The sequence below is a fragment of the Coptis chinensis genome, chromosome 4 (genome assembly GCF_015680905.1).
Source record: "Coptis chinensis isolate HL-2020 chromosome 4, ASM1568090v1, whole genome shotgun sequence".
Lineage (NCBI taxonomy): Eukaryota > Viridiplantae > Streptophyta > Magnoliopsida > Ranunculales > Ranunculaceae > Coptis > Coptis chinensis.
This window is the reverse complement of record NC_141459.1, coordinates 45570104-45686235: the sequence shown is the minus strand read 5'-3', so window position 1 is coordinate 45686235 and position 116132 is coordinate 45570104. Positions and strand designations below refer to the sequence as shown.

The window sequence follows — 116132 nt, the reverse complement described above, 5'->3', positions numbered from 1 at the left end:
GCTTCTTTTTGTGTTTATTGGATGGTATATGGATGATGTAGATAGATGATGGTCATTGAACAAAATAGAAGCGTATCAAAACCTAATTATCCCTCAATAAGTAAAGGATGAGTAGGGTATCGTTCCACTTTTAAGTGTATGTTTATATGAAGGACATGACTGAAAAGGGGTTTGAGGGATTAAAAACTATGATTATAGATATTATAGATTCTAATGCTAAACTAAACTAAACTAAATAAACTATTGAGAATTTATAAGAGAGAGAATTCAAGATATTAGAATCCACCAATACTTTTGATTCAATGACCTTTTGCTTCATGGTTGTTCTCACAAGTAGACTACAATTAGACAATCGAGCGAGTGTCGATGCCTTCTTGGACGAAACATCGTTAACAAATAACTCTACTTAAGGTTGTTCCTATGTTTATGTTATTAATATATTATTTCCTTTTATGTGAGCTTAGGCAGCTATTCAATGAATCACCATCTAAGGCAAACACAAGGAATACTTCTCTTACTCTAAAACACTACACAACTAGAATAAAACTAGAGAATAATAGTATAATATTCAACTACAATAAATAAAACCCTATTCTAGCATTATATTCAATTGCAATAAATAAAAACATGTCACTAGCAAATATTCAATTGCAATAAATAAAACCCTAAACTAGCATGATATTCGATTGCAATAAATAAAAACCTTAATATATACTTCCATCCCCTGGTCTGGGCAATGGAACTAATAACTAAAGACATAAAGAACTAACCTGATTGGAGAATACCATGAACCAGAAGAATCAACAAACCCTAAGCATTGGCTTCATCTTCTCCCTTAAAAGAGAAGATTAATCTTCCATAAAGAAGAAAGAACGAGAAGAAGAAGAGTCGAAAAACATAAAACTAGAAAGACTAATTTATTAAGACTCGACTAGTTAAAACCGAATCTTTTATTATTAATCTCTCTCTGCCTCAAGTTATGGAGACAAAAGTATAAGTGAATTGACAAATTACATGAGGCACTTAGGTCCTCTATTTATAGGGGTTACAATGAGTTCTAGAAGCATTCCAAACCGCTATTTGTTTCCTAATACAAATCAACTTCTTTCAGAGTCCAACTTTGTCTCCAAAACTGATAAGGAAGTGGCTACAATGTCGTTTCATGCATCTGGACGCACGATCCTTGCATCTCAGATGCGAGCATTACGTCTGGACGCACGATTCATGTGTCCCAGACGTGGAAGTCTATTTTGCCTATTTTGCTCTATCATTCTATCCTCTTTTGCGGGCTTTGGTCCAAGTAATGAATCATTTGGCCTTGGGCTTCCAAATAGGCTTTAAAATAGGTCCAAGTCGCATCTTTAATAGCTTCAATTCCTTGGCCTTCTCCATGATTATCCACAGCCTTCCCATGTGAACCTTAATGCTCTAAATTGCTTTGTTTTACCCCTTTTTCTCTAATATTTCACAAAACTCTCTTTCACCTGTAGAATCATAAAACATAACTTACAAACACTATTAGTCCACTAAGATGGCTAAACAAGAGGCATAATCGAGGGTTAAATTACACTTTTTGAGCACTTATCATAACTCCTAACTAGCCTTTTGCTAGTCTCTTAGCAAATAAGATAAAAAAAAAAATAGATAAGTGATCAAAATCACATCCTAATAACAAAAATAAAATCCTAACTCACTTTCGCAGGCATTGCGATTGCATTTACCATATGCAACAATGCTTTAAACCTTTAAGTTCCCAAAAAAGGATGAGTTATAGTCTCGTGAAGGTTTTCAAGTGATATACCCACAAAATCAATCAATAGCATGTTCAAGAATGATAGTATTTTTCAGAGAGAGAAATTCCTTACCCACTTAGTGCTTACTCCAACAGACGATCTCCATTGCTAACTACATTACTACAAAGACTCATAGATTATGATGAGAGATAGTAAAAATTGACAAAATTCTCAATCAAGGCTTATGTGTGTACTTAATCAATCTCTTATACTCTCCTATCCAAGAAATAGAATCCTTAGTTTACCTTTAGACAAATAATCTCGACTTTCAATCCTCACTGGTCATACTCTCATAAAAGAATCTCTCAGAAGATGGTATACTATTTTACCTCATGTATGTGGAGAAAAGAATAATGAATACGAACATCCCACATACTACCTTGAAAAACAGACTTCTAGATGATAGTAGTCTCATGGAAAGAATGTCAATCACCTATGAAGTGTCGGGTCCTTCACTTTAGCATCCTCTCACCTATTCTAGACTCCATACCATACTATAGTGATAAGTCATGGGTTGTAACTTGGCTTGGGTATTGATTTATAATGGAAAGGTAAAAAGGATTCAAATGTTGTTTCTGAAAAACACTAAGGGTTTTGCTTCATTCTTTGGAAGATTTCTTCAAATTCTGTATTGCAGAGAAAATTCTTCCGTTGTCTTAGCTTTCCTATCTATTATGTTCAACTTTTTTTTTTCTTTAGCTCAGTGGTATATCCTTGATTAGTAATGGATATGCTTGTTTCCACTAGCTTCTTTCACTTAGAACAGAATGATGGTCTTCATTATATCTCTCTGGTATTTCCTTGTAATCTTCCTTTTGTGCTATTTTTTCCTCTTTGTGCCCCTCGTATTCTCAGAAACATATGGGTATGGCTGATAAAGATTTTGGCTATACTCCTTGTCTGGAGTTGGGTAAAAGGTAAATGGTTTTATGAAAGAAAATTGTTTATTGTAAGGCTCAAAAGGGTTTAACATGATGGTCCTACTAGGTGGGATAAAGGTTGAAGAGGTTTACTACTTGACTTATCAGTATGATACTCTGTTTCGAATAGACTACAAGACCTAATGACTATCTCCCTAGTTGATGTCACTTCGTGATTAATCAAATCAACGAATAATGAGACTATATTACAACGACATAAAGAACTGAAAGATGTTGAGTCACTGAGACTCGGATTTTTCCAAAGAACTCTCCAAATAATGGGTATAAAGCTCAAGTTTCATGGGTTAAGTCTAAAAATTCTATTTCCAGTTTACTAGGGCTAAATCTCTTTTCTAGCAAAAGTACACAAAACTGACCAAGTACTATGGTGGTGCCATTAAAAAGAATTCTATCAGCAAGAACTATGTCCGAGCATAATAAATAGTCTAAGCGGTAATAAAATCAATAATATCAACTATCTATCAAACTCAACACTAGCCAGTATAGAATATATATCCCAGACTCATCATTAAAATTCATTTTTCTCATGCTACTAATATAGAAATAAAATTATTTTTGTTTTTGAAAACTAATTTTCAAATTCATTTCTCAAGTACACTAACTTAACATATACATTGTCCTCAATGTATAGAAATTAAGTAAATGAAATGAATGAGAAAAAAGGGAAGATGTTACCATTGATGCGAATATCAAAATTAATCCAAAAAAAATAAGAACATTTTCTTTTACCAAGATTTTTTGTTAGGTCTTTTAAGTCAGATCCCTAAGACTATATATCATGCATTATCAATTTGGAGTGAGGAGATCATATTTTCTTACCCAAATCGTTTAATGTTTGGAGGACGAGGAGGTCTCACCTTGTGGGTTGTCAAAAATACTCCTTGATATCTTTGGAAAGATTGCTGGTGAAGTTGCTTCTCTACCTTGAACTATTTCAGGTCTAATGATTGTGTGATAGGCCTTGTGGTTCCTCTGTATAGAAGATTGACGAAAATTTTTCTTTCTAATAGGACAATAGTATTTGATGTGCCCTTTACCACCCCAATAATGATAATGGATGTCCGGGCCGATCAAGCAAGGTGGGCGGTAGACCGGTTCACATACTTCTCTCGTTCAGACAATGATGGTGTACAAGAAGCTTCAACAGTGCAATGCTTCTTATCAATATGGTCCACTTTCTGCTATTTCGGTTTCTAGATTCTATTGTTTTTCCAAAACTTCTTTAACCTGATTCTCTAGCAACTGATTTTTCTGGGCAGAAGTCTGTTGTTTATCCTGAAATGTAGAGTTCATCTTCTCAAGATATGATACTCTCTCTGTCAATTTTCCATTCTACTCACTTAAATCCTGAATTTTCTGTAGAGATTCCAAGAACATGGCTAGCAACACCTCTGTGGTGGGGTCCCAAGTTCATCACAATTTTATGTAGATTGAGCAATCTCAATTGTATCTTCGAATGGGAAGGATTCTTGTATCATGCTATAAAGGAAGTACACCTCTCCACCTTCGGCGTCATCACAATCATTATGCAATAGGTGAAAGATATTTATGTCCATGGACATCTTACCAAAGTTGATCTTCATTTCACCATTGTAACAATTTATCAAAGCTTTTGCGGTAGCGAGGAAAGGTCGGCCTAAAATAATTGGAATTTTATCAAAGGCTTCCTGGGTGTCTATCACATTGAAATCTACTGGAAAGTAGAAATCGGCTATTTGAACAAGAACATCCTTAACTATGCCTCTGGGAATCTTGGTAGAACGGTCAGCCAACTTCAATTTGACTTCTGTAGGCTTTAGGTTCTCCAGGCCCAACGCTTGGTACACATGATATGGCAAGAGATTAACACTAGCACCAATGTCTAAAAAATCATTACCTGTGAATTTTTATCCTATCTTGCATGATATTGTAGGACTTCCTAGATCTTTGAGCTTAACTGGAGCTTGCTGATGGATAATAGATGTTGTTTGTCTAGCTAGAAACGCTCAATTTGGAACATGAGTACTTCTCTTTATGTTGCATGCATCCTTCAAGAATTTGGCATATGATGGCAACTGGTTGATGGCTGTGAGAAAGGGGATATTGATTTTATCTTTCTCAAATGCCTCCTTCATCTCTAAAAATTGCTTGTCCTTTCTACTTTGAGCAAAAAACATAGGAAAAGGTTCCTTCGATACAAACACATAAGTATGTGTCAACTCTTCTTTCTCTTTGGCATTCTTGCATATCTTGTCTTGGCCATTTTGACAATTGGGAGTGGAAAGGATTTCTCCCACTTGCTTTCAAAGTTCATTTGAAATCTTGATTGATTGCTCTGTAGCAATGTCATTATGAGAAGGCAAGTTAACCTTGTTGTCTATCTTCAATCCTGATCTGAGAGTAGTAACTGAGCTGACATGATCATGGAAGTGATCAGTACTAGAAGTTGTCCCAATGTGGCATACATCTTTACTCCTCAATATTGGTTCCAATAAGCTAGGTTGATTGGCTTGTGTCTTTACAGACAAAACAGTGGTGAGTTGGTCGACCTTAGCCTCTAGAGACTCCATTCTAGAACATTGATTTGCCTGAGATTGTTGGAGATTGACCTTAGACTGTGCAATAAGCTCTAGAATACTTTCAAACTTCTGATTTTTCTGTGATAGCAAAGTAATAACATTCTCCAGGTTGGCAGGTACGACATAATTTCTCATAGGATCAGGCACTAACTATCTACTTGTATTGGAATTCTGCTGAGAGTATAATTGTTGTTGAAGAATGAACTATGAAGCTTGACTTGTCTGTGGAATATAACTTTGATCTTGAGAACCTAGGGGTCCAGCGTTCTGTCTCCAATAATTGCCTTGAAAGTTATTACCACCTTGGTTGGGCCTCTGAAATGAGTTTATATTGTACTCTCCAAATGATGCATGTTGAAAGTAACCAGGACATTCTAGAGTTGCATGAGAATTGTTCGAACAGACTTCGCAGTATCGGCTAGCTTGCATGACTGGGAGAGATTTAGCTTGAGACTTGTTGATCTTGGAGGGATTCATAGAGAACTGTTTGAATTTCTTACTTCGAGTTTCAATGCTGGTGGCCAGGCTGGCCAATGTATACTTTAGTTCTTGATCTACTTGTTCATGTGCTTGGTAACCAAATGGGTTTGGCTCCTGATAAGAGCCCAAAACTGTAGTTTTAACCCCTTAACAATAATACTTTTAGACCAATTATGCGAGTAATAAATAAGAGTTAATGCTGATTACGTGCTTTTATGTATTCCAGGCATTGGAGTCGATTATGTGCAGAAATGTGTCACTTTTGCGAGATAAAGGAGCAAGGGTTGGTTGCTAAGAAGTTCTGTGATTAAAGGTCAAGATTCAAGGAGAAAAAACCTTTTTAAAGCCCGGTCAAAGCTGAAAAGTCAAAGTTAACGCGGGCAGAAACAACGCATAAAAGTTAGCAGAACTTCCGAAGGCCGTATCTTTGGACTCAGACCTTGGAATTGGGCCTACCTTATGTCAAAACGACTGACTCAGAAAGAGATTTCCAATGGTCTAAGACTTGACCCAATAATAGGTGCAGGAGTGGATGAAAAGTCTGTTGAAGCACAATCCAGCTGAAAATGCCTTTGTGGACTGAAGAAATTGGGTTTTGGGCTCGATTTTTCGGCCCAAAACATGGCTCCTCAGCCCATGTACGAAAATGTGGATCTTGTCTCCTCCTTTTGAAGATATAAGAGTTAGCTCTTAAGAATTCTAGTTTTTAGGTAGCCATTAGCCAATAATTTTAGATCTAGTTTTAGACTCCATTAATTAGTTTCAATAGCTTGTTTTAGATCTAGTTTTTACATTCCATTAATTAGTTTTAGAACAAAGTAGATTATTATTTTAGAATCATATTTAGTTTTATAATAAATTATTAGTTTTCATTTCCATTTAGTTTTTTATTTCATTCTTATTTAGAATTAGTTTGTCTTCATTGATAATTAGTATTCATGATCATAGTGCTAATTTAGTTTCAATTCTTGTTTAATTCGATTGAAATCATTACTATTGTAGTTCAAATTAGTAAATTTCCAATATTTATATCATATCTTGTTTAAATTCATATATAAATGATAGTTTTATGAATCAAGGCTAAACCTCCATTAGAGGGGTTTGAGGAGCCTTGATGAAAACTTATTTTTGCTAGCTTAGAAATCGTCGTGATAATCTATTTAATTCTAGAAAGTAATTAGTTCACCATGAGAATTAGTTTGATTGATTCACATGTTAGTTATTATTTGGTAGAGATGTCCATGAATAATTAGGGATTAGAATTCCAATTGTTATGCGAAAGCATTGACATTTGGATTACGACATTTCTTTGTTAGTTGATTAAGTCGAATCAAATTCCCCTAATTCATTCACTATTGTCAAGTTAGTATTTGAATTCCATCATTTCGTTATTTGCATATTGTTTTCTAGTTCCCATCGTAGTATAATTTTTGTCCATACTCTCATTAACTTTGGATAGACTGATAATCTTAGGAAACGTAAATTCTAAAGAACTAGGAGTGGAACGAATCTTCTACTCCAACTCTATTGTGATAGCATTCGAGAGTAGAAAACTTTGATACACCCTTAGCATGAAATAACTTTAGTTTTACTTGCGTTTGAGTTTCGTAGTTTATGCGTAGGTAAAACAATCGTTTTATCTTTTATCAAATGGCGCCGCTACCATCTTAGTTCCCTTTAGTATTATTTTATTTAGTATTGTTTGTCTTCCCAAAGTCCCATTAAACCCACCCACGTACTCTTGTTTGTTTCTAACAGTGATTGTTCGGTTCAGAAACTAAATTTTTTCAAAGAACAAGCATGAGCGCGCCCCGCGCCCTTACAAGGCTAACTTTGAGCGCCCCTAGCTCTGAAATGCCTGGAACTCGACTTGGACTAGAGCGCGACCCGCTCCCTATAGGGCAGGGAATCGTGTCGGGTTTGACCCGAATCCGACCCGACCCAAACCCAAATAGTTTGAGTTCAGGTCATTTTTTATATATGTTTACTTATTCAGGTTTGTTGGATTCGGGTTCGGATATATTTTTTGGTTTTTTTTTTTGAATATTTAGTGTTATCCGATCGGGTTAGTCGGATTCGATCGGGTTCGGGTCGGGTTCGGATATTAAATTTCGGATATAATCGGGTTCGGATATTATGAAACTATTTGGATTCAAATATAGCCATATCCGACCCGATACCTGCCCTAGCGCCTTACCAAGACTAACTTTGAGCGCCCCCCGCGCTGAAGCGCCTGGAACTTAAATTGGACTTGAGGGCGACCCGCGCCCTACCAAGGCAAAGTTCAAGCGCCCCCCGCGCTGAGGCGCTTGGAACTCGAGTTGGACCTAAGCATGACCCGCGCCCTACCTAGGCAAATTTTGAACGCGACCCGCTCCCTCTTCTTGAACCACCCGATTTTCACCGGTTAGTACAAACTTCCATTACTTCAAGTTATTCAGTGTTTCTAACTTGTTACACACACTGAGCTCGCGTATACAAAACGATATTCATAAGCGAAGCAAGGAGGCATTCAGGTACTTCTTTCTTCCACTCCTCATATCTCCTGTTAGAGGTTTATACTAGCATATCAGGATTGTTTTAAGTGTTGTCGTGTTTAGTTAAGATTGGTCTTAGCCTTGCATGAGATTAAGGTCAGGCCGAAGAAAAACGCCTAACATAATCAACCGACAATGTCAACAAACACACCTTTCTAGTATACCACTCACTGCACCTCTAGCTAGCATACCACACACCACACCTGATATAATGGCTGAAGAAAGAGAGTCTCCTCTCTCTGACTTTTACAAAGCCATGAACGATAGCCCAAAATCTTGCATCATTCTATCAGACCCAGTGGGGGATTTCCGAAACCCCCCAATTATATTTAATTTGTTACCCATTTTTTATGGGTTAGACCATGAAAAACCTTATCAGCACATGCGTAGGATTGACCAAGTACTTACTACATTCCACCATCCTACGGTTGGTCTTTGAACAAAATTAAACCGGGGTATTTCCTTTCACTTTAGCCGATAAGGCGTCGTCTTGGTTAAGCGCCCTTGGCCTAATTCTGTTGACTCATGGGCCAAACTTGTTCAACTATTTATGGAACATTTTACCTACCATCGAAGGCGGATGAAATGCTTTCCAAGATTCATTTCTTTCGACATAATCCTCATGAATCATTTTCAGAGGCTTGGAATCGTTTCACCGATCTTCTTATAGAGTGTCCACACCATAACCTCGCGAAAGACACCTTAGTTTGTGCCTTTTTCAAAGGACTTTTACACCACCATAAAGAAGTCCTTGACATAATGAATGGGAGTAGTTTCCTTAGTAAAGGAGCCTCAGAAGCTTATAAATTTTTAGAAGATCAAACAAAGCGTAATAATAACTGGGGGGGTAGTGACGATATCTCCCGCTCTGCTAGTTCTTCTACAACAGTTAAGGCCGCCGGTATGTTTGAGATGAAACCCGATCCCGAGCTTGAAAATTTAATCGAATCTCTCACTAAAAAGGTAGAGGCTATTTCTGTTCAACAAAAGCCTATCCCTGTCATGAATGTTAACTCCAATCCATGTAATTTATGTTTGAGTCTAGAGCATCCCGACTCCTATTATCCTCTCGCATATGAACAACAACAATCACAACAACATAATGTTTGTTCCATTAATAGCGAACCTAACGCACCTTGGCGACAAAACCCCAACTTCGGTTAGCGAAATAATCAACATCCTCCAAGGTTTAATAACCAAAATGTTAGGCCAACAAACAATTATAACCAAACTCCACCGAGGCAAAGACAAGGGACAAGAGAATTATAATAATTATAACAATAATAATTATAATGTTAATAGAAGTATCGTTCTGATAAATAATAACTATCAAAATCCACCCATTAATAATCAACGTGACATAGTTCCTGTCACACAACCTTTAACAAACACTCCTCCACAACTGGATCATTTCGACGCCTTTATGCAAACCCAACAACATATTTTATAAGCTATCCAACTTTCCTTACAGCAGTTAGCACAAGAGAAAGTACAACGCAAGGGTGTGTTTCCAGGTCAAGCGATACCTAACCCTAAAACAACAAACACAACACAACCTTTGAAGTAAACGGTAATACTAGTACAGAAAATGCAAATGTAGGTGAGCTAAATTCCATCACCACTTTCCGTTTTGGCAGAGTGGTTGATAACAACATAATTATGCATATAGTTACCCCACCAGTGGTCCCTACACCAGATATTGTACTAGATACTGACATAGAAACTAAAGATCCTACCCCTGTAGAGGTACCAGTTAAACCACAACCTAAGAAATAGAAAGCCAAGGTTAAACATCTTGTTGATCTATATGCTAAATATAGAGAGAAACCACCGTTTCTTCAAAGATTAGCTATGTTGAACAAGAATACAAATTTTGATGAGATTAGGGAGGTTTTTAAAAATCTAACGATAAACCTACCTTTTCTCGAAGCGATTAAAAAGTTACCTCACCATGCTAAGTTTCTCAAAGAGTTATGCACTACTAGGCGTAAGACAAATATTCCTAAAGACGCATTTTTAACTGAACAGTTTCCAACTTTATCAGAATATAATAGAATCATTAAGTACAAGGATGATAAGAGCCCAATACTGTAGTTTTAACCCCTTAATAATATTATATTTAGACCAATTATGTATATAATAAATAAGAGTTAGTACTGTTTATGTGTTTTTGTGTATTTTAGGTGTTGGAGTCAAATATGTGAAGAAATATGTTATTTTTGCAAGAGAAAGGAGCAAATATTGGTTGCTAAGAAGTTCTATGATTAAAGCCCAAGTTTTGAAGGAGAAAAAGCCTTTTTAAAGCCTAGTCAAAGTTGAAAAGTCAAAGTTAACCCAGGTAGAAAAAGAGCAGAAAAGTCAACAGAATTTCCGCAGACCGTATCTTTGGACTCGGACTTCAGAATTGGGCCTACTATATGTCAAAATGACCGGCTCGGAAATAGATTTCTAATGGTCCAAGCCGTGACCCAATCAAAGTAGCAGAAGTGGACAAAAAAGGTACTGAAGTAATTTTGCACAGAGAAACCTTTTTGGACATATGTAATTTGGTTTTGGGCTTTATTTCATGGCCTAAAGCATGGCTCCAAGCCCATGCGCAAAATTCTAACCTAACCCTCTCCTATATAAAGAGGGTTAAAGCTAAAACAAAACTTGGCTACTGATATTGCTCTTTTTACTACGTTAGAGATTTACTCTCTAATTTGGCGAAAAATGCAAATTCAAAGATTTCCTTACTCACAATCTTCGTGTTCGTAAAGTTGAAGTAAGGATTCGAACCAACCTAAAGTCTAGGACAACTACAACTTGGTTTTTACTCTTAGGGAACTAGTGAGTAAGTTTAATACTAATACTAGGTTTCTTTCCTACACAAACATTAATAAAAACATTAAGATTCAAAATCATGCAACTAAGACACAATACAATTTACTAAAGAAAAGGTGGAGAGCTAATCCTCCTCATGTGAAGATAACTTTTGTTGTTGATTTTAATAAATTCATTTTATTCTTCCTAGACTCATAGACAAGTCCTAATAGAAGAAAACTTGATCCCTAATATGTATGGCTCATCTCTAAGCTCATACATGTTAGCAAGTGGAACCAAGCAATGACTTATCTCTAAGCTCATCACTTTGATTCCTAACTAGACACTACACCAACTATCATTTTGGGATAGGATGTAGGTCTAGTTGTTCTTCCTAACCAACTTACCAAACCAACAACAAATATTTTCCCTCGCATGAGTTGGATTAACTCCCCAAAAGGGAAATTAGCTCATGATCCTTGGGATAAAAGATTACAAGTTAGAAGTACAAAGAGAGAGAGAGAGAGAGAGAAAGGAAGAAGAACACTAACTATCTAAACTCACTTGCTTTCTATTTATTTTCTAGAAGAAAACCAAAGTTTTCTCCATTAAAACTATTACAAGCTTTTCTTACAAAACTAAAAACTAAATAATAAAAATGACTAAGGAACTAAAATAATACAAGGTAAGGAAAACAAGTCAAGGGAGTAAATGGAGTGTCCCCCCCTTGTTTTGTTTTCTTCTCCATTTGAGAGAAATCTCATTTCCTCCCACGTGAAACATCAAACCATATTTACTTCATTTTTATCCACCACATTAAAACAAAGTGACACATTGCCTTTTTTTCACTATTAACACCTAATCTAATTAATTACATGCAATGTGTCAACTTTGCACCAATAATTTGTCATTTTTGTCTTGACATGCTCCATGATTGATCACTCATCTAATCTTGCGGGCCAGCATAGTGGGTCCTATGTGCAGTCTAGTGGTGGTCCGGTCTTTGGGCAATTTTACAACTTCCCTTTATCGTAGAGTTCATCGCGATTGTCCGAAAGCAGCTCACTTGTCGTATTCGGAGTCCTGGTTCAAGAGGTAGGAGCTTTGGAAGTTTGATGCTTCTGTGCAGATTTGGAAGAATTCATATATATGTCGTTCCTCGTGCTTTATCGCAGGTTTAAATAATATTTCCATGTTTTCTTGCGAATACGCAAAAGTATGAAAACATATTTATTTCATGATTATTAAACACATAATTAACCAAATTTATATGTCTCAATGGGGTTTCATAATACACTTTTGGGTGCTTATCACACTACCCCCAAACAGTACTTTGCTCGTCCTCAAGCAAAGAAGAGACATTAAAACAGATAAGTGGCCAAAAATGTGTAGTCCTAACTAATTCTCATATCGCAAAGTGTGGTTGCATTGACCATATGCAACAAGGCCTTAAACCACTAGGAATTCCCTAGTTGACGAGTTATAGCCTCGTGAGAGTTTTTCAGAGAAGATACTCACAAACTTTATTTATACTACAACGACTCAGTGACAGAAACTCGTTTCCTAAATTAATGTCAGATATCCATACATCTCCTTAGTAGGGAACGAGGATTGATTTCTTTGAAACTCAAGTTAATATGTATTCAATAATTAAAACATCTACATATGATCATGCATGTAGTGAACTTTTCATTGAAATGTACTAGCAGGGTTGTTTCTGAATCCTTTGGAGAGTGTACCTAAATGGGTTCTCACAGGTATGTGTCAAAACACAATTTCACTCAAAAAATTTCCACTCAGGTTTTGTTAATTCCAGTGTGCAGTGGGCACACGCTTCCTCACATCTCAATGACAGTCAGAGGAGCCGATGTTGATCAATCACGTCTACTACTTATTATCACACCACCCTACTCCTAATTGAGCTAGAAGTCTTTATTAGGTATTGTGGGGCTTAGGTGATAGTGTACAAGAAAATGGAAATGGATAATCAAAATTTACGAGTATGAGAGAATAGGGTCTTCATATATTTACACTAGAGAAATCCTTGTTTTCTTTCGTTCTTCTAACTGAGTTTTCCAACCTTGTTCTTAAGCCTCTAATTTATTTTTTTTTTAAAATCTAGATGGCTTAAGAACATGATTCTATTTTTCTTTCCTGAAGCAAGTAACTGACTTTTATTTGGGACAAGTCTTTCTTTTTATTCTTTCCACATTTCATCCTATTTCTCATACTCATCACTTAGGTAGGTTCTTTTATTTGGTTTAATAGATGGGTAAGGAATTTTTTTGGTGAAAGTGAAAGGTTTGATGAAAGGTTGATGGAGTGACTAAGCGGTAAAATTTGTAAGGTAAGAATTTTTAGCTATGTCGATCCAAAGATGGCCTAAATTCTCGCTTTAGGGTTGGTGGTGATTAAGTAAGTAGATCGTGATTTTCTCTAATCGGAAAAACTACTCCTCCTGTGTCATCACACACAAATCACTCATGTCAAGGTTTTGGTTAGATTCTCATAGGATTTATAGTTTAAGTAACTAACCGTTGGTTCGAAACTTCTTGTTATGTACAATCGATGATACTCGATACATGAATGTTCATGAAAAGATGTATAAACTATTGCATAATGTATTATCTTAAGTTTCTTAAAACAAATCCTAATTAGGATACTAATGTGAGATTTCTAGACAATTTTCATCATTGAAAAGAAAACAAGACTTTGTCACTAAGTACAATTATTAACATGAAAATAAAAACTATATACTGAGGTTACAATTTGCCTAATATTTGCTCTGAGGGTTAAAGCACCCCAATGAGAATGATGCTTAGTCCTCGAAGTATCAACAATTAAAAAGAGAAAGTACCTGAGAACCGTGAGCAAAATTAGGGCTAGATTGCTGGAACAGAAAGGTTGGAGAACATAATATATTATTCAGAAAGAACAATAAAATGTTCAATAGCACACTAAACATAGCACACGAAATAATGAAAAACAATAGCATACGAAACATGAAAAACAATAGCACACCAAACATAAGGTTTAGCTAGATATATGTACAATGGCAAGCTCAAGTTTATCATCCAGAAGGATGTGAAGGTTTGGTGTCCTCTTTAAGGAAATGCATTTCCTTAGCATCGCGCCAAAAGATAATAGTCTGCCAAATTTCTGCCCATTCTTTGTCTCCAGATTTCCTTAAATGTTTCTTCATATTTTCATCCTTCTGGTAACAACGAACATGCCTCAGGTACCGCGAGGGACGCTTCCATTGCCGAAACCTGATGAGCGAATGATTACGTTTTGCCGAAAGCACATAGAATCTACCTTTAACCGATCATGAAAAGTAGCCGCAAACTGTGGGAAATGTGTCTTCATGATTCGGCAAGCGGTGACCGGTAAAAGTATATACTGATCCTGAAAAGTGCGAGCTCATTTCAGGTTGAAGATAACACAACCTAAGATGTTAAATAATGTATGACCTTGAGCCAGTGCACTGAATACGACGCAGGCAGCCTCATTGGCAGTAGAAAAATGCCAATCTCCTATAATGTTCAGGAGTACAAATAACATCGCAGTCCCCATGTTCATGGTCATGCTTGCTAATGGAATGGTGATGTCGCGCCATGGCACATGGCCATTTCCTTCTCGTTTAATCTCAAGACCATCACCATAAGAGTCGTGAAACACTTCCTACTGAAAGGAACGGTAAGAATTATGATAGATGTAATGCCATGATGCAGCAGGTTCGTGGTATGGAAGATCCAAAGTTAGGGCAAGTTGTTGTTCAGAAAAGATGTGAGGTGTGTCACCAACTAGGATTGTGAACCCGTGTAAGTAGAAACCATCGATGGTTGAATCTTTGGTGTGTCTTCCATATTAGCATAAAAGTATGCAGCCAAACTCGGAGAATAAGTTTGGTCAGGTTGAAAAATTAGGGAAGACCACCCGATGTTTGTAATGTAGTCACGGAAAAGATGGCCATAGGTATTGGAATCCATCATAGACTGAAAGGATTGCTCAGGAATGAGTTTGGGAGATACCATGTTTGATGAAGATGCAATTGATGAAGATGCCATAGTGGATGAAGTAAAGAAATAGGTAACGACAAAGGCAAACTGGATGGATAAATGAGTATGTAAGAAAATAGATCCTCCTATAAGCACATGTTAAAATTATATTAGTCACAACGCAAATGATGACAATCCTATTAAGCATTTCATACAAAAGAAGACACAAAGATAAGACAAAATTCATGATACGATGAAAAATGTAATAACATATACGATTGTTTACTTAGTAATATTAGAAAATTATGGATTATTATGTTGATCTTGGAGACGCATATCGTGCACTAGGATCGTTTTAGTTCTTCCATTTGTTCGCTGCCGCATCCGAATGTCCCCTTGGCCGAGAGAGAGTGTAGTTTGATTTTCCATAAGGAGAGCGTGATTCCGCAAGGATCGAGAATGATTTTCCAAGATTTCCTCCTATTCAACATCATGCTTTGCTTGACGTTCTTGGAAATCCTTAAGAGTTGTAATGATGATATTCTGATGAACGTATAGTTCCCGCATTCCTTGATGAAGAAATTGAATGCCTTCCATGGGATTAAAAAAATTTAGCATGACATTTTCATCAAAGAAATGTTCAGGGTTTGAGCTTGGGTTGTTCTGTTCATCTGTCAGAGTATCAGGAATCCAAAAACCAATGGAGTAGTCTGTTTGGAGTACACTAATATATGCTCTTTGAAGTGGTGTTTCTAGAGAAATTACTGGATAACCCCAACGCATCATAATTTGCGTGACTAAAGTAAGTAGAGGTAGAGGTGCTGACTTTCTTGTTTTCCTGGTGATCACGTTCCAGAGGTGTTGGATTAGACAAAAATCATCTCTTTGATTCTGCAAAATCCAAAGCAGGTGGAGTTAAGTCTTTGTGACTTCTGATTAGTGAGATGTACCTATCACATTGTGTCCCAACCAGTGGAGCACAACTCGTTGAATCTGTTTCAAAGAGCGTTGAAGAACAACGTGATGTCTATTTCCCACTTCGCCATGAGATATGGTAGCTCCTAGTAAAGTTTTGACAGAATCAAATGATGACTCTGGAAAAAGGAACTCCTGGGTATTCATTGGTATTTGAAGTATGTCCGAGATAATTTCCCTAGTCAATTCCAATCGCCGTCCATAAGCATTGAAGTAGAATTTTCCATTCTCAGGTCCTATAAATTGGTAGAACATCAAAACCAATTCTCGAGAATAACAAGCTGTTGAATGATATAGAAGAGGCTTCCATCCCCGACGTATTATTTCGGTGTCAAAATAAGGATAAAACCGGCCATCTTCCAAAACTTTTAGGTAGTCTTTCTCGGGCATTATTTTTCTTGGTTGATCCATTTGTTAGTATTACTGAGGGAAGGATAGTGAAAATTGTTTGAATGAGAATGGCTGAAAAAGAAGAGATTTATAGCCAATCTATGAGTCTGTACCAATCTGGATTCCAAGTGTGGTTAATGACCCATGTGGTTATAAACAACAACAATGGGGATCCATAGTAAGTCTTGTCATGTCAGATTTCCAAAAACAATTAATGAGATGGTTCAATGTTAGAAAATACGAAAGAAAGTTTCACAGGGTAGTTAGACTTACACGTAATTTCAGAAATGATGATCATACCGCAGTAATAAAATATGGATAGAATAATCGAGCTGCATGTGTGACAAGTGTTATGCGTACCTTGTAGTGTGTGCGATCTTCTCTGAACACCATGAGTATCAATTAATTATTTTGGTGAGTTTTGGATGGTTTTTTTTTTTTTTTTAGAGGAAAAGACAACTAATATACACAAATATTTAATACGAAACTTCTCCATTTAATACGTAACCCGTACAAATGTGTGAGAATTATTTAACACACCATACGAATATACAAAAACGATGGACGGAAAAAGAGATGGTTACATAGATCTAGATGTCTTTGGATCATGTTATGCATGAGTGGCAATGAGAATAATAATAAACACTTGTTATCACGAATACGGTGATAGCCCATTAGCGTTGCTCCTTTTCCCATCATTTCGATTGGATTCATTATGATAAAGAAAATGAGAATTTGTGAAGAGGAATTTGTGAAGAGTGAGAGAAGGGGATGAGGGAAAATGGAAAAGTAGAGTTGTATTTATAATTAGATTTCTGACCGTTGGGCATCTGACCGTTTGGATCAGTCCGTTGGGTTCTGACCGTTGGGCTTTGAGAGTAGGCCCAATGCCTCAAGGAACAAACTACTATATTAGAAAGTATAATAATTGCATAACATAAATAATTTCTCATTCAAACCGTCTGGAGATACAAAATTATGAGAAATCAACCGATATATAATATTTTTATCAAAAGAAAACTAAAAATGCAATGCATAAGGGAAATAAATGACATAGTCATTTCTAAACCAAGGGAAATAAACAGCTACTGGGAATCCTCTGGGTTAGCAGAAGATGAACCCGGGTTTTCGTCGCCCACCACGAATTTAACTTGGCCGAAATGACCGGGTGCGAAATGTGGCCTATAGACTGTAGCAATTGATCTTGGAATTGCCGCTGATTTGCCATCATCATTCTCTGGAAACGGCCTTGACGATTGCGCATTTCTTGCTGGAAGTCATTTTGGGAAGTAAGTATCTCTTCCTGATGAAGAAACATCATGTGCATACTAGTGTTCATGTGTCTCAAGGCTTCCATGGGAGGGTTGATTCGGCGCATGGCAGCCTCATTAAAACAGTCGGGTGGTGAAGGGGGAGGAGGAGGTACGTTATCACGCTCAATATCATCTCTAGCTCTCGGGTCCCCAGTGGTCCGAACACAAGTCTCGAAAATTCCAAAATTTCGAAAGATCTTGTTGGAATGAAAGAGTAGCGGATTTGGAACCCTAAGTTAAGCATAAAATTCGAGTAACAAGTACGACAAGAGGAGTGACTGTTTGACGCTTGTCGTAAGAACATGGCCCGGGAAATGGACCATACAGAAAGTGTTCTTCTTCTCTGGATTATCCACAAAGGTGTGCAAGAATGTCTTGTTCACGTCGACGTCTTTGAAGTTCTAATGGCGTTATGCGCCCGACCATTGAGTGGCGGCTAGTTGGTTTTCGTCGAGTGAGTCTTTGGTACACGCAGATTCGAGCTATTATTGTACTCTCCCTCAAGAAGCGTGTCAAACAATAAGTCCCTCAGTAGTCGGATACTCGACAACAACGTGGTCGGATTATCGAGTTTATTGGAATTTGTCTTTGTCAGATTCGATATTAACTCCGGCGTGAGTTCCGTCCAACCCATCCGCCCGTAATCCAAAATTCATCACCCGGAAACCTCCATTGTTGTAAAATTTCAACACCAAATCTTCGGAATAATCAGCTAGAATTCGATGCAAGAGATATTCCCACTCTCTACTAGCAATTTCCTCATCGAAAAATGGATGAAACATTCCGAAATTGTAGAGATTTTCAAAATTTCTCTCAACTGTGATTCTCATTCCTGCTGCCATAGCAAGGTCTAGATGAATTTCTGAGGGTGGAAATTGCTAGGAGAGATGGAGGAGATGGTGCTGGAGGAAGGGGGTTCGAATTGGTAGAGTTTAGCCCGCGTGCACGGGTTGAATTCAGGTCTGTCTAGTCAAGTGCGCGAGGTGAGTGTGAGGGAGACCAAGATCCGGATTTTGAGGGGGAAGAAATGTGAGGGATGGACGCGTGGGTGCCCCGCGTGTGGGTTTTTGTAAACGGGTCCGTGATTTTGGGTCAGGTCCAATTTTTGGCCCAAACCCAAATGAATTCCAGAAATTCCCTTTATGTCCCGAAATGTTCTGAAATTTCAAACGTGGAATTTCGATTCGTTTTAACTCCAAATTGAAACAATGATATATCAAAACGATCGGCATTAAAAATGCCATTCACTGGAATATGACAAAATCACATTCAAACCTTTTTATTTATTTATTTATTTATATATATTTTTTATTTTTTTATATATATTTATTTATTTTATATTTTATATTTTAGTTTTTATTTATTTGCAATTTTTATATACAAATGTACAAGTTGAAAGGAACGTGTCAACAACACCGGCAGTCCAAATAAAACAACACATTACAACAGCTTAACTCAGGCAACTTTCATGTCGGCTCTGCGGTGAACCCAATCCAGCCAGAATGTGGCTTAACCTTTATGTTTTGGGGGCCTAGGGTTCAGGACAGTACCATCCCTGACTAATGTGCAATGGTCTAATAATAATATTACCCTTAGTACATATGGTATAGCCTCAAACCGCCCCTTGATACAGTCACATAAAAAACCGATCGGGGTTGGCCTAGGTGGAATCCATTGCCCGCACGAACTAGGAAATGTCCGATGTTGCATATCACGACTCTCTTTGGGCACCATGCTTGGTGCTAAGGGAAAAATAAAAAACGAGTATATACATGTTGAGTCTTTTTACGTCAGATCCTCAAGACGAATGTGAGTCTTTTAACATCAGATCTTCAAGACGAATGTGAGTCTTTTAATGTCAGATCCTCAAGACGAATCCCAACCTATGGGAACAACGGGACGACGACGAAGTTTATCCTGCTGAGCTGGTGTCAGATAATAATATACCTTATACCGGCTCATCTCGGATAGAAGATCAAGACCTGGACAGAAAGGAGTTTGACAGTTCATACCCCACCCCATCCTTTTTGCCTGTCGCTTTTGAGCAAAAGTACTACGACCATTACCGATTCGAGATGGGTGAGATTTGCACCAAATGATGAGTTGGAGTTCGCGAGGAAGAGAATAGAAAAGGGAGGAGAAAGAAGGAGTTGAAATTTTTGGTACCCATTTGTTTTTCGGGGAGGCACGTTTGCTCGATTATCAGAAGACATTTATACTCAGTTCTGAAGTAGAGTTTTTGTGGACTATGGTTCCAGCGCTGGCAACCACACACTCTAGGGATTTTTAGAAAAGAAAATAGAAGAGGGGCCGGCTACCCAAATGGCGTACTTTTTCTGTTTAAACACATGGAAAGAAGTACACCATCGAATCTATTAGTCTATGTAGACTGGATCATTGAGAAGAGTCTCTTTGACATCTGGAGAGCGCAACTCATGATAATGTTTAAGGCGTTGGCCATTTAATTGAAATTCGTTGTCATCATTTACGTTTTTCAAAGAAATAGCCCCATAAGGGGTGACAGCAGAGACGGTGAAAGGACTAGACCATCGAGTTTTTAATTTTCCTGGAAAAATGTGTAATCTTGAGTTGTACAACAAAACTTTTTGACCCACTTTGAAATCTTTTATCAATATGTGCTTGTCATGCACTCTTTTCATGTTGGCTTTATAGGATTTCGAGAGATTATAGGCATCACTCCGAATTTCCTCAAGCTCATTTAACTGCAATTTTCTCTTTGCGTCTGCCGCGTTAGTATTATAATTGAGGCTTTTGATAGCTCATAGAGCACGGTGCTCAAGTTCAACCGGTAGATGACAAGGTTTTCTAAAAATGAGGCGATAAGGAGACATCCCTATAGGTGTCTTAAAAGCTGTTCTGTATGCCCACAAGGCATCATATAATCATAGAGACCAGTCTTTTCTAGATGGATTGACAGTTTTTTCCAAAATGGATTTGATCTCTTTATTAGAGACTTCTACTTGACCACTGGTTTGAGGATGATACGAAGTTGCCACTTTGTGCATGACTCCATATTTCTTTACTAAAGATTCAAAAAAATTATTGCAGAAATGTTTTCCCCCATCACTAATTATAGCTTTTGGAACACCAAATCGAGAGAAAATATTTTCTTTTACGAACAAAACGACTGTTTTATGATCATTAGCACGACATGCCAATGCCTCAATCCATTTTGACACATAGTCAACTGCTACTAGTATGTATAGGAAGCCATGTGAATTTGGAAATGGACCCATGAAGTCGATGCCCCATACATCAAAGATTTCCACAATTAAAATAGGATTTAAGGGCATCATATTGCGTTGAGTAATCGCCCTAGCTGGCGGCGATTGCATGCTTTGCAATGCTCATGTGCATCTCTAAACAGTGTTGGCCAATAGAATCCACATTGTAGGACCTTGGCCGCAGTTTTCTTACCACTAAAATGACCACCACAAGATTGTTCATGACAGAAGGATAACACATCATCGTGTTCCCAGTCAGGAATGCAACGGTGGATTAGTTGGTCGGAACAATATTTGAAGAGGTAGGAATCATCCCAGAAATAAAATTTCACAGTGGATAAGAACTTTTTCCGGTCATTTCGAGACCAAGATGAAGGGACTTCTTCGGTAACTAAGTAATTTACTATGTCAGCGTACCAAGAGGACGAAAAAATTGAGTACAAGTGTTCATCTGGAAAGGAATCACAGATAGGTTCGGTATCAAGTATCAACATCATCGACAAGTCGTGATAAATGGTCTGCGCAACCACATTTTCGCAATCTTTTTTATCTCTAATTTCTAGAGTAAACTCTTGCAAAAGGAGAATCCATCGGATCAACCTTTGTTTTGCATCTTTTTTCACTAATAGATAACGAAGTGCCGCATGGTCAGTGTATACAATAGTTGGAGAACCCACTAGGTAAGGCCGAAACTTATCCAAAGCATATACTGGCGAGAAACTCTTTCTCGGTGGTGGTATAGTTACGTTGAGCTTCGTTAAGGGTTTTTTACTCGCATAGTAAATGACAACTGGCTTATCTTCACCGGCGTTGCCCCTAGTACAACTCCAATAGCATAATCGGTCACACATTAATTAAAAAGGTTTAGACCAATCGGTGGTTGAATTATGGGAGCGGTAGTTAATGCGGTTTTTAAAATCTTAAAGGCTTGTTTGCAATTGAAACTAAAGTAAAAAACGGCATCTTTAAGCAGGAGATTGCTTAAAGGTCGAGCAACCTTTGAGAAATCTTGAATAAATCTCCTATAAAACTGCGTGTCCTAAGAAATGTGAATGTCTCGAACTGATTTTGGTATAAGAAGTGAAGCAATTTTTTCTATCTTAGCTTTGTCGACTTTGATTCCGTCCTTTGAAACGATATGTCCTAAAACTATTCCTTTTGTAACCATGAAATGACATTTTTCCCAATTGAGAACAAGGTTTTTCTCTTCATAACGTGTAAAGACTTTTTCAAAATTTGATAGACAACTATCGAAAGAATCTCCATATATTGAGATGTCGTCCATGAATACTTCCATAAAACGTTCAACCATATCACTGAAAATGTGAAGCATGTAGCGTTGGAAAGTACCAGGTGCATTGCAAAGGCCGAAAGGCATTCGTCTATATGCAAATGTACCAAATAGACAGGTGAGCGTGGTCTTTTCTTGATCGCGAGGTCTATGACTATATGAAAATAACACGAATAACCATCAAGAAAACAGTAATATGCATGACCGGCTAAAGCGGTCGAAAGCATCGATCGATGAATGGAAGTGGAAAGTGATCCTTACGAGTGACGGCATTAAGTTTGCGATAGTCAATGCATATTCGCCATTTCACTGGGATACGAGCGGAAATGCATTCATCTTTATCATTTCGCACAACTGTAATGCAAGGTTTCTTGGGAACAACGTGTATTAGACTCACCCAAACACTATCAGAGATAGGATAAATAATACCTGCATCGAGTAATTTTAAAACTTCCTCTCGTACCACATCTTTCATGGTAGGGTTTAGTCGACATTGCGGTTCACACGACGTCTTAGCATTTTCTTCAAGGTGTATGCGATGGGTGCACACAGTAGGTTCAATGCCTTTAATGTCATCGAGGGACCATCCAATAGCAGAACGATGTTGTTGAATGACATTAATTAAACGAGCTTCCTGATCGTTAGTTAATTGTGAAGAAATGATAACTGGGTGACGACCATTTGGATCAAGCTGTACGTATTTTAATTCCGAAGGAAGAGGTTTTAAATTAGGGGTGGGCGGAGTGGGTATTAAAGATTCTTGAGGAAAGTCATCATCCATGCAGTAAACAGATTGATGTTCATCCAAGTTACTGGACATCACAGTCGTAGGGTCAATTAATGGTATTGACTCTAACAACTCATTTACTTCCTGTGTATAATCATTGTCCTCAAACTCGGATTCACTAAAGGAAAGAAATTGGTACACTTCATATTCTGGAAAAGAGTTTGTTAAATACTGTTGCGTAATGCTATCAACCCTGTTGACCTCACCATCAATGTCAGGCTCTGGGATTTGTTTCATCAACTTGAACACATTCACCTCGACCAATAGATTTCTGAAGGACATGGTCATTGAACCATCCCTACAGTTAATAAGAGCATTAGCAGTTGCTAGGAACGGACGTCCTAAGATGATAGGAATGAAATCACATGCAACTTCTGTATCCAAAATAACAAAGTCTACAGGATAGAAAAAGTCTTGGACTTTTACAAGGACGTTTTCCACAATTCCTTTTGGATACTTTATGGAACGATCGGCTAACTGTAGAGTCATGGTGGTAGGTTTGAGCTCATGAAGACCTAGTTGTTTAAATAAGTAATATGGAAGTAAGTTCACACTAGCTCCTAGATCTAGAAGCGCAGTAGCCGTATATTTGTCACCTAAGGTACATGGAACTATTGGTCTACCAGGGTCCTTGTATTTGACTATACCATTGTGTTCGGTGATGGAGGGAAACAGTTCGGTGAGGAACGCTTGTTGAGGAACATTAGTTCTCCTTTTTGTGGTGCACATATCTTTCAGAAATTTTGCATGTTTTGGTAATAGCTTTAAGGCATCGAGAAAAGGTAAGTTGATTATCAAATTTTGAAAAGTCTCTCGAATTTAAGCAAAATTCTCATCAGGTTTATTCTTTGCCAAGCGTGCAGGAAACGGTGCCTTAGGGCGGAATTTGGCAAAGGGGTCTACTTGCTTGTTTCCTACATTCAGAGATGTTGACTTTGTTAGATCTGGTGAATCCACCGTAGGTTCATTATTGGAAATAGATTCATTTGATCCTTCGGATTCCTTTGATTGATCATCTGGCATACGTATTTGATTGTCTACAGTTTTTCCAGATAGTAGAGTAGTGATTGCATGCACCTCACCTTGGTTGGGGGTGCTTGTACTAGGTGCATTGGTGAGTTCAAAGGTCGCGGTTTCTTTGGGTTTAGGGTTTGAACCGCTTGTGCAGGAAACACGCCTTCGACTCTTTTCTTCCGCCAATTGTTGAAGTGATTGTTGGATAGGCGTTAAAATTTGATTTGTTGGTTCATGTAAGCTAAGAAAGTCTCGTTTGTCCTATCTATAACGGGTGGTGCGGGGTTGTCAGGTGGTAGTAGTTCACGATTATTGCTTAGAAGTTGTGGATTATAGTTGGGATCTGGATTAATTTGGAACAAGGCTGCGGTTGGTTTGATAATTAGCATTGGAATTATTTTGAAATTGACCTTGTTGGTATTGTTGATTATTTCCTTGGCGGTATAGAATAAAATTGTTGGTAGGTCGAGCAGTGGATTAGTGAAACCCGGAGGAGCCCCCCATTTTGTTGGTTATTTTTGGCCAAGCGAAATTCGGATCTTTGTCTCCAAGGTGCATTAGGAATGTTGAATGCACATGCCTCCTCCCGATTGTTGAGAAGGGGAGGCATATAACAAGGGACAATAAACATCGGGATGGTCGATCGAGACAAAGAACACATGGGGATATGTCAACGTTCATGACTTTGTTTTGGAAGTTGATCGTTTACTTGAAGCGCAAGGGCATCTACTTTTTAGTTAGGGATTCTATCAAATTTTTAATTAGGGATCGGGTTTTACCTAAAAAATAGATGTGGCCTTTGTAACATTGTCCTTTGATGACCTAGACGACATTTCGGTGTTACCCCGGTGTGTACCTTTTTTCGCTTGTTTTCAAGAAAAGTATAAGCTTCAAGTAGCTCCTTTGTCCATGAAGCAACCTCATTCATTCATTATATCAAGAGTTTCTTTTTGATGATTAGACAGACCATTAAAGAATGAACGAACAAGGACAGCTTTGTCTAGTTGGTGGTGAGGACATTCTAACAGAAGATTAGTGAAACGACTCCATGCTTCCGTAAAAGGATTCATGAGGATTTTGACGAAAGAATTGAATTTTTGAAGCATTTCAGTTGTTTTCTTCTGAGTGTAAAATTGAAGCATGAAAGCTTGAACTAATTTATTCCATGTGTCTATGGATTGTGGCTGTTGTCCTGCTAGCCAAATTGACGCTTTCTCCGCTAAAGTGAATGGAAACAGCCGAAGCAAGAGTTGTTCCTTAGAGACGGCTAGGTGGTGAAATGTTGTGGCTACTTGTTGAAGCCTACGAAGATGATTGTAAGGTTTTTCGTGATCCAAACCATGGTATATAGGTAACAAACTAAAAACATTTGGCGGAATACGAAAATCACCGACAATGTCCTCAAGTTTGATCACGGGAAGAAGGTCATTCCTGTAATGCAAATTATAGAAGTCCGGCGGGGCTTCTCAAAGTGGAGGAGGATCGCGGCCATAAACGAGAAGTTAATGGCGACGAAGGATCTTGATGAAGGTAATTAATAGAAGAAGAACAATTTTTAGGTGAGAACTTACGCAATTGCTTATCGTATTTTCTTCGACGATAGGTATGTTCAAATTCTTTAGTGGAACCAGACCGTAATCTCATGCAAGTATAAAATTAGATCTAATTGATAGAAGAAAGTTATTATTACTTGAATTTTATTATTATTTTTTAAGTGTAGAGTTGAACAACGTAGGCCTAAAGCACGCGCTAACGTAGCGATGAAGCTAGGAATACGTGTGCATAAACCAACAGCCAGGTCACAAGAGAGATATGAGGGAGGTTTTCCGTGCAAGCACGGTTCTAATTAAGTAACCTCAATCTTTCAAGTTTCCTAGACACCGTTGGAATATGATTATGAATAAGATTTATGAAATTAAAATTTATGCAAGGGATTAATTTTTTTTATTTTTTTATTTTTTTTTAACTAAGATTTATGCAAGGGTGAAAATATAAACATGCAAATACGATCTACTCATACAATACTATATGCAGTAGCATGTGAAGATACTCTACTCATACGTATAGCTATATGAATAGGCAAGGTTGTGTCATCGATAAATACTTTCATACGTACATGCAAATATACATTAGTAATATGTATATGTACGCTAATTTGGAAGTCGATATTACGTAGACGTATATCAACAGTAATAGGCAAATTTGAATCACTCATACGTATCGAAATACATTAGCATGTGAATATAGTATACGTACGCAGATAAATACGACAAAACTAAACATATAACGTATTATACATAAACTAAAATACGACTCTTGTATTGTATAATAATTCGATTTCGGCAATACTCATTGAGATTGCGAGTGTCATATAGAGAGCAGCTTTACCCCATAGGGTTTAGAAACAACTTACCCAACTCAGATTTTAACGGAATGTTCTCCTCTTTCTTGACAAAATCGACTAATTAGACAATACCGTGTACGTATACGTAGAGAAATACTAAACATGCAATAATAGACATTTATACATATAAATATAGATAACCATGCAAAACAGTACCATTGGTATATACATATACATTAATATGCAATTCATACCCACTTAATCGCATATAAATTTTTACGGAGTATTAACATGATTCATGCATATTTCTAGCCTAAGACGTAAATAATAATCCATAAACTATTACATTATACTACATACATGGCATTCATGCAAATAACTAAAAATAAAAACAACACTAAAAATTTGGAACCTATAGCTTCCCGCTAGTCCGCCAAAGAAATGAAACAGACGTTTCAATCCGTCGACGTGATTAATCCCAAAAGATATTCGAAATTTCAGGTACAGGTCCAGAGAGTTAGGTCTGGATATGGATCAGGATTTAGCAGTGGATGTTGGGGCTATTAGATGAGCAGTAAATGAGCAAAGTAACCATGCGGACCTTGAAGTCCGATACGACAAGACGCGCGTGTCAATTATGCCACAATGAGTTCAACTTTTCACAAAACTCTTATAATCACCTGCAGTGTACTTTCCCAGTCCTAACTTTTGGTACCTGGAAGTACAGCAAAAAATCCGTGAATGATCAGGTCAATTGTGAGACAAAATACGAAATTAAACAAAAAAAAACGTAAGAACGAAACGAAAATGAAGAAAAGAAGAGAGTGGGGGTTCTCCCTTGATGCAACTTCCAATCTGTAGCACAAGTCCTATGCCTTTAGAACAGCAGCGACGCCATTTTGATATTGCTCTTTTTACTACGTTAGAGATTTACTCTCTAATTTGGCGAAAAATGCAAATTCAAAGATTTCCTTACTCACAATCTTTGTGTTCGTAAAGTTGAAGTAAGGATTCGAACCAACCTAAAGTCTAGGACAACTACAACTTGGTTTTTACTCTTAGGGAATTAGTGAGTAAGTTTAATACTAATAATAGGTTTCTTTCCAACACAAACATTTAGAAAAACATTAAGATTCAAAATCATGCAACTAAGACACAATACAATTTACTAAAGAAAAGGTGGAGAGCTATTCCTCCTCATGTGAAGATAACTTTTGTTGTTGATTTTAATAAATTCATTTTATTCTTCCTAGACTCATAGACAAGTCCTAATAGAAGAAAACTTGATCCCTAAGATGTATGGCTCATCTCTAAGCTCATACATGTTAGCAAGTGGAACCAAGCAATGACTTATCTCTAAGCTCATCACTTTGATTCCTAACTAGACACTACACCAACTATCATTTTGGATAGGATGTAGGTTTAGTTGTTCTTCCTAACTGATAAGAGCCCAAAACTGTAGTTTTAACCCTGTAACAGACATACCTTTAGACCAATTATGCAAGTAATAATTAAGAGTTAATACTGATTACGTGTTTTTATGCATTTCAGGCTTCAAAGTCCATTATGTGCAGAAATGTACCACTTTAGCGAGATAAAGAAGCAGAGGTCGGTTACTAAGGAGTTCCGTGATTAAAGGCCAAGTTTCTAGAAGACAAAGCCTTTCCAAAAGCCCGGTCAAAAGCTGAAAAGTCGACGCGGGCAGAAACAACACACAAAGTCAGCAGAACTTCCGAAGGCCATATCTTTGGACTCAGACTTCAGAATGGGGCCTACCTTATGTCAAAACGACCGGCTCGGAAAGAGCTTTCCAATGGTCTAAGCCTTGATCCAATCAGAGGAGTAGAAGTGGACGAAAAGTCTGTTGAAGCCAACTGCAGCTGAAGAGGCCTTTTTGGACTGAAAGAATTGGGTTTTGGGCCTGATTCTCTGGCCCAAAACATGGCTCCAAGCCCATGCACGATTTTTGGATCTGAAAGTATAAAAACAAAAGCTTAATTCTTTGTTAAGGGTAGATTGTTAATGGTAGATAGTTAGACCTAGAAATAGATTAGATTAGTAGCCTCCATTAATGGATTCTAGATCTAGTTTTTCATATAGATTAATTAAGTTTAGTTCTATTTCAATTATTGTATTTGATTAAACCTTTGAATCTTGTTCTTCATTTTGATTAGATCAATAAAGTAGTATTTCTATCAACTTCGATTTTTGTCATTTCCATTTCTAGATCTAATTTCAATTCCTGTCCTTATTGCATTTTAGTCATTAAATTAGATTTCATTATTATTTAATTAAGTAAATTTCAATTCTTTATATCATGTTTAGTTTAAATTTAATCGGAAATGATTGCATAATGATTCTCTGCTAAATCTCCATTAGAGGGGGTTGAGAAGCCTTGATGAAAGCTTGATTCCGATTATCGTAGATTCGTCGTAATTTCCTTTCCACTCTAGAAACGTTTAGTTCACCATGAGAATGGGTTTAATCGTTCACATTATAGTTATTAATTGGTAGAAATGCCATGTGTAATTAGGGATTAGGAAGAACCAATTGTTCTGCGAAGCAGTTCAATTCGGATTACGACGATTTGTAGTTAATAGGATTAAGTCGAGTTAAGGTGGAATCAATTCCCCGCTAACTCCTTATCATCGAATCAACGTAGCATTCCCTTAGTTATTCCCATAGTCGACTAGTTGCATTTTGTGGGTAGTTGCATCGTAGTCTAGTTGCCTTTTTCGTAAATCTCTCATTAGACTTTAAGTTGAGAGTACTTACACGTGAAAACTCAGCATGCGGAAGGACTAGGAGTGGAACGAATCACTCTACTCCACTATATCTCATAGGATTGAGAGTAGAATCTTTGATAAAATATAGACACGTAAACAGTTTAGTTTTCTTACGTTTTGAGTTCATCATCATTTCGTAGGGAAACTATTAAATTTTATAGTTTATCAAATGGCGCCGCTGCCGGGGATCGAACCCGGGTCACCTGCGTGACAGGCGGGAATACTCACCACTATCAAATTAGGCATCATAATCTAGTTTAGTTTTACTTGCGTTTGTTAGTTTCATCGCTTTATTTCCTAGGTAAAACTATTCATTTTATGTTTTATCAAATGGCGCCGCTGCCATCTTAGTTTCACTTTCGTATTGTTTTCGTAGTGTTAGTACTTTTCTTAAAGTCTCATTTCACCCACCCACCCTTGTTTGATTCATACTGTGGTTGTCCATTCCAGAGTTGAAAAATTCGGTCCGAAATTACACCGAAGCGCGATCGTGCGTAAGTAAGGCGCACTGCGCTATATAGTCTGGATCACGAGCGCCACAAGACCTTCCTTGCGACCGCCCTAACTTCATGGACCTTGGCGTGACCCGCCCCATGTGGGTAGCGACCCGCCCTTAAACTCACGGAATTCCAATTAACACCGGCGCGACCGGCGCTTCTGGCTGAGCGACCGCCACTTTAGCAATTTTTTTTTCGGATTTCGGCGGTTTTGATTGAACTTTGATCTTTCATATTTTTCAGTGTTCTAACTTTATATACACGAACAAAGCGTAAACAAGACGCTATTCATAAAGCGAAGCAAGGGCCTTAATCGGTATTCCTTTCTTCCACACCTCGCATCTCTGTTAGAGGTTTATACTAGTATATCGTAATTGTTTGGAGTGTTGGCGTGTTTAGCTAAAGTTGGTCTTAGCCTTGTATGAGGTTAAGGTGCGGCCGAACAAAACACCGAGCGTAAATACACAACAACATCAACAATCAAGTCTATCTAGTATACCACCCACTACACCCTCTAGCTACTATTTCACACACACCACCGATATAATGGCGGAAGAAAGAGAGACTCCTCTCTCTCGACTTCTACAAAGCCTGGCGATAGCCCCAAATCTTGCATCGTTCTAGCGGAGACCGATTGGGGATTTCGAATCCCCCAAATATTTTAATTTGTTACCCGCTTTTCATGGATTAGACCATGAAAAACCTTATCGGCCATTATCGTAGGATTGAACAAGTCCTAACAACATTCCACCATCCTACGGTTGGTGCGGAATAAATTAAATTAAGGGTATTCCCTTTCACCTTAGCCGATAAAGGATTGTCTTGGTTAAGCTGCCCAAAGCGCCTAATTACGTGGACTCGTGGGCTAAACTTGTTCATTTGTTTATGGAACATTTTTACCCACCCCTAAAGACGGATGAGATGCTTTCCAAGATCCATTTCTTTTCGACAAAATCCTCATGAACCATTTTGAGGCTTGGAATCGTTTCACCGATCTCCTTATAGAGTGTCCACATCATAACTTAGCTTAAAGACACGTTAGTTATTGCCTTTTTCAAAGGACTTCTACACCACCATAAAGAAGTCCTTGACATAATGAATGGGGTAGTTTCTTAAGCAAAGGAGCTTCGGAGGCTTATAAATTTTAGAGGACCAAACTAAGCGAAATAACAACTAGGGGGTAGTGGCGATTACTCCGCTCCGCTAGTTCTTCTTCAACGATTAAAGCTACCGGTATGTTTGAGGTTAAATCAGATCCCGAGCTTAAAACTCTAATTGAATCCCTCACAAAAAGGTAGAGGCCATTTCTGTACAACAAAAGCCAATCCCCGTCATGAATGTAAATTCAAATCCATGTAGTTTCTGTTGGAGCCCTGAGCATCCCGACTCCCACTGTCGTATAGCCTATGAACAAGCTTGTTCCATTAATAGTGAACTTAACGCCCCTTGGAGACAAAATCCCAACTTCGGTTGGAGAAATAACCAAACCGTAACACCTCAAGGGTACAATAATCAATATGTTAGGCCTACGCACAGCTTTAACCAAGCCCCCACTCACGACAAGGGCGTGGTCGGGAATTTTAATAATTATAACAACCAAGTGCAACCTCGACAAGGTCAAGCACAAGGTCAAAGTAGTTATAATAATTATAATGCTAATAGAGGTATCGTTAGGTAAATAATAACTATCAAAATCCACCCATAAATAATTCACATTGAAATAGTTCATCCACACCACCGGTGACTACTACACCCACACAACCGGATCGTCTAAACACCTTCATACAAGTAAGCCAAAAACTTTTCCAAACCATGGCTCAATCCAACCGGCTTCTACAATCCGTTAATAATTTAACCAAACGGTGGCTCAAGATAAACCCAACCCAAAGGTGTTTCGTGTCACGAAATACCTAATCCTAAAACAACAAAAATATAGCCTTTGAGGTAACCAATAATACTAGTAACGAGTATGAAAATGTAGCGAGCTAAAGGCCATCACCACTCTCCGATTACGGTAGAGTGGTTGATAACAAAGTAACTATGCCTATAGTTACCCCACCGATAGCCCTATACCCGCTATATTACTAGATACCGAAATAGAAACCGAAGAGCCTACATGTAGAGGTACCCGCCATAAACACAACCTAAGAAACGAGGAAACCACGGTTAAACACCGGGTAATACCATTGCTAAATATAGACGAAACCACCGTTTCCACAAAAATTAGCCATGTTAACTAGGGATACAAATTACGAGAAGATTAGGGATGTTTTCAAGAATCTAACTATAAACCTTCCCTTCCTCGAAGCTATAAAAAGCTACCACACCATGCTAAGTTTCTTAAGGAATTGTGTACTACTAGGCGTAAGACCAATATACCAAAAGGCGCTTTTTAACGAACAATTCCCAACTCTATCGAACATAATGGAATTGTTAAGTACAAGGACCACGGGTCGCCCCATCTGCACAATGCACCTTAGGAGATTCTTATACGACGACCGCGTTATTAGACTTGGGGGCTAGTGTCAAGTTACTCCCGTTTTATTTGTATAGACAAATAGGTCTACACGATATGCAACCCACTAAAATGACGTTGTAATTAGCTGATCGGTCTATTAAGTATCCTAAGGGTGTCGTCGAAAATGTTCTGGTAAAAATTCAGGATTTTTACTATCCGGCTGATTTTGTCATCCTCGATCTGAAGTCGTTAACGACTGGTCTGTCCGATCATCTTAGGGCGTCCTTTCACGCTCACGCCAATGCGCTCATTAATTGCCACGATGGTTCAATGTCCATGTCTTTTGGCCATCTTGTTGTTGAAGTCAATGTTTTTAAAACAAAGACACAGTTACCCGATTCGTCTATGGATGGAGAGGTTAGCATGATTGAGAGCTTTGCTCGAGATTATTTCAACAACACGTTCCCTGATAATCATATGCCCAAATTTATTTCCTTTGGAAGTTCAGACTCCAACATTTCCATCCCTACACTAGTCGATACACATATTACGGATGAGGTTGGGATAGATGACTTTCTCAAAGATGTAGAGGACTATCATAGTAACGAGGATATGACCAATCTAGATGAGCAATTCGATGTGTTTCTTAGAGCAGGTGATGATTCACCCTATCAAGAACTACTTTCCACAACATCCACCTCGACTTCCCTCCTTCCACCCTTTCAAAGGAATCTCGAGTTTGCACTCGATCCTTTTGTTTCTTCTGTGCTTCATAATTTTTTAAATCCACCTAGTAACCAAATACTTCAGAAGAACCAAGCATTTGACACCTTCATTTTCAGACTTGAAACAAGCCCTACACACACCATGAATGAGTTTTGTGCTAAACCCACATCCTCATTGTTTACATGCTTTCCTTCTACAACTTATCCATATCCACCATATTCTCCACAACCATTTACTTTTCCACACTTATTCACTAGAACACCCTCTCGTTCAAAAATGAAAAATAATGTGCATGCTAGGTTACGTAATAGGGTTATCCGACTTCGCTTTCATTTCACTAGGTTGCGTCATAGGAAATCTTGGTGCTTGATTGTGTTTGGATATGTTTTCTGTGATATTTATTTATGGAATGATCTACAACTATTTCGGTTGTTGATATATGATAAACTACATGCTCTTACATATGTTTAGATAAAGTCTCGAGTATTTGACTATAAATGACTCAATTTTTTGTGTTGGGTGCATTCCTTTCATTTCCAGATATTGGTGAATGCACCATTAAGGTAACCGGGCCCTCCCTATGGAGTCTGTGGCTGTAAGTACCGGATCTTAAGTCCACGTTTAACATAATTCACGTTTTCCACTTTTGCATGTTTTCTCGGATTTTTTATTCATGTTTCTCTATGGGGTGAATTATGTCTTTCTTGCTTATTGTTTTTCCTTATAAAAGTAAAAAAAAAAAATATATTAAATAATAAACATAGTAATCTAGGAAGTCTCGGGAATCTGACTTTAAAAAACCACTGTTAAAAAACAAATTTTCTAAACTTTGTTGTAAAAAATTTGTTTGGGGGTGGGGTGTTCGTGTTTCCATCCTAGAATGTTTTATGTCCCATTAGAGTTGCTTAGGCCGTTTAATTGTATTTCGATTCGGGTTGACATACTCTATGAATTTAGAGTTCATTCGTTCGCATAACGTACGTCATGCACGCACTTCGAGGCGTTTTCCACTATCTTATATGTCATCCACGGTTGGAATAGAGTGTTTTATAGATCATTAGATTGGAAATTCTCTCCTGATCATTTCCATATCTCATTCACAAAAATCGGACCGGTAACGAAGCGGCAATTTTGATTTGAAGTTTCGCGAAAAATCGAAAAAAATCACAAATTTCGATTTTGGGCTTGGGCCCAACTCGCGCCCACCGACAGCGCGACCCGCGCCCTTCACCTTCACCATCGGTTCATCGTTTTCACTTCCATCCGCCATTACGCCCAAGCTCCAAACAAAACCTAAACAAAATCAAAATAAAAAGAAAACAAAAATTAACCCACGCCCAAAATCAATACTCAATCCAAATCGACTCCAAACACGTCCGACCACCACTACCACCAAATTACATCACCAAAAATCCACCAAAATATCAAATTTTGGTGCTGCCGTCACCACCCTCCACCACCGGTTGGTTGTTTCAACCGTCTATTAAAATCCCGCCACCACATCACATTTAAACCCCCACTACATTCCAAACTTCCAATGGCTCAACAACGCCGAATTTTTGCGAACAAGCTTTTACCGCCGACCACTTCGCATACCGTTTTACGGTGATGTGAAATGATCGATCGAGCTGGAATAGCTTGTGGTACTCGACCGAAGCCTATTACCACGAGGATTTAGTCGGACGGTTCTACGATCTGAGGGAGTTGGAAGGGACGAGGATTTTTATTGTTCTAGCGAAGAGGAGGAAGGAAGTGACGACTGGGTTGTTGGCTGAGATCCTAGGCATTCCGCCTAGAATCTATCTAGATGTCACCCTGTAGGAGTCCCAACATAATGGGGTAGAACCATTGATGCACGAGACAGTTATTGGAGGCGACTACAATGCGAGATCGCATTGTGTTCGATAAGAACTTCCTTAGGACCAAACCGGTGGTAGCCCGGTGGATTGGTCGGAACGCCCGAGGGGAAGGGAAGGTCGGCGACATCGGCCTGAACGCCTCCACATCTTATGGATACTCCAGGCGGAAGTATGACTTCTCGCATCTTAGAGTTTTACCGAGCATGATTAGGGGAGTAGGGAAGTCATTTGCACCTCTCCCGTGTTGATAACAGAGATCATTTGAAGTTTGAGAGCGGCTTCTCAGCGATCGATCGGACATACATCACCCTCCACCGTAACCCTCGCATCTATAAGGAGTGTGTCCAACGGGTTTGGAGGTTGGTGAGGATAGAAGAAGAAGAAGAGGATGGTGGAGCTGAGAATGAAGAGGAGGCTGGGGAAAATCGGGATGCCTCGGAGGATGAGGAGGACTTGGCGTTTTGACGGCGGATGCCTTGGAGAGGTCTTTGGTCGATGCGAACGCGCATGGCTGTGATCCATCGTGGCATGAGTTCGCTCAACACTATCTGTGAACACCCTCGGGACTCGGCGGGCAATGATTCATCATAACTTCGAGGTCCGTACCCGAGAGAAGGGCGAGAGGTGGGAACAGATGAGGCGAGCTAGAAGCTCGGCGCCCGATTCGGAAGAGATGTCGACACGATTCCCACCTCACGGGGATTCTCCTTCGAGGATACACCCCGAGACACGAGCGCCATCAAAAAGGCGAATGGTCTTTGGTCCATTAGGAGCTCGGGGAGCGATCTCCGGACCGTGTGCCCTCCGCTACCAGTTCCGGAGTAGCTAGGTATAGTATAGTTTGATGTTTTATGTTTTATTTGTAGTTTCATTACTGTCATTTATTTTTATGTAAGTTTATTTCCGTAATTTGAATTTTGTAGTGAAATGTACTCCGAATGAATTATTTTTAATATAATGGGTTATTTTCATTATGCGTGGTTGTTTAATATTGACCCCACCTTCCCAACTTGTTTGGGGGTGGTTTTATCTATTCCAGCATGAGTTTTATATAACCCTCGTGTTAGAATTTATTACGGAGTCAAGGTGAAAATATGGCTGTTTAGGCATATATATGAATAAGTATCATGGTAGGATGAAATCTAGATTAAATAGGTACATTCTATCATAAAATCAACCTAAAAGATCTTTGGGTTTGAATTAGAATCAAGGAAATGAGTTGTTTTCGTTTTGGGTTTTGAAAATTTTAAGATTTCCGAGGCTGCCGTAATTAGTTTTGGCAACTTCCGATCCAATTTAGCAACTTAAAACCTATATAAACTTCATACAATCTACACTCACAACTCACACTACACCTAAACTCCATCACTCACTTTTCTCTCCCCGATTCCCTCGTTTTCGCTCAATTTCGAAGTTTACGCAACTCCGAAAGACTCAAGGCCCTATCGAGCGCTTTCGCATACGACTTCCGTGGACCAGAAAATTCCCGGTTTTTTATTGGCGTAAGTATCCGGATCATTCGCAGCTATTCCAAAGCGTAATTTTGAGATGACATCTCCAACATTGATACCGGAACAGTCTTTCGAAGATTTGTTCCAAAGCACTACTTATGGTGCTTGGTTTCGCGAAGCGATCACATTCGTTGGCTGGGAGCCGCTTATGGTAAGACCGGATGCACTTTATTCTCCAACACTAGCATCTTATTTTTACGATAACTGCATTTTCTTTGAAAGACCAGATGGAGAACAAGTGTTCTCCATCAACATTGATAATGAACCAATGGAAATTACCAGGTTCTTGCTAGCATTTGTTCTTGGACTGGCTATGCCCGCTGAAATACAAGACCCATGGTGCTATTGGGTCGATAATATGTATGTCTACACTTACGAGTTTTTGCATGAGTCGTATATGGCGGGCATTTTCCGTATTGATTGAGGACCAAGGGAATATAACGTCGCCTTTGGTAGCCCGGGTCCATAAACATAGGAACTGTTATGTTTTGGATCATGCTAAACATTTTAGGGGAATGGCATTTTTCTTCTGTGAATGATGCCACTTGCAGCGTCTTCCTTGCTTTAGCCGCGGGACGTATGTGTCATGACCTTCCCCGAACCTTGATGTCTAGTTTAGCACGAGCCCATAGCATGAGGCATAAGTACCTTCTTATGCCTGTCTTAATTTCACGTATTATGCTATGTTTCTTTCCTGTTTTTTTTACACGTTTCACGAATTGGATTACGGTCGACACTGTACGACCCACCAATAGTATTATTCGATCTTTCCGTGCAATGACTTGGCAAGGGTGGAGGATACAACCTCATCAGGTTGCACCTTACACCCCGTCAGACCAAGTGGCTCTTAATAAGTTAGCAATTATAGATGATAAATGGCGAGAAGCCTGGCAAATTATCATGGCATGGCAGGACGCGAAGGAACCTCACTTCTTTATAGAAGAAGAGGATGAGGAAGATGATAAGTAATGCGGGGGGATAAGGTAAGTTTTCATTCTAGTTAGTGTCTGCTTATGTCCCAAGCAATTTCATTCTTGTTAACCCCATAATGGGTACAACTTCGTATAGAGTTGTGTGGTTTTATTTCCTATATTAGTGCGTTCTAACCTTGTTTTAGGATGTTCACGAATTTCGGCGCTTCAATGGTATTTTTCCTACCCTCTTTATTTATATGCTTTGAGGACAAAGCATGCTTCTTGTTTGGGGGCATAGAAACACGTATAATTAAGGCATCTGTTAGGATATAGATAGAGTTAATATGCATTTGTTTTCTATTTAAAATTTTAAAAATTCAAAAATATAAATAAATAAGTTCATGCTATACACTTAGGAATAGTGGTATTGTTTCCTTTCTCTATGCTCTTAACAATCTAGAAATCTCACGTAGCTTTTGCATCAGAATAATTTTTAGAAACATAGGTTAATATGTAGGTAATAATCTTTGCATCTATTTATAAATATATTACATGAGTATCGATGATTGTTAGCAGTAAGTTTCTGAAATCTAGGCTAGAGTACTTATTCTACAAATCCTGTGAGAATATAGCATAAAGCCTTATATGAGCGAAACATTTGAGAAATGACACAAGGGAGAAGTAAAATCCGGATAGAGATATCACACGTCCACTTGCTTGATCACTATGCCATATCCTAAGCGAGAATTTAGGCCCTCTTTGGATCGATATAGCCAGAAATTCAAACCTATGAATTATTTTCCGCTAGTAAGCCCCCTCGAGCCTTTCTTTAGCCTTTCATAAACCACAATCCCTTTACCCTGTTACAAAAACAAAACAAAAAAAAAAAAAAAAAAAAAAATTCAACCCACCCAATTTAGAATAAGTCTGAGAATAGAATGAGGAAGAAAGAAGAAGAGAAAAACCTGTGTAAACAAAAGTTAGTTAATTGCTTCAGAAAATAAAGAAAAGAAGTTTCCATCCAAGGAAAAGAAAAATAAAAATAGAAATAAAATAAAAACTCCAAAAATAGAATAAAAGGGAGTCAAAAGCCAAAGAAAAAAAAAAAAAAGAAAAAGAAAAATAAGGCTAAGGATGGAAACAAAGTGTAGAAGCAAAAGTAAATAACAAGGTTTTCTCTAGTTACATAATATGAAGACTCTATTATCTCAGACTTGTCCTTTTTGAATATCCATTTCCTTCCTTCTTAAGCCATCTCCTAATCCCCGTAACACCTAATAAAGACCTCTAGCTCAATTAGGAATAGGTTAGTGTGATAGTAAGTGGCAGATGTGTTTGATCGACTCCGGCTTCCTTGTTGTCATTGAGATTGTAAGGTAAAGTGTGTGCCCATCAGCAAGACTAGAGTAAATGAAAACTTGAGTGGAAAAATCAGAGTATTGTATCTTGACTATTATTGTGAGAACCTACTTATGGGCGCTATTCCAAGTTTCAGAAACGGACCTGCTATTGCATTTCATAGTATTACTCATTGTATATATGTTTATTATAGATGATTGATTATTATGCATATATTAGATTAGGTTTTTGACTTGGTTATTCTTGTTCATAGCTAGTGAGATGTATAGATAGTTTGGAGCATGAATAAAGGAAACAATAGTTTTATTTCTTAGTCGTTGTAGTATAGATGAAGTTTGTGAGTACCTTCATGGAAAACTCTCACGAAGGTTATAACTTCGTCCACTAGGGAATTCCTAGTGGTTTAAGACCTTGTTGCATATGGTCAATGCAATCTTATTTCAAATAAACTTGAGTAGTTAGGACTCCATTTTTGGTCACTTATTCTAATTTCTCATCTTTGCTTGAGGACAAGCAAAATGCTGTTTGGGGGTGGTTTGATAAGAGCCCAAAACTGTAGTTTTAACCCCGTGAAGACATACCTTTAGAGTTTAGACCAATTATGTGAGTAATAATTAAGAGTTAACAACGACACGTGTTTTTATGCATTTCAGGCTTCAAAGTCCATTATGTGCAGAAATGTACCACTTTAGCGAGATAAAGAAGTAGAGGTCGGTTACTAAGGAGTTCCGTGATTAAAGGCCAAGTTTCTAGAAGACAAAGCCTTTCCAAAAGCCGGTCAAATTTGAAAAAGTCGACGTGGGCGTAAACAAAGACACAAAGTCGATTAGAACTTAGAAGGCCATATCTTTGGACTCAGACCTCGGAATGGGGCCTACCTTATGTCAAAACGACCGGCTCGGAAAGAGATGTCCAATGGTCTAGGACTTGATCCAATCAGAGGAGCAAAAGTGAACGAAAAGTCTGTTGAAGCCAACTACAGCTGAAGAGGCCTTTTTGGACTGAAAGAATTGGGTTTTGGGCCTGATTCTCTGGCCCAAAACATGGCTCCAAGCCCATGCACAATTTTTGGATCTGAAAGTATAAAAACAAAAGCTTAATTCTTTGTTAAGGGTAGATTGTTAATGGTAGATAGTTAGACCTAGAAATAGATTATATTAGTAGCCTCCATTAATGGATTCTAGATCTAGTTTTTCATATAGATTAATTAAGTTTAGTTCCATTTCAATTATTGTATTAGATTAAACCTTTGAATCTTGTTCTTCATTTTGATTAGATCAATAAAGTAGTATTTCTATCAACTTTGATTTTTGTCATTTCCATTTCTAGATCTAATTTCAATTCCTGTCCTTATTGCATTTTAGTCATTAAATTAGATTTCATTATTGTTTAATTAAGTAAATTTCAATTCTTTATATCATGTTTAGTTTAAATTTAATCGGAAATGATTGCGTAATGATTCTCGACTAAACCTCCATTAGAGGGGGTTGAGAAGCCTTGATGAAAGCTTGATTCCGATTATCGTAGATTCGTCGTAATTTTCTTTCCACTCTAGAAACGTTTAGTTCACCATGAGAATGGGTTTAATCGTTCACATGCTAGTTATTAATTGGTAGAAATGCCATGTGTAATTAGGGATTAGGAAGAACCAATTGTTCTTCGAAGCAGTTCAATTCGGATTACGACGATTTGTCGTTAATAGGATTAAGTCGAGTTAAGGTGGAATCAATTCCCCGCTAACTCCTTATCATCGAATCAACGTAGCATTCCCTTAGTTATTCCCATAGTCGACTAGTTGCATTTTATGGGTAGTTGCATCGTAGTCTAGTTGCCTTTTTCGTAAATCTCTCATTAGACTTTAAGTTGAGAGTACTTACACGTGAGAACTCAGCATGCGGAAGGACTAGGAGTGGAACGAATCACTCTACTCCACTATATCTCATAGGATTGAGAGTAGAATCTTTGATAAAATATAGACACGTAAACAGTTTAGTTTTCTTACGTTTTGAGTTCATCGTCATTTCATAGGGAAACTATTAAATTTTATCGTTTATCACTAACCAACTTACCAAACCAACAACAAATATTTTCCCTCATATGAGTTGGATTAACTCCCCAAAAGGGAAGTTAGCTCATGATCCTTGGGATAAAGGATTACAAGTTAGAAGTACAAAAAGAGAGAGAGAGAGAGAGAAAAAAAAAGGAAGAAGAAGACTAACTATCTAAAATCACTTGCTTTCTATTTATTTTCTAGAAGAAAACCAAAGTGTTCTCCATTAAAACTATTACAAGCTTTTCTTACAAAACTAAAAACTAAATAATAAAAATGACTAAGAAACTAAAATAATACAAGGTAAGAAAAAGAAGTCAAGGGAGTAAATGGAGTGTCCCCCCCCCTTGTTTTGTTTTCTTCTCCATTTGAGAGAAATCTCATTTCCTCCCACGTGAAACATCAAACCACATTTACTTCATTTTTATCTACCACATTAAAACAAAGTGACACCTTACCTTTTTTTTTTCACTATTAACACCTAATATAATTAATTACATGCAAGGTGTCAACTTTGCACCAATAATTTGTCATTTTTGTCTTGACATGCTCCATGATTGATGACTCATCCAATCTTGTGGGCCCGTATAGTGGGTCCTATGTGCAGTCCAGTAGCGGTCCGGTCTTTGGACAATTTTACAACTTCCCGCCTATACGTACAGTTCATCGCCCTGATAGTCTGAGCAGCTCACTTGTCGCATTCGGAGTCCTGGTTCAAGAGGTAGGAGCTTCGGAAGTTTGATGCTTCTGTGCGGATTTGGAAGAATTTATATATATGTCATTCCTTGTGCTTTATCGCAGGTTTAAATAATATTTCCATGTTTACTGCGAATACCTGCAAAAGTATGAAAACATATTTATTTCATGATTATTAAACACATAATTAACCAAATTTATATGTCTCAATGGAGCTTCATAATACACTTTTGGGTGCTTATCAGCTACTCCCACTTTAGTTTAATATAGTTTAGGGTTCTCGCTCTCTCTCTCCTTTGTAGTTTAGTTTAGTTTGTAGCCTCCATTAGATTAATAAAAGTCAAGTTATTGTTCTTCATTATGTGTTCTTCTTATCCTTCTATTAATAATAGTCTAATGACTTCCAGCTAAACCTTCATTAGAGGGGTCTGATGAAGCTTGATGAAGACTTGATATGTTAGTTAGAATTATTGCTTGTTTAAGAGTTTCACTCTAGTAGATTAGTTGATTCGCCATGAGAATGGGTTGAACTTCCTCACATGCTAATTATTAGTTGGCAGAGATTACCATGAATAATTAGGGATCAATTACTTAATCTTTATTGGTTAGGATTGTAATAATCTACACTAGCATATTAGGAATTGATCTAAGTGAAATCAAATTCTCCTAATCTCTTCTCCATATTTTATTCAAGTCACATTAAATTGCTAATTATAAATTATTATAAGTTAAATTCATATATTAGTTTTATAGTGTAAATTCACATCTATAAATATTGCTCTCACCATTGTCTCCTTGTGTTTGATTAATTAAATTCTATTATGTCTTGGTAGTTTAAGAGTGGAACGAATCCTGACTCTTTATATATTATTTCATTATATGTGAGAGTAAGAAATAAATAAATGGATATCATAAGAATAAAGTTAGAGTAATCTAGTTGAGTTTTTATGGGTTATCAAATGGCGCCGCTGCCATCTTAAACTCTTTCAGGACAAGAATTTGCTCTCTTAAGATTGCAGAATCATAGTGACGAATACTGCGGTGAAGGTATTTTTAAATTTTCAAAAATTCTAAATATTTTCAGGCATAATATCTAAGGTGTTATTGATTTACTGAAATATTTTCAGAATTTTTCTAATTGTTTTACCTTGTGAACAAATATGATCTTTACAGTGCTGCATTTCAGTTTTCAAACCGTAAGTTCTTGAAAAACAGACAAGTAAGGCTACTTAGGAAGTTCCAAAAATTCTAAACTTTTTACAGGAATATCTATCCTAAGTCAGGAGTTTGCAGTAAAAATTTGACGAGTTTTTTATTTGTTTTGACCTCCTAACTAGTGGAGTGTTTCCAGTGTGTTTCTGCAGTTTTGCAACACTTAATTTCTGGAACAATGGCCGATAAGGAGGAATTGTAGAACTCCAATTTCTCTAAAATTTTTACAAAAACACGCATGATCTGTCAAAAGTCTCCAGTAAAATTTTGGCGATTTTTGGCTCTGTTTTGATTGGTTAACCATTCAGTTGTTTGTATTGTGTCTGAAAATTGTTTTGCAACCTTTGCAGGGCAGTAGAAGGACTTTCATAGCTCCGATTATTTTGAAATTTTACAGGATACTTACCGGATGTCTTAGCAACCTATTGTAAAAATTTCAGATTTTTTGGAGAACGTGACCCACGCCCATACAAGGCAAAGTTTGAGCGCGACCTGCGCTCAAAACACTGTAACTCGAGTTCCACCTAAGCACGACCCGCGCCCTTCACAGGCAAATTCTGAGTGCCCCCCGCGCTCAACTCATTGAAAATTGCCTCAGGAATGAGCGCGACCTGCGCCCTTCACAGGAAAATTCTGAGCGCACCCCGCGCCCTCTTCTGGAGCAGCCCGATTTTCACAGGTCAGCCCAAATTTTCATTTCTTCAAGTTATTCAGTGTTTCTAACATTATACAAACACTGAGATCGTATATACAAGACGCTATTCAAACGCGTAGCAATGAGGCATTCTTGTACTCCTTCTTCCACTCCTCGCCTCTTCTATCAGAGGAGTTTAATTCTAGTATAATTAGGCTTCTTTTTCGTAAACGTCAACGCACATGCCAATCTAGAAATTTATAGTTAGAGTTTCGTTTGCATATTAATTGTCTTAGAATATATTTTTAAAACCAGTATGACATATCAATATGCAGACGAACAATCATGTGATTATTATGTAAACCCTTCACCATGTTCATGCTGCGGTAGTCCTTACCATTGGGTTTCTTATTGCCCATCATACCAAGAGTTTGGACCTACTATAGAATATAATAATAATTATGAGCCTCAATTTTCAAATTTTCATAGTAACCAATACAATCAAGAGTTTTCTAGTCATCGAAACTATACATGGAGTCAACCTAATCCATCATAGTACAAAATCAACCATAATTACTCAAACGCTAATAACTATAACTATCAAACACCGTACCAACCAGAACCACATCACCAAGCTTCTCCTCCGCTAACAACATTTGATAAAATAATGGCCCAAAACAAAATAATACTTCAGAACCTAGAACGGACAAGATTGATGCTAACCTCACCTACGCCAGACTTTTCCACTATGCCAGAAATCACCCACCCATCTAGCTTGCCACCCTTCCCAGACCAAATTTCCCAACAAATAGCCAACAATGGAAAAATGTTTAGATAACAAAATGCAAAAACCCAAACTATGCTTCAGAATCTAGCCAAAATGATTTCCATGATCCCCTCACCTAACACAGAACTTTCAACCTTGCCAGAGATCGGCACACAAGATGAACCATTACCTTCCCATGACCCTCCCATTAACCATTATATTAACTCCACACACAACCTGGATGAGGAAATTCTTGAAGACGACCCTGTAGGACTTGTTTCGGATGACCATGATGTTATTGAGGAAATTTATATTGTTTTAGAGGACGAGAGTGAGGAAATAGAAATCAACAATTCTAATCTAAGGCATGAACAAGGTAATGTGCAGGAATTAAAGGAAGTAACATCTTTAGAGCAATGTGAATCTAAATTTAGTTTGGCAGCTGAGGAAATAACAATGGAAAACATAGATGAAATTCTTACAGATAAAGCCACGAACCACAACTTTATAGATTCAGCTAAGCTAGATGAAGAATTCTATGATTTCTTAAGAGCATGTGAGGATCCACCAATTGATAAACCATCAACTGACCACCATCCACCTGAGTTACCACCTCATACAATCTAACCATCTACCACAACTAAGCCATCCATTCACCCACCATTTCAGAAGAACCTCGAATTTGCACTTGAGCCTATTGCCTCAGAGACCCTCTATAATTTTTTCAACCCTCACGGTGAATAGTGTTTGCCTAGTACACAATCCCATGAGTACACCATTCCTGTAGTTGAGAGCCAAGCTTTGACCGAGTGTAGTGAGAAACCTTGTTTGTCTTATTTTTCCTCATCTAAGCCTCATCTAACCGAGTGTACTTCATTCCTTTCTCACCCAAAATATCACTAATTCATCTTTTGGGTCATTTTAACTCTTTAAAACAGCAACAACATGACGGTTTGCATATGTTTTTTGATGGGTTACATAAGTTTTCTTTCATTCTTCTACATAATTGCTTCCAATTATACAATTTCATTCTGTTCGAGGGTGCATTTAGTATCATGTTTTTATGGCTAGACACCCAACTCTTTTGGGTATTAGTTTATAGTTGATCATACATCATCCATTACCCTATATTAAGTCTAGGGGAATCTGACTTTAAAAGACCCATATAATTTTTTGTAAAATACCACCTTAATGAGTATAGGCCACAAAATTTTTCAAACTTCAAAAGAGTTTTCAAATTTTGTTTGGGGGTGGCATATTTTGGTATTTCATTTCAAATCTTTTTGCCACCCTTTGTCTGTTATGTTTACTCTAGTAGAAGTTTTGTTAGTTAGTACGTAACAGTTTTATTGTGCTTCATGTTATCATATTATCTTTATAATATTTCTGTTACAGGCACTGCCAATTTTTACCACATTTCTATGGTAAATTATTTCCTTATCTCTTTACACTTTGAGGACAAAGCGTTCGATTGTTTTGGGGGTGGGATATAAACATTTGCAAAAATTAGGCACTTTTAGGATATAAATTACGCACTTTTATTTATAAAATGTTAAAAATCATAAAAAATAGTTACTTATATAATTTAATTGTGCTATTGAATTGTTTCATGAACCACCTTCTCCCAAATTGTTTGAGGGTAGCATAGAAACACGTTGCAAATGTTTAAGCACATATTAGGTTGTATATTACATATTATTTGTCTTATAAAAATTAGAAAATAAAAAAATAATAAAAAATATTTATACTATGCCCGCACTTAGGAATATTAGTATTGTTTCTTTCTCCATGATGATATTAATCTAGAAATTTCATATTAGCTTTTAAATTAGAATAGTTTTTAGAAACTTAGGTTAATATGTAAGTAATAATCATTGCATCTTTCCATAAATATATAGCATGAGCATCTATGGTTGTATTGGTAGTAAGTTTCTGAAATCTAGGCTAGAGTAGTTATTCTACAAATCCTGTGAGAATATAGCCTAAAGCCTTATATGAGTGAAATATTTGAGAAATGACACAAGGGATAAGTAAATTCCGAATAGATAAATCACACGTCCACTTGCTTGATCACTATACTATATCCTAAACGAGAATTTAGGCCCTTTTTGGATCGATATAGCCATAAATTCAAACTTATATGAAATAATTTTCCGCTAGTCGCCCCTCTGAACTTTTTTTTAGCCTTTCATAAACTGCAAATCCTTTACCTTTTATACAAAACAATATAAAAATAAAAATCAACCTACCCATTTTTGAATGAGTCTGAGAATAGAGATAAAATGAAGAGACCTTTGAAACCAATAACTTGTTAGCTGCTTCAAATAAAAAAAAAGAAAGTTTCCATCTAAAGAAAAAAATAAAATAAAAAGTTAGAACTCCAAAAACAGAATCAAAAGAGTCAAAAGTCAAAAGAAAAAAAAAACTAAGGATGGAAACAAAGTGTAGAAGCAAAGTAAAGAACAAGGTTTTCTCTAGTTACATAATATGAAGACTTTATTATCTCAGACTGGTTCTTTTTTAATATCCATTTCCTTCCTTCTTAAACGATCACCTAATCCTCGCAACACCTAATAAAGACATCTAGCTTAATTAGGAATATGTTAGTGTGATAGTAAGTGGCAGATGTGTTTGATCGACTTCGGCTTCCTTGTGTGTCCTTGAGATTGCAAGGTAAAGTGTGCCCACTACGCACTAGAGTGAGCGAAACTTGAGTGGAAAAATCATAGTGGTTTTTGTCTTAACATATATGTGAGAACCTACTTAAGGACGCTATTCCAAAGTTTCAGAAACGGACCTGTTATTGCATTTCATAGCATAGTTCATTATATTTATGTTTATTCGTAGATAATTGATTATTATGCACGTAGTACCTTAGATTTCGACTTGATTATTATGTATTCCTAGCTAGTGAGATGTATAGATATCTGAGGATAAAGTAGAAAACAATAATTTTATTTCTTAGTCGTTGTAGTATAAATGAAGTTTGTGAGTACCTTTTCTAGAAAACTCTCACGATGCTATAACTAGTCCACTAGGGAATTCCTAGTGGTTTAAGGCCTTATTGCATATGGTCAATGCAATCGCACTCAACGAAACGAGATTAGTTAGAACTCCATTTTTGGTCACTTATTTTAATTTCTCATATTTGCTTGAGGACAAGAAAAATGTTATTTGGGGGTGGTTTGATAAGAGCCCAAAACTATAGTTGTAACCCCTTAATAATATTATATTTAGACCAATTATGTGTATAATAAATATGAGTTAGTAGTGTTTATGAGTTTTTGTGTATTTCAGGTGTTGGAGTCAAATATGTGAAGAAATATGTCATTTTTGCAAGAGAAAGGAGCAAATATTGGTTGCTAAGAAGTTCTATGATTAAAGCCCAAGTTTTAAGGAGAAAAAGCCTTTTTAAAGTCTAGTCAAAGCTTAAAAGTCAAAGTCAATGCGGGTAGAAAAAGAGCAGAAAAGTCAACAGAATTTTCGCAGGCCGTATCTTTGGATCCAGACCTCAGAATTGGGCCTACTATATGTCAAAACGACAGGCTCGGAAAGAGCTTTCTAATGGTCTAAGTCGTGACCCAATCAAAGCAGCAGAAGTGGACAAAAAGGGTGTTGAAGTAATTTCACACAGAGAAACCTTTTTGGACATGTAATTAGGTTTTGGGCTTGATTTCATGGCCCAAAACATGGCTCCAAGCCCATGCACGAAATTGTAACCTAACCATCTCCTATATAAAGAGGGTTAAGGCTAAACCAAAACTTGGCTACTCCCACTTTAGTTTAATATAGTTTATGGTTCTTTCTCTTTCTCCTTTGTAGTTTAGTTTAGTTTTAGTTAATTAGTTTAGTTTGTAGCCTCTATTAGATTAATAAAAGTCAAGTTATTATTCTTCATTATGTTTTCTTCTTATCCTTCTATTAATGATAGTCTAATGACTTCTAGCTAAACCTTCATTAGAGGGGTCTGATGAAGTTTGATGAAGACTTGATATGTTAGTTAGAATTATTGCTTATTTAAGAGTTTCACTCTAGTAGGTTAGTTAATTCGCCATGAGAATGGGTTGAAATTCCTCACATGCTAATTATTAGTTGGCAAAGATTGTCATGAATAATTAGAGATCCATTACTTAATATTTATTGGTTAGGATTGCAATAATCTACACTAGCATATTAGGAATTGAACTAAGTGAAATCAAATTCTCCTAATCTCTTCTCCATATTTTATTCAAGTCACATTAAATTGCTTAGTTAAATTATTATAAGTTAAATTCATATATTAGTTTCATAGTGTAAATTCACATCTATAAATATTGCTCTCACCATTGTCTCCTTGTGTTTGATTAATTAAAGGGTTAACTAGTATTACCACCCCCCCCCCCCCCACATTAGATAGATGGGAAATTAGGGTCTCCCCCCTAAACACACGGTCAACTTGGTTTGACCGTTAACTTTTAAGTCAAATAATTAAAAATTACACAAATGCCCTCATTATTTACAAACAGAAAATATTCAATTTTAATTAGGTGGGGGCATTTATGTCATTTTTAGTTGTTTGACTTGAAAATTAACGGTCAAACCAAGTTGACCGTGTGTTTAGGGGGGAGACCCTAATTTCCCATCTAGTGGGGAATCTAATTGACTCATCTAGTAGGGGGGTAACACTAGTTCACCCTTAATTAAATTCTATTATGTCTTGGTAGTTTAGGAGTGGAACGAATCCTGACTCTTTATATATTACTTCATTATATGTGAGAGTAGGAAATAAATAAATTGATACCGTAAGAATAAAGTTAGAGTAATCTAGTTGAGTTTTTACGGGTTATCAAAGGACCCTAATCATCCTACTATACAATGCACCTTAAGAGATTCCCACACGACGACCGTTTTATTAGACATGGGGGCAAGTGTTAACTTACTCCCGTATTATCTATACAAACAAATAGGTCTACAGGAGATGCAACCTACTAAAATGATGTTGCAATTAGCGGATCGGTCTATTAAGTATCTTAAGGGTGTAGTTGAAAACATGCTTGTTAAGGTTCAAGATTTCTACTATCCTACGGATTTTGTTATCATCGATACAGAAGTCGCTAACGACTCTGTTCCGATTATTTTAGGGCTCCCTTTCTTGACAACTGCCAACGCGCTTATAAACTGCCGCGATGGTTCGATGTCCTTGTCCTTTGGCTATCTTTCTGTTGAGGTTAATGTTTTTAAAACGATGAAACAGTTTTCTGATACGAATATCGATGGAGAAGTTATCATGATAGAGAGCTTAGCTCAAGAGTATTTTAACAACACGTTTCCTGAGAATCATATGCACCAATTCATTTCTTTCGGAAATTCTAATTTCGACAAGGACTCCCTGGACGTAGATGAAATTCAGGAAGATTTTCTTCAACTCCTTTGCAACTCTTCTTTGCCACCTCGCGAGTCCCCACTTATCAACATCCATTCATCCCTCGACGCCATGACAGAAGAAGAATTTTTCACCCTCTATCCCAGTGATTCTTCTAACCCACCTATTGAGGAATGTCTTGCATATTTAAAAGATTCTGATGATCTAGAACTAAGAGCATTAGGTGAGCACCATTTACCTACCTCATATCATTCTGTTACTCATTCACCTTCCATCAATGTTCCCCGCCCTCCACCTTTTCAAAGGAACTTGGAGTTTGCACTGGACCCTCTTGCTTCTTCTGTGCTTAATGATTTTCTAAATCATCCTAATATGGAAATAACTCCCAAGGGAAAAGCACTTGACACCTTCATTTTCAGAATTGAGGCAATTCTTACCTACACCATGAATGAGTTTTGTGCTAAACCCACATCCTCATTTCTTCCATTCCTTACTTCTAAAACTAATCCATATCCAACATATCTTCCACAAACATCCATTTTCTCACGATCATTCACTTGGACACCCTCTCGTTCAAAGATGAAGACGAAGGTGCATACTCGGTTACGTTCTAGATCTATCAGACTTTGCTTTCATTTCACTAGGTTACGTCGTAGAAAATCTTGGTGCTTGATTCTGTTTGGGTGTTTGGGGGTGCATTCCATGTTATTTATTTATGGAAAGACCCACAACTCTTTAGGTTGTTGATATATGGTAAACTGCATGTTCATTATATACATATGTTTTAAATATAGTCTTGAGTATTTGACTATAAAATACTCATTTTGTTGTTTGGTGTACTTCCTTTCACTTCTATATATTAGTAAGTGCACCATTCAGGTAACCGGGCCCTCCCTATGGAGTGTGTGGCTGTAAGTACCGGATCCTAAGTCCACGGTTAACATAATTCACATTTTCCACTCTTGCATGTTTTCTCGATTTTTGAGTCATGTTTCTCTATGGTGTGAATTATATTTTTATTATTTTTCGTTTTTCTTATATTAAATCTTATTCATAAAAAGTAAAAAGTATCAAAACCATAAAAATAGTAATCTAGGAAGTCTCGAGAATCTGACTTTAAAAAACCTACGTTTAAAACAAATTTCCTAAACTTCGTTGCCAAAAATTTGTTTGGGGGTGGGGTGTTGGTTTTCTGTCCTTGATTGCTAAACTTTCCATTTGTGTTGCTTATGCCGTTAATCGTATTTTGATTCGGGTTGACGTTATTTATGCATTTAGATTTCATTTGTTCGCATAACTTACGTCATTCACGCATTTCAAGACGTTTACCATATTTTTATATGTCATCCGCGGTTAGATTAGAATGTGGTATGGATCATTGGATTGGAAATTTTATCCTGATCGTTTTCATATCTCATTCGCAAAAATCGGACCGATAACGAGTCGAGAATTCCAATTTTAATTTTTGCGCGCATGAGGACAAAATGGGCATTTCCGAATTTGATTGGGCTTGGGCCCAAGTCAACAGTACGAACCTCTTCCCCACTCCATATTCCGCCGTTAACGACTTTCAAACCCTAGAAAATTTTTTTTAAAAAAAAAGAAAAAAAAAAAGAGAAAACCTAAATACTACCACGCAAGTTAGGATTCCCCCACCCCAAACACTATCCACAACACCTCCACCACCATCTACAACAATTTCAACCACCAAAACAGTAAAAATTTCAAAAAAAACTCAAACCACTGCGCTACCTCCCATTGTTTTTAGTGAGTTTGCTTCAAACTCGACTCCTCCACCTTATTCAAACCCACAAATCGTTTCAAAACTTCAATGACTCTCGGACGAAGAATTTTGGCGGAACAAGCTTTTTTCACCGCTTTCGCCCTTTTTTTCGTGACGAGATGATTAGGAGGAATTGGAATAGGTTGTGGTACTCGACAGATGATTTCTACCACTCCGATTTGGTCGAACAATTCTATAAGAAGAGAAAGTTGGAGAGTCAGAAAATTTTCGTGAAGGTGGCTGGGACTAGGAGAGCAATATCGAGAGAGTTGTTGGCTGAGATTTTAGGCATTACGCCTAAACGCCACCTCGAAGCCACTTTTTAGGAATCCCAGTATATGGGAGTTCCTACATTGATGAAAGACATTGTCATGGAGGGTCAGTACAATTCGAATTCTCATTGTGTTCGACAGTCATCTCTGCGAACCAACCAACTGGCTGTAGCTCAGTGGATTGGTAGGAATGTCACGGGAAAAGAGAAGGTCAGTGACATCAGTCTGAACTGTCTTCACATTCTTTGGATATTGCAGAAGAAAAGGTATAACTTCTGCATCCTTGAGTTTATTTTAACTATGATTAGAGGCGTTGGCAAGAGTGTCGCACCCTTTCCGGTATTGATCACTAAAATCATGCTGTCTTTTAGAGCTAATACAAAATCTGTTCGTATTATGCTAAAATTGCATTCAAATGTAATTATTTATACGGAGTGTATCCAAAAGACTTAGAAGTTAGCGGAGGATAGGGTAGTTGATTCGGATGAGGAAATGGAGGATATGACATGTTTGGATGAAGATGCCTTAGAGAGGTGTACTTTTGATTTAGAACGCATGTCAGTGCTGCATACTGTCTTGTGTTGCATTTATGGTATTTGTGAAGATGTACGGGATAGGTAGATTATAATTCGAAATAAACAAAAGAACCTTCAAATGAGTTTTGAAATGCTCGACAAGGGTCAGGAGGATCTCTTGTGTAACATGGAGACTCGTTCGCTCGTCGTCGAATCGCATTATCTGAGAGAGATGAAGGCAGAGATGGAAGCACAACGCCTGTTCCAAGTAGAGATTCTACGACGCATGCCACCCCTGGGGGGTTCTGTTTCAGATGAGTCTGAGAGGCATGAGCGTCATCGCCAAAGGACGGATGGCTCGGGCCCTTCTTCATCTCAGGTCCCATTTTCATCCCAGGCCCAATCTTCATCTCAGGGTCCATCTTCATCACGTGGCTAGTTGTTTAGAAAATTTTGTTGTTTTATTGTTTTTATTAGTTTGGATGTTAAGTGGTTGAATTCAGTAGCTAAATTTAAATTCGGTAGTTAATTTGAATTTGAATTTGAATTTAATGTGGTTCTTTTCAAATTATGTGTTGATTTTGTGTTAATCCCACCTTCCTGAATTGTTTTGGGGTGGTATTATTTATTCTAAAATGATTTTTATATGATCCACAATTTTTAGAAGTAGTTTTACAGTGATTGTTGGGAATGCTGCCGATATTGGCATGCCTATGATTAGATTTTGTGGTAGGATGAAATTTCAAAGAGTTAGGAAGTTACTATTCTAAAGTCAATCTTAAAGATATTAGGTTTGTTTTAGAATAATGAATATAGGTTGTTTCCGTTTTAAGTTTTGGAAATATTTTGTTTCCGGCAACTGCCTTAAACCTTTTTGGCAACTTGTCGATTCGTTTTAGAAACTAAAACCCTATATAAACTTCCTTCATTGTACACTCACAACCCACACTACATCTCACTTTCATCTCTCACCTTCCACTCCCTATTTTTATCTCTTTTATTCTTCACTTCAGCATTTAAGCTGCACGGAGCGCGCCTGCACCTCAGTTGAGCGCCACCTGCGCTTGACCACCTGTAACTCGAAATTCATCTGAGTGTGACCCGCGCCCTACCCAGACCAAATCTGAGCGCGCCCCACGCCCAAAACACTGTAACTCGAAATTCACCTGAGAGCGACCTGCGCCCTACCCAGACCAAATCTGAGCGCCCCCCGGGCTCTAACATCTGTATGCACAAAAAATTCCAATTTTTTGTGGGTTGTTCCAGGATCGTTTGCAGATGTTCTAGAGAGTAGTCTGGTGATGACATCCCCTTGTATCATACCGAAACGGTCTTTTGAAGACTTGTTCCAAAGTGACACCTATGGTGCGTGGTTTCGCGAAGTAATCATACAAGCAGGATGACAATTTTTAAAGGAAATCAGAAGTAACGAATAATAATTTTAGTAACGGTTATATCCGTTACTAAAATTCTTTGTAACAGATAGTCAACTATTGGTGGCCCAATTAAATTTGTCATTTCTAACGGAATGGATGTGCTATTTACTAACTTTTAGTCTAAGAAAAAAAATATCCTGGGGTCAAATTTTTTTCCACCCTGCAAATCTAATTCTTCCACATCTGACTATTCCATCTCACATAAATATCTATACAACAACTCAAGCAACAAATGAATAACAAGAAAAACCAATCCAAATCTCAATTTACATAGAAAGAAACAAAGCCTCCAATCCAAATTACAATTTACATTGAAACAAAAACAAAGTCTCACAATGAGTTTTCCTACTTCCTTCCTTAATTCATTTCTACCATATATACAGATAGACATATATTGACAAACCTAACAAACACATGGTTCTCATTGTTAATTACTTGAACAAAAATGTTTCCTAGCCATAGCACAGAAGCAAGCATAGCAAATGTACTTTCTTGATCATCTTTACAAAGTCGAACAGTATCTAACGCCTCCTGATCAAATGAAGGAAACAAAAACCATAAGCTGTGTTGTCATTATTAATAACTAATAGCTAGCAAAAGGGCTATAAACCTAAGAATAGATATAAGTAGTATTAGTGTACTTTACAAGTATAATGTTTAACTTTGAGTTACCACATAAGCAGATGGAATCATTCAGTCAAGATTATAGATAAAATTTAGAGTGCTACATATGATATAAAAGTAAAGATTATAATATCTATGCCGTCACATTTTTTTTTTTGTTAAAGGTAATTGATTAATTATAAAGAATAAGGATTACATGATAGCCAATGTAGCAAAAGAAGGAAACAAAAAGATACAAGCCTGCACTAGAAAAGAAGAACTAGTGAACAAAACGATAATAAGTCGTATGATGGTTCTCCAGATGAATCATGAATGAAGGTCGAGAAATCCACCATATACTGTCCCCCTGTGTTAACGCAGCTCCCTGTCTGGCACAGCTGTCCGCTCCCAGATTAGTCTCTCGCCAAGATGAAGTGAGGTTAATCCATGCCGCTTTATCTTTCAAAGATTGCCAGGTTTCTTTGACTCTCCAATGTGTGGTGTTGTTCTGGAAAGCCTGGACAACTGAAGTAGAATCGCATTCTACCCAAATATAGCGCCAACCCAAATCAATTGCCTGTTTAATGGCCTGTATAATAGCCATTGTTTCCGCCATGTAGTTAGTGGATATACCCATCCCACCAGCAGCCGCTCCCAAAAAATCTCCTCTGTAGTTTCTGAAGATATATCCCCACCCTGATCTTCCCGGATTTCCTTTCGAACATCCGTCAGTGTTTATCTTGAGTATACCCGGAGGAGGAAGTAGCCAAAAGCACTCAAAGATCTTTGGGGACCTGCGAAATTTGAGCTGTAGCTGGAAATGCTTTAGAATCTTGAGGTCATGCATCGAGTTTTCCATAATCCCCGAGGACTTATGATGCGCTCTTGTAATCGCTCTCCTGATCAAAAAGCAAACATGTGTGTAGCTTGGAGCTTTGTCGTCATAGAGGGCTTTGTTCCTGGTTTTCCAAAGACTGACCATGATCGTCAAGGAGCAAGCTTTCCACATATCCAAGCTTCACATTGACACTTGGCACCAGGGTTAAGCCTTAGGGGCATGGCGTGAGCCTAGGCATGCCCTGGTGTGCAGACACGCCATACACAAGTACACTATTCATGGGATGACTCAACTTAATAATTTAGCTTTGGATTGGTTATCATGAATTTAAATTCAATTACGAAAATAATCAAGCACAAATCAGTAACTTACATTGGTTCGGCATTTGGACCGTACTTAGCAAATTGAACCATGATATCTCTACCATCAACATTCCTTCCTGAAACAATAACACCAAAAAAAAAAGAAATAAGTACAAGAAATTTATTTGTACATAAATGCTCACTAAAACAACGAAACAAATTAAACTCCTAGAAGCCCTCGCTACTTTACAAAGTGAGCAAGGCAAGTGTTTTTATCCGTCTCCCAATAAACAATAAATAAGACCTTTTTAAATCAAGATAATGTATGGATTTAAAGAAACAAACAAATAAGCCCTGAATCTAACCAATGTTACGACCAAGAAGATATCAAATATCCGAGTAAATAGTTCACCTAAGAAAATTGACGTCCAAACAGCAAACACATGCCTGGTTACATTGAAACCAAAAATCTTAAAACTGTTGCATTTCAAAGTCCAATAACAATTGAGCAAACCTCAAGTCCTACAAATTCTACCTATCTTTGAGCTCTTGTTCAAACTGAAGCAACTTTTCTCTGATAGGCTGCCCGAACAATTTCAGATCTTGTTTGATCTGCAACTTAGCATGCTGTAGAAGATCCTTATCTTCACTAAGCTTGGCTTCAATATGCAAATCATTCAGTTCACCTGAGCAATACTACTAGCTTCCCAACTTCCAACAACGCAGAGCCAACTATCTCCAAACATAATTCTTGAGCAAGTTCATCAAGAAGACATACATAATGAAAATCATTTCCCTACTGATTCAATACCAAGTCATTAAAATAGCTGGTAATTCTGCTTTTCTTTTCATTCTACTTTTTGGTAAGTATTTTTATAAGGCAACAGTACTACAACACTTCCCCTTTCCCCCTTTCCCTAGTGAAAGGCGGAATTCAGTCTCAATACCTTAGTTTTAACCACAATAAGTAACTTACACAAGAAATCCTTTGTGGAAGGACATGAATAAATCTAGACGTCAAACAAGGACTTTGAAGCCTGAATCCAAAAATAGTAAGCAAACCTGTTTCGCCATGCTACAAGCTTTCTCAGAAGAATTCAGTATCTCATAGTAAACACACAGAGTAATTCAGTGCTAGCCCCAATCGAATAGGATGAGTTGGAGGAAGGTCAGCAACCGCAATATCCTAAACCCCAAAAACAAAACAAATAAACCATCAATCATACTACCTTGAACAAAAATCCAATTCAACTCCAAACAATAACCAGACTCCAAAGAGTTGCTCTCATCAATCTGAGAATGTCGTGCATGTTCCATAACAACACTGTAAAGGTTCAATGTGGCGAAGCTTTTCACTTGACAAAAACAAAAATGAATAGGGAATAAACCAAAGGGAGTGACTAATAATTGCTCCAAATATCTCTTCATCTTCAATTTGGTCATTGCCATCTGCACCACAATCCTACATACAGAAAGGCCTTGATTATTTACAACAAGGTAAACAACATATAACGAATCAAAATTGTAAACTAAAGAATTATTTTCTAACTACAAGACATGCCATTTACTATAAATATTCCAAGCCATGTCAACCCACTACACCATAACAGGAATTTTGTGACAAAGACATTTGAAGTTTTGTGACATCAAAATGGCGTCAGAAACTTTGTGATGGCAATTAAGCGTCAGTTTTCATTTTTTAGCGTCACCATAAATCAAAAAGTTATTTTATTTTTTTAAAGTAATTCTTTGGAAAAAAAATCTTGGCGCATATAGGTGAAAGGTATGAATATAGTAGTTAGTAAAAATTAAAACCCGATTACGCGTGTTAGCATGTGCCACGAGATCGGCGTCAATCGCAAAAGACATCGGGTTTTTTTATCGATCTCAACTCAACACAAGAAAGAGAGAAACCCTTTCATCTCAACGCCTAAATCTGTTCGTTCAATTAGGTCCCTCTCTATGATTCTCCCAAGCATAAAAATGTAGTTTTGTTTCTTCCATCTTCATATTCCCCTAATTTTGACGAAGGTGAAATAAAGGACGCAGATTTTATTTATCCCAACAGTTTTGTACTCTCTTTTTCGATCTTATGAGGTTTCCATTCTCTTCGGTCGATGAAGATAAGTTTTGTTTGTCTTGATTTAGGTGTTTGGGATTTCTAACACCATGATTTTCGTTTTCTAGGGTTTATAGTTTTGTTCCCATGGAGTTTTTTTTTTGTCTTTGAACTAATTCTAACTTAGTGAGCGTGGTTAGTGTTTGTAAGCCTCATAGTTCTTCCGCTCTAATAATATTTCATATATTTTTTCATGTTTTTTTTTCATTCGATACACCAATTGGTTGTGGGCGTACGCCGAGTGGTCTACAATACATTGTGGGTTCTCTTAGGCGTATTTGATTCATAAAATTTATGGCTCCAATGTATTTAAAGATTCTTATAGCTATGCAATTGTGGATATATGTGTTGTATGGTATAGAAATACTAATTGAGAAGGCAAAGGTTGTGGGAGCTCCGCAAAGGTTGAGAAGGAGATGGATGCCGCTAAAGGTAATTTGCTTAACCTTGAACGTTTATAGTTTAGTTTCTTTTAATGATCCTTTGTTAATGTTAGAATTATATGAATAATAGGGATTTTTCCCATTAATTGTGAATCCATTATTGAGTAATGAGGAAAAATGAGATGGTTTAATCACACTCACAATTGAATTTACACTAGGCTTGTTTAACAGTTCTAGTTGGGTAACTGAAAGAGGCATGGTTTAAGGAGGTGAAAACGTATGGAGGTGCTAGTACTAGTATAAGATGTGGCTTTTGCGAAAACTGAATGAAGAACTATGATCTGCTTGGGGACATTTTCTTTAGCATTCTGCATATGAACCGTTATTGACTGATGTATGATTACGTATTTGCCGTTTCCCATAAACATTGCATTTTGTTATGTCTATCCTTTGGTCTGCTAGACTTAGATGTCGACTTTTCGTTTGTTAAAATTTTGATTGTACTTTAGCTTCAAGTTACTTAAGAACATCTGATATTTCTGTGGTGTTTGAACATTGATTGTGATGCTTTTATGATCTAAATTGCATTGTATGCATGGAAAGCAAGGTTTCTAGCTAATAAAAACAATTTTGTAGGATTACATGTGTGTTTATAGCCACACCAGTCTTGGTGCTCAACCGCTTATGGTTGGTGTGTTGCCGATACCATAGTGTAGTGTGGTGGTGGTCCGCACGTGTGTGTGTGTGTGTCTTTGGTGGTGGTGGTAAGCGTGTGAGTATGTGTAATGCGTAGGTGGTAGTGTGTGAGTGTGTGTGCGTGGGTGGTAGTAGTGTGTGTGAGTGTGTGAGTGTGTGCAAGTGCTAGTGTGGTGAGTATGAGTGTGGTGATGTGTGGTGTGGTGTGGTGTGGTCTTTGTACATTCTTTGTTGGGTGAAGTGTGTCTTTGGATGGTGTCATTGCGTGCACACTTTGCTTTATTCTTCTTTGGGTCTTGTTGCATGCCGCTGCGCTTTGTTGGGTGTTTGCCGCGTGCGCCGCTTGCTGCTGCTTTGCTTGTTGTTGCGTGCACACGCCTCTTGCTTGTTGTTGCCTACGGCCGCTGCTTTGCGTGTTGCTACCGCCATCGCGTGTTCTTTGCTGCCTAATGCTTCTTGCTGGCTTGGGTATTGTTCTTTGCCATTGGTGTCGGTTTGTTGATGATTGAAAACTTTTAGCTCTTTCAATGGTGGGTTAATCAATAAAGCTTGAATGGTTGAAATTTGGTAAGAAATTGATGATTGAAAACTCCATGATATTCAATTTTGTAAAATGAATTGCTTGAAGCTTGGAATTCTTCCTATGTAGATGAGACTCAAATATGTTTGCAAATTGATTTGAATGTTGGTACTACTAGATGCATGCTTGAGAAGTTTAGTTAGTTGATTTGAATCTTCGGTTGGGTTTGGTTCTTGATTCGATTCGCCGATGAAGTGATGCACCGAGATGCCCACACCGATGGAGGTGTGAGAGCACGCTATCGTAGATACCCGACAAGTTCGGGGAGATTCGAGGTTCCTTCTAGTAAAGATTGTTTACTATTTTTAGCAATATATATGGCGTGTAGTGTGTGGTGGTTGGTGGTGGTGTGCATTATGTGGATTTGGTGGTGCGGTGTGTGAACTGCGGTGGTTTGCGTTATAACTTGTTTAGTGCCCAAGTTGTTGCGTTATAACTTTTTTATTTTTTTTATCATTTTTGGACTTCATTTGATACTAAATGGTATAACTTACTCGCAAGCAGAGAGGCGTCGATGAAAGTAAACCGGGAAAGGAAAAATGGCTATGCCAATGATGATGATAGGGCACTTCTAAAGGTGTGTTGACTACTATGTCAAAGTATTTTTGTATGTCCTTTTCATGAAAATTTATTAGATGCTTATATACTGAAGATTTGATCATGCACTACACCATAATTTTTTTTTTTTTTTGTGAGGGCTCGCTGCATTCTTTGGTGGTGTCGCTAGAGGAAATGCCTCTGTACCTGCTATGGAAATGACCAAGTGCTGCTTTCTTTAAAAGGTTGAGGCTTCTTTGTGCAAAATCCTTTGAGGATACCTCAGAGAAGCTGAAAGAGATTGAGTCACAAATCTTAAGGAAGAGAAATGAATGCAAGGGCCATGCGAGACCGAATATAGAAAGGTATGTCATTACTTTCCCAGCTAGAAAGTATCTACAAGTGTTTTCACCCGAGGGATAAACTTTGTGATGCAGTTGATGACTTGAAGCTTGATTCTCTTGTGGTTGGAACCCGAGGTTTAGGAATGCTGAAAAGGTTCTACTCTTAACAGTCTAAATGCTAGTAAATTTCATTTTTTTTTTGTGAAATCATGCATGTGGCAGAGCATATTATGTTACGACTGCATAGTTAGTGAAAATTGTGTATATTGACTAGTCAATAGTTTGTTTTAGTGGTTCCTTAGCTTGTATTGACTAAGGTCTAGTTGAAATGAATTTTTTTCTTTTTATGAAGGAAAAATGAATATCACCGAAGATCTGTAGCTGCCAGCTTGGTCCAGGGTGTGTATGTTTTAGAACGAGACCGCCAGGAGAATCGTCAAGGACCCCATGCTCTTGCTTCTTAAGATGTGATCTTGAGTTGTTGTATAGGAATTATATTGAAATAGTATGTTGGTAGATTATGCTATATCCATACATCTATATCTTTTAATTTACATGTTATTCATTAAGTGATATATATACTTAGTCAAATTTTGGTGATGGTTATTACTAAGATTTTCTTTGTGTATAATTGCTTGTAAAGTCTTAATTATATTATGTGTTTGGGGTTTATGTGGTTGTATTTATGCAGGCGATTTCAGGGGGAAAAAAATATAAATATTAGGATGGAAACCAAAAACAAATATATATTTTTTTTAAAATAAATAATAATTTGTGACGCCTGACAGGCGTCAGTAAGCATTTAAAAAACAAATTTATAATTACTGACGGCGTAGAGGCGTCAATAATGCAAATTTAGTGACGGCGTAGAGGCGTCAATAATGCAAATTTAGTGACGGCGTAGAGGCGTTAGTAATGCACATTTAGTGACGGCGGCGTTAGTAATGCATATTTAGTGACGGGCGTCTGGATGTCGATAAATATGTCAATTAATGACGCAGTTTAGGCGTCACAAATATTTCTGACACCAACACAGACGCCTAAATTCCAACGCCTTGTAGGCGTCACAAAAAATAATTCTGACGCCTCCTAGCCGTCACAAAAGTGCTGTTTGGTTGTAGTGACCCCCTTTAAAAGGACGTGAGATTTTCATAATGAACTAAACCTACTGCTTGAATTGCGGTATTTTTGTCCAGAAGACTAACACACCATTCTTGTTAAATATCAGACTCCATATAACACAGAGGGTAAAAAACCAAGTTTAAGAAGCCCTCAAATAAACCAAAGCTCCTAGATCTTTGGCCATCATACTTGGCATGAAACTTTAGTACCCCAGAAATCTGAAGAGCAAGCACTTCTTTCTGAACAAAAAGGAGTCTTTTCTCCAAATATTCATCTTGAAGCTACTTCAATAATTGTAGCAGTTTAAAGCAAATAGTATAAGGGATTTTGATAAGAGCCCAAAACTGTAGTTTTAACCCTGTAACAGTCATACTATTAGACCAATTATGTGAGTAATAATTAAGAGTTAACACTGATCACGTGTTTTTATGCATTTCAGGCTTCAAAGTCCATTATGTGCAGAAATGTGCCACTTTAGTGAGATAAAGGAGCAAAGGTCGGTTACTAAGGAGTTCCGTGATTAAAGGCCAAGATTCAAGAAGACAAAGCCTTTCTAAAGCCCGGTCAAAAGCTGAAAAGTCGACGCGGGCAGAAACAGCACACAAGTCAGCAGAACTTCCGAAAGCCATATCTTTGGACTCAGACCTCGGAATGGGGCCTACCTTATGTCAAAACGACCGGCTCGGAAAGAGCTTTCCAATGGTCTAAGCCTTGATCCAATCAGAGGAGCAGAAGTGGACAAAAAGTCTGTTGAAGCCAACTGCAGCTGAAAAGGCCTTTCTGGACTGAAAGAATTGGGTTTTGGGCCTGATTCTCTGGCCCAAAACATGGCTCCAAGCCCATGCACGATTTTTGGATCTGAAAGTATAAAAACCAAAGCTTAACTCTTTGTTAATGGTAGCTAGTTAGACCTAAAACTATAGATAATTATAGATCTAGTTTTCATGTAATAAAATTAAGTTTAGTTTAAATTCAATTATTGTTTTAGATTAAACTCTTAGAATTATTATTCTTCATTAGTTTGATAAATAAAATAGCTAGTTTGTCAATTTCGATTCTTGTCATTTACAATTGTTTAGATCTAATTTCCCTTATTACGTAGATAGCTAGACTTAGATTAGTTAGATTATTAATTTAGTATTTGAATCATTATTTTATTATTTATTAGATTAATAAAATAGTGTTCTCCATAAGTTAGTTTCATTTCCATTAATTGTTTAGTTTCAATTCGTAGATTCAAGTAATTGCCATTATTAGTTTAATTCAATTATTGCATTAGTAGTTTTGAGTTGGGTTTAAACAAGCAAAGTTTCAATCTTTATATCATGTCTTGTTTGAATTCCATTGGGAATGATAGCGTGATGATTCTCGACTAAACCTCCATTGAGGGGGTTGAGAAGCCTTGATGAAAGCTTTATTCGATTATCGTAGAGTTGTCGTAATTTCCTTTCCACTCTAGAAACGATTAGTTCACCATGAGAATGGGTTTAATCGTTCACATACTAGTTATAAATTGGTAGAAATGCCATGTGTAATTAGGGATTAGGAGTAACCATATTGTTCTCGCGAAGGCGATTCAATTCGGATTCTGACGATTTATTCGCCGTTAGTAGGATTAAGTCGAAGTTAAGGTGGAATCAATCCCCCTCTAACTCCTCATCATAGAATCAACGTAGCATTCCCATAGTAGTTCTAATAGTCGACTAGTTGCATCTTGTGGGTAGTTGCATCATAGTCTAGTTGCCACTTCGTAAATCTCTCATTAGACTTTAGAGTTAAGAGTACTTATACGTAGAGAACACAGCATGTGGAAGGACTAGGAGTGGAACGAATCACTCTACTCCACTATATCTCATAGGATTGAGAGTAGAATCTTTGATAAAATATAGGCACGTAAATAGTTTTAGTTTACTTACGTTTTGAGTTTCATCGTTCATTTCGTAGGTAAACTATTCATTTTTATGGTTTATCAGATTTCTTCTCTCAGAAACTGCTGACCAAGGCGTTTCAACACCCACCACTCATGTAAACTTTAATTTTTCGTCTGTACAGTGAAGAGCCTCCTCATTTGCTCCAACCAACTAGGATGTCTGGTTGTTAATCGCAACATATATGTCCTAACTGGTTATCTTTAAAACCACAAAGAATTTCTAAAACAGGACCCTGAAGATAAGAATTAAAATGGAGATTATTTGTCAGCCAGACTGACAAATTACTTACATGCTTTTTCATAATTCCCCAACTTCATGAAGCATGATGTCGCTGATTCCAATTTTCCAATCTCTTCATAGATCTCACCAGCTTCAGACACATTTTGAAGCAATTTCAAAATATGTATGGTATGCAGCGATGGCTTCAGGACACATTCTTTTGAAGAAGAAAAAAGACCAAACTGTAAACACAAAAAACGAAGAAACAAATAAATGGGATGAATCAATCAAAAGTGACAAACTATGAGAGATTCAAGTTACCTTTGATTGCAGTCACAAAAACCCGTCTTCTTCTACCTCTGAATGCCCCACCACTCCAAAAAAAATTAAAAAAAAATGATATCACAGAAATTTATTCCCATGAGCGTAGGATAGTTATTCACCGAAATTTAAGGTTAATTGGGCGGCTTCATCAGAAAGGGAAAATTTGAGTTTTTAGGTTGAAGTGAAGCAAAACACGGGGTGTGTATAGAAAGGGCGATTTAGAATGACGATGAAAATAGTAAAGATTAGCCGGTTTTGATCTGGAAAAGAAAACACTTTTGGTCAAAGATGAGCCTAGCGAGAGTGTGGAGTTTTGATCAGAGCAGCCACTTAAAATTTCAGATTTTGGGTTTAATCTCCCTGGTTAATACATAACCAGCATAAAAACCCCCTCTAACCGAACACATGCATAAAACCTCCCTATTATTTAAAATATAACATTAAAGCCAAAACAGACCAAAATACCCCTGTAAAAACCGAGCTGACGTCATCAATCTTTACTTATAATTTCGACTTAAGGACAAACCCGGCTGACGTCATCCTATGTAAATTTATATTTACATATGAAAATTCATATTTACATAACACGTGTCACCGTCGGATGTCGAAAAACGCGTCTATGAAATTTCATATTTGCATATGTAAATTTGTATTCACATATGTAACTTCATATTTGCATATGTAAATTCATATTTCCATAACCCGCGTCACCTGGTTAGAACTCAAATGTCAGAAAAACGTCTATAAAAATTCAGTGACTATAAATATAGTTTTATAAAATGTGTCTATATAACATCAAAATGAGCAATTAAATATAGGGTGAACTAGTATTACCCCCCCACTAGATGAGCCAATTAGGATCTCCCCCACTAGATGGGAAATTAGGGTCTCCCCCCTAAATACACACAAAAAAATTTCGGTCAACCCACTTTGACTTTTTTTTGTGTGTATTTAGGGGGGAGACCCTAATTTCTCATCTAGTGGGATCCTAATTGGCTCATCTAGTGGGGGGGTAATACTAGTTAACCCTTAAATATATTATGCATTGCTTCTTGAACGAGCCCAGCAACCAAGGCCAACCGGACGACGAGAAAGAGGGCATCTTCAGAAAGGATTTGTCCACCAGCATAACCTCCAATCATAATACTCCAAGAAACAACATTCCTCTTAGACATCTCATCAAAAATAGTTCTAGCCACATTCATATCCCCGCATTTCGCATACAAATCCAATCGCGCATTATTAATAAACATATTGCTCCTAAACTCCCCTTCCACAATAAATTTATCGATTTCATTTCCAATTTGTAAACACCCTAACCGAGCACAAGCTGATAAAGCACTAACAAGAGTCATACAATCAGGTTTAACTCCATTTACTTCCATTTGCCTAAACACTTTTATCGCCTTTATCAAAGATACCCATATTGAGCATAAGTAGACATCAAAGCACTCCAACAAACCAAATCTCTGTTAACCATACTCTCAAACAAATACTCAGCAGAAGCCACTTCACCAAACTTTGCATAAAATCAAGGGTTTAGAGTAGGCTTTACCAAGAACACTCGACACCGTACCAACAGAAGCAGATTGCTTTTTAGGTTTCAATGATTTGGAATTCCTATCTACATTAATCGAATTCTCTGATGGAATAATCTCTGTCACCTGCTCTGATGGAACTGCCTCCGTCGACCCCTCATTGGATGTTTGACTAGTAGAAGCAGAAGAAGTACATCCATTTGGTTCAAAGCCAAAATTCCTGCAGCGATTTTAGCATTACGACCCGCTTTGCAAAATGCCGAAGCAATCTCCCTTAGAGAAAATGCAGAAGTAAAAATATCAAGTAACCCCGCCAAGGCCCTTGTTTCATCATCATGCTTTAAACTGCCCAGTTTATGTACTTCCATTTCCACTATTCTTCAGTTTGCCGTTTCTGTATTATTTGATCTTTTCGTGCTATGACTTGGCCGGGATGGCAGGTGAAACCTCATTGGGTTGCCCCCTACACCCCATCCGACCAAGTGGCGCTAAATAGATTAGCGATTGTAGATGATAAATGGCGTGAAGCTTGGCAAATCACCATGGCATGGCAGGATGTGAAGGAACCTCATTTCTTTATTGAAGAGGATGAGGATGATGCTTAAACACAGGAGTTAAGGTAAGTTTTTAGTTGCAGTTAGTGTCTGCTTATGTCCCAAGCAATTTACTTCTTTTAACCCCATAACGGGTGGAACTCCTATAGAGTTGCATCTATTTTTCTCTTTATATATTAGTATGTTTTAACCTTGTTTTGCAGATGTTCCAGAATTTCACGCGTTTCTATGGTATTTTTATACCTTTTTTATTTCAATACTTTGAGGACAAAGCATGCTTCTTGTTTGGGGGTGGCATAGAAACACGTGTAATTAAGGCATCTATTAGGATATAGATATGTACGATAGGCACTTGTTTTCTAGTGAAAATTTCAAAAATTTAAAAATATAAATAAAAAGGTTATGCTATACACTTAGGAATATTGGTATTGTTTTCTTTCCCTATGCTCTTAATAATCTAGAAGTCTCACGTTAGTTTTTTTTATTAGAATAGTTTTTAGGAACTTAGGTTAATATGTAGATAATAATCTTTGCATCTTTTTATAAATATATTACATGAGTATTTATAATTGTTTGGCAGTAAGTTTCTGAAATCTAGGCTAGAGTACTTATTCTACAAATCCTGTGAGAATATAGTCTAAAGCCTTATATGAGTGAAACATTTGAGAAATGACACAAGGGAAAAGTAAAATCCGGATAGAGAAATCACACGTCCACTTGCTTGATCACTATACCATATCCTAAGCGAGAATTTAGGCCCTCTTTGGATCGATATAGCCAGAAATTCAAACCTTATGAAATTATTTTCCGCTAGTTGCCCCTCTGAGCCTTTCTTTAGCCTTTCATAAACCGCAAATCTTTTAACCTTTTATAAAACAAAATTAAAAATAAAATAAAATAAAAAAAATCATCCTACCTATTATTTGAATGAGTCTGAGAATAGAGATGAAGAATAGAAAAGAAAAAGACCTTTGAAATCGAAAATCTGTTAGTCGCTTCAAAGAAGAAAAGAAAGTTTCCATCCAAATAAAAATAAAATAAAAAATAAAAGAATATAAAGAGTTAGAACTCCAAAAATAGAATCAAAGGAGTCAAAAGCCAAAGGAAAAGAAAAATATGGCTAAGGATAGAAACAAAGTGTAGAAGCAAAAGTAAAGAACAAGGTTTTTTCTAGTTACATAATATGAAAACTCTATTTTCTTAGAATTGTCCTTTTTGAATATCCATTTCCTTCCTTCTTAAACCATCTCCTAATCCCCGCAATACCTAATAAAGACCTCTAGCTCAATTAGGAATATGTTAGTGTGATAGTAAGTGGCAGATGTGTTTGATCGACTCCGGCTTCCTTGTGTGTCATTGAGATTGTAAGGTAAAGTGTGCCCATCACAAGACCGGAGTAGCTTAAACTTGAGCGGAAAAATCGAGTGGTTTTGTTTTGACATTTATGTGAGGACCTACTTAAGGACGTTATTTCGAGTTTTCAGAAACGGACCTGCTAGTGCATTTCATAGTATTACTCATTGTATATATGTTTATTCTTAGATGATTAATTATTATGCACATATTAGCTTAGGTTTCAACTTGATTATTCTGTATTCATTGCTAAGTGAGATGTATAGATAATTGAGGCATAAATAAGGAAACAATAGTTTTATTTCTTAGTCGTTGTAGTATAGATGAAGTTTGTGAGTACCTTCACTGGAAAACTCTCACAAGGCTATAACTCGTCCACTAGGGAATTCCTAGTGGTTTAAGGCCTTGTTGCATATGGTCAATGTAATCGTACTCGGCGAAACGAGATTAGTTAGAACTCTATTTTTGGTCACTTATGCTAATTTCTCATATTTGCTTGAGGACAAGCAAATGCTGTTTGGGGGTGGTTTGATAAGAGCCCAAAACTGTAGTTTTAACCCCTTAACAATAATACTTTTAGACCAATTATGCGAGTAATAAATAAGAGTTATCGCCGACACATTGATTTTATGTATTTCAGGCATTGGAGTCGATTATGTGCAGAAATGTGTCACTTTTGCGAGATAAAAGAGCAAGGGTTGGTTGCTAAGAAGTTTTGTGATTAAAGGCTAAGATTCAAGGAGAAAAAGCCTTTTTAAAGCTCGGTCAAAGCTGAAAAGTCAAAGTCAACGAGGGCAGAAACAGTGCACAAAAGTCATCAGAACTTCCAAAAGCTATATCTTTGGACTCAGACCTCGGAATTGGGCCTACCTTATGTCAAAACGACCGGCTTGGAAAGAGCTTTCTAATGGTCTAATCCTTGACCCAATAAGAAGAGCAGAAGTGGATGAAAAGTCTGTTAAAGCAAAATCCAGCTGAAAATGCCTATGTGGACTGAAGAAATTGGGTTTTGGGCTCGATTTTTCGGCCCAAAACATGGATCTTCAGCCCATGCAAGAAAATGTGGATCTTGTCTCCTCATTTTGAAGACACAAGACTTAGCTCTTAAGCATTCTAGTTTTTAGGTAGCCATTAACCAATAATTTTAGATCTAGTTTTAGACTCCATTAATTAGTTTCAATAGCTTGTTTTAGATATAGTTTTTTACATTCCATTAATTAGTTTTAGAACAAAGTAGATTATTATTTTAGAATCATATTTAGTTTTATAATAAAGTATTAGTTTTCATTTCCATTTAGTTCTTGATTTCATTCTTATTTAGAATTAGTTTGTCTTCATTGATAATTAGTATTCATGATCTTAGTGCTAATTTAGTTTCAATTCTTGTTTAATTCGATTGAAATCATTACTATTGTAGTTCAAATTAGTAAATTTCCAATCTTTATATCATGTCTTGTTTAAATTCATATAGAAATGATAGTTTTATGAATCAAGGCTAAACCTCAATTAGAGGGGTTTGAGGAAGCCTTGATGAAAACTTGATTTTTGCTAGCTTAGAAATCCTCGTGATAATCTATTCAATTCTAGAAAGTAATTAGTTCACCATGAGAATGGGTTTGATTGCTTCACATGCTAGTTATTATTTGGTAGAGATTTTAATGAATAATTAGGGATTAGAATACCAGTTGTTATACGAAAGCATTGACATTTGGATTACGACATTTCTTTGTTAGTTGATTAAGTCAAATCAAGATGAAATCGAATTCCCCTAATTCATTCACTATTGTCAAGTTAGTATTTGAATTCCATCATTTCGTTATTTGCATATTGTTTTCTAGTTCCCATCGTAGTATAATTTCCGTCCATGCTCTCATTGACTTTGGATAGACTGATAATCTTAGGAAACACGAATTTTAAAGAACTAGGAGTGGAACGAATCTTCTACTCCAACTCTATTGCGATAGCATGCGAGAGTAGAAAACTTTGATAAACCCTTAGCGTGAACTAGCTTTAGTTTTACTTGCGTTTGAGTTTCGTAGCTTATTCGTAGATAAAACTATCATTTATCTTTATCAGCTCCCCTTCCATGCTAGCAACATCCTCGTTGCTAGTAGTCTATTATTGTGTTTCTTCAGCTAAATTCTTGAGAAAGTTGTAAGCTTCCTCTCCATCCATTGATGTAAACTTGCCTTTGTGCATTGACTGTATCATCTACTTGTTCATCATCGAGAGTCCTCGATAGAAAAAATGATCCAGTGTGCTCTTGTCGTATCCATGATGTGGACATGAGACTAGCAGATTGTTGAATCGCTCCCAACTATAATGATATTCTTCATTCTCTTTTCCTTTGAAATTGCTGATAGCTTGCTGCTTGGCATCAATCTTCTGGGGTGGGTAAAACTTGTTTATAAACTTCTTTCTCAACTTTTCCTAGTTGTCTATTGAATTGATCGGATGTGTAGTTAACCATTCGGAGGGTTTACCTTCGAGTGAGAGTGGAAAAAGAATCAACTTGATACTCATATTTGAGATTCTGGTTCTTGAAAGTTCTGAGGACTGATAGAAATTTGTTCATGTGAACATATGATTGAACATTGTCTGAACCATTGAACTTTGGAAGCATAGAGATTACTGATGCTCTAAGTTCAAACTGGTTAGCTTCTGTCTCTGGAAAAACAATACTGCTAGGTGGGTCTCCAATGATTGGCAAATAGAAATCGCTCAGCTTATTCCTCTGTTGTGCTTGCATGGGTGGGATAACTTCAGGATTATTTAGGTCCACAACACCTCCATCATTGCGTGCGGCCATTGTATCAATCTTGTCTAGTATTCTTGCTATGCGAAGATGATGAAAAATTATCCTACTATGCTTGAATAAAATTAAACTAATATGCAACTATTCTAAATTATACTAATATGCAAAACTACTTTCCTTCAGCTGGGTTGGGTTTTGCAGTTAGTATCTCGCTCGTTGTCTAAAGCTATCTCTTCTAGGGTTATGGTGAATCACTTGGATTGCTTAAGTACCACGGCCCACAGACGATAGTCCATTTGTCAATATTCAGACAAGAAACACTAGAGTTTGATATTTCACTGTGTTGGCTTACAACTTTAATTGTTGAAAAGGTCCTAAATGCAATTATACTAGAAAGCAATAATACTAAACTACAATGCAATTATACTAAGAATGAAATAAAAAGAATGAAGATTTGACAAACCTAGATGGTAGATCTTGTCTTCGAGATGTCCTTCAAGCTTCTTTCTTTCTTAAAAGGATGGATGATGCGGCTAAAATTACCTTAAGATCCAAAGTTCTAATCTTGAAAGAAAACGTTAAACATAAACAACTTAAAACGGTAGCGGCGCCATTTGACACTTGCTTCTTTTTGTGTTTATTGGATGGTATATGAATGATGTAGATAGATGATGGTCGTTGAACAAAATAGAAGCATGTCAAAACCTAATTATACCTCAATAAGTAAAGGATGAGTAGAGTATCGTTCCACTTTTAAGTGTATGTTTATATGAAGGACATGACTGGAAAGGGGGTTTGAGAGATTAAAAACTATGATTATAGATATTATAGATTCTAATGCTAAACTAAACTAAACTAAATAAACTATTGAAAATTTATAAGAGAAGAAATTCAAGAGATTAGAATCCACCAATACTTTTGATTCAATGACTTTTTGCTTCATAGTTGTTCTCACAAATAGACTACAATTAGGCAATCGAGCGAGTGTCAATGCCCTCTTGGACGAAACATCGTTAACGAATAACTCTACTTAAGGTTGTTCCTATGTTTATGCTATTAATATCTTCTTTCCTTTTATATGAGCTTAGGCAGCTATTCAATGAATCACCATCTAAGGCAAACACAAGGAATACTTCTCTTACTCTAAAATACTACACAACTAGAAGAAAAGTAGAGAATAATAGTATAATATTCAATTACAATAAATAAACCCCTATTCTAGCATTATATTAAATTGCAATAAATAAAAACATGTCACTAGCAAATATTCAATTGCAATAAATAAAACCCTAAACTAGCATGATATTCGATTGCAATAAATAAAAACCTTAATATATTCTTCCATCCCCTGGTCTGGGCAATGGAAGTAATAACTAAAAATATAAAGAACTAACCTGATTGGAGAATACCATGAACCAGAAGAATCAACAAACCCTAAGCACCGAAGAACGAGAAGAAGAAGAGTCGAAAAACATAAGACTAGAAAGACTAATTTATTAAGACTCGACTAGTTAAAACCGAATCTTGTATTATTAATCTCTCTCTACCTCAAGTTCTGGAGACAAGAGTATAAGTGAATTGGCAAATTATATGAGACACTTAGGTCCTCTATTTATAGGGGTTACAATGAGTTCTAGAAGCATTCCAAACCGTCATTTATTTCCTAATACAAATCAACTTCTTTCAGAGTCCAACTTTGTCTCCAAAACTGAGAAGGAAGTGGCTATAGTATCGTTTCATGCGTCTGGACGCACGATCCTTGCGTCTCAGACGTGAGCATTGCATCTGGACGCACGATCCATGCATCCCAGACGCGGAGCCTATTTTGCCTCTTTTGCTTTATCCTTCTATCATCTTTTGCGGGCTTTGGTCCAAGCAACGAATCCTTTGGCCTTGGGCTTCCAAATAGGCTTTAAAATAGGTCCAAGTCGCATATTTAATAGATTCAATTCCTTGGCCTTCTCCATGATTGTCCACGGGCTTCCCATGTGATCCTTAATGCTCTGAATTGCTCCGTTTTATCCCTTTTTCTCTAATATTCCACAAAACTCTCTCTTTCACCTGTAGAATCATAAAACATAACTTACAAACACTATTAGTCCACTAAGATGGCTAAACAAGAGACATAATTGAGGGTTAAATTGCACTTTTTGAGCACTTATCAATGATTGGCCATCCCAATTATTAAAGATTGTCTAATCCATAGCAGTTTTACTCTGCAATCATAGATTTTCATAGTAGTTTTATTCTGCAATTTTAAATTTTACTCTACAATCTTAAATTTTCATAGTAGGTTTACTCTGCAATCTTAGATTTGCATAACAGTTTTACTCGGCAATCTTAGATTTTCATAGTAGTTATACTCTGTAATCTCAAATAGACAACAATATGAAAGAGGAAGAGAACAAGTTGGATGGAGAGGAGGAAAGTGAATAGACAAAATCAAATGGATAGGAAGAAAGCGCAGACACAAAATCAGATGAAGAGGAGGAGGAAAAAGGTGAGGGAGAACCTAACTCAATGTTTAAGAAAGTTAAGGAAAAAGAGAGGATGAAGAAAACATCAACGATATATAAGTTCGGAGATATTAAGAAGCAAAGAAGGAAGACTAAAGTTACTAAATCGGTGATTTATGCAGATGATTTCGATACTCCACCACCACGCGTGGAAAAACCTATGTCAAAACCACATTCAAACAAGTTAGTGGAAAGCTTCTTCAAAAAAGCAAACCAAAAGTAAAATTTACTTTTCCGAAGTAAATGCAAATTTTTCTTATCGTCTATGTAGTTGCACTAAATTTTTTGATCGTGTATGTTGCAATACAATTGCGTGGATGGACATCCAAATGCATTTGAAAATACAGGGGGAACAATTGAACCATATGATGTTAAACTTCTTCATCAGTGATAGGGTAAATCTTTTGATTACTCAAATCTTTTGAATGAAAAAACTTGCAATTTAGTTATTTTTCTTACTGTTTATGGTAGATCATTGATTGGTACATGTACTTCCACCTCCCCAAGGAAGTAGTGAAGCTAATTGGATGTTCTCCACCAAAGTGTCTATTTCTCATCATTTTCATAGGTAAGCATCTCCCATGTAATTTAATTATTAAAGTTGAATGTGTAATATGTGGTTAGTCTGTATTTTTATATTTGCAAACTAGATTCACAAAATCTCTGAAGATGTAGTATGTGATTATTCTGCATTCTTATATTTGCGTAGTAGTTTTAGTCTGCACTTTTAAGTTTGCATAGTAATATAACTTCTTTTTGCTCGACACTTGAGTTTTTATAATGAAGTCAGTTACAATTATAACATATAATATTCTTACTATGCAAACTTCAGAGTGCATAGTAAAAAGTGTAAAGTGTTAAAACATTATTGTTTAGTGATGCATTCTTATTTGTTGTAGCTGGCTTTAAGAGATAAACATAAACAAGGCATGAGGGTCTATGTCAAAGATGCCCTAAAACAGGTGGACAGCAAGGTCGCCCATATGTTTTTCATCATAAATAGTCCAAAGTTGAGAAAGTACAAAGATGGTCATCACTGGACTTTGCTTCATGTTGATACATACTTTGAATTGGGAATGGATGCACTATGACTTTTTAAGGCCAAAGAACTGCAAGAATATGAAATACATTCCGTTAGAAGATGCCTAAGTTTTGGTAAGTGAAATGTTATTTTAAGTTACCATGTAAATTTAAGTTTTCATAGGTTAGTTACTATGTAAACATAGATTTGCATATATATTTACATTTACATAGTTTTGGTAATTTTTGTTCAATTTAATGCAGCAAAAGAGGGTGGTGGGAGCTATTAGATGTAGGCGTCAAGAGTTAAGGTTGTCAGATGTGGATTTGATGAAAGATATCAAAGTTGGAGCATGCCCACAACAAGGAGCATTGTAAGAACTTAACTTCCCAAACTTAATAATATGTCTATTTAATCTCTTATCTCTTATCTGAAACTTCTTTTTTGGCATTTTCAGTTCAGATAATGGATTCTTCGCCATTATGTTCATGAATGCTATAATATGTGGAAAAACTATGCAAGATATAATGGTAGAAGGCGCGAGACAATTGAGGGTTGACCTGACATATCAGATTGTATCAAGCCAACAAGAAAAATGGGATCCAAAAATAGAATAATGCAAGAAATGAAGAGCTGATTTTATGTATTTTTAGCCGATTATGTTGTGTTTATTTGTGGTTAAATATTCGAACCATTCTAACTTGGGAGTGTTCGATTATGATGTACTATTACTGTTAATGTGTTGGAGTTGTTTAGTATTCAAGTTCTGCATATTCAGTATTTGATGGATTATACTTTTTTGTATGGTTACTCTGCAAAACATTTTATTATGACAAATGAAATGTTTATAGCTTTTTTGGAAATATTATGTGTGTAGAGTCCCTTCTTCTGTCAGGTTAAGTACTAATATAATTATACTATCTATACTTGTGAATCCAAGGTTACTTGAAAATCACTATTTGTACTAATAACATACTTCATTATGGTAGTTAAAAAGTTATTTATTTTCGTCACAAACACATAATCTCCAAACACCTGATCACCATTTCATCCTCTATCCCTAAATTGGATAGCAAAGCTAGCTTAAACATGTACTAGTTGATGTTATGTAAATTTAACTAGCAACTGATTTGCATATATATATATATTTACTATGTAAAAATACATTTACATAGTTTTGCAATGGGAATAATCCATAAAGTTAAAAAAAAAATACTATGTAAATTTAAGTTTTCATAGGTCAAGTTACTATGTAAATATAGACTTACATATATAATGACTATGTATACATACATTTACATATATTCTGTCAGGTGTCACACTAATTTCATTCCCAAAAAGTTACTATGTAAATTTAAGTTTTCATTGTTTTAGTGACTATGCAAATATATATAGTTTTACATATATATGACGATGTAAAAATACATTTATATATATTTGGTCAGGTCTCGAGAACTTTTCAATCCCAAAAATTACTATGTAAATTTAACATTGCATATGTTAAGTTACTATGTAAATATAGATTTACATATATAATGACTATGTAAAAATATATTTAAATATATTCTGTCAGGTGTTAGGCTAATTTCATTCTCAAAAGTTATTATGTAAAACTATCTTTACACAGTAATATAAAACCTCTTTTGACTAGCTGTTTTAAAAATCTCCAACTAAAAATCGTAACATATAAAATCCAACATCAAACTATAAAATCCAAAATCAGAAAAAAGAATGCAAGTTCATCGACATCATGTTTTTTATATACAGGCAACATCAAAGAATAGATGAAAATATGAAAATTCATTAACATCTTGCTTTTATATAAGAGCAACCATCAAAGAATAGATAACTGAACCGGTGCAGAGCATGTTGTAGGAGTGGAGCCCACTCTTGGGTTGCGGTACGTAGCCATAACAAAGGCCCTAGCTTGTTCTTCTTCCTACCTCTTGCAACACCCGTGTTGTGCTTTCGTTTCTTGTCTGGTCTCCCCAGGCCATCTTCTTTTTTAGATCCAAAGGTAGTAACTCAGGCACACTTGATATCTTATTAGCAGACATTTTACTGTTCACCACAGGTACTATAGCTCTTGAATAACTATTGCGGAATGTCTAAGAATAAAAGAAGTTATCACAATAGGTATACACATTCAATCCGTCAGCCAAAATGGAGCGCAGTGCATGCACACAAAGGAATCCTTCGATTATGCACCAATTACAAGAGCAGCGACATCTATTCAAGTCAGCCAAGTGAGTATGAGTAGCACGCACCTTAAAAATACCCTCCCTTGACTTGAGAACCACCAAACTTCTCCCCACCTCGATCCTCTCAGTCAATAAAGTTTCCATAGACGGACATAAGATAGTAGTCCAGCTTCTAGCTAACTCCCCGCCGATCAGACATCATTTTCATAATTTTCCCACAGATTTTGTCCACCATTGCAGTGATAGGCAAGTGGCGTTCCAGCAGGATCGATCCAAGAGTTGAAGTTTTCTGTAATATTGGAGCACATATCACCATCTATTTCCTTGAAAATAAGCATTACACCAATGTTCATAACCTATATTGGACAAAAATATGTTCACTTGATTGCCGCAAACATCTTGAAAATCAGCCATCACTTTCTCAAACTCATGGTGCGTCCCAACATAGGCAAGGTCTTAAAAGATATCCAGGGTATACAAGCGGAAGCAATGGTTGCTAGGCATAGCTGAATTAAGGTTATTTTTAAGGTGCCACAAACAATAACCATGATGGGAATCAGGAAAAACACGAGAGACACCCACGAGCAGACCATGGTTTCTGTCATATATAAAAGTTAGTCTACGATCTTTGGAGACCACCAACCTAAGTTGCTCCAAAAACCAATCCCAATTGTCATCAGTTTCAGAAAGTACAACTGCCATAGCTACTGGAAAAATACATGGAACACAAATAAACATCAATTACTGAATTGGTTTTGCGTACCATACTCATTATGAAAATTAACTCTTATATGTAAAAATAAATTTTCATAGGCTAAACTACTATATATGTAAATATTAAAATGCATAGGTTAAACTACTATGTGAATGTAACTTTTCATAGTTTATGTTAGTTCACACGCTTGTTCAGTTTTACAAACTACTACGAACTACTATGTGAAAAGTCACAAACTCAAAAAGACATACCCCCATTTGCATTTTTGGCAGTAGCTGACAAGATACACCCCTTGTATTTTGTTTTCACAAAATTTCTATCCAAACAAAGCATAGGATGACAGAAGTTAAAGCCGTGAATACAAGCACCAAATTAAATGCAACAAATAATAATCTCTTGAACTTTCCTGTTGCTGATTCCTTTTCCAAAACAACATGACTCCCTGGATTAGTTTCTTTCAGCTTTCCAACATACCAATGTAACTGATGCTAAGATAAAGCATGGTCCCCATGTATCTCCTTCAATGCTAGATCTATACTGGTATGCGCAAAGTAATAATTCAAGTTCACACTATATACCCTTAGAAAATGGTCAGTGATTTCACCTGGCTTAATCAAAGGCTTGTCTCTCACCATATCTAAAATAATACTCTTTACAAGTTTAGTATTCACTGGGGGATTGTTAACGTCAACAAATCCAGCTCCACATGTGTATTTTGCTTCCATTGTCTTTATTTCAAAGAACGTCGGCATCTTATACTTCTTGGATGTGTGAACTCTCCATAGACACCCGATTTCAGTCTTCAAATAGCACTTAGCTGTGACTCTATCGGGATTATTCTTCTTAATAGAAACTCTGTAATGATTAACAAGACAATGACGTAAAAGCTCAACACGAAACATAGCAGCACCATCAGGAAATCTCTGTCTTACACCAGTCAAAATAGGCAAAACAATGACTTTTATATATTTTCCATCATACGCAGCATAAGACAGAGAAGAACTAGCAACCAAATCTCTAAAAATAGAACAGCTAGCAACCAAATCTCTTGACGATGTCGTTATTAAGAATGTATCGAAACCTTTAACCAAATTGAAGCAAACAAGGGATTGAAGCTCTGAGTCAGTATCTATTACAATACACTTCGAATCCCTGACAAAAGAAAGGTTTACAGACAAAGGAGTAAGGTCATACCACTTTTCAAAAATTGTGTGTTTCAAATCGGCAATCATACAATTCGTCCCAACAAGGGCACTCATCGTTTGCGTCTCGTAGATAATAACAAAAAGAACAGTCCCATCCATGTCTACATTTGCAAAAAAACAACAAAGAAAAAATGATGAATCACAGTCATTATTCTAACAAACTGATGAATCTGTAAAACTTAAAAACTTGGCCATTTTAAAACATGACAATATCACCAATGAAACACTATATATGTAAAACATGACAATACATTTTCATGGCATGAATCTAACAAGTAAGATATAAATCCAAAAAAAAAAATATTGAAAAGAGGTGAATCAAAAGTTCAAATAAGTGTATTGTCGAACCTCATTCTTCAATGAAAAAATTGTGGAATCTCTCCAGCGTCAAACTTTAGTTCGTCAACAAGAGAGGTTAAACCTTATTTCTGCTTGGATAAACCGCGCTCTTCTTGGTTGTAAACTTGTAGTGAGGATGAATTTTCTCAAAAGGGTAAAAAAGAAAATAAGATAAAATGGGAAATAAAAAATAGACCGGATTTTAGCTCTCTTTTGGAAAACAGGGAGGTTATTTGGTATGGGTCTAAATAATAGGGAGGTTATGTGGTATGGGGATTTGGGAAGGTGTTTTAACTCAACCGGATTAGAACCAAGGAGCTAAGCCTCATTGACCGTTAGTCTAGGTTTTATACTTTTTTCCAATAAAAAATATATATAATAATCTAAAACTTCCATGATGAAATGCCGAATATGGCCTCAATGATTTCTATTTCGTATGCAATTTGCTATTTAAAATCAAGTCTGTCTATTATACTATTTAACAAACATGAACCGATGAACGCACTCAACGGGTGTTTAAAGTTTTAATTCATGTATTTGATGCCCATTGAGGGCATATTCGGTATTTCATCATGGGAGTTATAAATTATTATTATTATTATTTTATTAGAATAAAATAGAAAACCTGGACTAACGGTCAATGAGAGTCAAACCTAGTTGACCGGCATCAAACATTAAAATGTAAGTGAGTGTCTGGGGATGTCAAGAAAATTAGAGTAGGGGGTTACGTCTAATTCCCAATTAAAAATTAGGGGGTACGTCTTAAAAACACAAATTTTCTTTACGAAACAAAATTTTCCAATATTCAAAATCAAACAAGAAAGATTTATAAAATTTATCACCAATTGAAGATACTCATGATTTATTTATTTATTTTTTCAATTTATTTTTTATTGAATTATTTTTTTTTTTTTAAATTTGAAGGATCCCTAACATTAAAACTAATAAGTCTCATAATATTTTACAAATTAAATCCATAATCTATTTTACGAATTAAATCCATAATCTTTTCTCTACATTATCACAGTTGAAATCAAAACAAACCTTTTAATGAAATTATTCAATTGCACATATGAGTTTGCCCATTCGTTCAATTTTATAGAAGATGATTAAAATTTTGAAAATACACATTGGAGATAAAACAAAATTAAACAAAATTTTTTTTATAAAAAAAATAAAAATCTTTCAATTTTCTAGTTGTGCCCATTTAGGGTTGGTTTGGTTTTGTTTTAGGTGCAAGTACTTAAATCCAAAGGCCCAAAGGGCTTACTCTATAATAATGTACCGGGGGCCCAAAAAAAAAATCTATACGGGTGGGTGATATATAAAAAAACTCGGGTCTGAATCTTAAAGGGTGGACGACTTTTTAATCTAAAAAAAAAATCAATCTCTCTTCTTATTCTCCCTTACTATACAACGACCAACCCCGTTTTTTGCTGCTCACCATCTCGTCCTCGAGCAAAAAAATTCCATAAAGCCTAAGCCAACCTTAAGTAACCCGCCAACGAGGTAAGATTATAAAAAAAAAAAACAGATCCATACTCGTTTTCAAAAACACACAACTCCCCCCTTTCCCTCTCTTTGCCCCTCACTCTCTCTCGCTCCTTCTATCTCTCTCTCCCTCTCTCTCTCTTTTCTAGGGTTTCACTTCTCTCCTCTCTCTCTCTCTCTCTCTCTCTCAATTTCTTCAATCAAAGTTCCAGAGATTAAAGAATGATGGAGAAAAGAGTGGCAGAGGATAGTAATAATGATGATTTCAAGAAGAAGGCTAGATTGAATGATAGTGATGATGAGATGAAAAGGGTAGCGGAGATTGTTTTGGTGCTGTCGGCGATGGGGAATATGAGAGGTGGGAGAAGTCCAACTGTTGTGGAGAAACAGTTTATGTCTGAAGCTAGGGAGAAGTTGGTTGGGCTGTGTGAAAGAATGGCTCCGGTGGATATTGTACCCAAGGATGCGGTTCGGGTTGTTATTGAGGATCTTGGACTTAATAGACCCAAAGACCACAGGCTTGGTATGAGGCCTCCAATGATTTCTATTAAGGAGAAATTGCAGCTTACTAAGAGGAAGGTAGAATTCCAATCTCATAGTTTGTATTTTTAGATGTTTCATCACATAATTTTGAACAATCCATAGGTTATAATACTTTGGGCTTAAAGGCCAACATATAAATGGATTAATAAAGTATGCTGATTTATTTCTGGCAAGAAATATAGTTGGATTCTATGGATTGCGGCCCTTTCAGCTGATATAGACAGACAATTATGATCGACTGCACCAGAAGTTTTCTCATTATGAAATTAACTCATTTCTCAGAATGTGGTATTAGATGCTTAGATTATGTTTTATGCCTTAATACCTTGATAAAGTACTCAAACTACCTATTGAAAGAAACATAGGGAACAGTTGAACAAATTGATCAATTCAAATACGAAATGTTATGGTGGAGGGAGTACAAAAGTTGGATGCAGAGTAAACTTTTAGTTAAGTGTGCTGCGGGACTAGCAGCAGGATTCCACTATTTGCCACTATTCAGTGATCAAATTTTCACATATGTTAATTGGTTTCTCCCCCCTTGTGATTTAAATTTGTCAACTTTTGCGCTATATGATACTTGTACATTTATTAATATTACACCCTGATTGTTTTCTAGATGGAAGAATCCAAGAAATTCGCTTTACAATCCGGAATGTATTCTTCACCAGCGTTGCAATCAGGCTTCGGAACAAAGAATGAAACTCACAGTGCTTTTGTGCATGCTACTCAGAGATCTCCACTAGATAGACCTAGTCATGTTGCAGTGTCCTCAGGAGCTTCTGGAACATCGTCAACAATGGTTCATCTGAATGAAATGCAATCTGCTGTGGTTTCCAGGGGACCGCTTAATGCTCCTCCGGGAAAAGATGTGTCTTCCTTACCGTTGCCACGCACTGAAGCAGCACATTTGAGATTGGATGGAAGACCACCAAATGTGTCAGCTTATGCTCCCCAAGTTAAAGGTGCTGTCTGTTTTTCATCTCTTTTCAGTTATAAAAGTGGTGAAATATCAATCTAGCTTGTCTGGTTCATGTTATCAGACTGTCCATTGCTTCTTTTAAAAACTTTAAAGCATCAGTTTGGTTAGGAGTCATCTGCAATGACCTCATTAGTTCTCATGAACTATTTCTATATTTTTATCAAGGTGTCCTCACCTGGAAGGATTCTTTGACCAGAGCTGAACAGGATGTGCTTATTCTAAACCAGTTACTTGGTCGTATTTTGATTAGTACAACGTTATCATAGGAAAAGGCAAGCCGTATGCAAGTAAAGACAATATTCTAGGTAGTTGGGTTGGGGTAGCTACTCTTATTAGTGAAAGGGACGAATATTAGTGTTGTGGGTTAGGACTTAGGAGTAAAACGGAAGGACTTCCCATTGTCTATTTTTCATTAGACCAGTAGGAGCCATTCCCCCTCCCCCCCCTAATTGTTCTGACTGATAAAACCAATTCAATTGCTTTAGTAAAAAATGATTAAAAGTATAGTTTGGACGGGGACACCTTGGTGGTGGGATATTTCAATAAGTCATGGCATAGGAGTTTTGCTGTAGTGGAATAGAGCTGTGAGCTTGCGGTGTTTTGAGTTTTGCCCACAGCCCTAATATGATTATCTTATTTTGGAATTTGTATAGACTCAAAACTACCTCACATTCTCTCGACTGCCTTGCAAAGAATCTCTATACTATGTATCATCTTGAAATATTGAGTAGCATGGTAGGAAGAAAGGAAAATATTGAGTAACAGAAAGAGAGAGAAGACGAAGAAATACATTGCTAGTGTACAACATCCATGCTATTATTTCTTTGTCTTCCATTTCAGGTGCTGTGAGACTTAAGTAGTACATTGCTATTGTACAACATCCGTGCTATTATTTCCGGTCATTTTTTATGCAAGTAATTTCTATGAGTGATTATATTGCTTTATGTATTTTTTTATTTGCAGCAAATTCTTCTGGTGAGCACTCGATTGGGAAGACTCCAATTGGTGCACCACAAGTTCAGTTGGGAGCTGTATCTAAAGTTGGGCTTGCCAATAAAGTTTCAGATCAAAAGATAGAGGCAAAACCTTTAATCGGTGCATCTCAAGTAGCTGCTCTAGATACAAGAGATCGAAATACTAATCATGCTGTATCTCAAACGTCACCAGGAAATCCGCAAGCTCTACAGCAACCTTTGCAAGCCATGAACTTTGTGCAGGCACCATCGACTCACAGTAACCACAATGAAATTGCTAGAAATGTTCAGAAGTTTTTGCATCCAAGGCTTCCTGAGCGTCCTAGGTGGACTCCTCCTTCATCTGATTACATGAGCAAGACCTTAATTTGCCAGATATGCAAAGTTCCTGCAAGCGATATAGAAACTTTACTTGTTTGTGATGCTTGTGAGAAAGGAAACCACATATTATGTCTTCAGTCCTACAATCAGAAGGTGATTCCTAAAGGTGAATGGCATTGCCCTCAATGCTTGGAAGCAAGCAATGGGAAGCCTTTGCCACCTAAATATGGTCGTGTCACAAGAAGTAATACTACGCCAAAGGCTTCTGTAAATGCAGCTGGATCTCAGACTTCTGCCGAGAAGAAAGTGGAAAACTCTGATCAAAAGGTTAATCTTCAAAAAGTAACAGCCAATGGGAACCCTACTCATGTTGGTCGTGCTGGAAACAATCTTATTGCAACAGCAAGTGATCCAAAAATGTCGAATGCAAGAGAAGTGCAAGCGGCTAATTTCTCAGCAATCAAAGTAAAGATGGACGAAGGCCCTCTTTCTCAAGTTAAATCATTTTCAAAGGATATGACTGGGGTTGTTCCTGCTCTTCCTTCTGGGCAACCAAATGAAAGTTCTAAGCAGCAATTCCAATCTAGTGAGTCATCTGCATGTAAACCAGAGGAGTCAGTCTTAAACACTAATTCTCTGCTAAGGTGTGAACACTTTGAGTCTTTTCGTGATAAGGCATCTCATAACTCACAAATCCCGTGTAGCTCAGAAGATATTGGCAAACCGGTGCATCCAAAAAATGCTGAAGTTTGCTCCGATCATTATCATGACTCTATGTCACATAATTCAAGAGAGGCTTCTTATTGTAATCCTGGGACTGATGTCAGGAAGGATGAAGAAAATGTTGCTCAGACAGCATCTGTTGGAAACATAGGTGTTGGGAATGGAGCGAGAGATTGCCTAAAACCTTCACTTGATGGCTTGAATAGTGTTGATTGGGTTGGTGATATACTTCAAGTTGTTGATGAAAAGGCATTCTACAGCTCTTGTCACATTAATGGAATGGTGTACAAGCTGCATGATCATGCCCTCTTTCGCTCTAACAATGGCAATTTGAGACCTTCAAAGCTTCAGGCAAGCCATTTTAAGTTTTTTTTGTAAAGAGTATTTTATCAGTACAGAGAATTTCTTATTATCCAGAAATATCCAGTCTCACCATTTATCGACTTGCACAAAGTTGAACTTGTTCTTTCTTAATTTTCCATTTATTAACTTCTTCAACATTCCACTTATGTCAGGGCTTATAGTAATTTGCTACTTTTAGAACATGTACTATTTTAGGCTTTGTTTTTATTGAAGGCTCTTTTACTGTTTTGCAGGCTCTGTGGGAGGATACTAAATCTGGGTCAAAGTGGGCTATAGTGAATAGCTGCTACTTCCCTGCGGACCTTCCTGATGTTGTTGGCATACCATGCTCTCCTGAAAACAATGAGGTACAGAAAACTTGAATTTGTTTTGCATTCAATCTTTGTTGCTTATACTTTTTGTGTGCTCCTTGTTTCTTTGGTTGGTTGGTTGGGTGTTTTTTATTATTTATTATTTTGTATTTTTAGTGATTGCGTTTGAATTTTTTTGGTACTGTTGCTATCTTCTACAGATGTATCTATAAAGGTATCTGCCTCTTAAGAATAACAACTTTACTGGTTACACTAATACAGGTCTATGAATCAAATCATGGTAGCACTGTAAGGGCGGGCTTAGTTCAGGGTCCTTGTGAAGTTCTTCCTCCAAATAAGTTTAAGGAAGAGAGTGAAAGACGAACTCATCAAAATAATGGACTGCGACCTGTTTTCTTGTGCAAGTATGCCCCTCTCTCTCTCTCCCACACACACACCACCACCACCACCACACACACGCTAAAAGGAGTAAGATTTAGAAATTTGAAACGTAAAGAAGTCATGATCGTTAGCACTTTATTTTGACGCTGATCTCCTAACTAAAATTTTAGATTATACGAATTTTTTTCAGAAAAAAATGGTTAACAGTTTGAAGAATTGTGGGCTTTTTGTTTGGCAAATTGGCACCCTTAATTGGAGATAATGTTTAGCATGGTTACAAATTTTTTATTTGAAATTTTGAATAAATTTGTATTAAAATGTTTTATAGTGAGGACTGAGGATTTTATATATACACAAAAATAGCCTAATCTAAAATTTGTAAGTGTACCAACGATTGAGGTTGTTTACGTGTCAAGTATATATGTGCCCCTGGGAACCCTTCCCATTTAAAACTATATATATTAATGAGGTATCTTTTTGAATTAAAAGAATAATAAAAAAAAAAGCGTTACAGGCTTACAACGAGTAAGGTTTTGAAACTTTTTGATGGTCTAAAATGTTTGTATTACATTGGTACACATGAATGCCTGGATCATGATGTCTTGTATATTCCAGTTATGCAGATGGTGTCTGTCTCTATAGCAGATACACTATGTCGATAATGTAGTTATGAGCTTTGGTGCTGCCTTCGTGGTCATTGTTGGTTTTTATATCTGATTCATTGTTTTGATATTGCCAGATGGTTTTATGATGAATCAAAAGGGCGTTTCAGACCTGTTACTGATTAATCAAGATTCAAACTTTCAAGAATCATTTTTAAGCTATCCTGTCCTTTTCTTGGTGATTTTGAAGTACATCACTGGATCTGGTACATCTTGTTTCTTTTGATTTATATGTATAATTTATATTCTTTCTCTGTTGCATTGTGCTGAATTGCTGATATTTTTAATTACGTTCTTTCTCCAGTGCATTGTGCGTATATATAGTATTATCTTCTGGTCATCTAGAACATATATGTTCTTATTGCCATGCCATGATATATGATATTTCTCACGTATCTTAGGTAGTGATATGGGGTCATGGGGAGCAGTACATTTTGCTGTGTTTGTTTAGAGTTTAGGTGGGATTGTTTTTGGGAGGATGGGTCCCGGGCCTTTTGATGTTTACGTATTTAGGCTCTGGCTCTTTTTAAATTGAATATCAGGGTTCGGCTCATTTACTGTGAGCCAAACTCATTTGACTACGAGTTGACTTCCTGTTCAAGGTTCACTTTTTCAAGGGGTCAAGTTTATTGGAACAAACTAACCTGAACAGGAAGTCATCTGACAGCCAATGAGTTTGAGTTTGACTAACGGCCAAGGGGCCATGTATTAGTAAATATTAACAGAGGCAAAGCCTAAAAACCCTTTGATATAATAATTTCCTTTGCATAGTTAAATGTTCTGTTGATAGCTCAGATTTTACTCAAAGGAGATTACAGTGCCAACACTTGGTATGAAAGTAATGCACTCAATTGTGTGTTTTTCATTTTAGGTTCCAAAAGCTTACATTTCTTTGTAAGATTTTTATTTTGGAATTCTTTGTTTGATTTCAGGAAAATATAGCTGAAGGGGTTCTTTTAACTGATGACAGAGTCATGAGAATGACCATGTTTTGTACAATATGTAGCATCATCATAGTTTGTATCCATTTCCCCATTGTAATTTTGTCTTAGTTTTTCCATTTTATCAGCATTATAAATTTATTTCTATGGCCCAAGCTTTCTGTTTGAAATGTTCTCAGCTAGTTGTGAAAGTGATGTCTGTTGACCATTCTTAAACTTAAAAGATATCCCCACGCCAATACCCAAGCCGTTCTGCACATTCTCTTGAATCCTACTTGTATTTTGGTAAATTTGAACTTTTAATGTTAATGTGCAGGCTGTGAAGTTTCAGCCTCTCTTTCTTGCAACTCGTTTTGCGAGGTTTCCTTGAAACCTTTCGAAGATTGTGTTTCTAAATATTGAGTTTGATCCATAGTTACCGACACTAAGAAGATGAGATCTGGACTGTTTAGAACCAGGACAAATTGAGAAATTAGGCTCTTATATTACTGAAGCAGCTTGTGGGTCTCAGCTTTTGCAATGTTGATCCAACAATAGCAACGAAGCAGTACCAGGTCATAGGATCAATACGTGACTACGTTCATCTTCTCTCCAAGTTAATGGGCTGTTCTTTCCTCTTGGAGCGCTATGATTCGATTTTTCACCACAAAGTGTGAGAGATATTACTCTCACTGTTGAGAACTAATAAGAACCATATCTAATGTCACGAAGCAGGCTTGTGGCATTCTTAGCACATACTACTAATAGTTTCCTCCCAAACAATCTTTGGTGCCGTACTAGAATGCTTTTAACCTGAATTTCAATAGTTGCTTTAAGTGAAACTGAATTGCATGACAGTAGAATCCGTCTGAACTTGTAACTGGGTTTCTGCAATTCTAATACTCAACCTACTATAATGGTTGTATCAAACATAAACTATCAAGAGGACCCAAAATACAAATTCAGGAGTCCACGACTCCACGTAGGTTTGTTATTTCGAAATTAAGAAAAAGGGATGTGTTCGGCTGAAAATGGGTATGCATACTACTCAAAGTTTTCTTCACTCAATTTCTAACATCCGTACTCATTTAGAATGGGGGATGGCCAGATGCAACATTGCCCAAGATAAAATGTACAACTAAATCTTAAGCAGCATTATCACTCGAGTCCACTGGGCTCTTTTAATTGGAATTTGGGCAATCAGCATTATCACTCGAGTTCACTTGAAGATTTTCGTTTGGCAATCAGCAGGCCTGCAGCAGTTCAGCAAAAGCTGAGGCAAAGCGCCAAGAGGCAGCCTTGTTTTATGGTCGAGGGAGCCACCCTTGAAACTGTTAAAGGTGGTTACTGAAGCATCCCCTATGATGTGGTCAATGACCTTAAAGGTGGTTACTGAAGCATCTTTGTTTGGTTAAGGAATTTCATCATAGTTTTGCTAATACTTTCTCAGGCATGGTTTAGAATATTTTTCTGTTTTTGTGTTCATGTAACTGAATTCAAATACGCAAACATAATATTAGCTGATTTAATATGACAAGTAGGCATTATTTCAAAACAGACGATAATTAAGACGGATGATATTTCAGTGTGTAGAACTGCACATTACAAGCATCTGGCTCGTAATGGTTTGGAATTTTCTCTGGAGTTGGGAAACAATTTCACAGCCACAAGAACAGAGGAATCTCCACTAAGAAGGCACAACAGAGCTTTTTCCAACCAAGAAAATCTTTAGGACGCCCAATATGGTTCCACAGATATTGCAGCATACCTAATTTAGTTAGATCAGCTTACATTATTGATTATTTTGACTAATAAAAATATTTCAAGGTCAGAGTAAAGAATTGCCACACATCATTCAATGCATATAACCACAATTTGCCACATAATCAAATCAGCATTCATTCACAAATAGTCGAAACTAAGAATTAAACCCATTGAAAATAACAACGAAGAATCCAGTAGATTGATTTTCAAGGATAGTAACCAACATTACTTCTGTCTTCACCAGAAAAAGTCACTATAAAGTACTTTGTGTACACACCAATGTAAAAAACATAACACCCGAAGCTTCTGCACAGAGATTTGTGTCTTCAAATAATCCCACGAGATAAGCTTCTGCTGCTTCTTGAAGTGCTAGCACAGCATGGCTGTGGAATTGCAAATCCGTCTACAAAACCAAAATCCCAAAAACAGGCATACATCAATAAAAAAAAGAACATGCATGTAATTTAACTGTAACTTGATAATGAGAAGTGATTTTTACCTTGAAGTCTTGTGCAATTTCACGAACCAAACATTGGAACAAAAGCCCCAAGTCTAACTGATGGTTACCTCCGGAGCAACAACAGTCAAACCAAAAGCTACATCCAAAGCAACTGAAATCGAGCACTCCTCCACAATTTCCACCAGAAACCCCAACTTAGGATAACTCATCATCGACAACGCCACATGACATAATGAAAATTTCCTCCTTTTCACACCCAATACACTATAATCATTACATAGTTTCATTCTATCTACCGTCAAGTAATAACACATCTCACACCTTCAAATCCAATCTTCAGTCTAAGACAACCTTGAAATATGTAATGACTTGTGTAAAATATCTGTGATCTATTCTCCTTAAACAGAAAAAATTGCATGTATTACCTCAGGAACGCAAGATACCTGGACTGCATATTCCCACATAAATTTTCCAAAAGCTCACAACATAACAAAAAAGATATAAACCTCACAATGAGATTGCATTCAGTACCTAATAAAAAGTGTAGTTAAGCTGAGTTGAAATGCTTCTATGCTCTTCTCTTTAATAAATAGCTTGATTTACATTAAATTAAATCAAATAATAATACCTCTCTCAAGTTGATTTTTTAAAACATGTATTGAAAATGAAATAAAGAAGAGAACTTACCGAGTGAAGCAAGCTATTAAATTTAATTATTCACAAAACTAGGTTAAAATTGGTTTTGGGATTTTCAATTTTAGGTTTGATTGGTCTCAATCGTTTGTAAGATTGGGCTGTCTGAGTTTCGGCTGTCAACCTATCCGGCCTCATATATATATATATACGTTCCCTATGTTCCAGTCGTCAGTTATAGGATGGTCTTCAATCTCTAGTTTTTCGCTCCAAGAAACCAAAAACCTCTGAACCAAACTCATCATCAAGAAAAAACAAACATGTCGTTTGAGATAGTTGAATCCGAGGTTTCTGATTCATGGTTGATGGTGGAACTAGTGCAACAACTGGAGTCCAAAATCTCTACACTAGGTAAAAAAGTGTTCTTCAAACTAGTTCTATTACTTATTTGGTACTTTGATAAATAGCGAGGATAAAGAGGCTGAAACTGAGACAGTGGTGCCAGTTGCTGGTTCTGTCACAGAAGATGAGATCAGTGCTTGCAACATTTTTAATTTCTGCTAAAAACTGAGCAATGAACACAAATAAGAGATTCATGTTTAGCTTTAACAAGCTAAGTTGTCTGCTACCTGGTTAATTTCCCTATACCAATGCGTATATTGATGTCCTGCTAAAGCTGAAGTGGTTGTTTTGTATTACATTGTTTAGGTACTTACATAAGGTCTTACCAGAATATTCTAGGAGTCAAGTATCCTAACCAAGGAAAGATATTATCGGATTTGATATACTGTGAATCATGAGTGGTATCTCTGCTTCATCAGTAGCATGAGCTGTTTTTTGAGTTTCCATACGCCCCCGCAAGTTAAACGGCCAACTTGTCTCTCGGAACTGAAAACGTGAAGAATGATTAAGTCCATTAGTAAAAATTAATATCAGCAATTTGATCTTAAAAGGAGATAAACGGTACATCGAGGCCCTTCTTGGCAACTTTATCTCGCACAAAATGGCAGCTAATGTGTTTATTGCGAGCATGGAACATGATTTTCTGTGAGACTTGTAGAAGCACACCAAGATTGTCATGCCATAGAATTGATGTGCTGAATTTCGGATGATGCTTTTAGGTTGATTTGTTTTGCCATGATAACATTTTTGAGTAAACTCTGAATTCTCATTCGTTCGTTTCTCACATAAATTTAGAACGTTAAAACCTGGTTGTAAGATATATGCTGAAGGTCTGGTGGCGTCTTCAATATTCATAGTTTCTCTCCAGTCGTTTCAATCCAATTTTCATGGCTTTCGTTAGTTATTAGTTAGTTGTAAAATTAGTAAATCTTTGAATTTGTTTTGAATTTGTTTTGAATTGGTTAAGTAGTGTTCTAAGAATTTAGTTGCCAAATAGCAATCTCTATGGGATCAACCTTTTTCTTGGAGATTTACTAGTGTGGATCTTGTGCAATTGGGAGTATTACATGTAGAAAGTAATATATAAGTCATCCAATACATATAAGCCACTCTCTTCATGTCCACTGCCAATCACCTTCCGCGACACCAGATCCTGAAAACCACAGTAAGATGGATAAAATGTTACACTGCATTTTACATCTCTAGTAAGTTTACTAACATAAATAAAATTGGTGGTCAACTTAGGGACATGAAGAACATTAGGTAACGAAAGGGAATTAGTAACTGGGATACAACCCTACCCTACAATAGGCGTTTCAGCCCCATTGGCAAGACGAATTGTCCGTTTCTAAGAACTAGATGCATAATTCCGAAAAAGAGAAGACATACCTGTCATATTATTAGTGGCACCCGAATCAGTAATCTAGGGTGAAGTCCGGGATGCATAAGCACTATTGGCCGATGCAAATTACCGAGAAGGTCCCGGTTGAGAAGACATAGAGAGAAACTGTCGGAACCTGCTGATCTCATCTGGAGAAAGAGCATTAGAAGCAGAAGACTCTGATGTACTAGAGCCAGGAGATAGGTGTGTTGAGGACTGAGATGATGAGCGTGGTGGTTGAAAACTAGGAGGTTGATTGTGTAACTGATAGCACGTTGCCTTTACATGCCCAAATCTGCCACAATGATCACACTTCTTCTTCGGAGGACGAGAACTATTAGAGGCCGCTGGCAATGGCAAAAGACCGGGTAGTGGTGCCTGGAAAGTCTGTGGAGGAATTGACGGTGGTGGCGGATAAACATAATGGACTGCCATAGCAAAAGTCTCAAACAGAAGACCAGGAGTATGAGGCACAGGCGCTCGATGACTCTGATCAGATAGATAATAGGCATGTGCTTCCTCGAGAGTTGGGAATGGATGCTTGTCAAGCAGATGAACAATAGCATACTCAAACTCAGGATTGAGCCCAACAAGAAACTGAAATACTCGATTCGATCTTCGCCACAATCTTTGCATAAATCTCTGCTGCATTAGCTGGCTATTCAATAAAACTATCATAATGAGATAATTCTTCCCAATCAGATTGAAGTCTCGCGCATAGTATGCCCCAAGAGATTGAGTACCCTGTTTGAAATTTCCAATCTCATTGGAAAGTTGGAAACTCGCATTATTCAGTGTCTCTGAGAGTATACTGTACGAAGAGATTCTTAAATAAGACATGCAGTGTCTGTAAACAAGTAGCCAACAGAAATCGTTGGTGGCATATAATTAATCAACCAAGTCCTAACCATAGAATCATCTGATCGAGAACCACTTAGCATATTTCGGATCAGTTTCTACAGGTGCCTTTTTTGTGCTTAGAAGAAATCCGATCTTTCCACGACCTTTAACAAACAGTTTGATAGACTGTGCCCATTAAACATAGTTTAAGCTATCTAATAATTGTGAGGTAATTTTCATATTCGGATTATCATGAACAGGGTAGAATGATTGGACATCTTCACCCATTCCAATCGAAGTAAGAGTCGAGATAGTAGACGTATCACCAGTAGTCATCTCGATTAAATAATAAGCTCAAAAATAATAAACAGATCTGAGATTTAGATCAACATCTATCGCATCTCGCGACTAAAAAAAAATAGAAAAGAAAAATGCAGAAGCTTAGGTTGCGATCAGAATAACGTTACCAAAGAAATAGATATGTACATCATTTGTCAAATAAAAGAAAAAAAAAAACAAAGAGCGGCGGCGGTGAGAATCAGTCCAAAAAATGAAATCACAACCTCAGAAGTATGGAAAAATTATAATTTGCCTTAATGGCTCCGATACCATGTAGAAAGTAATTTAAGGAAAAGTTAAGTGAATGAGCATCACTTATATTTATAGAATCATAATAAAAACCCTAGAAAGGGTAATAAGGTAATTATAGAGGTAATATAGAAAAGTACAATAATAGTCTTGCTAACATTACAATGGTTTGGAGAAATGATGTATTAAGTTATTGTAACATTACAATAAAAGTACAATAAATATTAAGTTATTTTAATGGGGACCAAGTTTGGAGAAAACGGATGTGATATAACTTAAGTTACAACAGTGATCCTGTGTCTGCTTTTTTACCGCTTTTAGTTTAAAAAACAGCTTGTCTTCCTAGGTTTATCTGTTAAACCCTTGTTTTCTTGCTTTTCTGGGTAAAATCCTCCACTGCATAACAGTGAGAGTTCCGGCAAGGCCAAAAGCACGATGGCTTCTTCGAGTAACACCCCCCTCACCGTCGCCTACAACCATCAATGGGGAAAATAGAAACAACTCTTGGAGGTCGCTGTTTGGACGAAATGGCTCACTTGAGTCAACAGTTGCATTCAAAGAATTCACTCCTGTCATGGTGAATGGCGAGCTCGCCCCCAATCGAAGTTATTAGAACAAGGTATCAAAGAGTGGGATGACTACCTTGTAGGATACTTTCTGGACAAAAGACTCTCCTTTTTGTCTGTGAAGGAACACCTGCAAAAGAAATGGAAGTTAAAAGGTGCTTTTGATATCACTACTTGACAAAGAATTGTTCTATATGAGTTTTACAAGCTCGGGAAGATAGACAAATGGTTCTTGATGAAGGACCTATTTTTCATCGGGTAGAGTATTTGTTCTAAAGCCGTGGACAGTGGAGGTGGATAGTTATAAGAATAAGGTAGCTTCGGTGCCTCTATGGGTAAAACTTATGGATGTACCCAAAGAGATGTGGACTTTTGAAGGGTTGTCATATCTTGCAAGTTTGGTGGGAGGAAGTCCAATGTTTATGGATGATGCCACTGCAAGAAGGAAAAGGTTGTCCTTTGCCCGGTTTTGTATTGAGTTTCCCGTAAACTATGAATACAAGGAAGCCATAAATGTGAAAGTAGGAAACCGTGAGGTTACCATCCCACTAGAATATCCATGGAAGCCCTTGCCGCGGTACTACTTGTAATAAATTTGGGCATGAAGCTGGAAAGTGTCTTTGGTAGAACCACTAGAGTTTGGGTGCAAAGGAGGCCCGGTGCAAGGCAAGGGTGGAATCATTGAGAGAAACAAATGAAGGTATAGAAAAGAGAGATGAACCCGGGAATCCTCAGCAAAGTTAGTTGGTCTTTGGAAATCTTGAAACAAAGAACAACAATCACAGAGCGACCATTGGAAATCAGGGTAGTAGGAGCAACAGAAAATGAGGTAAATGAGATGGCGAAGTGAGTCTAGTATGCGATAGTGGTATGGCAGCAAGCCCAAGCAAGCACTAGTGAAGGGGCAAAGACATGGAAATATAAACTTGATCGCCCGAGAGGGAAGGGTGGAATGCAGTTTTGAAATAAACAATGAGGACGAAAGGCCGATTGGAAGTGTTCCAAACCCCTAACCAACAGAGTAGACAGAGATATTCGGGCGAAACGTTTTGTGCCGAAGGAATATCTTTGAAGAGCTTGTCGGTCTCGAAGATGATGATTTGTCGGATGCGTAACTTAACTTTTGGAGATTCTAACAATTCTCCGAGGAATCTACAAGTGATTATAGAAGGAACAGCTGTTCAAACTAGAGCCCAGAGGAAGAAAACTATTGAGCAGCAAGTAAAAAATGGGAAGAGAGGAAAGGGTCGACAAAAAGGGAGTGGTAAGCGGAAGAACCGGTAATCTGACTCTCCAATGATGAAAATTTGCAGCTGGAATGTAAGGGGAATGAATGAAGGGTTAAAAGCCAAACAAATGTGTAAGTTTATTTTGGATAACGAGATTAGGTGTATGGGGTTTTTGGAAACAAAAGTGAAGATGGAAAAGTACTTGAAAATTGTTGATATAGCCTAGCCTAAATTGGGAGACCGGCCCACAATTACTCGAAAGTGAAAACGAGGTAGAATTTGGCTTACTTGGGATAGTAGTTTTGTAGCTGTCCAAAAGGAAGTGGAAGGATCCCAATTTATTCAAAGTTACGCGTTCGCAATATGGACTTTCTTTTTTGCTTAACTATGGTTTATGGAAGTAATAATAGTCAAGATAGACTAATTTTGTGGGAGGAGTTAAAGACAATCAGCATAGGAACTCATGGCCCATGGTGTGTAATGGGGGACTTCAACAATGTTTTGTTCGCAAGATGAGAGAATAGGAGATGAGTCTGTTCATCGAGAGAAACGCAGCCCTTTGCAACATGCCTAAATGTAGCTGGACTTTTTGATCATGCAGCAATGGGATGCTTTTATACTTGGAATAGTGGAGGCGACCACATGAGGAAATGGTCAAAAATCGACAGGTGTCTAGTAAACGCAGCTTGGTCCTCGTTAAGATTGGCGACAAGGGTGGAATGTTTACCTCAAGGACCATCCGATCACTGCCCTATGGTAATATCTTTCCTCAACTCTATCCGAAGCCACCCACCTTTTAGATTCTGCAACTTCTGGATGCTCCATCAAGATTTTGAGAGTTCGCTAAAAGTGTGCTGGGAAATAATAGACCATGGAAACCCTGATTACATGTTAACAAAAAAGCTAAAGAGCTTGAAGGCAGCCCGAAAAGGCCGGGCAAAGAATTACCGCAGTTGACACACACATAGATCGGGTGGAAGAGACAAGAAAGGCGAAGGTGAAGGTAGTTCAAGAGAACTTACATAAAAATCCGCTTTGATTGTGCTCTGAGTGCCCAAGAGTATGAAATAAGAGGAAAACTCTGCTTTCTGATCAGACTGGAGGAAGCTGATTTGTTTCACAAAACTGACATTGAGTGGTTATGCTTTGGTGATAAATGCAGTGGATACTTCTTCAATGCTCTAAAGGAGAGGATGACCAAAAAACTTTTTTGGGATATTACTGATGCGCAGGGGGTAAAAAGAGAAGGAAAAGAACAGGTAGCGGAGGCGTTTGTGGAATATTACTCGGAGCTTCTTGGGGTTACCTCCTCTGCTACATGTGATGCCGGATATCTTAATAGTCTGAATATGGAGGAGGTCTCTCTTGATATGAGGCAGTTCTTGGCATCACCTATTACTGATATTGAGATCAAAGACGCCTTGTTTGGTTTGGAGGACAACAAAGCACGGGGCGGATGGGTTTAATGCTTATTTCTTCAAGAAAAGCTGGGCTAATTGTTGGAGAAGACTTCAAAAGAGCTATCAAACACATTTTTCTCCATAAAAGGATGACAGGGAGGTATAAACTCCACTTTCCTCGCCTTATTCCTAAAGTGAAAAATGCATCGAAAGTGTTGCCTCTTTTAGACCCATTGCATCTTTGTAATACCATATACAAGTGTGTGTCTAAAGTGCTAACCAACAGAATGAAGACTTGTATCTCCTCATTGGTTTCTTGCTCCCAATCTGCTTTTATTCCCGGGAAGAACTATCTAAGAAAATCTTCCGATAGCTCATGAGCTACTAAGGGGCTATGCGAGAAAGCAAGGCCGTAAGAGGTGTGCTATCATCGACATAAAAGCCTATGATTCCGTGGTCGGTGGCATGCTCTTGAGGCCATCTTACAAAGTTTCAGTTCCCCCCGTTTTCATTGAATGGCTGCTTATGTGCTACGATCTCGCGGGTAATTACTCTGTCATGGTAAACGGCGGTACTTTGAAGGTAAGAGAGGGCTCGCGACGGGGGACCCAATTTTTTTACCTATTTGTGCTTGTCATGGAGGTCTTAAGTGCTGCTCTAAATCTAGGGCTCCAAATCGAAAAGAATAAAAGCCCATTCAAAGTGCAAGAATGGCCATCTCCCATCTCGTTTTTGCGGATGACGTTCTTCTTTTGCAAAGGTAACATGGAGTCCGGTCATGGCTATCAATGATATCCTGAACACGTTCTCTCAAGCAAACGGGGATTACATCTTAGCAATGAAAAGACTACAATTCTCACTTTGGAAGTATGTCGGTGGAAGAAGGAATAGAGCTAGCTGCGCAAAGAATGCACATCTCTCTAGTAACTCCACATTCGCTACCTACCTAGGGCTACCTCTTTGACCTCGAGACTAGGTATCACGGGAATGCTTGCCCCTCATAGAGAAGATCACATTCGGATTTCAAACTGGAAGAACAAAGATCCGAACAGAGCAGGCAGGAGAGTTGGTTGGTTAAGTCCGTCCTTTCATCATTCCCATTGGATTGGGCCCAAACTTCGTCCTTCCGTCCTTAGAAGAATTTACTAGATAGAGTGGCAAAGTTGTGTAATAGATTTATTTGGGGGGATCAAATATGGCCAAAAAGATGCATCATGCTAGTCACGGGACGATCGATTTGGATAAAGATCAAGGAGGATTGGGAATATTGGACCCACGGATTTGGAACAAAGCCGCCATCGTGGCTTGGTTTTCAAAATTGCAAAAGAAACATGAGTGTTTGTGGGTTAGATGGTCATGGGATAATCATATAAAACAGAAAAATTTTTGGACGATGAAGACCCCTCGAGACCGCTCTTGGGTTTGGAGAGGTGTGATGGAGCATCGGAAATTGCTTGGAGGTTAAGAAAGGTAATCTTGTATAGCAAAAGGAGAGGAGACTAGCTTCCGCACGACCCATGGTGCTCGGGGCCTCTTATCAAACATGAACAGCCCGAGACACCTTCTTGGCCATGTTGATGCAAAGGTCGAAGTGATCACCGATGGGGGTTTGGGCGAGAACTATAGCTGGGCCCTAGTTAAGAAATGGATAATGGAAACCGAGATAAATTCTCGAAAAAGACCAGATTACATGGACTCAACCCGGTCTGGGAGCATTTACGATTTCCTCAAAGATATCTGCACTCAAAAATGTCCGAAACAAGGTAAAATGGTACAAGATTGTATGGGGAAGTTTTTGTACCAAAACACTCATTTACTATCCGGCTTCGTTCTATGAGAATCGGTGATGAAAAGAAGGTGATTGAGCGTCAAAGTCTTTGTCTATGTGACGATGACATGAGGAAAGCTCGAGCCATCTCTTCTTTGATTGCGAGTATTCACAGCTGGTATGGAGAAACTTCAAAAGAGCTATGGGGCTGCCGGAAATGGTTAAATCTTCTCACAATGAATGGTACTACTTAACGCGCGATTTGTTGCACCTCCACAAAGGGCAAATGAGATCATACGGGCTATGATTTGCGCGGCAGTTCAAGCAATCTGGAAAGAGAGGAACTGGAGACTAAAGAAACAGAGGTTTAGATCGGCTGATGATGTGAGTTTGAAGGTATTAAATAACATGAAAATCTATTTGGGTAAGTCGATGAAAACAGTAAAAGGAAGATGAGGCAACAAAGAGGATTTTGAGATCGCTAGGAATTGGAGTAAGCTACACGCCGAGGAGGAGACATGGGTAAAATGGAACAGAAAGCAGAGGATGAGATACCAACACTGAATGCAGATGGATCGGTACACAAAAGAGGAAGTCACGCGAGCTATGGGGCGTGCTTTGAGATTGTAATGGTGATGTGTGATGGCTTTTGGTGGCGGTTGGGCAAGAGCGACCAGGCTCTATCAAGAGCTTCTTGGAGTCTTTGAAAATTTTGGAAGGAATCATGGATTTAAATATACAGTGGCTACAAGTCCAATCGATTCTATGAGAACCATTCAGATTTTGAGCTTCAAAGAAGAGCCTCCTTGGTACTGCAGAAACTTGTTTTGCGCAGCCTAAAAAGTGGTCTCAAAGTTTGTACATGTCAATTTTAAGCATGTATTTAGGGGGGAAACCAAGCTGCCGAACTATCTAGCAAAAGTAAGTAGAAATTGTGTAAATGAAACCATGTACTTTATTCCTCCTATGGATCAAAACTTGATGAACCTGATCAAGGGGGATAAAGAAGGGAAAATGTACTTGCGAGGTTGCCATTAAATAAAAGGTCGGGGAATCCTTAACCCCTAGTTAGTTCAAAAAAAAAAAAAAAAAAAAAAAAACATTACAATGGTTAAATTATTCCATTTTCTTAAGTTGGTTTAACTTCCTATGAAGTTTTTGGAGAGTTAACCAGAGTAGCCATTTGAATGGCTTGCATAAACTGTTTGGTGGTTTCTTGAAAGGGTCTTTTTGTAGTATGTCACACTATAATAGTGCACTTTTGAGTTTAGTCACATGAAGTTCAAATATTTGATTTTAGTCACACTGTCAACTTTTCTGTCTCAATCTGTTAGTCAACGTATTTGACTAGGTCAAACCGTACGTTGACCGTATATATATACATAACTTTTTTTTTTATACAATCCATCATCACTCACCATTATACTCGAGGACAATCTCAGTGGTAGAAAAAAAATATTATCAATCTGGTCTAACAACTTGAATCTCGATGAATATCGAAAGTCAATTAAATTAGGGTACTCAACAAACAAAACTAGGGTTAATGGTTCCCGAAACAAAACAAAGCATTCTTCAAAATTACTCACATCCAATTGGGAATTAATGGCATTTGAAAGAAGTTAAGAGGCAGGGACAAAGAGAGATCGCAATTTGTTAACTTCTCCTCAAAATGTATGTGCTTATCCTAATTTAACATTGTTACCCTGATTTAACAATGTTTACTGTAATTTCATCCATTTTTAATGACAAAAATTTGGGGGTTTGTTGTCTAATTAACAAAGGGTACCCATTAACAAATTGGGTAAAATTATTTAGTCAATTGATGTTTATTGCTTACTAATTAGCGTGGTGTTTGTGGTTCAATTGCTATGTAGGCATGAGTCAGCCTAGTTACAAGGTCATTAGGGCACATTATGGTGGTAAACGGGTTATTAATCGTATTAATGGATTAAGATTATTTCAGTACGTTGGAGGTAATGTGGTTGATTAAAAAAAAATCCAGAAAAATTACATGACCAAGGGGAAACTGTTAGGTTGGATACATGAGGTTATTCCCTCTCCTCCTAATGAAAAAGTTGTGATTTATTCCTTGGTGAGTGGATCAAAGTTACTCTTAGAGACTGATGCTAGGGTGATGAACTTTTGGACTAAGTCAAATCCAGACAAAAATGGACATGTGCATATTTATGTGGATTTTCTACAAGACTTCACTGGGGTCATGCCTCCCCCACCTACAACACAGACCATTAACCCAGTCATACCTTCTCCACCTACAACATAGACCAATAACCTAGTCATACCTTCCCCACCTACAACACATGCCAATAACCCAATCATACCTTCCCCACCTACAACACAGACCAATAACCCAATCATACCTTCCCCACCTACAACACAAGCTAATAACCCAATCATACCTTCCCCACCTACAACACAGACCAATAAAAAATGCACACAACAATGTAAGGTGAACCCCACTAACTCAACAGCTAAGAGAAAGAATCTACCATTGAAGAGAAACACAGTTGATGAAGAATGTGTTGATATAGAGACTGTTGGGACTATTGGGAATGTCAATGGTCATGAAGTTGTTGAAGGTATGATTGTGTTTGTATTTGATTTTGTTATAAATTTATGGGTATGTCTATTTCATTGATATCTGTTTCCTATGCATAGATACTGGGATCAGAGTAGATATTGATCATGTGGAGCCTGAAGAAGGCTATCATAGTAATCTTTCAGATAGTGAATATGATGAGGAAGAGTTAAATGAAGAACAAGGCATAGAAATTGAAGAAGAGGATGAGGCTGATGTTGAGGTGGAGGATGAGTTAGAAGATGCATATGAGGTTGATGAACAAGAGGAAGAGATTTAGAAATATGTTGTAGGTTCAAATATTGAGGAGTTTGTTAGGAATAATTCTACATGTCATCCTGAAGAGAGGGTTGAGGAAACTAATGTGGGTAAGGGGTTAAGACTTGTGCTTGGTCAGGAATGGGCTACAAAAGAGGAAACCAGACAATATATGAGGACTTATGGTATTCAAAATAGGTTTGTGATATCATGGGATTACAATGACGATAGGAGGTTGAGATTAACTTGTGACACAGAGCATTCACAAAGTAAGAAAGAGAATAGAGGGAGGAAAAGGAAAGGGAAGAAATGCAAATGGTTTTGCAATCTGACTAGGTTAAATGATCAACACACTTTCAAGCTCAAGACTGCAAACTTTGAGCACACCTGTAACCCAGAAAGCAATCATATAAGCCTTATGGCTAATGCTAATTGGATTTCTAGCCAAATTGATGAACAAATAAGGTTGCATCACAAGTCATACAGACCTAGGGATATCATTAAGATCATATGGAAGGATTTCACAGTTAAGATCAAGTACTGGAAGGATTGGCATGCCAGAGCTATAACTTTGGATAAGATTCATGGCAATTATGAATACTCTTACAATAGGCCGCCGAGAGATGTGTAAGCAGTTGCTAATAGCTAACCCTGGTAGTAGTTTCAAGTGTGCAAGGGATGATGCTACAAAGAAGTTCACTGGGTTATGTGTGGCCTTTAAGGCTAGTTTGAGAGGGTTTGTAAGAGGATGTAAGCCCATCATTGGATTGGATGGGTGTTTCTTAAAGGGTAAATATGGTGGGATTTGTTTGTCAATTGTAAGTTTAGATGTAATAATGGCATGTTCCTTTGGTTATCTACATTTGCAAGGTGGAGAACAAGGAGAATTGGACAAATTTCTTGGAGATTATAAAGAATGACCTCGAGGATCACTCATTCAATCTAACTATCATGTCTGATAGACAAAAGGGTTTGGACATAGCAGTGAGCACTATATTTCCTAGGGCTGATCAGAGGTTCTGCTTTAGACATAAATTTCAGAACATGCAAAAGTATCACAGAAGGCCTCTGATGGAAAGATTGGCATGGGGAGCATCTAGTGCATACACAGAACATGAGTTCAAGACCTTTATGGAAGACCTTGAAACTGCAGCACTGAATGAAGAAATCAGAAAGAAAGGGATACCAAGTAATGGTGAAGATGGCCAGCCAAAGAGACCAAAGGTGAAGACAGCCAAGGAGTACCTTATGAAAGAGGAAACTAAATTGTGGGCAAGACATGCTTTTGATATAAGGTCAAAAGTTGAACATGTTACAAATAACTTCTCAGAGTCATTCAATTCTTGGATTCTAGAAATCAGGGACAAACCAATACACCAGCTGGCTTTGCAATTCACTCTTATGATGAGTAGTTTATTGTATCAGAAAAGGGTCCAAGGAGATAGTATGGGTGCAAACCTTGAACTTGTGCCTAGAGTTAAGGAGATCATTGCAAAGCATTTGGATGTTGTTAGGGGATATAATGTTGTAGGGTCAACTGAGTTTACATTTGTTGTGTCAACTGAAAGTAAATGGTGGAATGTGAACTTAGATGCTCATAGTTGTGATTGCAAGGAGTGGGATCTTTCTGGGATACCATGTATTCATGTTGTATGTGCTATATCTCATATGACTATCGAAAGGGGCATAAATTGGACTCAGTAAGTATTTTAAGTCTTTACTCTCATATTTATACCCTTTATTTATTTCATTTTTATAAGATATTTGTCATTTCAAGTCTATTTGTCTAATTGTTGGTATTGTAGCCCTTTTTTAACTGTTAGAATGTATAGAAGAACATATGCATACTGCATCTTACCACCACTTCATGAGACTGCATGGATAAGGTCAGTAGTTGCATTTGTGATCTTTTTTTGTGTGCCTTTTTTATACTTACATGGTTTGTGACATTTGTATACTTACATGGTGTGGTGCATGTAAGAACCATCTGATGTGCTACCACCTATGCTTTCAAGGAGACCAGGTAGGCCTAGGGTGAACAGGAAGAGAGGTGAAGATAAGGGGCCCTCACAGTCCACAAAAAACCAAAAAAAATGTAGTAAATATGGGATGATTGGTCATAATAAAGTCAGTTGTCAAGGGGGGCCAGTTGCACAAAAAGGTGGAGCAAAGAAGAACAAGGGTGGACCAGCTACAGAGAAAGGTGGAGGATCCAAAGAAAAAGGTGGGGACAAAGTGGATGCATCTCAAGAGACTTTAACAGTTCCATCTCAAGATACACAAAGAAAGAGACAACTTGAAGACCCATCAACACAAGCTTTGCAACATATAAAAAAGCATAAGAATGGTGTCAGTGCATCTCAGCCAACAACAAAGGGTCCAATTGGTGCAAAGGGTCCTACTGGTGCAAGTTCTTCTCAGTCAACAATAAAGGGTCGTACTGGTGCAAGTTCTTCTCAGCCAACAACAAAGGGTCCTACTGGTGCAAGTTCTTCTCAGCCAACAACAAAGGGTCCTACTTGTGCAAGTTCTTCTCAACCAACAACAAAGGGTCCTACTTGTGCAAGTTCTTCTCAGCCAACAATAAAGGGTCATGCTACAAGTGCTTCTCAGACCAAAAGCAAAGGGTCCTACTGGTGCAAGTTCTTCTCAGCCAACAACAATGGGTCATGCTACAAGTGCTTCTCAGCCAAAAGAAAAGGGTCCTACTGGTGCAAATTTTTCTCAGCCAACAGCAAAGGGTCGTGCTACAAGTGCTTCTCAGCCAACAACAAAGGGTCTAACAAGAAAGGGTCGTGCTACAAGTGCTTCTTAGCCACCAAATTTAGCTTCAGGAACTCAGTGAACTTGTTTTTACTGGTTTTTTTTTTTTTTGGAACAGATGTATGTATGAGTACCCTATATGTATTTTGGGTTGTACTGAATGTTTTGGGTGGTTGTTATCAGGTTTTGGAAACATAGATTTGTTATTAGGTTTTGGACCCTCACGTTCTTTTTAGGAACATATGTAATCATGTTTAAGTCAAATTCAGAAAAGTCATTGTGCATTCAGAATTTAGAAACGTCATTGTGCATTCAGAATTCAGAAAAGTCATTATGCATTATCAAACTGAAAAACCCAAAATACATTCTTCATTTCATTTCAAATAACAGTACATCCATTACAACTTAGGGTGCAAACCCTAAAGACTTAACAAGGGCACATACATCTTCCACACTCCTTTCTACAGTTAATTTAGAGGTACCCTCCACTGTTACCTTAACCTTCCCTCCTTCAGTTCCCACCTTGTCACTTTTCACAAGTGTTTCATGCCTTGCTTCATTAAGTTCTTCATCTGGGAGATCAATCCATTTGAACGCAATGCATTTAGGCTGACTTTTGCACCTTAGAAACCTTTTACCATTGTTTTTGCCTTGCTTACAAAAAAATAGATTCATTGTGTTTGATTTGCACAACACACATAAGTAGTTTAACCAACGACAGTCTTTCTTCATGTGGTCTGTATCAGCACAAAGAAAACAACCCCCCTGTACCCAAAATGCAAAACAAAAAGGGTAAATATTAGTACCTTTATCATTCTCAACACTACACCAAAACAGAAAATTAGTAACACTCACTTTTTTTTAATTAGTAACAGTTTTTTAACGTGAGAGAGTCCCTCACACTTTAATACCGTAAGGAATGATGATACACTGTTACAATGATTTTTTATTAAAATTGAATTAATTTGTAACGGTGTTTAGTTATTTTCTTACGACATATATGCACTGCGAAATTGTGAACGGTTTAAAAAAAACAAAAAAATTAGAAATTTGGGAATTTATGAAAGAGAGATTCAAGAAAAAACTCGCGCTCTCACTAATTCACAACTCACCTTAAGGAAAGAAACTCTTTCATCGATTCTCTCTCTCTCTCTATCTCAAATAAATCTGTCTCAAATCTCCATCACTCACTCTCAAATATTTTTATTCTCTTTCAATCTTTCACTGTTGTTTGTTGCCGCCGCTGTAAGTACGCCATCCTCTTCCACCTCTTCTGTTCAATTACTTCTCTCTCACTATTTTACTCCATTATGATGTAGGGTTTGCTCGGTCTGATTCAGTTGCAAGTTCGGTTCTAGTTGCTGCAAAAAGTACGATTTTTACTTTTGGTTTGTGTATTTTTCTAGTGAAGCGACTGTCTTGTGGTCTGATTGTTCTTGTTTGCATATGTTTTTTTTTTATTGATTAATGACTTATAACTATCTTCACGTCTGAAATTCTCAATATGCTTCTCTGAAAACTCGATTTTTTCGTTAAAAGCTTAAAACTAGCTTTTAAATAATTAACTACAAGTATTCAATCATTCCTTAATCCTAAAGTAATTAGCTTTCTATTTGACTGCCTCTCTGAGGTTTGATGGTGTGCTTAATGTGGATGTCACTGAATTCCAAACCAATATGGTCTCTTATCCTAGGATCCATTTCATGCTTCCCTCTTATGCACCTGTGATCTCGGCTGAGAAGGCATACCACGAGCAGCTTTCAGTGGCTGAGATAACTAACAGTGCCCTTGAGCCCTCGCTTATGATGGCTAAATGTGATCCCGCCATGGAAAGTACATGGCCTGCTGTCTGATGTATAGAGGTGATGTTGTGCCCAAGGATGTAAATGCTGCTGTGGCCACCATCAAGACTAAGCGCACCATTCAGTTTGTTGACTAATGTCCTACTGGGTTCAAGTGTGGTATCATCTACCAGCCACCAACAGTCGTGCCTGGGGGTGACCTTGCGAAGGTTCAGAGAGCTGTTTGCATGATCTCTAACTCCACCAATGTTGCCGAGGTGTTCTCCCGAATTGACTACAAGTTTGATCTTATGTATGCAAAAGTTGCATTTGTCCATTGGTATGTTGGTGAGGGAGAGTTCTTTGAAGCCCGTGAGGATCTGGCTGCACTGGAGAAGGATTATGAAGAAGTTGGGGCCGAGTTTGCAGAGGGTGACGATGGTGATGAGTATTGAGTGGACAGTCTAGCTTGGTTTTTGTTCTAGTCTTTTGTGTCCTTGGTATGTGATCTATGGTTTCTTTCAGATTTCATAATAATTAGGAACAAAATTAGTGCCTTTGATGTTGGAATGTGACTGGTAATGGCATGTGCTAATACTATATTGCTTGCTTGGTAAAAAAGAAAGTAATGAAAAATTAATTTTTTGAACCAAACAACCCTAATAGTGAAACCAGTTTTAGGTTCCCTTGAATCTTTGCGTGCTACAGTTAGTCAAACTTGTTAATAAATTAGATTGGTGTTATAGCCTTTCTCATTTGTAGGAAAATAGCACGTTCTTTTGAGGTCCTTTAGACTTTGTTTGTTAATTATAGTTCCAAGTTCCCTATCAGTTGCCTTTGATAAAATTTCTTCTGACTTGGTCTTCATTTGGACAAATTAAATATATGTTCTCATTGTTATGAGTGAACTATAATGTTTGTATATTTTATTTATTTATTTATTTTTTTCTGTGTTTCCTTGTTGTCTACATCAAATTTTCATAAACAAATAGTGCTAAAAGCTGGGCTAGTAGGAATAAATGAAATAAAATAACTTTTCTACCTCCCTCCCCCGGTATGTGGGCAATATCCTTGTAAAAGACGTTGGCCCTATTACAATTAATTGTTCTTTATGTTTACTTGATGTGTTACCTGCAGAATGTTTCAACTGATTCCAAAAGAATGGATGAATAAAATTGACAGACTTGGGAGTGTGTATAGGTAGGGGGTTTCTGATTTTATTCTATTTGCTAGTAGCAAAGACGAAACGTCGACCACGTGCCCTTGCCCATGTAAAAAATGTCGAAATAGGAAAAAGTTTGCGTATGATATAGTTAGAAAACATTTGATTCATTACGGTATAGAATCCACATATCCTTCACTTTTTTGAGTTTCCAAAACTTGGAACTTTTATTTTTCAGTTTATATTAACAAGTTTGTGATGTTTTGATTTAATAGGTTGAATCTCGTTGGAATTTATCTTCAAATGTTGAATCTTTCTTACTGCTTCTCCAAGGCAAGCTTCAGGTCTATATACATACATTGTAACTTGGGAACAATAATGAAATCTTATCTTCAGGTGTTTGAATATCCTTCCAAGTACACACCTATAGGTGCACTTCTATTCAGATGTAGGCAGGCTTCAAGACTAGGTCTGACCTTGTTTCTTCGTGTATCAGGTATGCGCTGCTGTGAAACAGATTAAAATGCGTTGTTATGAGACTAGGTCTGACCTTGTTTTATTGTTATTATTTTTATGATATCATTAGGTTGTCTCACCTTGAAATGGACTTCAACTATGTCAGGATGCAGGAGTCAGTTGGTGATAAAGATCTCACACCATTGATCGACCCTTGATACAACTGAGCAGTAATTTAAACACTAGTCCAAGACTCCAAGTTCACGTTTCTTTTCAAGTAATATCTCTTTTGTGTGAATTGACATTCTATTTACTTATTTGAAATAGGGTAATAAAATATACGATGTTTGTCCTAAATAGATCGTGATTCGTAGGTAATGTGATAATTTCTCACGAGCCCATTATACTGCCTATGGGCTCTGAGCCTTTGACCACTCTTAGGCTATGGGCAAGAGATAGAAAAGATATGGTCTGATGAAAAGCTTCAGAGGAAGCTTCCTGTGAGGAGAAGTGGAGTAAGTTGTCTTGCAATAACTTGCCTTCGGCAGAGGTGAATACATACATCCATTTTTGTTATTTTTCCTGCCTTCTAGACTTTTTAGAAGCTTGTGTAGCATTTGACTAGTAGTATAATAGCCTCAATGTGGGGTGCTTGTAACATGCAGGTCACAACTTGTAGTCAATTGGCTTCTTTGGTGGCACTTTCAAATAAAGGTAAATATTGTTCTTATTGCTTTTACATGGCTATTCAAGCTCATCCATATCATTTGGTTGGCTTCTCTTTATTTGGTGGTGCTTCACAAGATTGGATGGGCTGTGGTGGTGGATTTAATGAGTTATCTTCTTCTTCTCAACAACTATAACAATATATAGAAATGTTTCAGTTCCAATAGAGAAATAATCAATTTTTAGGACAAGTACGTTGTTGATCCTACAAATAGTGATAGTTATAGATATAGTGATGCTCCTTCAATGGGGTTTTCTCAATCTTTTTTAGCAAATTAGCATTGTGTTTTTGAGTTTTGTACTTGAATTTTCTTGATCTAGCTGTTGAAATATATGTTAGGGATGAATTCTGACAAGCCTTTAGCCCCTTGTGCGAAATTTATTTTCATTTTCGAGTACAGAAGGCTTGGGTCTTAATATATTGGTCTACTGCTCATAGTTGCTTTGAGGGGCCTTAAGTTGGTTTTAGTTTAAAGACCACCATTAGCATAAAATGTTGCATGATGGACAACCCAATTCACTAATGGGGATTAACTTGATCTTTCGAACCCAATCCGGAGTACAAAACAAATAAGGTGAGAAACCCCTAGACCTATCGGAGGATCTCTCTTCTTCTTCTAGAGGTTGCTAATAATAATGTCGGTGTGTTGGATGGGTGTGTTAAGATGGGGAGAATTAAGAGTATGGGAGAGATATTTCCCTTCCTTTCTCATCAAAATTATATATGTGATTGGTGATCCAATTCGTCTCTTTTTGTATTTAGATAAGGAAAACCAGTTCAAAAGGAAGAATTTGAGTGAAGGGGGGGCAATTAAAGGTTTTAGTTGAGGGTTTATGGGTATTATACTTTTATAGGCAAACAGATCATTTCTTTTGTTTTTCATGATAAGAACCATGATGGCAACGATCAAGTACCATTGTTGGGTATAGTTCGCTCACTGGTTCATGTATTGTACATCTTTGCCTTCACCAGCAAGCTGTTTTTTGTTAGTTGTTGTTGTCATTTGAATTTAACTGGTTGTTTAGGTAATTTTATCCTGATGTACTCCGTTTGGAGGTAAAATTTCTTCTTTAATCTTTATTACTGTACGGGCCAGATATATACTTCCTAGTTATATATATTCAAAATATGTATTACAGAAGAAAAGAGCATTTGCTGACGTTTTAAAGAAAGTTTCAAAGTTACAGAAGAGGACAGATGGATCACACTTTATTGTGTTCAGAGAGAAATAATATTTGCGTTGTGGAAGTGTGGAACTTCTAACACGTATGACATATGTTTGTCTCCATCTTCATTGCCTATTACAGATAATCCATATGTTTGTCTCCATCTTCATTGCCTATTACAGATAATCCATGGTTAGTTCAGTAGACAATTTCCTGTATTGCTACATGGGATGATACGATGTTTATAAAAGGTATCCACTTACATTAGCCTGCTTCTATATATGTATATTGTATGGGCCATATTCATGACATGAGAGGTTATTAGTGGCAAATGGGCCAGATGCGGAGTAGTAAAGAGAAGACATGATGCAGCAGATCAAGGCCGCGGAACTCTAACCGTAAAAGGGCTGACGCGACATGTGACAAGATGGAGACTACTGGATGGAAAGAGATCAAAGAACTGCACGAGTTGGGAGTTAGAGGAAAGAGGGGATATAAAGAAAAGAATGAGAGAAGAAAAGAAAAAAGAAAAGAAAAAAAACGAGAGAGAGAGAGAGAGAAGAGTAAAGACTTAATACAAGTAATCTTATAGGTGGTAAGAAGAGACGATACATTTGGCACCGTCTGTGGGGAACAGTAAGAAAACGGCCACTGTAGCGAAAAGAGAAGTAGGAAGACCTAAGAAAGTAGTAGTTAGAGAGGCGGTCGAGGAAACAGAGAGCACTGAGATGGAAGGGGTAGGAAAGGAAGAAATATCAGACGTGGTGGTGGACGCTACCAGACTTCTCTAGGAGGAGATAGTTATATTACGGAATGAGAATGACGAGTTGAGAAAGGAGAGGGAGACTACATGTGGTGAAATGGAGTGGGGGGGATCCTCGGGGCAACGAAGTGGAAGGGGAGAATGAGGAGTACCCGCCACCAGACGCAGAACAAACGGTGGGCATCACTTTGGAGGTAGTACATTCTATGATTGAGAAAGATAGGGAAATGAATCGCGTAACAGAAAGAGCGAACCAGAGCGCTACACAGAAGGAGGTTGCGAGCCTCAATAAAAATCTGCTAGTAGATTCGATATGGAATTTGGAAGTGCCTAAGAGGTTCTCCCAACCCAGATTTGAGAGGTATGATGGGAAAGGAGACCCGACTGATCATTTGCACCATTTTTGCAACAGATGCCGTTATGGCAGGAGAATAAGTATGATGGACTCCGTTGCATGATGTTCCCCGCCAGTCTTAAGGGGGGAGCCTCAGATTAGTACTACAGGTTGGCTTTGCAGCGCATCAAAAGGTTTGAAGAGCTGGAGTGCACTTTTGTTGACCACTTCATACGCCAGAAAAGAAGGGTGGTTGATATCGCGGCTCTATTCAACATAAAACAAAAGTCCCCAGAATCATTAAGGGAGTTTTTGTGCAGATTCAAGGAGGAGACACTGAAAGTGGAAAATCTGGATGAACATACAGCGGTCATAGCCTTCCAACACGGCTTGAGGTTGGGAACTAGAGTTCACGAGTCGGTTTCCAAAATCGAAATCACTACTTTACATGCTCTGTACCCAAAGGTAGAAAAATACATACGATATGAGGATATAATGCAGAGGAATGCGAAGGAACAGAAGAAATCAGGGAAGGTAGTGCAGGCTGTCGACAGAGATGATCAAAAAGGAAAAGGTATGATAGAGGAAAGAGAGAGAGGATCATACATTGGGGAGAACTGAGGTCCGAGAGGACGGGGGATCGAGGCAGAAGGGATATCCGAGAGAGGAAGTCATACCGCGAAATCGAATAGACTCCTCTCAACAGGCCTTTAGAGGAAATCTTGCCTCTAATTAAGGGGCAATAATATTATGAGGGTCCGCGGAGTACACCAGGGGAGATAGAGGGGAAACCATTCTGCGCATATCATCAAATCAGGAATCATGCCACTAATGAATGTTATGCCTTGAAGTGGTTAGTGGAGAGATTGACTAAAAAGAGGATGCTTAGGGAGTTTGTCGCGGAGGTTCGTCAAGCCGAGAGAGTGCCGCTCCGGCTAGAATTTTAGGTACTATCAATGTAATCTTTAGTGGAGAAACCCTGGGAAGGAATGCACACAGAGAAAAGATAAGAAAGACAGCGAGTTTACAGCAGGTGAATGAGGTGGTGAGCATACCGCGATTAGTTTGTGGAACCGCGATGGGTGAGGAAAGCATAATGTTCACCCGAAAAGACTTAGAGTCAGTAATTTCACCGCATGAGGATGCATTGGTGACAACTATAACGATGTGTAATTATCTGGTAAAGAGGGTGTTGATAGACTGTGAAAGTTCAGTGGATTTGTTATTTAAAGGGGCCATGGAGGAGATGAATATCGGTAAAGATCAGTTAAAAGCTCCTCAAACCAATCTATATGGGCTCAACGGCAGTATGATAGAGCCCATGGGAGAGTTGGTGCTACTAGTAACAGTAGGTCCGACGACTGTATTCACTAGGTTTATGGTGGTGGACACTAGTTCCCAATATAATGCCATTCTAGGGAGAAGATGGATCTACGAAATGAAGGCCATTCCATCGACATTTTACCAGGTGATCCCCTTCTCCACCAATGGGGGGACGTATGAAATAAGGGGGATCAGGTGGCAGCGCAGAACATCCATCAGGTGACTGTAAAGGGTATGGTCCGAGGAAGAAAGGGGAGGGGTCGTCACACGAACAAGGATCAACATAACAATTATAGGAGGCGTGATAAGAGCCCAAAACTGTAGTTTTAACCCCTTAGCAGTCATACTTTTAGACCAATTATGTGAGTAATAAGTAAGAGTTAATCACCGACACGTGTTTTATGTATTTCGGGCTTCAAAGTCAATTATAATGCGAGGAATGTGCCACTTTGATGAGATAAAGGAGCAATGGTTGGTTACTAAGGAGTTCGGTGATTAAAGGCCAAGATTCAAGAAGACAAAGCCTTTGTAAAGCCCTCGGTCAAAAGATGAAAAGTCAAAGTCCACGCTGAGTAAAACGATGCACAAAGTCAACAGAACTTCCGAAGACCATATCTTTAGACTCAGACCTCGGAATTGGGCCTACCTTATGTCAAAACGACCAGCTCGGAAAGAGCTTTCCAATGGTCCAAGCCTTGACCCAATCAGATGAGCACAAGTGGACGAAAAGTCTGTTGAAGCGAACTGCAGCTGAAGAGGCCTTTTTGGACTGAAAGAATTGGGTTTTGGGCCTGATTCTCTGGCCCAAAACATGGCTCCAAGCCCATGCACGATTTTTGGATCTGAATGTATAAAAACCAAAGCTTCACTCTTTGTTAATGGTAGCTAGTTAAACCTAAATTAATATATAGAATTCTAGATCTAGTGTTATTAATTAATTAAGTGTTAGTTCCATTTCAATTCCTGTTTTAGATTAAATTCTTGAATCATTGTTCTTGATTGATTAGATAAATAAAATAGTTAGTTTGTCAATTTCGAATTTGGTTATTTCCATTCTAGATCTAATTTCAATTCTTGTTCTTATTTCATTCCAGCCATTAAATTAGATTCATTATTGTTAGATTAAGTAAATTTCGAATCTTGATATTATGTTTAGTTATAATAATATGGGAAATGATGTTTTGATGACTCAAGGCTAAAACCTCCATTAGAGGGGTTGATGAAGCCTTGATGAAAACTTAGTGGTTAGTATAGAATTGGTTGTAGAATCTATTCCACTCTAGAAGGTCGTGTTTAGCCATGAGAATGGGGGGCGACCTCACATGCTAGTTAGTATCCGGTAGGAATGCCATGAACACTAGGGATTAGAACTCGAAGTTCTTGCCGTGGAAAACGCGTAAGAATCGAGATCGACAATTTATACTAGGTTATTAAGTTGGAATCGAGGTGGATTTAATTCCCTCTATTTCTCTATCTAGATTCAAACAATCGTAATTCCGTAGCTTTTCGTAGATTGACTTTAGTTTATATTTTATCTTGTTATTTATTATATCTTGTTATTTAAATTAACGCCTTGTTAGCATAACATTTAAGTAAAAGCTCTCATTAGACTTAAGACTGATTTCTTAGACTTAGAAAACAATCCATGCTAGGGAAATAGGAGTGGAACGAACTTCCTACTCCACTTAGTGCAATTCATGACGAGAGTAAAAGATTTGATAATTGAGATAAAAGATTAGTTTTAGTTTACTTTACGGTTGAATTCATCGTTCATTTCAGTAGGTAACCTATTCATTTTACATTTATCAAATGGTACGCTGCCATCTTAGTTGCACTTTAGCATTGTTTTCTTTGTAGAAGTAGTCATTTTAAGTCCCATTAAACCCACCCACCCTTGGTTTGTTTCATCTTGTGGTTGCCCATTTCAACTTTGATAAATTCGAGAGAAAATACGGGCTTAGCGCAAGGAGGCGCGACCAGCTAAGTTCTTTGGAATTTCATTTGGGCGCGCCAGCGCCCATAAAAAAGCGACCAGCCAAACACTGGAACTTCGACTTTACTTCGGCGACCGACGCGGATTGACGAGCGCCCGCCAGCGCCGCTTTGCTGAAAATTTCGGATTTCCACGGGTTTGATTCGAACCGAGTTGTCAAGTTTTTCAGTGTTCTAATCTCTTATATACACCGAACACGTGTACACAAGGCGCTATTCATAAGCCGCAAGCAAGGACGCTATCGGGTATTCCTTTCTTCCATACCTCGCATTTCGGTTAGAGGTTTTCTACTAGTATATCAGAATTGTTTGGAGTGTTGCATGTTTAGTTAAGCTCAACTTAGTCTTGCATGAGATTAAGGTCCGGTCGAACAAAACAACAAAGCGTAATTACGGCAACAAACAAGTCTATCTAGTACACCACCCCGACACCTCTAGCTACTATCACACACACCATACGACATAATGGTCAAGAAAAAGAGACTCTCTCTCCGACTTTTACAAAGCCTTGACCGATAGCCCTAAATCTTGCATCGTTCTAGCGGGACCGATTGGGATTTTTGAATCCCCAAACATATTTAATTTGTTACCCGTTTTCATGGGTTAGACCATGAAAAACCTTATCGCACATCGTAAGATTGAAGAAGTCCTTACAACATTCCATCATCCTACGGTAGGTGCGGAACAAATTAAACCGAGGGTATTCCCTTTCACATTAGCCCGATAAAGGCGTCTTGGTTAACTGCCCAAAGCGCCTAATGCAATGGACTCGTGGGCTAAACTTGTTCATTTGTTTATGGAACATTTTACCCACCCCTAAAGACGGATGAGATGCTTTCAAAGATTCATTTTTCCGGCCGGAATCCTCATGAATCATTTTTCCGAGGCATGGAATCGTTTCACCGATCTCCTTATAGAGTGTCCACATCATAACTTAGCGAAAGACACGTTAGTTAGGTGCCTTTTCAAAGGTCTTCTACACCACCATAAAGAAGTCCTTGACATAATGAATGGGGGTAGTTTCTAAGTAAAAGGAGCCCGGAGGCTTACAAATTTTAGAAGACCAAACTAAGCGGAATAATAATTGGGGGTAGTGATGATATCCCATTTCAGTAGTTCTTCTTCCCCGATCAAGGCGGCGGTATGTTTGAGAAGAAAACCGATCCGAACTTAAAATTTTCGAATCTCTAACTAAAAAGTAGAGGCTATTTCGCTCAACAAAAGCCTATCCCCGTCATGAATGTAAACTCCAACCCGTGTAATTTCTGTTTGAGTCGAGAGCACCTTGACGATTATTGTCCTCTAGCTTATGAACAACAACCACGGAACAAGATAATGTTTACTCTATTAATAACTATCCTATTCCTAGCGCCCGCTTGGAGACAACATCCCAACTTCAGGTTGGAGAAATAATCGACAAGTAACACCTCCAGTGGTGATAATCAAAGCGTTAGGCAAGCAAACAATTATAACAAAGCTCCACCTAGGCAAGGACAAGGTCAAGGAATTATAATAATTATAACAACCAAAGCGCAACCCGACAAGGTCAAGCACAAGGTCGGAATAATTATAATAATTATAATACCAATAGAGGTATCGTTAGGTTAATAATAATAACTATCACAACCCACCCATAAATAATCAGCGAGAGATAGTTCGGTCGCACCACCGTGACTACTACACCTACACAACCGGATCAGATCGGCGCTTTTTATACAAGTTACCCAACAACTTTTCCGGACAATGACTCAATCAAACCAACAGATTTTACAATCCATAAATCGGGGCATACAACGGTTAGCCCCAAGCTTAAACCAACCAAAGGCGTGTTTCGGGATAAGCGATACCAAACCCTAAAGCAGCAAAGAACGGCCTTTGAGGTAAGCGGTAATTCTAGTACGGAAACTACAATCGTAGGTGACCTAAATGCCATCACCTCTCTCGTTCGGAAGAGTGGTTCATAACAAAGTAACTACGCTTATAGTTACCCCATTGATACTCTACACACCGGATATCGAACTAGATACCGCAATAGAAACGAGGAGCCTACCCACGTAGAGGTACCGGTTAAATCACAACCAAAGAAACCGAAAGCCAAGGTTACCGCGGCAAGTAGAGCCATATGAAATATAGAAGCCCGAAACCACCGTTCCCTCAAAAATTAGCCATGCTAACCCGGGGATACAAACTTTGAGGAAATTAGGAACGCGTTTTCAAGAATCTAACGATAAACCTTCCTTTTCTCGAAGCTATTAAAAAGCTACCTAACCACGCTAAGTTTCTTAAAGAGTTGTGCACTTGCCTTACTAGGCGTAAGACCAACATACCTAAAGGCGCCTTTTTAACTGAGCGGTTCCAACTTTATCCGAAAATAATGGAATTGTTAAGTACAAGGACCACGGTAGATCCCCATTTGTAAAATGCACCTTAGGAGATTCCCACCACGACGACCGCCTTATTAGACACGGGGGAAAGTGTTAACTTACTCCCCGTATTACTTGTATAAACAAATAGGTCTACAGGAAATGCAACCTACAAAAATAACGTTGCAATTAGTGGATGAGTCAATTAAGTATCCTAAAGGTGTAGTGGAAAAGCGTGCTTGTTAAAGGTTCGGGATTTCTACTATCCTGGCGATTTTGTTATCCTCGATACGAAAGTAAGCTAATGACTCTGTACCGATCATCTTAGGGCGCCCCTTCTTGGCGTAACCGCCAATAAACTTATAAATTGTCGCGATGGAAAGATGTCCTTATCTTTTGGCCATCTTTACGAGAGGTAAATGTTTTTAAAATGATGAAAGTTATTACAGATTAGATGCGTAGATGGGGAGGTTAGCATGATCGAGAGTTTAGCTCAAGATTATTTTAACAACACGTTTCACGAAAACAATATGTACAAATTCCTTTCTTTTGGAACTTCAGATTTTGTAAATGACTCCTACTTAGAGGAAGTCAACACCATCCACGGAGTCCACACCAATTGTAGACCCGTCGGTTGCTCATATATCGATTACGAAGACTTGCTACCTAAGCAAGTCTTCATTCTAAAGATAAGGACACTTATGAAACATCAAGCGGACATTCCGTCCACACCCGGTCTTAAACCTCTTCCCGGAGTTAAAATATATTCAACTTGATCGGATGGTAGTCACCCGATAATTATATCTTCTCTGTTAACTAAGGATGAAGAGACATGTTTAATAAGGGTGATTAGGGAACATCGGTCTGCGATTGGTTGGTCCCTAGCCGACATTAAGGGAATTGACCCTAATGTTTGCACTTATCGTATCCATTTGGAGGATAGCGAAGACTTCTCTCGAACCTCGGTACGTAAGCTTGAACCCCGCCATGAAAGAGGTGGTTAGGGAAGAAGTCTTGCGATTACTTTCGATCGCGGGTATTATATACCCAATCTCCGATAGCGAATGGGTAAGTCCCATTCATGTAGTTCCTAAGATCGGGGGGAGTTACCATGGTATGCGTAGCGGGAAGGGTGACTATGTTGTCACTCAAGGTCTGAAATGGAGAATCTGTATTGATTACTGAGGCGTTTAAATACTATGACACGAAAGGATCACTTTCCCTTACCATTTATAGATCGGATGCTAGAACGTCTAATTTGGTCATGCCTTTTATTGTTTTACGGATGGCTACTCTGGCTATTTTTCAGATTATTATTGATATTGATGACCAAGAAAAGACAACCTTCACATGTCCGCCCGGAACATATGCCTATAAGCGAATGCCTTTTGGCCTTTGTAATGCCCCCAGTACCTTCCGGTGATGTATGCTTCATATATTTAGTGACATGGTAGCGCTTTATGGAAGTGTTCATGGATGATTTTTCTATCTATGGAGACTCCTTTACAGAATGCTTGTCTAACTTTGTCTAAGGTCTTGACACGGTGTGAAGAAAAGAGCCTCGTTTTAAATTGGGAAAAGTGTCAATTCATGGTCAAAAGGGCATAGTACTAGGTCATATTGTATCTAGTGATGGCATCGAAGTAGATAAAGCCAAACTAGATAAGATAGCGACCTACCTAAACCCACGGATTTGTCCGGTGAGATTAGAACCTTTCTAGGCCATGCAGGGGTTTTATAGGCGTTTCATTAAAGATTTTTTGAAAATAGCTAGGCCTTTAACTAACCTGCTTTTGAAGGATGCAATCTTTGATTTTAATTTTAAGCGTAACAGGCTTTTGAAACCTAAAAGCCGCCCTAACCTTGCACCTATTATACAGCCTCCTGATTGGTCTAAACCTTTCGAACTCATGTGTGATGCTAGTGACTATGCAATTGGTCTTTGTCTTGGGACGAAACTAGATAATAAGTCCACTGTTATTTATTATGCTAGTAAAACATTAAACGGCGCTCAACGGAATTATACAACTCTTGAAAAAGAATTCTTAGCTGTCATTTATGCTTTAGATAAGTTTTCGTCCTTATTTGGTTGGTTCTAAAACTTTAGTTTACACGGACCATGCGACCTTAGGTACCTTCTTGCAAAGAAGGATGCTAAGCGTAGAGATTAATCCGATGGATTCTTCTCCGCAAGAGTTCACATTAGAAATAAAGGACAAAGAGGGTCGAAAACGTGGTTGCCGACCA

At 37.6% G+C, this 116132-nt stretch overlaps 1 protein-coding gene, 2 long non-coding RNA genes and 1 pseudogene across 6 annotated transcripts; 3 read left to right on the top strand and 1 right to left on the bottom strand.

Moving 5' to 3' along the window:
- The first annotated feature begins 59715 nt into the window (after positions 1-59715).
- LOC147503685 (uncharacterized) lies at positions 59716-60319 on the top strand. Its single transcript, XR_015220237.1, has 2 exons — positions 59716-59860; positions 60059-60319. It is a non-coding gene; the product is annotated as an uncharacterized LOC147503685 (long non-coding RNA).
- An 18609-nt stretch (positions 60320-78928) lies between these two features.
- Positions 78929-85538, top strand: LOC147503684 (uncharacterized). Of its 3 annotated transcripts, none has more exons than XR_015192793.1 (7): positions 78929-79569; positions 80153-80498; positions 81479-82884; positions 83130-83243; positions 83469-83611; positions 84328-84456; positions 85183-85460. XR_015192793.1 is itself a non-coding variant. In XM_086556921.1 (6 exons), the coding sequence occupies exons 1-6, from the start codon at positions 79213-79215 to the stop codon at positions 84374-84376; spliced, it is 2415 nt and encodes an 804-aa protein (XP_086413047.1). In that variant the 5' UTR covers positions 79067-79212; the 3' UTR covers positions 84377-84457. The 3 variants fall into 3 exon arrangements, 1 of the variants encoding a protein (XP_086413047.1); XR_015192792.1 differs by lacking the exon at positions 85183-85460 and adding an exon at positions 85508-85538 and having other exon boundaries at positions 79067-79569; XM_086556921.1 differs by lacking the exon at positions 85183-85460 and having other exon boundaries at positions 79067-79569; positions 84328-84457.
- Positions 85539-87104: 1566 nt separating this feature from the next.
- LOC147503683 (uncharacterized) lies at positions 87105-89259 on the bottom strand. Of its 2 annotated transcripts, XR_015220236.1 has the most exons (3): positions 88082-89213; positions 87434-87925; positions 87105-87337 (listed from the first exon to the last, which is right to left on the bottom strand). It is a non-coding gene; the product is annotated as an uncharacterized LOC147503683 (long non-coding RNA). The 2 variants fall into 2 exon arrangements; XR_015220235.1 differs by having other exon boundaries at positions 87434-89259.
- Positions 89260-103521: 14262 nt separating this feature from the next.
- On the top strand, positions 103522-104210 carry LOC147503682 (tubulin alpha-1 chain pseudogene; annotated as a pseudogene).
- The last annotated feature ends 11922 nt before the right edge of the window (positions 104211-116132 follow it).

What these genes read in the sequence shown, in the direction of transcription:
- LOC147503684 (XM_086556921.1), top strand. Translation starts at nt 79,213, where the DNA reads ATGATGGAGAAAAGAGTGGCAGAGGATAGTAATAATGATGATTTCAAG. An exon ending in TTATGCTCCCCAAGTTAAAG is followed by an intron (nt 80,499 to 81,478) that starts GTGCTGTCTGTT and finishes TTTTATTTGCAG; the next exon opens with CAAATTCTTCTGGTGAGCAC. An exon ending in CGACCTGTTTTCTTGTGCAA is followed by an intron (nt 83,612 to 84,327) that starts GTATGCCCCTCT and finishes TGATATTGCCAG; the next exon opens with ATGGTTTTATGATGAATCAA.